Source organism: Heterodontus francisci, chromosome 46 (assembly GCF_036365525.1).
Source record: "Heterodontus francisci isolate sHetFra1 chromosome 46, sHetFra1.hap1, whole genome shotgun sequence".
Lineage (NCBI taxonomy): Eukaryota > Metazoa > Chordata > Chondrichthyes > Heterodontiformes > Heterodontidae > Heterodontus > Heterodontus francisci.
In genome coordinates this window covers 13,120,504-13,264,682 of record NC_090416.1, presented here as the reverse complement: position 1 = coordinate 13,264,682, position 144,179 = coordinate 13,120,504, and the positions used below count along the sequence as shown (strand labels likewise).

The following is a 144,179-nucleotide window of genomic DNA, read 5'->3' as shown; positions in this document are numbered from 1 at the left end:
CTACCTCAATCCAAAACAAACCCTCTGCTCCTAACCTAACCCTCAAAAGCTTTTTTGCCACCCAAGGGCTCCGCACCATCCCCCCCACAACCTCCCCCCCGCACCCATTCCTCCCAGCTTCGCTTCCAGGCGACCTCTGAGTAACACCACGGGAGATATGCTAGGATATAAAACAGACAGCAATGCAGTCGCACAATTGAATGAACCCAACAAGGCCACAGCAATCGCTAGCCAACTCTCAACTGTACAACTTGTCCTCAGAGCCTTGCTCCGTGCAAGATAAATATGCTGGAACAATACAAAAACAGGAGGAAAGTGCACTCTGACTGTGCAGTAAAAACCCTCAGACAGTCCCCCTGCCCAACCCAAGTTCACAAAAAGCCTCACGGGAAAATGGTCAACAGTCAGCAGCAACGTCTAACCGTCTGTATGCCGGTGTCGCCATGTTTGCCAGACGGTTAGCCAGGGACGAAAGACTGGCGGTGGCGGGGGTGGGGGGGGGGTGGCGGGCGGCTGAATTGACACTCACGATTTTTTTGTTCTTTACACACCAAGCTGATCTCTCTAGCAACAGGCTGGCAGGTTTCAACTTATGCTGATTTGTCGCTATCGGTCAAACCTGTGGTACAAAATCTGCAAGTGTCGGGGAGAAAGGAAGGGGAAAAAAATTGCCCACGGTGCGCATTGTGGGGAGGACAGGCCACAGGTGAGAAGTGATGCCTCCATACAGTCGAATAGCACACCGAAACTTATCGTAAAAGTCTCGGACATGAACAATGGTTTACTGGAATGAGTAGTCCAAGACAGGCCAATAACTCAGCGAGAGAGAGAGAAGGGAAGAGAAACTAGGAGAGGGAGAGGAAGAAGCTGTTGCTACATGTTTTAAAGGGAAATTTCATTCCAAGCCAGTTTGCTTGCTATCCTATTTAATTTTCTCCCTGCGCACCACAATGCACTCAAGTGAACAGTTCATTAGGAACATGGCCTTCAAACTCTCTGCTGCCTTCTAGGCTTTAAAGGCATGCTGGTGCTGGTGGCTAATGTCAGCAGTTGAGGAAAATGTAGCCACCAGATGCAGCCAAGCTGCCTCAGAGAATGGGAAAAGTTCCCTTTAAGGCCGTTGTGGCTGTGCACGTGTTGGGGGCGCCTAGAGTACTCAAGCCAGTTCAAAGCACAGTGGGCGAAAAGGGTCACTCTGACCCACCTAACTAACACAGGGCCACAGTCTCTCAGAGCCGATCATCCACATTTTATCAGTGGGTCCGTTCATCATACAATAGCAGGCGAGTTAAGAGAACAAGACTGTAAACAAGAAATCTTACTGCATTTTAAATGACTTTTTACAACAACCTTCTCCTTTAGGGATGCACTACATTCCTCATGGTTTGGACACAGTGGGAGTTGCAGACACAGAGGTGGAGGGACAGAGGGAGCTAATTGGCCTACTGAGTAATAAGGTTTTGTTAACGCTCTCTTTGAAAAGCAATTTCAGAAGAGAACATGCTTCCAGTAATTCAAAGTGTCACATCAAGGACAATAAGTTCAGCAGCAGAGCTAGGTGCCAGACCAGGCATGCACATCACAATGCCAGAAAATGAAGGGCTTCAATAGGGTCCGATACACAGGAATTTCGTTGTCATCTCTCCCCTTCCAGTGTAATTCTACCTGCGCCAAGCTTCCAGAGCTTGAAGTAGCCAATCTCCACATGAGCCGTGACAGCGCTGGTGGGCTATTCAAACAGGGAGGACATCACAGCCAAGCCCAATCGCTGACCTGCCCCTGATGTCCACACACCACGCACAGCCTTTTCAGATGTCGTTGGACGGCTAGAAAAAAAAGAGTGGTTAACTTTTGCTGGCTGTATCAACACAGACCCAGGTGAGGTAAGGGGGATAAAAAAAAAAGGTCGCGGGATTTTAAACTGAGGCCAGTGTTGTCATTGACAGCAAACACAAAGGGATGGTAGACCCTGGAAAATGCATGAAGTGCAACTATCAGCTCACCAAATCCCGAGGCTTTTTGTTTGCTTTTTTAAGCTGCAGACAACCAAAGTCTTACTGTGGGCGACACCACAACCCAATGTGATCAGGCATCTCACCATCAAGGAACAAAACACAGCTTTACATCCAGATGCAGCTAAATCAGGATGCACTACAGCTGCACCTGCCATGTTAGGAATAATGTACGGATTTAACAGCAAGCGTGCAGGGAGACTTCATACGCTAACCTACCTGGTCCATTGCTCCACATACCTGGCACCAAAGTCAGAGGTTTAGTTTGGTATGGGGCTGTTCCCTGACCACCCTGTACATTCAGCACGATCCCAACTGGATTCTGTACAGATCTCAGGTCTTTCACAGTGAAACCCTGAGGAGAGGAACAGAACACAGTGTTAATCTGCAAATTACTTTGGGGAAAAAAAACATTCGTGAAAACGTGTTTTTAAAAAAAACAAAATCTGACCAAGACTTAAAGCCAGTGTTGGTAAAAATGCAGGAATACGGTGCGCAGTTTTGGTCTCCGTACACAAAGAAGGACATACTTGTTCTGGATGGAGTGCAACGCAGGTTCACTAGACTGATTCCAGGGAAGAGGGGATTGTCCAGTGAGGAGACATGGAGTAGAATGGGCTGATAGTGTCTGGAGTTTAGAAGAACGAGAGATGATCTCATTGAAACATAAGGGGCTTGATAGGTTAGATGCTGGAAGGATCTTCTCCGTGACCGGGGAAATCTGGAACATGGGGTCACAGGCTCAGAAGTTGGCCATTTCAGACTGAGATGAAGAGAAACTCCTTCACTCAGGAGGGTTGGAATTCTCTACCCCAGAGAGCTGTGGATGCTCAGTCATTGAGTACGTTCAAAACTCAGATCGATAGACTTTTGGATGCGAAGGGAATTAAGGGATATGGGGGGATAATGCGGGAAGGTGGAGGAGCTGAGGTAGAAGGTGATCAGCCATGATCTTGTTGAATGGCAGAGTAGACTGGAGGGTCGAATGGTTGCCTCCTGCTCCTGTTCCTTAATGCTCAAATTCACAAAAAAAAAAGCAAAATCTTTACAATAACTTAAGTACTGGCACTATGCTCGGAGCAAGTCGGAAAAGACAATTAAGTATGATGTGCCGGGGTGAGGGGGTGGGGGGTCAGCAAGCAAGGTGAAGGGATTGGATCCTGGGATGTCTGCACTTTACATAAAGGTGGTACACGATAATATCTATAAGACACTGAAAGCTGAGCAGGAATTGCATGCAATATGCAAACGTCGCACGTGCTCTGACTCACTGTCACCAACACCAAATTACGGGCCCCCACTGGGTGGGGGGGGGGGGGGAAAACAAAAAAAGTGAGCTACAAAAATACTTGGGCTTCACGACTCTCACCGTGTAACGCGATACGATTTATTCTGAAAGCCACACACCCATTAAGAAAAAAAAACAATAGAATAGCATCTTATGGGAGCATCATCACTACAAGGGTGTCAATGATCCCAAAAAAAGGGTCGATGCCACATTCCCAGGGCAACAAGGAACGTGGTCCTGCCGGAGAATAACAAATCAATCAGCAAGTTACGTTTAACCTTCCTGTACTGCGCTGTGGAGGTGCAGAGGTGCAGGAATTGTGTGGGGCAACACTCCGCGCTCAACGCAGAACTAATGAACTACTTGGAGGCAGACAAATGTACCCGTGGGGTAACTCTCCCTTCCAACTCCTCCCTCCTTCCATTGGGAAACTTTCTGGTTTCCAGTCAAACCCCTTCCCAAAGAACAGGCCTTCAGAGCCTTGCAAGACATTTAACCCATTTTTTAATTCTTTTTCTTTTTTCTCCCCCCTCAGTACTGACCCTCCGACGCACGGCGCTCCCTCAGTATTTACACTGCCATCATTCTGGTGCGAAATTTGATGGGGACAGTGAAGAGGGAGCTTTACTCTGTATCTAACCCCGTGTTGTACCTGTCCTGGGAGTGTTTGATGGGGACAGTGTAGAGGGAGCTTTACTCTGTATCTAACCCCGTGTTGTACCTGTCCTGGGAGTGTTTGATGGGGACAGTGTAGAGGGAGCTTTACTCTGTATCTAACCCCGTGCTGTACCTATCCTGGGAGTGTTTGATGGGGACAGTGTAGAGGGAGCTTTACTCTGTATCTAACCCCGTGCTGTACCTGCCCTGGGACAAGATACATTGGTTTTCTTTGCTCTGAGGCCATCTTTTTAAGTGAACATATTTGTGAAAGACGAACCTTCCGTCATTAGGTGCCCCACCACCCCCCAGAACTTTGCACAGTGACAACCGAAGCACCCAAGGAGGAGGCATCTTTGCTTACTTGAGTGGTGATCAAGATGGGCTGCCCCGATACGCTGCTGGTTGCTCCAGTCTTTGGATCCTGCAATACTTGCACAGCAGTGGGGGAGTACATTGGCGGAACGGCCATTTGTGACCCAAGGCCCGGTGCATTCTGGGCTACAATCAAAGGCTGACCGCCCGAGTTCAACAGAGAACCACCAGCTGAAAAGAAGAGACGGCCGTGAGCACTGGACTGACAACCAATTCAAACATCAGATTCAAAATTCCCAACAACTGACCCAGAACAAATAACCGAAAATTTATGTTGCAACTTTTATATGAAATAAATACTGTGTGATAGCTCTGCTGCCACTTTCCTTTGCGCGTCAACTTCCCAGAAACTCGATCACACGTCTGAACAGCTTCTTTGCTGTGGACGTCCTCGTGTTTAGCACTGGTAAACATTGACCACCTGTGACTGGGCATATTCTTTCGCTTCTGTGAAGGCAGTTCAACTCTCGGAGCCATCCCACTCACATGTTCAGACCGCAGCGTTTCCCAGGGGCATTTACACACCATTTCAGTTACACAGTTGCACAACATGCTGCCGGGTGTTCCAAAAACAAATGATTAGCTCGTTCAAAATATTAGTCTAGAGCTCCATTTTAAACCTTTTCCCAGTTCAATAATCAGAGAAACACTGCAATATTTCCGGTTTCCTCCCACAGCCAAAGACTTGCAGGTGATAAGGTAAATTGGCTGTTGTAAATTGCCCCTAGTGAAGGTAGGTGATAGGGAATAAGGGATTGCTGTAGGGTTAGTATAAATGGGTGGTTGTTGATCGGCACAGACTCGGTGGGCCGAAGGGCCTGTTTCAGTGCTGTATCTCTAAATAAATAAATAAATTACACCAAGTCCCTTCAGGGAAGCAACCAGGTTTGCTGCTTGATTAACCCTTTTCACCCCAGTCTCCAAGGTGGTGTCATCCAACTGCAGCAACTGGCCTCAGCACCCAAGTTAGGGAGGGGAGCTATGGTCTGCAGTGCACTGCCTGAAAGGGCGGCGGAAACAGATTCAATAGTAACTTTAAAAAAAGAATTGGATAAATACTTGAAGGGGAAAAATTTGCAGGGCTGTGGGGGACAGAGCGGGGGCGGAGGTAGTGGGACCAATTGCCTAGCTCTTTCAAAGAGCCAGCGTAGGCACGATGGGCCGAATGGACTCCTTCCGTGCTGCAAGATTCTAACTGCCTTCTAGCTGCACGTGCCGACGCTGGAAGAGGCCACGTAATCTGTAACCTTGACCTGGCACCCAGACATTGCAGAAATAACGTGGGGCAGGAATGATACAGATCATACAACTGTAAACACACAGGGGTTAGTAACCTGCACAAGGAGTGTGGGTAATGAAATCACTGCTGCCATTTAGACTGAACCCTGGGCATCGAGGAACTGAGACACAATTTGCCTTATGCACAAGCACGCAACCAACTCAAGGCTGCATACCGGTCTCACTTATGACAAAGGACTGTTAAGCACGATCCCAATTTTCAACACAATTCCAAATCCACTTCAATTCTGTTTGGATGGGAGGGATTTCTATGCAGCTGTTCACGAGATAGACACAGGTAAGGTAGGTCATTCTGTCCACTCAACTGTCCAAATGTTTTTACGCTTCAGTTTAAAATTCAAATACATTGTCCCACCATGACCAGAGTGAGAGGGGAACAACTTGCTTTTAATTAGCATCTTTCCTGAGCTCACACCACTCCCAAAGCACTTCACAATTAATTAATCACTTTTGAAGCACAGGAACGTGGGCAGTTTGCAGAGTCAGGTCCCACAAATAGCAACTAAATTAACGGCTAAATGTGAGGCGGTTCGCCCAAGGAGAAGCACTGGCTAAGACACCAGGCGGGCTCAGCTGGGAGCCGGCACTCCCTCAGTACCAGGCTGAAGTGTCAGCGTAGATTGTGGGCTGGAGTGGGGTTTGAACCTCCAACCTTCTGACTCTAAGGCCAGAGTGCCACCCGAGTGCCCCTTTTCTCTCTGTCTCTCTCTCTCTCTATGAAGCCTTCAAATGGAGCACGGATCCCATCACAAAGCGGGAAAGCCGTCTTCATCACTTCATCTCCTGCGCTGGTCTTGATCGCCTGAGGAGGGGCTCGGAGAGGAATTTTTCCAGAGTACTTTCCCCCCCTTATTGGCCCAGAGCTTTTCTCCTTTGTTGTGAACCTCCCAGGAGGTTGGGGGAGTTGGGGGAAAAGGCGGGGAGGGGAGGGAAGAATTGTTTAGTCATGATGCTCCAGCCATCATGGTGTGCGATAGGCATGATGGAAGAGCTGATTCTTCCTGCCAACCCATACTGTATGTTCGAAAGGTGCCATCTTGCCTGTAGCAGTACTACCTGCAACAACTTGCATTTACATAGCACCTTTAACATAATAGAACATCCGGGGCGCATCACAGCAGCGTTACAAAGCAAAATTTGACCCCGAGCAACATATAGAGATATTAGGGACAGGTGACCAAAAGCTCAAAGAGGTCGGTTTTAAGGAGCGTCTGAAAGGAGGAGAGAGAGAGAGAGACAGAGAGGTTTAGGGAGAGAATTCCAGAGCTTAGGGCCCCAGGCAGCTGAAGGCCTGGCTGCCAATGGTGGAGCGATAGGAATCGGAGAGGCGCAGAGATCTCGGAGGGTTGTAGAGGCTGGAGGAGGTTACAGAGATAAGGAGGGTACGAGGACATGGAGAGGCCTGAAAACAAGGATGGGGAATTTTTTTTTTTTTTTTAAATCGAGGCACTGCTTGACCAGTGTAGATCAGCGACCACAGGTGACGATGGATGGAGGGGACTTGGTGCAAGTTAGGACACCAGGCAGCAGAGTTTTGGATGACCTCGAGTTTACGGAGAGTAGAATGTGGGGGACCAGCCAGAAGAGGATTGGAATAGTCAAGTCTGGAGTTAAAGGCACGGACAAGGGTTCCAGCAGCAGTTTGGGTCGATGAGAGAGAAAGCAGGTACTGAAAAACGCCCCATCTTACATTACTTCCTTTCGAGTTGAGGGGAAAATTGGAGGCAAGGGTTCTAAAGTAGGAAACAAACATTACTCACTAAATCCAGAAAAGGTTTTTGAAAAAGATTCCTTCACTTACTGGTGGTGTTTGAGGAGAGGACCGTTAGCATAGTTTTTTTCCCAACCTCATTATTCTGTAGATCACCAATGCTTGAAGGAGCAACTCCAGTCTTAATACCTTGAGGAGCAGAGAAAATATGTGTTCTCAAAAAGAAAAACTATACGTCATGGTTTCCAGCACACTGTCAAAATGGGGTCACCCACAGACCTCCAGGTCTGTTATTTCCGCACACAGTGTTAGCGGCTCAGAGTTTGCCGTCAGCGGCGGAGGGACGGTGCTCACCGCTGAACCTCAAAAAAGGATGTAGCGATCTCCGTGTCGTGGATTTGACCTTCCCCAGAGGTCAGTTTGAATCTCGCGCCAAGACAAGGGATGATCTCCAGGTGTCCAGCAACAATTATGTCAGCAAGCAGGGTAAGCAGCCAATTACAATGCAGAATTCTCTCAAGACAGACAACCAGGAAGTAAAATGTACTGAATTTTTCACTTTTCATTCATTTGGATTTTATAGAGAGCGAGATAAATGATTGGGTCATACACATGGGATTTAAGGTAGAGGCTGAAATATCAAACTTTGTTTGAAAAGATATATTACTTAAAAAAATTAAGATTTTATCATATTGAAGAAATTTGACATTCCACAAATATAAGACCAGTTTTTCAGAGGTGTTGTTCAGCAGTAATTGTGAAAACATACCGTTAAAAAGCTTTAACACCTTATTCAACGAGGTGCAACTTTTACAAAGCTTTTTACAGTGAGATTAAGAATAGCATAAAAGGGCAGTTAACTCTTCAGTTCAGTGATTTCTAGCTGATTGCAGTCTGGGAGGACTTTCAACAGTGCACCTTTTGGGGAAGCCTAGAATCATTGATAGCCTCTGGATATCCGTGTTTAACGTCGCACGTGCAGACTCCAGAAGTTGCTGTCAGTTTCAGAGGAGTAACTGACAGCAAGAGGCGACAGTTTTGCCATCATTTCCACCACAAAATACAAGCCAATGTATTTTTTTTTCCGTTATCGGTAAACTGTACCTATGATGAAATTTTGTTGATTTGTCCTCTCATCATACGTTCAATTAACAAACAGTTATAGCAAAGAGGGAGGCCATTCGGCCTGTCGTGTCCATGCTGGCTCTCTGCAAGAGCTATTCACCTAGTCCTACTCCCTTGTCCTTTACCCATAGCCTTGCAAAATTTTTCTCTTCAGATAATTATCCAATTCTCTTTTGAGCCCCGGTTGAATCAGTCTCCACCACACTCTCGGGCAGTGCATTCCACATCCTAACCACTCGCTGCATTAAAAAAAAAGCTTTCCTCATGTCATCTCTAGTTCTTTTGCCAATCACCTTAAATCAGTGCCCTCTGGCTCTCGACCCTTCCACCAAGGGGAACAGTTTCTCCTTATTTACTCTGTCCTGACCCCTCACGATTTTGAACACCTCTACCACATCTCCTCTTCGCTTCTCCAAGGAGAACAGCCCCTGCTTCTCCAATCGATCCATGTAACTAAAGTCCCTCATCCCTGGAACCATTCCGGTAAATCTTTCCTGCAAGCTCTCCAATTACTTAACATCCTCCTGGAAGCATGGTCGCCAGAACTGGATGCAATACTCCAGTTGAGACTGAACCAGTGTTTTATAAAAAGGTTCACCATAACTTCCTTGTTTCTGTACGCTACGCCTCTATCTACAAACCCCACGATCCCGTATGCCTTCTGAGCCACTTTTTCAACCTGCCCTGCCACCTTCAACGATATGTGCCTCATTCTTCCTTACCAAAATGTATTACTTCACACTTCTATGCATTAAGTTTCATCAGACATGTCTCCGCCCATTCCACCACCTGGCTATGTCCTCTTGATGTCTATTATTATCCAAACCAACACGCCCTCAGGCAGGTATCTACAGAAACTGACACAGCTAGCAAACCGAGCCCAAGCTGAAACTAACTCGAGCAAATCTTTCAACACAATGCTCAGCGATTACAAAGACAGTAATTTAACCCTGCTGTTGAAATGCGATTGAAGAGTTTTAAGCCTTTCAAGGCCTGCTGTTGTAGTTTTCCAATTTCATTACTGCCTTCTTAACCCTCGTCCTCATGCAAGGTCATCGACCTGAAACGTTAACTCTGCTTTTCTGTTCACAGATGCGGCCTCGCCTGCTGAGTGCTTCCAGCATTTTGTGTTTTTGTTGCAGATTTCCAGCATCCACAGTATTTTGCTTTTGTATTACTATTTCAATGCTGCCCACTCCACTCCAAATGTAAGCAAGACTATCCCCACTCCACAAAGCCACAGGCAGCTTGCTCCAGCAACAGGACTTCAAACTGGAGGCTGTGAGTGGATCACAAAATCACCATGAGCAAAGTCTCAATGCTTTAAGAAAGCAAATATTTGCAAGGGTTGTGCCGGGGGGGGAGGGGCGGGGTGGGTTACTCGGAAAAATGCTGATGGTTGAAGGGAACCCCCGGGAGAAACCCAGCATTTTCCAAAGAGCACTTGGGAGGATGCCAATTATCTGCGGCTGGGGATCTGGGGGGGGGGGGATATCCCAAGGAGAATTAAATCATTAGCAGGGGATTCCCCAGAAAAACCTATGTGTTTTCCCCCCCCCCCAGAGAGTCCTGGATGGAATGTCAATAGTAGGGTGTGAGGCTCCTCAGGAGAATGCCATTAATTGTAGGGAAGCAGAGCTCCTCTCCCTGGGGGGGGGGCCACGGACGCCGAGACGGTTTGTAACTTTGCTGCCATCGCCCCAACGGAGACCAGCCGGAGCCACTTGGAAAGCAGTCAATGGACCGGCAGCTTTTTTTTCTCCCCCTCAAAAAAGTACCTGTAGAGACGCTGTTGGTCGCTGACAGCAACATCCCACCACCGGTATCATCCACAACATCATCTTCTATGAGCTGCCAAGGTTCAAGCTCCTCTTCCTCACACTCCATGAAAAGATCCGTGTCTGCCATGTTGGTTCCCACCTGAAAAGGAAGCAAAACAAATAAAAAAGACCTAATAAATCTGCGCGCCTCAGAACCGTGCAGCGGTTGACCACATGTACAGAGTCAATAAAAGCAGGCAGTTTGCTCTCGAGCATTCATGAAGCAGGACTTGACTGGAAAGCTTTCCGGTTTCCCGCTGCCAATGAGCGCGCTTTGACCCGCGTTTGCTTTGCGAGTGAAACGGCTGTTCACGTATTGAAATTATACAACACTGAATCATACACATTTTTTTTTTAAAAAAAGGTACCAAATGGGTCCACAATGTCAACCATCTGCCAATTAAGAAGTGTCGTCATTCACAATTTCATGTTGGTTTAAACACATATACTGTCACCTTGTTAAAATTGATTAGCGTGGCAAATCCCGACGAGACTCTGATCTTAATATACACGGATACTTAAAGCAATTGCAAAAGGTATCGTCAACTACAGCGGTTTGAAATCTGAACATCTGGAATCCGCACTCCACTGTTCCTGAAGACTGGTGCAAGAGACCCAGATATCATAGCTGCTTACAATCTGTGTTCAAATGTACAAAATTATACCCCACGCCCAGTAAGCATGGGTGCCAGAAGCTCAGCACAGACGGCAAGAGAAATAATCGGGACAACACCATGTATTGCAGCTGTGCCCAATTCCTGAGCAGTGTATACCTGGAGGCAGCAGCACACCTGACTAACAACGATTTTGGCCATGAGCAGGCTCCTGGATCTGTGCAGCAACTGTGTGGCAATCAACACCCTTCACCTTGCAAAGTGTTTTGTGCGGAGTGCATTCTGCTCAGAATATTAACAGAACATACATATTCTGGGCAGCTCAGATCACCCAACCCACCCAGTGATCATTTCTTCCAACTCAACAATTCTGAAAGCAGCGTCACACAGATGTCTGGTCACTCCATTTTTCCCCACATGGAAGCTCATGGTACACAGTATTTAAGGGACAGAAACAAGCCATTCGGCCCAACTGGTCCATGCCAGTGTTTACAAACCTATCAGTATATCCTTCTATTCCTTTCTCCCTCGTGTGTTTATCCAACTTCCCCTTAAACGTATCTCCGTTATTCCCCTCAAACACTCCCTGTGGTAGCGAGTTCCACATTCTCATCACTCTCTGGGGAAAGAAGTTTCTCCTGAATTCCCCATTGGATTTATTAGTGACTGTCTTATATTGATGGCCCCCCTAGTTCTAGTCTCTCCCCCCCCCACAGGTGGAAACATCTTCTCTACATCCACCCTATATAAACCCTTTCATCATTTTAAAGACCTCTATCAGGTCACCCCTCAACTTTCTCTTTTCTACAGAAAAGAGCCCCCCCCACCCTCCCCCCCCCAGCCTGTTCAATCTTTCCTGATAGCAGAACTGAGGTTATAACTATCATTCAAGTCATTTTTTTTTTTAAGCCCCCTTCTCCAGTGCCTCTATATTCTTCTTCTAATATGGAGACCGGAACTGTTCACACTAACTCTAAGGCGAAGTTTAAACAAGGTTCGATACAGGTTTAAGATCACTTCCCTACTTCTCAATTCTACCCCTTGAGAAATGAACCCCAGTGCTTGGTTTGCTTACTTTTTTCAAAAAAAAAAGTGGCATTATTAATCTGCGTTGTTACTTTCAATAATTTTTGTAAATGCACCCCCAGATCTCTCTGTCCTTCCACCCCATTTGGACTCTGATCTTGCTTTGAGACCGGTGTGCAGAAATTTTGACACCATCACAGCATCACCCTTTTACTTGGCGCCATGGGCTGAGGGAGGAGTGTTGGCCAGGACACAGGGAGAGATCCCTGTTCGTCTATAAACAGCGCCCAGACGACCTCTACCATCTGCCCGAGAGGGAGAGAGGTTTGTACAAGATGCAGAGTATCTTGTACAATCCACAGCTTTCTCATCAAGCAGCAGCCTAAAAACTAAGTTTGAATCCCAACTCCCAAATACATGTCGCTGAATACAAAATTGCTGTACAATAACCAGAGCATTATTTTTGTACTTTAGCAAAATTGCACGGTACAACACAAATCTGTTTTTTTTTTAAAAAGAAAAAGCATTTGCTTTGTAACACTAAGCCTCTCATCTACATTTTGCTCTTTGTCTGAACTTGGCAGACGAAGATAAAACATATGAAATCGAATAATCTTCTTTGGTTCAGGCAACACAAAGGAGTGGTCTCCACACTCGCTCACCGAGTGCTGTTACATTGCACTTGGTAGATCTGAAATCGACAAGTGGCAGCATGGCTCCCATCAGCTGCTGTACTGTGTACAACTCCAGTGAAAGCTGTCTGCGCCTACCATCAACTATTGTGGCAATGTGCCAATAACCCTTCAGGCAAAACATCCCACATCGGATCTGCAAAAAGGGAAATCCCAGCAGTTTGGATAAACACACCCGCCACTGTGAGCCCTAACACCAACACGGGTTTTCGACAAACATGCCTGCAGTGCTTAAATACACTGTCTGCTGTCCTGTTATTCCAGAAATGAGCAGCTGATTCCACAGTCAGAGAAAGCGTCACCACTGGGCCATGGAGTTAGTATACTTAGAAACAGCAACGGTTAAACCCTCCGAACACACCTTTAAAATCATCCAACAAAAAGGTTAAACTGCAGAATTGTAGATTTGAAAAGCTGCAGATAGCCCAAACTGGGACAGTTCTGTCCTACGGTGTACCGCCATATTGACTTTAGGCCTTATTCTCTCCTCAGCACGGAGCCGCCTTGGTCTTGCAAACAAAGTTGGTGCAGAATCGGGATTGTTTAATGGAAATTTAAATGGAAAGATGCTTCCCCTAAGAATCCTACCATCCTCTATACAGAGAACAATCCTCACAGGCGACTTAGCTCCTGGTGATGGAGGTTAGCAGGACGTGCCTCCCTTCGCAGGATCTGGTGTGCGGAAGAAAGCTTTGCCGCCACCCGTTCCAGAGGGTGCTACTGCACCCTGGTTCCGTACCAACTGGAATTCTGAGAGAAGCATTCAGGCACACGTGGAGCTAGTGTCTAAGATCATTCAATAAAGCGTAATTCCATCAACTTTGCCAAGTTGTGAAGATCAGGTCACGCCGAGCATGGTCCTGTGGCTTCCACACGCGAGAATCTTCCAAACTTAAATACATGAGATCAGAAGTTGCTAGCGATCGTGAATTAAATGACCGAAACGCTCTGCTCTTAGAAAGGAGGAGCAGACTGAACCTGTTTAAACAAGTCTTCACTGCAGTAAATCGTTACAAATTAATTAAAAGCCATTTTAAATATCTTTTCTTGCCCTCCAAGCTCACAGAACACGCAATAACTTGCTATCGCAGGCCTTGACAAGGAGCGTAGGGAAGGCCCATCGTGACTCCGCCATGGATTAACTGGCCCACCGTCATTAGCCAGAGAATCAGTAACTCAGTACTGGGGGATAAAGAATGTTAGCCTACATCCAGCTACTCCGTGACAAAAGGCAGCATATACCAAACATATGTTATAATGACACCAATCCAGGCTCAGACTCCAGATTCAGGCTGTATTTTCACTACATTCATATCTACACAAACTGTAATGAAAAAAATAAACCTATGTTGAGCTGTTCGTATACTTTCCATCTACACTATTGAGAATTTGGTTCATCCAGGTCTGGGTTTTGATGAGAGGGGGGGGGGGGGGGATTCTCATTTTTTAAATATTCCTTCATGGGCTACGGGCGTCGCTGGCTAATCCAGCATTTATTGTCCATCCCCAATCGCCCTTGAGAAGGTGGTGGGCGAGCTGCCTTCTTCAATACAAACTGAGTGGCTCGCTCGGCCATTTCAGAGTCAACCACGTTGCAGTGGGTCTGGAGTCACATGTAGGCCAGACCGGGTGAGGACGGCAGATTTCCTTCCCCAAAAGGGCATTAGTGAAGCAGATGTTTTTTTTTACAACAATCGCTGACAGTTTCATGGCACCGTTAGTGAGATTAGCTTCCAATTCCAGTTATTTAATTAACTGAATTTAATTTCCCCAGCTGCCGTCGTGGGATTTGAACTCGTGTCTGCGGACCATCAGCCCAGGCCCCTGGATTATTACTCCAGTAACATAGCCACTATGCTACCGTTCCCCTTCAAAAGTGCCACAGAACAATCTTTGCTTATAATCCTGTTAGTCAGACGTTACACAGAATTTATAGCACAGAGCTACATCATCAGGCCCAATGGAATTAAGGCAATTTAAAAAATTAATAATCAGATTTCTTTCACGTATCTGCAAAGTAGTGGAAGGATTCACAGACTGATTAAAATGGCTTGACAGGCTACAGTGTTTTATGGGTTCCTGTAACCCGTACGATATATGGACAACAAGCACCCCGCCAAGTGTCAGCCCAAAGCTCCAGTCTCATAGGAACAGGAGAAGGCCATTCAGCCCCTCGAGCCTGCTCTGCCATTCAAAAAGATCATGGCTGATCTGTGACCTAACTCCGTCTACCCACCTTTACCTCACATCTCTTACTACCTTTGGTTAACAAAAATCTATTGGTCTCAGATTTAATATTAACAATTGATCCAGCATCAGTTGCTGTTTGCGAGAGAGAGTTCCAAACTTCTCCCACCCTGTGTGTGTGGAAGTCTTTCCTAATTTCACTCCTGAAAGGTCTGGCTCTCATTTTTAGACCATGCCCCCTTGTCCTACACTCCCCAACCAGCAGAAATAGGATAGATAGAGAGAAACTATCTGTTCCTCCTAATATCTTGAGAACTTAAATCACCCATTAACCTTCTATTAACCAGGGAATACAACTCTAAGTTTGTGTAATTTCTCCTCGCAATTTAACCCTTGGAGTCTGGGTTTCATTCTGGTCAATCTACACTGCACTCCCTCCAAGGCAAATATATCCTTCATAAGGTGTGGTGCCCAGAACTGCTCACAGTAACTCCAGGTGCGGTCCAACCAGGGCTTTGTATAGCTGAAGCATGGCTTCTCCCCTCTTGTACTCCAGTCCTCCATCCGCCTTTCTGATTATTATCTGCACTTGTGCATGACATTTTAATGATCTGTGTACATGGACATCCTCCACCCATCCCCCCCCCCCCCCCCGCCCTCCAAATGTCTCTTTGGACCTCCACTGCTTCTAGCTTTTCACCATTTCCAAAGTCTCCAGCTGGCATGGCGTTTGAGCCCTGCACCAGCTGACTCAGAGAGAGGCGTGTTAGCAACAAGCCAAAGGCCGATATTTAGGGGAACACTAGTTACTGCCTACATAAGCATCATACTCTGTACATTATTCTGACACACATGAACACTATCAAACGTCCATATTTTCTTGAGGTATTAGCTCGGGGTGTAACAAACGCAGAGTGGTACTGCCTTATTTCATCTTAAATGCTGGGCAGGCAGGCACATCAAAAGCCTACGCAGGTGGCTTTATAAAATGCCCAGGAGCTCCCAATGCAAACTTCAATAAACCGAGCATCAGGCTGCACTGGAGATGTTCTTAAATGGTATCAGAGTTCAGGGAACCTCTCCACAACAAGGACCAGACTCCACGCTTAGGCCTTCGCATCGATACATGCCACACCAAGCGGTCAGTGTCGCGGGCACCCCAGGCTCTCTGCTGAGCCGGGTTGCGAGGCCGAGAAACAGGTGTGAGCAGTCTACGGCATTCTGCCGCACTACATTCCACACGAACCCCGTGTTAACAATGAATGCACTTCAAAAAAGAAGTTTCTTGCACGTGGAGTGCTTTTGTTTGAGCGACGAAGTAAGGAGTCACATGAGTGCAAGACATTCTTTCAAATTCTCTCAACCCTTTTCATTTTAAAATGATGCCCCCTCGCTCTGGGTTTGTCGAACGCGTAAACAAGCCTACTCACCCACTGTCTGTGCCATGTGATAATCATGCCAAGCTCGCAAACACTGCTCAGTGCCCATCTCAAGGCCACCGCTCAAGAAACACATGGTGTTGATTCTTATCGCAGTGCACTGATACTGCAAGCGAGCCCTGGAGCAGCAACATGCAGTGCCTGGTGGTACACCCAAGGCTTCCATAACCAGTGGGAACTGCAGGGACTGGAAGACATAGCAGACAATAGCAGTAACAGTATGTTAAGTTTTCATAGATTCCTTTGGTTGTTTGATTCAGTTCTTCAATAGCAGTCCCCCTGTAAATTATGGTTCAGTTGGCGACCCTGGGGCAGTCCAAATTGGCAATTTGCACAAAAATATCACAAATCACACTGAAAGCTGAAATATCACCAATACGTCCATTAAACACGGTAATAAATTGACAATTTCACTCAACATGGAATACCCTGATTTAACAGTGTTTTAAGATACCTTTGGAATCACTTAGAGGTCTTAACAAACCCAGCGAGGCCCCCAACTATCTGATCCCTCTGCATTACGAAAATGGCAAATATTCGGCAATTCTCGTCCGTCGCACTTCCGATCTCTCAGAAATAATTCACGTCTCCAGGTCGAAAGTATTAAAAAATAAAAAAGGTCAGCTGTACAGAAGAAAAGCTTTCCACAAACAGAACACACCACAGCCACAATATCTACAGGCTCCTACCTGGGCTTTTCACAAACAAGGACCAGAAAAATCAATTAAATTGCAAATGAACTAACCAGCTACATGATCACCTAACCTTGTATCCTTAAAAAGAGACACAGTCCCAGACCTCAGCAGCTGCAGAATCCCACTGTGTGCTTTATATGGTCTGATACATCAATCCTTATATTAAAAAAAAGCACATCCTTTGACTTACACGAACGATGCCATGGATTAATTATTTGCTAATGAAACAGAAAAGGATGCTTGCTGCTTATCGATCATAACTAAAGGCAAATGAGCAGCAACTCATGCAGAAATCTCTCCCAACATTTGTTTTGGGGAAAAGAAAGTCACCAATACCTCTTCAAATTGTGAGGCGAAAGTGCAAATTATTCTTCAAGAACTTATGGGTGACAAACAGGAATTGTCACGCCGATTTTATTTTTTTTAAACAATTCAGCTGGATCTGATAATAGTTAGAGCTGTCACTAGTTTTACTCAGAAGCGAGTGCATCACCCATAATGTGGATTATGGCGACTTGGAGGCCATGCCAATTCGAAGGCGTGGAGGACGCATGGCAATTGAGCGAGGGGTCAGAAATTTAGTGGCCTGTAACTTTAATAAACATAATTTTAAAGAAAAGTCACACATTGCACCTAACATCTGAATTGAAGACTGGACGAATTAATCTCTGACTGACTTCACCCTCACCGACTGACCCAGAACCTCTGTTATTTAACAATTACATATTACAGTCCTCATGCCAGGCAGCTTCATGTTGTCCATAACATACTCTGCATTGCATGGTTCAATACAAAACAGTGGTACCATTCGAGTTAAGTGAGATCACAGACAGATCTGTTTTTACAAAACTTTTTGCAGCTGCCACACGCGAAAATCAACATCTTACTTGTCCGAGTGCATTTCAAACTATTTCCTCTCTCCTCATCCGTGTAACTATTATTCCCAACCACTTCCCACGTCGCAATCAATTACAGGCAAATTTCATGCAGCTTATTAACTTAGCTTATTAAAAATAATGCAGCGGTTTATTAAAACTTTTTTTTTGTGGAAAAAATCATGACATGGAATAAAACTCTAGCCAACATGTCGGGAGATTCACCACTTTGTATAATAATGTTTTACAGGGCCAACAGAACAACTCCCACCAATAGAAAAAAAATGAGCAATGCCACGGGTGATCTACAAACATTTACAACAATGCATTGCCTAATACTCCCATCATTACAAACTGCATGCCCTCTCCAGCTTAACATGAGCAACGCCACGGAAGATCGGCAAACTAGTGCAGGAATGCATGGTCTCCAAAACATGAGTGCCCACTCCAATTTAACATGAGCAATGCCACAGGAGATCTACAAACTCTTGTAATAATGCATTGGCTCCAAAACTCCCATTATTCCAAACTATGTCTCCACACCAACTCGGCATGAGCAATGCCACAGGAGATCAACAAACCTTTTAGTAATGTATTGCATCCAAAACTCCCGTTATTACAAACTATTTGTCCGCTCCAATTTAATATGAGCAATGCCACGGGAGATCTACCAACATTTACAACAATGCATTGGCTCCAAAACTCCCATTATTACAACTATGTATCCGTTCCAACTCGGCATGAGCAATGTCAAGGGAGGTCGACTACATAGCATCCATTCCTCTACTAAACCGGTTAGCTTAAACTGTAAAGTTGCAACCAAGTGTAGAGACAAGCGTCTTCATGAAACAGTTATCAAGTACTACTAGCTGTGGATCTGCGCCTAAAACCAAGACTGGTCAAGCCGCCATTTTGAGAAATAAAATGGCGGTTGCACAATAAATCCAAATGAGATTAGAAATAGGTTGAAAACTATGTACAAGTGCAGTTATGAAGCTACTGACACATATGGAGCACCATAAAAGAAGTTATTCTTGACACTTCTGAACTTTTACGAGGTTCCTTAAGCCTCAGATTAGGGAGGCCGGGATAAATTGCTTCCCACACAAACATGTCAAAGAAGCTGTCCTGCTCTTGCAGATAATCCTCAACCCTGGGCTATTTTAAGCGATGTTCACATCCTCTTCTATACTCCCAACTTTCCTCCACACTGATTACAAAGTCTTAGAATTGACCACCATAAAAATGACCTTAACAAAAGGGTGCCCAAAACGTGCCGAACAACCCTGTGGAACATTGTTATCCCCATCCCACAGCGACGAGAATAAGCCATTCCTGCCGTGAGACGCCAACCAGTATTTCGGGGATGACATCCCGACAGCGGTGCCCACTTTTCCGCGAAAAAACGCCCAAAGGAAAAACGACTGGGATTGGAACCGCAAAGAACGTTTCGACAGCGCTATAATTTGGCGCGATCCCGTTGGCACCGTTTGCACACCAATTGGTGAGATCCAACAGGCCAGTCAACCCATCGCCCCGTGCTGGCCCGTCGAAAGAGATACCCAATTCGGCTCCCGCTCTCCTTCTTTCCACTTCCCACTGCGAACGTTAGAGAAAAAAAAACACTTTGAGCATTTATCCAATTCCTTTTTGACATTTTCCACCGCCTTCTCTGAATTGCTGGAACCGGGGAGGAGAAAATCCTTAAATCTCCACTTAAAAGACTCCTCTTATTAAAAAAAAATGTGCACACATATATTGCCTTTTGCACGCTTTCAAAAATCACTTGACCAGCAATGCAAAAACAATTTTTTCTACAACAATGCAAATTGGCTCCTAGAAAAAAAAAATTATAAGCAATCAGAAGTAAATTTTCAGAGGGGGTGAGGGGGGGGGAGGAAGCAATGCAGATTAAAAACAACTTTGCAAAGAAGCACCACGTTCTTCAGGGCCTTTGGAAAACAATACCTGGGAGAGAGTAAGGACAGATTTTTGAAAGTAGGGGGGGGGGGGAGGAAAAAAGGAAAAGAAAAATGCATGCAGAGATTTTTTTTTTGAATGAATTACCTGGAAATTTTTGGTTAATTTCCTTGAGATGGGGTGGGGGGGGGGGGAAAAAGACAGAAATATTTGCACTTCAAGCTCAATGCAGCTGCCCTCAGTCGGCCATGTTTATGAGAGAAGTTGGGGGGGGAAAAAGAGGGGGGAGGGAATTTAAAAAAAAGAAACGGAGAGAAAATAGTCCCTGGTTGATGGCATGGAGGAGAATCACGAGGGAGAAAATAAAAACTTTTCTTTCGGGACAAAACCGCCGGATTTCGGTAGGCAGGTGCCGAATTGCTGGGAAAGCTGACAGGAAGGCCGGCTTCAGTGGAAGCTTTCACCGTCTTTTCCTCGCCCCCCTTCTTCGCCGATTGCTGGCCGCCAAGATGGCGGCCGCGCCGTTGTTGTTGTCCGCCTTCTTCACCGAGACAAAAAATGTCGCCCCCCCACCCCCTAGAAAGGCTCCGGCGGCCGAATGGAGGCAACCGCTGACAGAAACTCCCACCCCCCCGGCTCACCTTCGCCGTCTTTTACCGAGACAAATATGGGGGATAGGGGGGGAGGGGGGGGGGAAGGAGGGGACGTCGAACTATTTTTTTTTTCCTTCCTTTTTTCTCCCCTCCCCCTTTTTTTTTTAAAGGCGCCCGACCTCGCGCGCAGGCGCACACCCGCAAGCCCCGCCCCCTTCCGTCGTCGAGGGGAATAAATGCACCACATCCGGTGAACCGCCTGACGTCACTTCCTGTCGGCCCACAAAGAAAGAAGTGCCCTCAGGTTGTCCACCAACACTTGGGCTTGGACCATCCGGTGGTCGTGGTGTAAACGTGGTTACGTTCACGACCTTCCCGTTCCCGAACCGACACGGGAATTTTTATTTTTTTGCGGTCATCCACCCCCCCCCGTCCCCACCCACCCACAACCCCGCCCCGTGCCGGTGTCCGAGCGTGAGTTGGCTAACACTCCCCGCCTCGTCTTCACGCCATCAACATCTCCTTCCGTTCCTTTCCCCCCCACCCCACGCGTCTATCCGGCCGCCCCTTTGACGCGTCTCCGCAATTCGACCCATCCGCTCCCCGCGGTAGCGGGTTCCACCTTCCCCACCACACTCCCTGGCTGAAGAGGTTTTCCCCGCCCCCCCCCCAAGCTCTCTGTCGGGTTCATTGGCGACGGCCTCCTCAGTTCCGGTCCCTCTCCTCTTTTCCCAAGCCGCTCTTTCCCGGGGTAGACTTCCCCAGACATCTCGTTATGATCAAAGGCAAGACTTGCATTTCTGTAGCGCCTTTCACGAGGGCAGGGCCTCCCAAAGCACTTTGCGGCCAATGAAGTACTCGATGAAGTGTAGTCACCGTCACAATGCAGGTGATGCAGCAGCCAATTTGCACGCTGCAAGCTCCCACAAACAGCAATCTGATAATCTGTTTTATCAGTGACAATCTTGGTGGAGTTGAGACCACCACTAGATATGCCATGTTCTTATCGAATGGCGGAGCAGGCTCGAAGGGCCAAGTGGACTACTCCTGCTCCTAAGTCGTATGTTCCGAACTTCTGTCTTTCTCACAAGTGCAAACATCTTCTCTACGTCTACCCTTTCATAATTTGAAGATCTTGATCAGGTTACCCGCAACCCTCTCTTTTTTTGGAGAAAATCCGTGATATTGTGATATTATATCAACAACAACTTGTTATATATATATCTGTCAAAATAATATTGGTAGGATTTGAACTCATGCCTCTAGATCATCAGTCCAGGCCTCTGGATTACTAGCCCAGTAATAAAATCACTATGCTAACAAACCAAATGTTCGCTGTAGTTTATAGAGACACTTTAAAAAAAAATCCTCATAGGATGAGGACAGACACCCTTGATGCTTCAGCTTAGAGAAAGCTACCGATACCAGTGCCGCATGTGTTCTGGGCAAAAATATCCTGTCAAAACATAAGCTTTTGAAACAGGTCTGGCCTTGAAGTAAAAACTTTAATAAATGCACCAAAGGACGCAAACAACAAATAGATATAACTGTTAAACACATAATATTTGTTGGCATTTTTATTTTGCTTCTCAGTAACTGAGATTTCTACTGTCCCCAAAATAAGTTTTTTATAGGAATTGGAAATTTCAGTTACTGAGAAAAAAAAAGGCAATTTTTTTTTCTCAAAGTATTTTAGTGATTCCATTGCTTACCCTGTTTTTAATGGTAGATTCCCATAACTTTTTAAAGATCATTCATTCTCAGGAATGTTATGATCCTGTAGTTTTTTTGCTGGGAAGAATGCGGTGTGCCTTTCAAGCTGGGAAAAGGAGCCGTACTGTTTTAAGGCAGCAGGCTTCAGAAGCTGAGTCAAAGAGTGTGTTTTTGTTGCCCTGGGTTTCAAAGGGTGCATTCTCGTTGCCTTGGATACAGCCACTCGGACTGGGCATCGAGAGATACATTTGTTACAATCTAATTTTGAACTGGCTTGTAATGCAATAAGCCTGTTCTAAGAAAAAAAACTGAGAGACAGCTGGGTATTAGCACCTGAAAGGAGAGTTCTCAGACCATTTAAACTGAAGGAAGAGAATTTAATCTGTTTATTTATTATTCTCTCTCAAAATCCTAAAAAGTCAAGCCAAAACAGAGATCTCTGAGAATTTAAACTGAAGGAAGGGAAGTTAGACTGTGGACAATTTTCTAAATTGATTCATTAAAAAGTGTTTGCAAGTTGTTGATTGTAGAAATTCATCGCTGGAGAAGGAAAGCAACAATTTCGACTTCTGGATTAGTTAATGGACTGTTCTACTGTTGAGGAACATTTTTTTCCCCATCAGACGGCTGTGAGGATTTCAAGTAGCCTTGGACTGTTTCACATCCAGCAGGACCGTAAATCTGCAAGGACTCTAATTTTTTCTATTCTAAATGTTGTTTATGTCTTTGTAGTGTTTAAGAACTTTGTTTTTCTAATTAAACAGTTAATTTGTTGATTTAAAGACACCTGGCTTGGTTGGCCTCATTCGGGGGTTAATAGATGGTACAATTTGGCTGGGTCTTTTTTTTAATTTGGGAAGTTTAAAATTATATGCCAGGTGATCTGTGGAGGGACGGTTTTGAATTAACTGTGCATTTCTCCCACCACAACCAGAATTGTATATTTTGATTGGGGGCTTTGACTGGAGCGATCGGTCGTAACTGAAGGTAGGCATCGCTGGGAAGTCCAGCATTTATTGCCGACCCCGAATTGCCATTGAGAAGATCACCTTCATGAATGGCTTGCTAGGCGGTTTCAGAGCACAGTCAAGAGTCAACCACATTGCTGTGAGTCTCGAGTCACAACATATAAGCCAATGTTCTTCAGTGACAGATCGGTTCCCACCAGTACTGTACCCCAGTGTTATATAGTGACAGGCCTGTCTCCACCAGTACCATACCCCAGTATTATACAGTGACAGGCCTGTCTCCACCAGTACCATACCCAAGTGTTATACAGTGACAGGCCTGTCTCCACCAGTACCATACCCCAGTATTATACAGTGACAGGCCTGTCTCCACCAGTACCATACCCCAGTGTTATACAGTGACAGGCCTGTCTCCACCAGTACCATACCCCAGTATTATACAGTGACAGGCCTGTCTCCACCAGTACCATACCCCAGTGTTATACAGTGACAGGCCTGTCTCCACCAGTACCATACCCCAGTATTATATAGTGACAGGCCTGTCTCCACCAGTACCATACCCCAGTATTATACAGTGACAGGCCTGTCTCCACCAGTACCATACCCCAGTGTTATACAGTGACAGGCCTGTCTCCACCAGTACCATACCCCAGTATTATACAGTGACAGGCCTGTCTCCACCAGTACCATACCCCAGTATTATACAGTGACAGGCCTGTCTCCACCAGTACCATACCCCAGTATTATACAGTGACAGGCCTGTCTCCACCAGTACCATACCCCAGTATTATACAGTGACAGGCCTGTCTCCACCAGTACCATACCCCAGTATTATACAGTGACAGGCCTGTCTCCACCAGTACCATACCCCAGTATTATACAGTGACAGGCCTGTCTCCACCAGTACCATACCCCAGTATTATACAGTGACAGGCCTGTCTCCACCAGTACCATACCCCAGTGTTATACAGTGACAGGCCTGTCTCCACCAGTACTGTACCTCAAAATTATACAGTGACAGACCTGTCCCCGCCAGTACTGTACCCTAGTGTTATACAATGCCAGACCTGTCCACACCAGTACTGTACCCCAGTGTTATACAGTGACAGACCTGTCCCCACTGGTACTGTACCCCAGTGTTTTAGTGTGTCATTCAGCCCCCACCTGAAAGACTGAGGAACACATTATTTCACCACATGAACATTAAAACTTAAAATTGTGACTAGGAAGAAAAGAGGGCCTTTCACAATGAATTGCCAGGCCCCTGACTGGAAAGACATTTCCATGCTAGCAGAGAGTGTTGGACCCAGTCCTTGCTTCCCCAATACACCGATGAAGTGGTCAGACCAGATTAGTCACATGACTAACTGAATGTTGGAGATTTTTGAAACTCGCTGAGAGAAAAAAACTCAGAAGGCTGTTCACTCCTGGAATGGAAAAGACGTCTCTCCTGTCTGCTCCCATCTCGTTCTCACCAGCCTCGGAAACCACTGAAGACACGTAAAGTCAAAGAGACAAAAGTCTCCGACAGTGAACAAGGTTTAAGAAGAATACTGGGCCCCAACGAAAAGTAAGAGACGTCTACAATCAAAGACACCACAGCGAGCTAGAAATACAGAAACAATAACAAGAAACCCCCTTCAGAGACTGCCTCAAACCTCTCTATTTTTCTTTTGCTGTTTTCTCTCCCGATCTGCATGTATGTATCGTGTCTGCATGCTAGCATGGGTGCGTTGTATATTTGTAGGTGTTAACTGAATTAAAGTTTAAGTTTTAATAAATTTCACTTTTCTTCTTTAAACCTAAGAAAACCTGTTTATGCTCATTTCTTTGCCTTATAATTGCAAAGTGGATTCACCAAAGGGGGAGCTCAAAACACGGTGTGTTTAAAATTAAACCCTGTTACAGTAAGAACAGGTGAAGACAGTAAAAGACCCCGAGACATCTTTCTCACCTGGTCATAACTGAAATTTGGGTGCTAGCATCCTGAATATTACCCACAGACAAACAAGAGAAATTGGAAGTGGGAAGATAAATTGTTCCCAATCAAAAAGAGCAAGATTAATACAGGTTTTCTTGTGGTTCCCTGTGATTGAATACTAAGAAACAGAAAGGCAGGAGAAAGAAAGAGAGAGGCAGGAGAGCGAGAGAGAGAAAGAATATTCCAGAAAGAATCCGAAGAGAGAGAGCTGAAGCGGCTTGGGTTAGCTAGGGGGCGACAAAGTAACCCCAGTGAAAGCATGGCCAATATGGAGGAGCAGAATCCAGGGCTGGGCACAGAATTGCTAAAACTCGCTCAGTTAATTCCAAAATTCAATGAGGAAGATGTGGAAGCATTCTTTGTGTCTTTTGAGACACTGGCAAGGCGGCGAAAACGGCCAGCTGAGACCTGGTCTCTCTTATTGCAAAGCAAACTAATCAGAAAAGCCCATGAGGTTTATTCCTTGTTGCCAGATGAGAGTTCATCAAATTATGAACTGACCAATAATGCTATCCCCGGGGCATATGAATTAGTACCCGAAGCCTATCACCAAAAGTTTAGAATCCTCAAAAAAGCAAGCCAATCAAACTTATCCGGTGTTTGAAAGAAGTAAGCAGCTGGCTTTTGACCAGTGGCTGAGGGCATTACAAATACAACTCAGCTATGAGACTCTCAGAGAGTAATCCTGTTAGAGGAATTTAAAAAGTCTCTCCCATTCTCAATAAAGACCCATGTAGAGGAGCAGCGGGTCCAGAGAGCCCGGCAAGCGGCCGTTCTGGCCGATGAGTTTGCTTTAATCTATAAGTCGGTTTCCCAGGGGAGAACCTTTCCTAGTCACCCCCACAAATCCGAAAAGGACAAAGGGTGGGAAGATGATAGCAGCCCAAGCAGTCCTGGGAGAGATAGGAAAGCAGGAGACATAGGGAGCCAAAGCAGAGGGAGTCCCCGATTGCTACTATATAAAGAATGAGGCACTGATGAGGAAATGGAGTTCTCCTCACAGACCTGAGGGCAAGGAGTGGACAGTAGTTCACCAGTTAGTGGTGCCACAGAGAAATATTAAGAAGGGCCCATGAGACTACAGTGGCTATACATGCTGGTATACGGAAGACCAAAGCCCGCATAAGATAACAGTTTGATTGGCTAAACCTCAATCTCCAGTCAAACCTGCACCCCTAAGTCCTGTACCGGTGTTAGGAGGGCCCTCCAGCAGAGGGCTGGTGAACTGTAAGGGACCCCCGCCGAGAACAAAAGGGGACAGGCAGGCAAACGCTGGCAAAAGAGATGGGAAAGGAGTGACCAAGAGGGCAGGTTAAAGGAAGTCCAGGAGGAATCCCGGAAGAAAACCTTGAAAAATGTGAAAGGTTAGACCCCACATCCTCCTACGTAAATGCTGACTCTCGAAGCACCCCACCAGAGTTGCTAACAGCATTTACAGGAACCTGCAGAGACAAAGAGAGACCTTTAGGGGACACAGAAACCGTGAGGGTGATGCCTCATCTAGTCAAAGTGTCGCAGGAGAGTTCAGGCAAGTCTGCACAAATATCTGCAGGTAGGAGTGTCCCAGAGAACAAAGGGGAGATTAACAAAGAATCTGCCTCCACAGTCAGAGGAAAAGGGAACTACCCATCCCCTGAAGTCAAAAGTCTTTGCATGACTCAGAGAGTTCAGGATAGACCAACCCTCTTGAGAGAAAAAAAAGGGGAAATCAAAGCAGCATTGGCACCCAGAAAAGACAATTTTAATAGGCTTTAAGATTGATGAATGAATGGAAATGAATGAGAGAAATACATAGTTTTTCTTCCTGTATCTTATATTTCTCTCAAACTTTATAATGAAATGTGCCTTTTTTTTTCAAATTGCATTTCATTCCCCTGGGCGTGGAGGTGTCATTCAGGCTCCCACCTGCAAGACTGAGGAACATATTATTTTGCCACATGCACATCAAAGCTTAAAATTGTGGCTGGGAGGAAAAGAGGGCCTATCACAAGGAATTGCCAGGCCCCTGACTGGAAAGGCATTTGCATGCTAGCAGAGAGTGTTGGACCCAGTCCTTGCTTCCTCCGGGTGCTCCGGTTTCCTCCCACATGCCAAAGACTTGCAGGTTGATAGGTAAATTGGCCATTATAAATTGCCCCTAGTATAGGTCGGTGGCAGGGAAATATAGGGACAGGTGAGGATGTGGCAGGAATATGGAATTAGTGTAGGATTAGTATAAATGGGTGGTTGATGGTCGGCACAGACTCGGTGGGCCGAAGGGCCTGTTTCAGTGCTGTATCTCAAAATAAAAAATAAATAAAAAATAAAAATACACAGAAGAAGTGGTCAGACCAGTTTAGACACATGACTAACTGCCTGTCAGAGTTTTTTTATTTTAAACTCGCTGAGGGAAAGAAAGTCAGAAAGCTGTTCGCTCCTGGACTGGAAAAGACCTCTCTCCTGTCTGCTCCCGTCTCATTCTCACCAGCTTCGGAAACCACTGAAGACACATAAAGTCAAAGAGAGAAAAGTCTCCTCCAGTGAACGAGGTTTAAGAAGAATACTGGGCCCCAACGATAAGTAAGAGCTGTCGACAATCAAAGACTGGAAACATAGAAACAGTAACCAGAAACATCCTTCAGAGACTGCCTCAAACCTCTCGACTTTATTTATCTTCTTCTCTTTTCTGTCCCTATTTGCATGTGTATATCATGTGTGCATGCTGGCATGCGCACGTCGTATATCGGGAGACGTTAACCAAATGAAAGTTTAAGTTTTAATAAATTTCACTTTTTCTTCTTCAAACCTAAGAAAACCTGCTGTGCTCATTTCTTTGCCTGAGAATTTGAAAGTGGTGAACAAGGATTCACCAAAGGAGAGATCAAAACACTGCAACAATAAAAGCAGGTGAAGACAGAAAAAGACCCCGAGGCACCTTTCTCACCTGGTCGTAACAAGTGACAGAGCTGTCCCCACCAGTACTGTACACCAGTGTTACACAGAGATAGACCTGTCCCCACCAGTACTGTACACCAGTGTTACACAGAGATAGACCTGTCCCCAGCAGTATGTACACCAGTGTTACACAGAGATAGACCTGTCCCCACCAGTACTGTACACCAGTGTTACACAGAGATAGACCTGTCCCCAGCAGTATGTACCCCAGTGTGACACAGAGATAGACCTGTCCCCACCAGTACTGTACACCAGTGTTACACAGAGATAGACCTGTCCCCAGCAGTACTGTACACCAGTGTTACACAGAGATAGACCTGTCCCCAGCAGTATGTACACCAGTGTTACACAGAGATAGACCTGTCCCCACCAGTACTGTACACCAGTGTTACACAGAGATAGACCTGTCCCCAGCAGTACTGTACACCAGTGTTACACAGAGATAGACCTGTCCCCAGCAGTATGTATACCAGTGTTACACAGAGATAGACCTGTCCCCACCAGTACTGTACCCCAGTGTGACACAGAGATAGACCTGTCCCCACCAGTACTGTACCCCAGTGTTACACAGAGATAGACCTGTCCCCAGCAGTACTGTACACCAGTGTTACACAGAGATAGACCTGTCCCCACCAGTACTGTACACCAGTGTTACACAGAGATAGACCTGTCCCCACCAGTACTGTACCCCAGTGTTACACAGAGATAGACCTGTCCCCACCAGTACTGTACCCCAGTGTTACACAGAGATAGACCTGTCCCCACCAGTACTGTACACCAGTGTTACACAGAGATAGACCTGTCCCCACCAGTACTGTACACCAGTGTTACACAGAGATAGACCTGTCCCCACCAGTACTGTACACCAGTGTTACACAGAGATAGACCTGTCCCCACCAGTACTGTACCCCAGTGTTACACAGAGATAGACCTGTCCCCACCAGTACTGTACACCAGTGTTACACAGAGATAGACCTGTCCCCACCAGTACTGTACACCAGTGTTACACAGAGATAGACCTGTCCCCACCAGTACTGTACACCAGTGTTACACAGAGATAGACCTGTCCCCAGCAGTATGTACCCCAGTGTTACACAGAGATAGACCTGTCCCCACCAGTACTGTACCCCAGTGTTACACAGAGATAGACCTGTCCCCACCAGTACTGTACCCCAGTGTTACACAGAGATAGACCTGTCCCCACCAGTACTGTACACCAGTGTTACACAGAGATAGACCTGTCCCCACCAGTACTGTACACCAGTGTTACACAGAGATAGACCTGTCCCCACCAGTACTGTACACCAGTGTTACACAGAGATAGACCTGTCCCCAGCAGTATGTACCCCAGTGTTACACAGAGATAGACCTGTCCCCACCAGTACTGTACCCCAGTGTTACACAGAGATAGACCTGTCCCCACCAGTACTGTACACCAGTGTTACACAGAGATAGACCTGTCCCCAGCAGTATGTACCCCAGTGTTACACTGCGAGAGATCTGTCCCCACGATTACTATAACCATGTTATACAGTGACAGAACTGTCCCCACTAATATTGTAACCCAGAGTTATACAGTGACAGACCAGTCCCCACCAGTACTGTACCCCAGTGTAACACAGCGACAGACCTGTCCCCACCAGTACTGTACCCCAGTGTTATACAGTGACAGAACTGTCCCCACTAATATTGTACCCCAGAGTTATACAGTGACAGACCAGTCCCCGCCCGTACTGTACCCCAGTGTTATACAGTGACAAACCTGTCCACACCAGTACTGTACCCCAGTGTTATACAGTGACAGAACTGTCCCCGCCAGTACTGTACCCCAGTGTTATACAGTGACAAACCTGTCCACACCAGTACTGTACCCCCAGTGTTATCCAGTGACAGAACTGTCCCCACTAATACTGTACCCCAGTGTTATACAGCTACAGACCTGTCCCCACCAGTACTGTACCTCAGTGTTATACGTGACAGACCTGTACCCACCAGTACTGTACCCCAGTGTTACACAGCGAGAGACCTGTCCCCATTAGTACTGTAACCCAGTGTTATACAGCGACAGACCTGTCCCCACTATTACTGTACACCAGTGTTATACAGTGACAGACCTGTCCTCACCAGTACTGTACACCAGTGTTATACAGTGACAGACCTATCCTCACCAGTACTGTACCCCAGTGTTATACAGCAACAGAACTGTCCCCACCAGTACTGCACCCCAGTGTTATACAGAGGCAGACCTGTCCCCACCAGTACTGTACCCCAGTGTCATACAGTGACATACCTGTCCCCACCAGTACCGTACCCCAGTGATACACAGAGACAGACCTGTCCCACCAATACTGTACCCCAGTGTTATAGTGACAGACCTGTCCCCACCAGTACTGTACCCCAGTGTTATACAGTGACAGACCTGCCCCCACCAGTACTGTACCCCAGTGTTATACAGTGACAGACCTGTACCCACCAGTACTGTACCCCAGTGTTATACAGTGACAGACCTGTCCCCACCAGTACTGTACCCCAGTGTTATACAGTGACAGACCTGTCCCCACCAGTACTGTACCCCAGTGTTACACAGCGACAGACCTGTCCCCACCAGTACTGTACCTCAGTGTTATACGTGAAAGACCAGTCCCCACTAGTACTGTACCCCAGTGTTATACAATGACAGACCTGTCCCCACCAGTACTGTACCCCAGTGTTATACAGTGACAGACCTGTCCCCACCAGTACTGTATCCCAGTGTGATACACTGACAGACCTGTCCCCACCAATACTGTACCCCAGTGTTATACAGTGACAGACCTGTCCCCACCAGTACTGTACCCCAGTGTTATACAGTGACAGACCTGTCCCCACCAGTACTGTACCACAGTGTTATACAGTGACAGACCTGTCCCCACCAGTACTGTACCACAGTGTTATACAGTGACAGACCTGTCCCCACCAGTACTGTACCACAGTGTGATACACTGACAGACCTGTCCCCACCAATACTGTACCCCAGTGTTATACAGTGACAGACCTGTCCCCACCAGTACTGTACCCCAGTATTATACAGTGACAGACCTGTCCCCACCAGTACTGTACCTCAGTGTTATACGTGACAGACCTGTCCCCACGAGTATTGTACCCGTGTTATACTGCGACAGACCTGTCCCCACCAGTACTGTACCCCAGTGTTATACAGTGACAGACCTGTCCCCACCAGTACTGTACCCCAGTATTATACAGCGACAGACCTGTCCCCACCAGTACTGTACCCCAGTGTTATACAGAGACAGACCTGTACCCACCAGTACTGTACCCCAGTGTTACACAGCGACAGACCTGACCCACCAGTACTGTACCCCAGTGTTATACAGCAACAGACCTGTCCTCACCAGTACTGTACCCCAGTGTTATACAGTGACAGACCTGTCCCCACCAGTACTGTACCCCAGTGTTACACAGCGACAGACCTGACCCACCAGTACTGTACCCCAGTGTTATACAGCAACAGACCTGTCCTCACCAGTACTGTACCCCAGTGTTATACAGTGACAGACCTGTCCCCACCAGCACTGTACCCCAGTGTTATCCAGTGACAGACCTGTCTCCACCAGTACTGTACCCGTGTTATACAGCGACAGACCTGTCCCCACCAGTACTGTACCCCAGTGTTATCCAGTGACAGACCTATCCTCACCAGTACTGTACCCCAGTGTTATCCAGTGACAGACCTATCCTCACCAGTACTGTACCACAGTGATATTCAGTGACAGACCTGTCCCCACCAGTACTGCATCCCAGTGTTATACAGAGGCAGATCTGTCCCCACCAGTACTGTACCGCAGTGTTATACAGTGACAGACCTGTCCCCACCAGTACTGTACCCCAGTGTTATACAGCGACAGACCTGTCCCCACCAGTACTGTACCCCAGTGTTATACAGTGACAGACCTGTCCCCAACAGTACTGTACCACAGTGTTATACAGTGACAGACCTGTCCCCACCAGTACTGTACCCCAGTGATATACAGCGACAGACCTGCCCCCAAGAGTACTGCACCCCAGTGTTATACGTGACAGACCTGTACCCACCAGTACTGTACCCCAGTGTTACACAGCGACAGACCTGTCCCCATTGGTACTGTACCCCAGTGTTATACACTGACAGACCTGTCCCCACCAGTACTGTACCCCAGTGTTATACAGTGACAGACCTGTCCCCACCAGTACTGTACCCCAGTGTTATACAGCGACAGACCTGTCCCCACCAGTACTGTACCCCAGTGTTATACAGTGACAGATCTGTCCCCACCAGTACTGCACCCCAGTGTTATAGTGACAGACCTGTCCCCACTAGTACTGTACCCCAGTGTTATACAGTGACATACCTGTCCCCACCAGTACCGTACCCCAGTGTTATACAGTGACAGACCTGTCCCCACCAGTACTGTACCCCAGTGATATACAGCGACAGACCTGCCCCCAAGAGTACTGTTCCTCAGTGTTATACGTGACAGACCTGTACCCACCAGTACTGTACCCCAATATTATACAGTGACAGACCTGTCCCCACTATTACTGTACCCCAGTGTTATACAGTGACAGTCCTATCCTCACCAGTACTGTACCCCAGTGTTATAGTGACAGACATGTCCCCACCAGTACTGTACCCCAGTGTTATACAGTGACATACCTGTCCCCACCAGTACCGTACCCCAGTGTTATACAGTGACATACCTGTCCCCACCAGTACTGTACCACAGTGTGATACACTGACAGACCTGTCCCCACCAATACTGTACCCCAGTGTTATACAGTGACAGACCTGTCCCCACCAGTACTGTACCCCAGTATTATACAGTGACAGACCTGTCCGCACCAGTACTGTACCTCAGTGTTATACGTGACAGACCTGTCCCCACGAGTATTGTACCCGTGTTATACTGCGACAGACCTGTCCCCACCAGTACTGTACCCCAGTGTTATACAGTGACAGACCTGTCCCCACCAGTACTGTACCCCAGTATTATACAGCGACAGACCTGTCCCCACCAGTACTGTACCCCAGTGTTATACAGAGACAGACCTGTACCCACCAGTACTGTACCCCAGTGTTACACAGCGACAGACCTGACCCACCAGTACTGTACCCCAGTGTTATACAGCAACAGACCTGTCCTCACCAGTACTGTACCCCAGTGTTATACAGTGACAGACCTGTCCCCACCAGTACTGTACCCCAGTGTTACACAGCGACAGACCTGACCCACCAGTACTGTACCCCAGTGTTATACAGCAACAGACCTGTCCCCACCAGCACTGTACCCCAGTGTTATCCAGTGACAGACCTGTCTCCACCAGTACTGTACCCGTGTTATACAGCGACAGACCTGTCCCCACCAGTACTGTACCCCAGTGTTATCCAGTGACAGACCTATCCTCACCAGTACTGTACCCCAGTGTTATCCAGTGACAGACCTATCCTCACCAGTACTGTACCACAGTGATATTCAGTGACAGACCTGTCCCCACCAGTACTGCATCCCAGTGTTATACAGTGGCAGATCTGTCCCCACCAGTACTGTACCGCAGTGTTATACAGTGACAGACCTGTCCCCACCAGTACTGTACCCCAGTGTTATACAGCGACAGACCTGTCCCCACCAGTACTGTACCCCAGTGTTATACAGTGACAGACCTGTCCCCAACAGTACTGTACCCCAGTGTTATACAGTGACAGACCTGTCCCCACCAGTACTGTACCCCAGTGATATACAGCGACAGACCTGCCCCCAAGAGTACTGCACCCCCGTGTTATACGTGACAGACCTGTACCCACCAGTACTGTACCCCAGTGTTACACAGCGACAGACCTGTCCCCATTGGTACTGTACCCCAGTGTTATACACTGACAGACCTGTCCCCACCAGTACTGTACCCCAGTGTTATACAGTGACAGACCTGTCCCCACCAGTACTGTACCCCAGTGTTATACAGCGACAGACCTGTCCCCACCAGTACTGTACCCCAGTGTTATACAGTGACAGATCTGTCCCCACCAGTACTGCACCCCAGTGTTATAGTGACAGACCTGTCCCCACTAGTACTGTACCCCAGTGTTATACAGTGACATACCTGTCCCCACCAGTACCGTACCCCAGTGTTATACAGTGACAGACCTGTCCCCACCAGTACTGTACCCCAGTGTTATACAGTGACATACCTGTCCCCACCAGTACCGTACCCCAGTGTTATACAGTGACAGACCTGTCCCCACCAGTACTGTACCCCAGTGATATACAGCGACAGACCTGCCCCCAAGAGTACTGTTCCTCAGTGTTATACGTGACAGACCTGTACCCACCAGTACTGTACCCCAATATTATACAGTGACAGACCTGTCCCCACTATTACTGTACCCCAGTGTTATACAGTGACAGTCCTATCCTCACCAGTACTGTACCCCAGTGTTATAGTGACAGACATGTCCCCACCAGTACTGTACCCCAGTGTTATACAGTGACAGACCTGTCCCCACCAGTACTGTACCCCAGTATTATACAGCGACAGACCTGTCCCCACCAGTACTGTACCCCAGTGTTATACAGAGACAGACCTGTACCCACCAGTACTGTACCCCAGTGTTACACAGCGACAGACCTGACCCACCAGTACTGTACCCCAGTGTTATACAGCAACAGACCTGTCCTCACCAGTACTGTACCCCAGTGTTATACAGTGACAGACCTGTCCCCACCAGTACTGTACCCCAGTGTTACACAGCGACAGACCTGACCCACCAGTACTGTACCCCAGTGTTATACAGCAACAGACCTGTCCCCACCAGCACTGTACCCCAGTGTTATCCAGTGACAGACCTGTCTCCACCAGTACTGTACCCGTGTTATACAGCGACAGACCTGTCCCCACCAGTACTGTACCCCAGTGTTATCCAGTGACAGACCTATCCTCACCAGTACTGTACCCCAGTGTTATCCAGTGACAGACCTATCCTCACCAGTACTGTACCACAGTGATATTCAGTGACAGACCTGTCCCCACCAGTACTGCATCCCAGTGTTATACAGTGGCAGATCTGTCCCCACCAGTACTGTACCGCAGTGTTATACAGTGACAGACCTGTCCCCACCAGTACTGTACCCCAGTGTTATACAGCGACAGACCTGTCCCCACCAGTACTGTACCCCAGTGTTATACAGTGACAGACCTGTCCCCAACAGTACTGTACCCCAGTGTTATACAGTGACAGACCTGTCCCCACCAGTACTGTACCCCAGTGATATACAGCGACAGACCTGCCCCCAAGAGTACTGCACCCCCGTGTTATACGTGACAGACCTGTACCCACCAGTACTGTACCCCAGTGTTACACAGCGACAGACCTGTCCCCATTGGTACTGTACCCCAGTGTTATACACTGACAGACCTGTCCCCACCAGTACTGTACCCCAGTGTTATACAGTGACAGACCTGTCCCCACCAGTACTGTACCCCAGTGTTATACAGCGACAGACCTGTCCCCACCAGTACTGTACCCCAGTGTTATACAGTGACAGATCTGTCCCCACCAGTACTGCACCCCAGTGTTACAGTGACAGACCTGTCCCCACTAGTACTGTACCCCAGTGTTATACAGTGACATACCTGTCCCCACCAGTACCGTACCCCAGTGTTATACAGTGACAGACCTGTCCCCACCAGTACTGTACCCCAGTGTTATACAGTGACATACCTGTCCCCACCAGTACCGTACCCCAGTGTTATACAGTGACAGACCTGTCCCCACCAGTACTGTACCCCAGTGATATACAGCGACAGACCTGCCCCCAAGAGTACTGTTCCTCAGTGTTATACGTGACAGACCTGTACCCACCAGTACTGTACCCCAATATTATACAGTGACAGACCTGTCCCCACTATTACTGTACCCCAGTGTTATACAGTGACAGTCCTATCCTCACCAGTACTGTACCCCAGTGTTATAGTGACAGACATGTCCCCACCAGTACTGTACCCCAGTGTTATACAGTGACATACCTGTCCCCACCAGTACCGTACCCCAGTGTTATACAGTGACATACCTGTCCCCACCAGTACTGTACCCCAGTGTTATACACTGACAGACCCGTCCCCACCAGTACTGTACCCCAGTGTTATACACTGACAGACCTGTCCCCGCCAGTACTGTACCCCAGTGTTATACAGTGACAGACCTGTCCCCACCAGTACTGTACCCCAGTGTTATACAGCGACAGACCTGTCCCCACCTGTACTGCACCCCAGTGTTATACAGTGACAGACCTGTCCCCACCAGTACTGTACCCCAGTGTTATACACTGACAGACCTGTCCCCACCAGTACTGTACCCCAGTGTTATACAGTGACGGACCTGTCCCCAACAGTACTGTACCCCAGTGTTATACAGTGACAGACCTGTCCCCACCAGTACTGTACCCCAGTGATATACAGCGACAGACCTGCCCCCAAGAGTACTGCACCCCAGTGTTATACGTGACAGACCTGTACCCACCAGTACTGTACCCCAGTGTTACACAGCGACAGACCTGTCCCCATTGGTACTGTACCCCAGTGTTATACACTGACAGACCTGTCCCCACCAGTACTGTCCCCCAGTGTTATACAGTGACAGACCTGTCCCCACCAGTACTGTACCCCAGTGTTATACAGCGACAGACCTGTCCCCACCAGTACTGTACCCCAGTGATATACAGCGACAGACCTGCCCCCAAGAGTACTGTACCTCAGTGTTATACGTGACAGACCAGTACCCACCAGTTCTGTACCCCAGTGTTATACAGTGACAGACCTATCCTCACCAGTACTGTACCCCAGTGTTATACAGTGACAGATCTGTCCCCACCAGTACTGCACCCCAGTGTTAGAGTGACATACCTGTCCCCACTCGTACTGTCTTTTTTCTTTTGGGCCTCCTTATCTCGAGAGACAATGGATACGCGCCTGGAGGTGGTCAGTGGTTTGTGAAGCAGCGCCTGGAGTGGCTATAAAGTCCAATTCTAGAGTGACAGGCTCTTCCACAGGTGCTGCAGAGAAATTTGTTTGTTGGGGCTGTTGCACAGTTGGCTCTCCCCTTGCGCCTCTGTCTTTTTTCCTGCCAACTACTAAGTCTCTTCGACTCGCCACAATTTAGCCCTGTCTTTATGGCTGCCCGCCAGCTCTGGCGAATGCTGGCAACTGACTCCCACGACTTGTGATCAATGTCACACGATTTCATGTCGCGTTTGCAGACGTCTTTATAACGGAGACATGGACGGCCGGTGGGTCTGATACCAGTGGCGAGCTCGCTGTACAATGTGACACTAGTACTGTACCCCAGTGTTATACAGTGACATACCTGTCCCCACCAGTACCGTACCCCAGTGTTATACAGTGACAGACCTGTCCCCACCAGTACTGTACCCCAGTGATATACAGCGACAGACCTGCCCCCAAGAGTACTGTTCCTCAGTGTTATACGTGACAGACCTGTACCCACCAGTACTGTACCCCAGTGTTACACAGCGACAGACCTGTCCCCATTAGTACTGTACCCCAGTGTTATACAGTGACAGACCTGTCCCCACTATTACTGTACCCCAGTGTTATACAGTGACAGTCCTATCCTCACCAGTACTGTACCCCAGTGTTATACAGTGACAGACATGTCCCCACCAGTACTGTACCCCAGTGTTATACAGTGACATACTTGTCCCCACCAGTACTGTACCCCAGTGTTATACACTGACAGACCCGTCCCCACCAGTACTGTACCCCAGTGTTATACACTGACAGACCTGTCCCCGCCCGTACTGTACCCCAGTGTTATACAGTGACAGACCTGTCCCCACCAGTTCTGTACCCCAGTGTTATACAGCGACAGACCTGTCCCCACCTGTACTGCACCCCAGTGTTATACAGTGACAGACCTGTACCCACCAGTACTGTACCCCAGTGTTATACACTGACAGACCTGTCCTCACCAGTACTGTACCCCAGTGTTATACAGTGACATACCTGTCCCCACCAGTACCGTACCCCAGTGTTATACAGTGACATACCTGTCCCCACCAGTACTGTACCCCAGTGTTATAAACTGACAGACCCGTCCCCACCAGTACTGTACCCCAATGTTATACAGCGACAGACCTGTCCTCACCAGTACTGTACCCCAGTGTTATAGTGACAGACCTGTCCCCACTGGTACTGTACCCCAGTGTTAGAAAGAGGCAGATCTGTCCCCACCAGTACTGTACCCCAGTGTTATACAGTGACATACCTGTCCCCACCAGTACCGTACCCCAGTGTTATACAGTGACAGACCTGTCCCCACCAGTACTGTACCCCAGTGATATACAGCGACAGACCTGCCCCCAAGAGTACTGTTCCTCAGTGTTATGCAGTGACAGACCTGTCCCCACTATTACTGTACCCCAGTGTTATACAGTGACAGATCTGTCCCCACCAGTACAGTACCCCAGTGTTATAGTGACAGACATGTCCCCACCAGTACTGTACCCCAGTGTTATACAGTGACATGCCTGTCCCCGCCAGTACTATACTCCAGTGTTATAGTGACAGACATGTCCCCACCAGTACTGTACCCCAGTGTTATACAGTGACAGACCTGTCCCCACCAGTACTGTACCCCAGTGTTATACAGCGACAGACCTGTCCCCACCTGTACTGCACCCCAGTGTTATACAGTGACAGACCTGTACCCACCAGTACTGTACCCCAGTGTTATACAGTGACATACCTGTCCCCACCAGTACTGTACCCCAGTGTTATACACTGACAGACCCATCCCCACCAGTACTGTACCCCAATGTTATACAGCGACAGACCTGTCCTCACCAGTACTGTACCCCAGTGTTATAGTGACAGACCTGTCCCCACCAGTACTGTACCCCAGTGTTATACAGTGACATACGTGTCCCCGCCAGTACTGTACTCCAGTGTTATACAGTGACAGACCTGTCCCCACCAGTACTGTACCCCAGTGTTATACAGCGACAGACCTGTCCCCACCTGTACTGCACCCCAGTGTTATACAGTGACAGACCTGTACCCACCAGTACTGTACCCCAGTGTTATACAGTGACATACCTGTCCCCACCAGTACTGTACCCCAGTGTTATACACTGACAGACCCGTCCCCACCAGTACTGTACCCCAGTGTTATACAGCGACAGACCTGTCCTCACCAGTACTGTACCCCAGTGTTATAGTGACAGACCTGTCCCCACCAGTACTGTACCCCAGTGTTATACAGTGACATACGTGTCCCCGCCAGTACTGTACTCCAGTGTTATACAGTGACAGACCTGTCCCCACCAGTACTGTACCCCAGTGTTATACACTGACAGACCTGTCCCCACCTGTACTGCACCCCAGTGTTATACAGTGACAGACCTGTACCCACCAGTACTGTACCCCAGTGTTATACAGTGACATACCTGTCCCCACCAGTACTGTACCCCAGTGTTATACACTGACAGACCCGTCCCCACCAGTACTGTACCCCAGTGTTATACAGCGACAGACCTGTCCTCACCAGTACTGTACCCCAGTGTTATAGTGACAGACCTGTCCCCACCAGTACTGTACCCCAGTGTTATACAGTGACATACCTGTCCCCACCAGTACTGTACCCCAGTGATATACAGCGACAGATCTGCCCCCACCAGTACTGTACCCCAGTGTTATACAGTGACATACCTGTCCCCACCAGTACTGTACCCCAGTGTAATAGTGACAGACCTGTCCCCATCAGTACTGTACCCCAGTGTTATACAGTGACAGACCTGTCCCCATTGGTACTGTACCCCAGTGTTATACACTGACAGACCTGTCCCCACTATTACTGTACCCCAGTGTTATACAGTAACAGATCTGTCCCCACCAGTACTGTACCTCAGTGTTATACACTGACAGACCTGTCCCCACCAGTACTGCACCCCAGTGTTATACAGTGACATACCTGTCCCCACCAGTACCGTACCCCAGTGTTATACACTGACAGACCCGTCCCCACCAGTACTGTACCCCAGTGTTATACAGTGACAGACCTGTCCCCGCCAGTACTGTACCCCAGTGTTATACAGTGACAGACCTGTCCCCACCAGTACTGTACCCCAGTGTTATACAGCGACAGACCTGTCCCCACCTGTACTGTACCCCAGTGTTATACAGCGACAGACCTGTCCCCACTATTACTGTACCCCAGTGTTGTACAGTGACAGACCTGTCCCCATCAGTACTGTACCCCAGTGTTATACAGTGACAGACCTGTCCCCACCAGTACTGTACCCCAGTGTTATACAGTGACACACCTGTCCCCACCAGTACTGTACCACAGTGTTCTCACGTGACAGACCTGTCCTCACCAGTACTGTACCCCAGTGTTAAACAGTGACATACCTGTCCCCACCTGTACTGTACCCCAGTGATATACAGCGACAGACCTGCCCCCAAGAGTACTGTACCTCAGTGTTATACGTGACAGACCAGTACCCACCAGTTCTGTACCCCAGTGTTATAGTGACAGACCTGTCCCCACCAGTACCGTACCCCAGTGTTATACAGTGACAGACCTGTCCCCACCAGTACTGTACCCCAGTGATATACAGCGACAGACCTGCCCCCAAGAGTACTGTTCCTCAGTGTTATACGTGACAGACCTGTACCCACCAGTACTGTACCCCAGTGTTACACAGCGACAGACCTGTCCCCATTAGTACTGTACCCCAGTGTTATACAGTGACAGACCTGTCCCCACTATTACTGTACCCCAGTGTTATACAGTGACAGTCCTATCCTCACCATTACTGTACCCCAGTGTTATAGTGACAGACATGTCCCCACCAGTACTGTACCCCAGTGTTATACAGTGACATACCTGTCCCCACCAGTACTGTACCCCAGTGTTATACACTGACAGACCCGTCCCCACCAGTACTGTACCCCAGTGTTATACACTGACAGACCCGTCCCCGCCCGTACTGTACCCCAGTGTTATACAGTGACAGACCTGTCCCCACCAGTACTGTACCCCAGTGTTATACAGCGACAGACCCGTCCCCACCAGTACTGTACCCCAATGTTATACAGCGACAGACCTGTCCTCACCAGTACTGTACCCCAGTGTTATAGTGACAGACCTGTCCCCACTGGTACTGTACCCCAGTGTTAGAAAGAGGCAGATCTGTCCCCACCAGTACTGTACCCCAGTGTTATACAGTGACATACCTGTCCCCACCAGTACCGTACCCCAGTGTTATACAGTGACAGACCTGTCCCCACCAGTACTGTACCCCAGTGATATACAGCGACAGACCTGCCCCCAAGAGTACTGTTCCTCAGTGTTATGCAGTGACAGACCTGTCCCCACTATTACTGTACCCCAGTGTTATACAGTGACAGATCTGTCCCCACCAGTACAGTACCCCAGTGTTATAGTGACAGACATGTCCCCACCAGTACTGTACCCCAGTGTTATACAGTGACATACCTGTCCCCGCCAGTACTGTACTCCAGTGTTATAGTGACAGACATGTCCCCAACAGTACTGTACCCCAGTGTTATACAGTGACATACGTGTCCCCGCCAGTACTGTACTCCAGTGTTATACAGTGACAGACTTGTCCCCACCAGTACTGTACCCCAGTGTTATACACTGACAGACCTGTCCCCACCAGTACTGTACCCCAGTGTTATACACTGACAGACCTGTCCCCACCAGTACTGTACCCCAGTGTTATACAGCGACAGACCTGTCCCCACCTGTACTGCACCCCAGTGTTATACAGTGACAGACCTGTACCCACCAGTACTGTACCCCAGTGTTATACAGTGACATACCTGTCCCCACCAGTACTGTACCCCAGTGTTATACACTGACAGACCCGTCCCCACCAGTACTGTACCCCAATGTTATACAGCGACAGACCTGTCCTCACCAGTACTGTACCCCAGTGTTATAGTGACAGACCTGTCCCCACCAGTACTGTACCCCAGTGTTATACAGTGACATACGTGTCCCCGCCAGTACTGTACTCCAGTGTTATACAGTGACAGACCTGTCCCCACCAGTACTGTACCCCAGTGTTATACAGCGACAGACCTGTCCCCACCTGTACTGCACCCCAGTGTTATACAGTGACAGACCTGTACCCACCAGTACTGTACCCCAGTGTTATACAGTGACATACCTGTCCCCACCAGTACTGTACCCCAGTGTTATACACTGACAGACCCGTCCCCACCAGTACTGTACCCCAGTGTTATACAGCGACAGACCTGTCCTCACCAGTACTGTACCCCAGTGTTATAGTGACAGACCTGTCCCCACCAGTACTGTACCCCAGTGTTAGAAAGAGGCAGATCTGTCCCCACCAGTACTGTACCCCAGTGTTATACAGTGACATACCTGTCCCCACCAGTACTGTACCCCAGTGATATACAGCGACAGACCTGCCCCCACCAGTACTGTACCCCAGTGTTATACAGTGACATACCTGTCCCCACCAGTACTGTACCCCAGTATAATAGTGACAGACCTGTCCCCATCAGTACTGTACCCCAGTGTTATACAGTGACATACCTGTCCCCACCAGTACTGTACCCCAGTGTTATACTGTGACAGACCTGTCCCCACTATTACTGTACCCCAGTGTTATACAGTAACAGATCTGTCCCCACCAGTACTGCACCCCAGTGTTATAGTGACAGACATGTCCCCACCAGTACTGTACCCCAGTGTTATACAGTGACATACCTGTCCCCACCAGTACCGTACCCCAGTGTTATACACTGACAGACCCGTCCCCACCAGTACTGTACCCCAGTGTTATACAGTGACAGACCTGTCCCCGCCAGTACTGTACCCCAGTGTTATACAGTGACAGACCTGTCCCCACCAGTACTGTACCCCAGTGTTATACAGCGACAGACCTGTCCCCACCTGTACTGTACCCCAGTGTTATACAGCGACAGACCTGTCCCCACTATTACTGTACCCCAGTGTTGTACAGTGACAGACCTGTCCCCATCAGTACTGTACCCCAGTGTTATACAGTGACAGACCTGTCCCCACCAGTACTGTACCCCAGTGTTATACAGCGACAGACCTGTCCCCACCTGTACTGCACCCCAGTGTTATACAGTGACAGACCTGTACCCACCAGTACTGTACCCCAGTGTTATACAGTGACATACCTGTCCCCACCAGTACTGTACCCCAGTGTTATACACTGACAGACCCGTCCCCACCAGTACTGTACCCCAGTGTTATACAGCGACAGACCTGTCCTCACCAGTACTGTACCCCAGTGTTATAGTGACAGACCTGTCCCCACCAGTACTGTACCCCAGTGTTATACAGTGACATACGTGTCCCCGCCAGTACTGTACTCCAGTGTTATACAGTGACAGACCTGTCCCCACCAGTACTGTACCCCAGTGTTATACACTGACAGACCTGTCCCCACCTGTACTGCACCCCAGTGTTATACAGTGACAGACCTGTACCCACCAGTACTGTACCCCAGTGTTATACAGTGACATACCTGTCCCCACCAGTACTGTACCCCAGTGTTATACACTGACAGACCCGTCCCCACCAGTACTGTACCCCAGTGTTATACAGCGACAGACCTGTCCTCACCAGTACTGTACCCCAGTGTTATAGTGACAGACCTGTCCCCACCAGTACTGTACCCCAGTGTTATACAGTGACATACCTGTCCCCACCAGTACTGTACCCCAGTGATATACAGCGACAGATCTGCCCCCACCAGTACTGTACCCCAGTGTTATACAGTGACATACCTGTCCCCACCAGTACTGTACCCCAGTGTAATAGTGACAGACCTGTCCCCATCAGTACTGTACCCCAGTGTTATACAGTGACTAACCTGTCCCCACCAGTCCTGTACCCCAGTGTTATACTGTGACAGACCTGTCCCCATTGGTACTGTACCCCAGTGTTATACAGTGACAGACCTGTCCCCACTATTACTGTACCCCAGTGTTATACAGTAACAGATCTGTCCCCACCAGTACTGCACCCCAGTGTTATACAGTGACATACCTGTCCCCACCAGTACTGTACCCCAGTGTTATACACTGACAGACCTGTCCCCACTATTACTGTACCCCAGTGTTATACAGTAACAGATCTGTCCCCACCAGTACTGCACCCCAGTGTTATACAGTGACATACCTGTCCCCACCAGTACCGTACCCCAGTGTTATACACTGACAGACCCGTCCCCACCAGTACTGTACCCCAGTGTTATACACTGACAGACCTGTCCCCACTATTACTGTACCCCAGTGTTATACACTGACAGACCTGTCCCCACTATTACTGTACCCCAGTGTTATACACTGACAGACCTGTCCCCACCAGTACTGTACCCCAGTGTTATACACTGACAGACCTGTCCCCACTATTACTGTACCCCAGTGTTATACAGTAACAGATCTGTCCCCACCAGTACTGCACCCCAGTGTTATACAGTGACATACCTGTCCCCACCAGTACCGTACCCCAGTGTTATACACTGACAGACCCGTCCCCACCAGTACTGTACCCCAGTGTTATACAGTGACAGACCTGTCCCCGCCAGTACTGTACCCCAGTGTTATACAGTGACAGACCTGTCCCCACCAGTACTGTACCCCAGTGTTATACAGCGACAGACCTGTCCCCACCTGTACTGTACCCCAGTGTTATACAGCGACAGACCTGTCCCCACTATTACTGTACCCCAGTGTTGTACAGTGACAGACCTGTCCCCATCAGTACTGTACCCCAGTGTTATACAGTGACAGACCTGTCCCCACCAGTACTGTACCCCAGTGTTATACAGTGACACACCTGTCCCCACCAGTACTGTACCACAGTGTTCTCACGTGACAGACCTGTCCTCACCAGTACTGTACCCCAGTGTTAAACAGTGACATACCTGTCCCCACCTGTACTGTACCCCAGTGATATACAGCGACAGACCTGCCCCCAAGAGTACTGTACCTCAGTGTTATACGTGACAGACCAGTACCCACCAGTTCTGTACCCCAGTGTTATAGTGACAGACCTGTCCCCACCAGTACCGTACCCCAGTGTTATACAGTGACAGACCTGTCCCCACCAGTACTGTACCCCAGTGATATACAGCGACAGACCTGCCCCCAAGAGTACTGTTCCTCAGTGTTATACGTGACAGACCTGTACCCACCAGTACTGTACCCCAGTGTTACACAGCGACAGACCTGTCCCCATTAGTACTGTACCCCAGTGTTATACAGTGACAGACCTGTCCCCACTATTACTGTACCCCAGTGTTATAGTGACAGACCTGTCCCCACCAGTACTGTACCCCAGTGTTATACAGTGACATACGTGTCCCCGCCAGTACTGTACTCCAGTGTTATACAGTGACAGACCTGTCCCCACCAGTACTGTACCCCAGTGTTATACACTGACAGACCTGTCCCCACCTGTACTGCACCCCAGTGTTATACAGTGACAGACCTGTACCCACCAGTACTGTACCCCAGTGTTATACAGTGACATACCTGTCCCCACCAGTACTGTACCCCAGTGTTATACACTGACAGACCCGTCCCCACCAGTACTGTACCCCAGTGTTATACAGCGACAGACCTGTCCTCACCAGTACTGTACCCCAGTGTTATAGTGACAGACCTGTCCCCACCAGTACTGTACCCCAGTGTTATACAGTGACATACCTGTCCCCACCAGTACTGTACCCCAGTGATATACAGCGACAGATCTGCCCCCACCAGTACTGTACCCCAGTGTTATACAGTGACATACCTGTCCCCACCAGTACTGTACCCCAGTGTAATAGTGACAGACCTGTCCCCATCAGTACTGTACCCCAGTGTTATACAGTGACATACCTGTCCCCACCAGTCCTGTACCCCAGTGTTATACTGTGACAGACCTGTCCCCACCAGTACTGTACCCCAGTGTTATACACTGACAGACCTGTCCCCACTATTACTGTACCCCAGTGTTATACAGTAACAGATCTGTCCCCACCAGTACTGCACCCCAGTGTTATACAGTGACATACCTGTCCCCACCAGTACCGTACCCCAGTGTTATACACTGACAGACCCGTCCCCACCAGTACTGTACCCCAGTGTTATACAGTGACAGACCTGTCCCCGCCAGTACTGTACCCCAGTGTTATACACTGACAGACCCGTCCCCACCAGTACTGTACCCCAGTGTTATACAGTGACAGACCTGTCCCCACCAGTACTGTACCCCAGTGTTATACAGCGACAGACCTGTCCCCACCTGTACTGTACCCCAGTGTTATACAGCGACAGACCTGTCCCCACTATTACTGTACCCCAGTGTTGTACAGTGACAGACCTGTCCCCATCAGTACTGTACCCCAGTGTTATACAGTGACAGACCTGTCCCCACCAGTACTGTACCCCAGTGTTATACAGTGACACACCTGTCCCCACCAGTACTGTACCACAGTGTTCTCACGTGACAGACCTGTCCTCACCAGTACTGTACCCCAGTGTTAAACAGTGACATACCTGTCCCCACCTGTACTGTACCCCAGTGATATACAGCGACAGACCTGCCCCCAAGAGTACTGTACCTCAGTGTTATACGTGACAGACCAGTACCCACCAGTTCTGTACCCCAGTGTTATAGTGACAGACCTGTCCCCACCAGTACCGTACCCCAGTGTTATACAGTGACAGACCTGTCCCCACCAGTACTGTACCCCAGTGATATACAGCGACAGACCTGCCCCCAAGAGTACTGTTCCTCAGTGTTATACGTGACAGACCTGTACCCACCAGTACTGTACCCCAGTGTTACACAGCGACAGACCTGTCCCCATTAGTACTGTACCCCAGTGTTATACAGTGACAGACCTGTCCCCACTATTACTGTACCCCAGTGTTATACAGTGACAGTCCTATCCTCACCATTACTGTACCCCAGTGTTATAGTGACAGACATGTCCCCACCAGTACTGTACCCCAGTGTTATACAGTGACATACCTGTCCCCACCAGTACTGTACCCCAGTGTTATACACTGACAGACCCGTCCCCACCAGTACTGTACCCCAGTGTTATACACTGACAGACCCGTCCCCGCCCGTACTGTACCCCAGTGTTATACAGTGACAGACCTGTCCCCACCAGTACTGTACCCCAGTGTTATACAGCGACAGACCCGTCCCCACCAGTACTGTACCCCAATGTTATACAGCGACAGACCTGTCCTCACCAGTACTGTACCCCAGTGTTATAGTGACAGACCTGTCCCCACTGGTACTGTACCCCAGTGTTAGAAAGAGGCAGATCTGTCCCCACCAGTACTGTACCCCAGTGTTATACAGTGACAGACCTGTCCCCACTATTACTGTACCCCAGTGTTATACAGTGACAGATCTGTCCCCACCAGTACAGTACCCCAGTGTTATAGTGACAGACATGTCCCCACCAGTACTGTACCCCAGTGTTATACAGTGACATACCTGTCCCCGCCAGTACTGTACTCCAGTGTTATAGTGACAGACATGTCCCCAACAGTACTGTACCCCAGTGTTATACAGTGACATACGTGTCCCCGCCAGTACTGTACTCCAGTGTTATACAGTGACAGACTTGTCCCCACCAGTACTGTACCCCAGTGTTATACACTGACAGACCTGTCCCCACCAGTACTGTACCCCAGTGTTATACACTGACAGACCTGTCCCCACCAATACTGTACCCCAGTGTTATACAGCGACAGACCTGTCCCCACCTGTACTGCACCCCAGTGTTATACAGTGACAGACCTGTACCCACCAGTACTGTACCCCAGTGTTATACAGTGACATACCTGTCCCCACCAGTACTGTACCCCAGTGTTATACACTGACAGACCCGTCCCCACCAGTACTGTACCCCAATGTTATACAGCGACAGACCTGTCCTCACCAGTACTGTACCCCAGTGTTATAGTGACAGACCTGTCCCCACCAGTACTGTACCCCAGTGTTATACAGTGACATACGTGTCCCCGCCAGTACTGTACTCCAGTGTTATACAGTGACAGACCTGTCCCCACCAGTACTGTACCCCAGTGTTATACAGCGACAGACCTGTCCCCACCTGTACTGCACCCCAGTGTTATACAGTGACAGACCTGTACCCACCAGTACTGTACCCCAGTGTTATACAGTGACATACCTGTCCCCACCAGTACTGTACCCCAGTGTTATACACTGACAGACCCGTCCCCACCAGTACTGTACCCCAGTGTTATACAGCGACAGACCTGTCCTCACCAGTACTGTACCCCAGTGTTATAGTGACAGACCTGTCCCCACCAGTACTGTACCCCAGTGTTAGAAAGAGGCAGATCTGTCCCCACCAGTACTGTACCCCAGTGTTATACAGTGACATACCTGTCCCCACCAGTACTGTACCCCAGTGATATACAGCGACAGACCTGCCCCCACCAGTACTGTACCCCAGTGTTATACAGTGACATACCTGTCCCCACCAGTACTGTACCCCAGTGATATACAGCGACAGACCTGCCCCCACCAGTACTGTACCCCAGTGTTATACAGTGACATACCTGTCCCCACCAGTACTGTACCCCAGTATAATAGTGACAGACCTGTCCCCACTATTACTGTACCCCAGTGTTATACAGTAACAGATCTGTCCCCACCAGTACTGCACCCCAGTGTTATAGTGACAGACATGTCCCCACCAGTACTGTACCCCAGTGTTATACAGTGACATACCTGTCCCCACCAGTACCGTACCCCAGTGTTATACACTGACAGACCCGTCCCCACCAGTACTGTACCCCAGTGTTATACAGTGACAGACCTGTCCCCGCCAGTACTGTACCCCAGTGTTATACAGTGACAGACCTGTCCCCACCAGTACTGTACCCCAGTGTTATACAGCGACAGACCTGTCCCCACCTGTACTGTACCCCAGTGTTATACAGCGACAGACCTGTCCCCACTATTACTGTACCCCAGTGTTGTACAGTGACAGACCTGTCCCCATCAGTACTGTACCCCAGTGTTATACAGTGACAGACCTGTCCCCACCAGTACTGTACCCCAGTGTTATACAGCGACAGACCTGTCCCCACCTGTACTGTACCCCAGTGTTATACAGCGACAGACCTGTCCCCACTATTACTGTACCCCAGTGTTGTACAGTGACAGACCTGTCCCCATCAGTACTGTACCCCAGTGTTATACAGTGACAGACCCATCCCCACCAGTACTGTACCCCAATGTTATACAGCGACAGACCTGTCCTCACCAGTACTGTACCCCAGTGTTATAGTGACAGACCTGTCCCCACCAGTACTGTACCCCAGTGTTATACAGTGACATACGTGTCCCCGCCAGTACTGTACTCCAGTGTTATACAGTGACAGACCTGTCCCCACCAGTACTGTACCCCAGTGTTATACAGCGACAGACCTGTCCCCACCTGTACTGCACCCCAGTGTTATACAGTGACAGACCTGTACCCACCAGTACTGTACCCCAGTGTTATACAGTGACATACCTGTCCCCACCAGTACTGTACCCCAGTGTTATACACTGACAGACCCGTCCCCACCAGTACTGTACCCCAGTGTTATACAGCGACAGACCTGTCCTCACCAGTACTGTACCCCAGTGTTATAGTGACAGACCTGTCCCCACCAGTACTGTACCCCAGTGTTATACAGTGACATACGTGTCCCCGCCAGTACTGTACTCCAGTGTTATACAGTGACAGACCTGTCCCCACCAGTACTGTACCCCAGTGTTATACACTGACAGACCTGTCCCCACCTGTACTGCACCCCAGTGTTATACAGTGACAGACCTGTACCCACCAGTACTGTACCCCAGTGTTATACAGTGACATACCTGTCCCCACCAGTACTGTACCCCAGTGTTATACACTGACAGACCCGTCCCCACCAGTACTGTACCCCAGTGTTATACAGCGACAGACCTGTCCTCACCAGTACTGTACCCCAGTGTTATAGTGACAGACCTGTCCCCACCAGTACTGTACCCCAGTGTTATACAGTGACATACCTGTCCCCACCAGTACTGTACCCCAGTGATATACAGCGACAGATCTGCCCCCACCAGTACTGTACCCCAGTGTTATACAGTGACATACCTGTCCCCACCAGTACTGTACCCCAGTGTAATAGTGACAGACCTGTCCCCATCAGTACTGTACCCCAGTGTTATACAGTGACATACCTGTCCCCACCAGTCCTGTACCCCAGTGTTATACTGTGACAGACCTGTCCCCATTGGTACTGTACCCCAGTGTTATACACTGACAGACCTGTCCCCACTATTACTGTACCCCAGTGTTATACAGTAACAGATCTGTCCCCACCAGTACTGCACCCCAGTGTTATACAGTGACATACCTGTCCCCACCAGTACCGTACCCCAGTGTTATACACTGACAGACCCGTCCCCACCAGTACTGTACCCCAGTGTTATACAGTGACAGACCTGTCCCCGCCAGTACTGTACCCCAGTGTTATACAGTGACAGACCTGTCCCCACCAGTACTGTACCCCAGTGTTATACAGCGACAGACCTGTCCCCACCTGTACTGTACCCCAGTGTTATACAGCGACAGACCTGTCCCCACTATTACTGTACCCCAGTGTTGTACAGTGACAGACCTGTCCCCATCAGTACTGTACCCCAGTGTTATACAGTGACAGACCTGTCCCCACCAGTACTGTACCCCAGTGTTATACAGTGACACACCTGTCCCCACCAGTACTGTACCACAGTGTTCTCACGTGACAGACCTGTCCTCACCAGTACTGTACCCCAGTGTTAAACAGTGACATACCTGTCCCCACCTGTACTGTACCCCAGTGATATACAGCGACAGACCTGCCCCCAAGAGTACTGTACCTCAGTGTTATACGTGACAGACCAGTACCCACCAGTTCTGTACCCCAGTGTTATAGTGACAGACCTGTCCCCACCAGTACCGTACCCCAGTGTTATACAGTGACAGACCTGTCCCCACCAGTACTGTACCCCAGTGATATACAGCGACAGACCTGCCCCCAAGAGTACTGTTCCTCAGTGTTATACGTGACAGACCTGTACCCACCAGTACTGTACCCCAGTGTTACACAGCGACAGACCTGTCCCCATTAGTACTGTACCCCAGTGTTATACAGTGACAGACCTGTCCCCACTATTACTGTACCCCAGTGTTATACAGTGACAGTCCTATCCTCACCATTACTGTACCCCAGTGTTATAGTGACAGACATGTCCCCACCAGTACTGTACCCCAGTGTTATACAGTGACATACCTGTCCCCACCAGTACTGTACCCCAGTGTTATACACTGACAGACCCGTCCCCACCAGTACTGTACCCCAGTGTTATACACTGACAGACCCGTCCCCGCCCGTACTGTACCCCAGTGTTATACAGTGACAGACCTGTCCCCACCAGTACTGTACCCCAGTGTTATACAGCGACAGACCCGTCCCCACCAGTACTGTACCCCAATGTTATACAGCGACAGACCTGTCCTCACCAGTACTGTACCCCAGTGTTATAGTGACAGACCTGTCCCCACTGGTACTGTACCCCAGTGTTAGAAAGAGGCAGATCTGTCCCCACCAGTACTGTACCCCAGTGTTATACAGTGACATACCTGTCCCCACCAGTACCGTACCCCAGTGTTATACAGTGACAGACCTGTCCCCACCAGTACTGTACCCCAGTGATATACAGCGACAGACCTGCCCCCAAGAGTACTGTTCCTCAGTGTTATGCAGTGACAGACCTGTCCCCACTATTACTGTACCCCAGTGTTATACAGTGACAGATCTGTCCCCACCAGTACAGTACCCCAGTGTTATAGTGACAGACATGTCCCCACCAGTACTGTACCCCAGTGTTATACAGTGACATACCTGTCCCCGCCAGTACTGTACTCCAGTGTTATAGTGACAGACATGTCCCCAACAGTACTGTACCCCAGTGTTATACAGTGACATACGTGTCCCCGCCAGTACTGTACTCCAGTGTTATACAGTGACAGACTTGTCCCCACCAGTACTGTACCCCAGTGTTATACACTGACAGACCTGTCCCCACCAGTACTGTACCCCAGTGTTATACACTGACAGACCTGTCCCCACCAGTACTGTACCCCAGTGTTATACAGCGACAGACCTGTCCCCACCTGTACTGCACCCCAGTGTTATACAGTGACAGACCTGTACCCACCAGTACTGTACCCCAGTGTTATACAGTGACATACCTGTCCCCACCAGTACTGTACCCCAGTGTTATACACTGACAGACCCGTCCCCACCAGTACTGTACCCCAATGTTATACAGCGACAGACCTGTCCTCACCAGTACTGTACCCCAGTGTTATAGTGACAGACCTGTCCCCACCAGTACTGTACCCCAGTGTTATACAGTGACATACGTGTCCCCGCCAGTACTGTACTCCAGTGTTATACAGTGACAGACCTGTCCCCACCAGTACTGTACCCCAGTGTTATACAGCGACAGACCTGTCCCCACCTGTACTGCACCCCAGTGTTATACAGTGACAGACCTGTACCCACCAGTACTGTACCCCAGTGTTATACAGTGACATACCTGTCCCCACCAGTACTGTACCCCAGTGTTATACACTGACAGACCCGTCCCCACCAGTACTGTACCCCAGTGTTATACAGCGACAGACCTGTCCTCACCAGTACTGTACCCCAGTGTTATAGTGACAGACCTGTCCCCACCAGTACTGTACCCCAGTGTTAGAAAGAGGCAGATCTGTCCCCACCAGTACTGTACCCCAGTGTTATACAGTGACAGACCTGTCCCCACCAGTACTGTACCCGAGTGTTATACAGTGACAGACCTGTCCCCACCAGTACTGTACCCCAGTGATATACAGCGACAGACCTGCCCCCACCAGTACTGTACCCCAGTGTTATACAGTGACATACCTGTCCCCACCAGTACTGTACCCCAGTGTTATAGTGACAGACATGTCCCCACCAGTACTGTACCCCAGTGTTATACAGTGACATACCTGTCCCCACTATTACTGTACCCCAGTGTTATACAGTAACAGATCTGTCCCCACCAGTACTGCACCCCAGTGTTATAGTGACAGACATGTCCCCACCAGTACTGTACCCCAGTGTTATACAGTGACATACCTGTCCCCACCAGTACCGTACCCCAGTGTTATACACTGACAGACCCGTCCCCACCAGTACTGTACCCCAGTGTTATACAGTGACAGACCTGTCCCCGCCAGTACTGTACCCCAGTGTTATACAGTGACAGACCTGTCCCCACCAGTACTGTACCCCAGTGTTATACAGCGACAGACCTGTCCCCACCTGTACTGTACCCCAGTGTGATACAGCGACAGACCTGTCCCCACTATTACTGTACCCCAGTGTTGTACAGTGACAGACCTGTCCCCATCAGTACTGTACCCCAGTGTTATACAGTGACAGACCTGTCCCCACCAGTACTGTACCCCAGTGTTATACAGTGACACACCTGTCCCCACCAGTACTGTACCACAGTGTTCTCACGTGACAGACCTGTCCTCACCAGTACTGCACCCCAGTGTTAAACAGTGACATACCTGTCCCCACCTGTACTGTACCCCAGTGATATACAGCGACAGACCTGCCCCCAAGAGTACTGTACCTCAGTGTTATACGTGACAGACCAGTACCCACCAGTTCTGTACCCCAGTGTTATACAGTGACAGACCTATCCTCACCAGTACTGTACCCCAGTGTTATACAGTGACAGATCTGTCCCCACCAGTACTGCACCCCAGTGTTATAGTGACAGACCTGTCCCCACCAGTACCGTACCCCAGTGTTATACAGTGACAGACCTGTCCCCACCAGTACTGTACCCCAGTGATATACAGCGACAGACCTGCCCCCAAGAGTACTGTTCCTCAGTGTTATACGTGACAGACCTGTACCCACCAGTACTGTACCCCAGTGTTACACAGCGACAGACCTGTCCCCATTAGTACTGTACCCCAGTGTTATACAGTGACAGACCTGTCCCCACTATTACTGTACCCCAGTGTTATACAGTGACAGTCCTATCCTCACCAGTACTGTACCCCAGTGTTATAGTGACAGACATGTCCCCACCAGTACTGTACCCCAGTGTTATACAGTGACATACCTGTCCCCACCAGTACTGTACCCCAGTGTTATACACTGACAGACCCGTCCCCACCAGTACTGTACCCCAGTGTTATACACTGACAGACCCGTCCCCGCCCGTACTGTACCCCAGTGTTATACAGTGACAGACCTGTCCCCACCAGTACTGTACCCCAGTGTTATACAGCGACAGACCTGTCCCCACCTGTACTGCACCCCAGTGTTATACAGTGACAGACCTGTACCCACCAGTACTGTACCCCAGTGTTATACACTGACAGACCTGTCCTCACCAGTACTGTACCCCAGTGTTATACAGTGACATACCTGTCCCCACCAGTACTGTACCCCAGTGTTATACACTGACAGACCCGTCCCCACCAGTACTGTACCCCAATGTTATACAGCGACAGACCTGTCCTCACCAGTACTGTACCCCAATGTTATACAGCGACAGACCTGTCCTCACCAGTACTGTACCCCAGTGTTATAGTGACAGACCTGTCCCCACTAGTACTGTACCCCAGTGTTAGAAAGAGGCAGATCTGTCCCCACCAGTACTGTACCCCAGTGTTATACAGTGACATACCTGTCCCCACCAGTACCGTACCCCAGTGTTATACAGTGACAGACCTGTCCCCACCAGTACTGTACCCCAGTGATATACAGCGACAGACCTGCCCCCAAGAGTACTGTTCCTCAGTGTTATGCAGTGACAGACCTGTCCCCACCAGTACTGTACCCCAGTGTTATACAGCGACAGACCTGTCCCCACCTGTACTGCACCCCAGTGTTATACAGTGACAGACCTGTACCCACCAGTACTGTACCCCAGTGTTATACACTGACAGACCTGTCCCCACCAGTACTGTACCCCAGTGTTATACAGTGACGGACCTGTCCCCAACAGTACTGTACCCCAGTGTTATACAGTGACAGACCTGTCCCCACCAGTACTGTACCCCAGTGTTATACAGTGACAGACCTGTCCCCACCAGTACTGTACCCCAGTGATATACAGCGACAGACCTGCCCCCAAGAGTACTGCACCCCAGTGTTATACGTGACAGACCTGTACCCACCAGTACTGTACCCCAGTGTTACACAGCGACAGACCTATCCTCACCAGTACTGTACCCCAGTGTTATACACTGACAGACCTGTCCCCATTGGTACTGTACCCCAGTGTTATACACTGACAGACCTGTCCCCACCAGTACTGTCCCCCAGTGTTATACAGTGACAGACCTGTCCCCACCAGTACTGTACCCCAGTGTTATACAGCGACAGACCTGTCCCCACCAGTACTGTACCCCAGTGATATACAGCGACAGACCTGCCCCCAAGAGTACTGTACCTCAGTGTTATACGTGACAGACCAGTACCCACCAGTTCTGTACCCCAGTGTTATACAGTGACAGACCTATCCTCACCAGTACTGTACCCCAGTGTTATACAGTGACAGATCTGTCCCCACCAGTACTGCACCCCAGTGTTAGAGTGACATACCTGTCCCCACTAGTACTGTCTTTTTTCTTTTGGGCCTCCTTATCTCGAGAGACAATGGATACGCGCCTGGAGGTGGTCAGTGGTTTGTGAAGCAGCGCCTGGAGTGGCTATAAAGGCCAATTCTGGAGTGACAGGCTCTTCCACAGGTGCTGCAGAGAAATTTGTTTGTTGGGGCTGTTACACAGTTGGCTCTCCCCTTGCGCCTCTGTCTTTTTTCCTGCCAACTACTAAGTCTCTTCGACTCGCCACAATTTAGCCCTGTCTTTATGGCTGCCCGCCAGCTCTGGCGAATGCTGGCAACTGACTCCCACGACTTGTGATCAATGTCACACGATTTCATGTCGCGTTTGCAGACGTCTTTATAACGGAGACATGGACGGCCGGTGGGTCTGATACCAATGGCGAGCTCGCTGTACAATGTGACACTAGTACTGTACCCCAGTCTTATACAGTGACATACCTGTCCCCACCAGTACCGTACCCCAGTGTTATACAGTGACAGACCTGTCCCCACCAGTACTGTACCCCAGTGATATACAGCGACAGACCTGCCCCCAAGAGTACTGTTCCTCAGTGTTATACGTGACAGACCTGTACCCACCAGTACTGTACCCCAGTGTTACACAGCGACAGACCTGTCCCCATTAGTACTGTACCCCAGTGTTATACAGTGACAGACCTGTCCCCACTATTACTGTACCCCAGTGTTATACAGTGACAGTCCTATCCTCACCAGTACTGTACCCCAGTGTTATAGTGACAGACATGTCCCCACCAGTACTGTACCCCAGTGTTATACAGTGACATACCTGTCCCCACCAGTACCGTACCCCAGTGTTATACAGTGACATACCTGTCCCCACCAGTACTGTACCCCAGTGTTATACACTGACAGACCCGTCCCCACCAGTACTGTACCCCAGTGTTATACAGTGACAGACCTGTCCCCGCCCGTACTGTACCCCAGTGTTATACAGTGACAGACCTGTCCCCACCAGTTCTGTACCCCAGTGTTATACAGCGACAGACCTGTCCCCACCTGTACTGCACCCCAGTGTTATACAGTGACAGACCTGTACCCACCAGTACTGTACCCCAGTGTTATACACTGACAGACCTGTCCTCACCAGTACTGTACCCCAGTGTTATACAGTGACATACCTGTCCCCACCAGTACCGTACCCCAGTGTTATACAGTGACATACCTGTCCCCACCAGTACTGTACCCCAGTGTTATACACTGACAGACCCGTCCCCACCAGTACTGTACCCCAATGTTATACAGCGACAGACCTGTCCTCACCAGTACTGTACCCCAGTGTTATAGTGACAGACCTGTCCCCACTAGTACTGTACCCCAGTGTTATACAGTGACATACCTGTCCCCACCAGTACCGTACCCCAGTGTTATACAGTGACATACCTGTCCCCACCAGTACCGTACCCCAGTGTTATACAGCGACAGACCTGCCCCCAAGAGTACTGTTCCTCAGTGTTATGCAGTGACAGACCTGTCCCCACTATTACTGTACCCCAGTGTTATACAGTGACAGATCTGTCCCCACCAGTACTGCACCCCAGTGTTATAGTGACAGACATGTCCCCACCAGTACTGTACCCCAGTGTTATACAGTGACATACCTGTCCCCGCCAGTACTGTACTCCAGTGTTATACAGTGACAGACCTGTCCCCACCAGTACTGTACCCCAGTGTTATACAGTGACATACCTGTCCCCACCAGTACTGTACCCCAGTGTTATACACTGACAGACCCGTCCCCACCAGTACTGTACCCCAATGTTATACAGCGACAGACCTGTCCTCACCAGTACTGTACCCCAGTGTTATAGTGACAGACCTGTCCCCACTAGTACTGTACCCCAGTGATATACAGCGACAGACCTGCCCCCAAGAGTACTGTTCCTCAGTGTTATACGTGACAGACCTGTACCCACCAGTACTGTACCCCAGTGTTACACAGCGACAGACCTGTCCCCATTAGTACTGTACCCCAGTGTTATACAGTGACAGACCTGTCCCCACTATTACTGTACCCCAGTGTTATACAGTGACAGACCTGTCCCCACCAGTACTGTACCACAGTGTTATACAGTGACAGACCTGTCCCCACCAGTACTGTACCCCAGTGTTATACAGTGACAGACCTGTCCCCATTGGTACTGTACCCCAGTGTTATACAGTGACAGACCTGTCCCCACTATTACTGTACCCCAGTGTTATACCGTGACAGATCTGTCCCCACCAGTACTGTACCCCAGTGTTATAGTGACAGACATGTCCCCACCAGTACTGTACCCCAGTGTTATAAAGTGACATACCTGTCCCCACCAGTACCGTACCCCAGTGTTATACAGTGACAGACCTGTCCCCACCAGTACTGTACCCCAGTGTTATACACTGACAGACCCGTCCCCACCAGTACTGTACCCCAGTGTTATACAGTGACAGACCTGTCCCCACCAGTACTGTACCCCAGTGTTATACACTGACAGACCCGTCCCCACCAGTACTGTACGGCAGTGTTATACAGTGACAGACCTGTCCCCGCCAGTACTGTACCCCACTGTTATACAGTGACAGACCTGTCCCCACCAGTACTGTACCCCAGTGTTATACAGCGACAGACCTGTCCCCACCTGTACTGTACCCCAGTGTTATACAGCGACAGACCTGTCCCCACTATTACTGTACCCCAGTGTTGTAGTGACAGACCTGTCCCCACCAGTACTGTACCCCAGTGTTATACAGTGACAGACCTGTCCCCACCAGTACTGTACCCCAGTGTTATACAGTGACACACCTGTCCCCACCAGTACTGTACCCCAGTGTTATACACTGACAGACCCGTCCCCACCAGTACTGTACCCCAATGTTATACAGCGACAGACCTGTCCTCACCAGTACTGTACCCCAGTGTTATAGTGACAGACCTGTCCCCACTAGTACTGTACCCCAGTGATATACAGCGACAGACCTGCCCCCAAGAGTACTGTACCCCAGTGTTATACGTGACAGACCTGTACCCACCAGTACTGTACCCCAGTGTTATAGTGACAGACCTGTCCCCACTATTACTGTACCCCAGTGATATACAGCGACAGACCTGCCCCCAAGAGTACTGTACCCCAGTGTTATACGTGACAGACCTGTACCCACCAGTACTGTACCCCAGTGTTATACAGTGACAGATCTGTCCTTACCAGTACTGCACCCCAGTGTTATAGTGACAGACATGTCCCCACCAGTACTGTACCCCAGTGTTATACAGTGACATACCTGTCCCCACCAGTACCGTACCCCAGTGTTATACAGTGACAGACCTGTCCCCACCAGTACTGTACCCCAGTGTTATACACTGACAGACCCGTCCCCACCAGTACTGTACCCCAGTGTTATACAGTGACAGACCTGTCCCCACCAGTACTGTACCCCAGTGTTATACACTGACAGACCCGTCCCCACCAGTACTGTACCCCAGTGTTATACAGTGACAGACCTGTCCCCGCCAGTACTGTACCCCACTGTTATACAGTGACAGACCTGTCCCCACCAGTACTGTACCCCAGTGTTATACAGCGACAGACCTGTCCCCACCTGTACTGTACCCCAGTGTTATACAGCGACAGACCTGTCCCCACTATTACTGTACCCCAGTGTTGTACAGTGACAGACCTGTCCCCACCAGTACTGTACCCCAGTGTTATACAGTGACAGACCTGTCCCCACCAGTACTGTACCCCAGTGTTATACAGTGACACACGTGTCCCCACCAGTACTGTACCACAGTGTTCTCACGTGACAGACCTGTCCTCACCAGTACTGTACCCCAGTGTTATACAGTGACATACCTGTCCCCACCAGTACTGTACCCCAGTGATATACAGCGACAGACCTGCCCCCAAGAGTACTGTACCTCAGTGTTATACGTGACAGACCAGTACCCACCAGTTCTGTACCCCAGTGTTATACAGTGACAGACCTATCCTCACCAGTACTGTACCCCAGTGTTATACAGTGACAGATCTGTCCCCACCAGTACTGCACCCCAGTGTTATAGTGACAGACCTGTCCCCACTAGTACTGTACCCCAGTGTTATACAGTGACATACCTGTCCCCACCAGTACTGTACCCCAGTGTTATACAGTGACAGACCTGTCCCCACCAGTACTGTACCCCAGTGATATACAGCGACAGACCTGCCCCCAAGAGTACTGTTCCTCAGTGTTATACGTGACAGACCTGTACCCACCAGTACTGTACCCCAGTGTTACACAGCGACAGACCTGTCCCCACCAGTACTGTACCCCAGTGATATACAGCGACAGACCTGCCCCCAAGAGTACTGTTCCTCAGTGTTATACGTGACAGACCTGTACCCACCAGTACTGTACCCCAGTGTTACACAGCGACAGACCTGTCCCCATTAGTACTGTACCCCAGTGTTATACAGTGACAGACCTGTCCCCACTATTACTGTACCCCAGTGTTATACAGTGACAGTCCTATCCTCACCAGTACTGTACCCCAGTGTTATAGTGACAGACATGTCCCCACTAGTACTGTACCCCAGTGTTATACAGTGACATACCTGTCCCCACCAGTACTGTACCCCAGTGTTATACACTGACAGACCCGTCCCCACCAGTACTGTACCCCAGTGTTATACACTGACAGACCTGTCCCCGCCCGTACTGTACCCCAGTGTTATACAGTGACAGACCTGTCCCCACCAGTACTGTACCCCAGTGTTATACAGCGACAGACCTGTCCCCACCTGTACTGCACCCCAGTGTTATACAGTGACAGACCTGTACCCACCAGTACTGTACCCCAGTGTTATACACTGACAGACCTGTCCCCACCAGTACTGTACCCCAGTGTTATACAGTGACAGACCTGTACCCACCAGTACTGTACCCCAGTGTTATACACTGACAGACCTGTACCCACCAGTACTGTACCCCAGTGTTATACACTGACAGACCTGTCCCCACCAGTACTGTACCCCAGTGTTATACACTGACAGACCTGTCCCCACCAGTACTGTACCCCAGTGTTATACACTGACAGACCTGTCCTCACCAGTCCTGTACCCCAGTGTTATACAGTGACATACCTGTCCCCACCAGTACTGTACCCCAGTGTTATACACTGACAGACCCGTCCCCACCAGTACTGTACCCCAATGTTATACAGCGACAGACCTGTCCTCACCAGTACTGTACCCCAGTGTTATAGTGACAGACCTGTCCCCACTAGTACTGTACCCCAGTGTTAGAAAGAGGCAGATCTGTCCCCACCAGTACTGAACCCCAGTGTTATACAGTGACATACCTGTCCCCACCAGTACCGTACCCCAGTGTTATACAGTGACAGACCTGTCCCCACCAGTACTGTACCCCAGTGATATACAGCGACAGACCTGCCCCCAAGAGTACTGTTCCTCAGTGTTATGCAGTGACAGACCTGTCCCCACTATTACTGTACCCCAGTGTTATACAGTGACAGACCTGCCCCCAAGAGTACTGTTCCTCAGTGTTATGCAGTGACAGACCTGTCCCCACTAGTACTGTACCCCAGTGTTAGAAAGAGGCAGATCTGTCCCCACCAGTACTGTACCCCAGTGTTATACAGTGACATACCTGTCCCCACCAGTACCGTACCCCAGTGTTATACAGTGACAGACCTGTCCCCACCAGTACTGTACCCCAGTGATATACAGCGACAGACCTGCCCCCAAGAGTACTGTTCCTCAGTGTTATACGTGACAGACCTGTACCCACCAGTACTGTACCCCAGTGTTACACAGCGACAGACCTGTCCCCATTAGTACTGTACCCCAGTGTTATACAGTGACAGACCTGTCCCCACTATTACTGTACCCCAGTGTTATACAGTGACAGTCCTATCCTCACCAGTACTGTACCCCAGTGTTATAGTGACAGACATGTCCCCACTAGTACTGTACCCCAGTGTTATACAGTGACATACCTGTCCCCACCAGTACTGTACCCCAGTGTTATACACTGACAGACCCGTCCCCACCAGTACTGTACCCCAGTGTTATACACTGACAGACCTGTCCCCGCCCGTACTGTACCCCAGTGTTATACAGTGACAGACCTGTCCCCACCAGTACTGTACCCCAGTGTTATACAGCGACAGACCTGTCCCCACCTGTACTGCACCCCAGTGTTATACAGTGACAGACCTGTACCCACCAGTACTGTACCCCAGTGTTATACACTGACAGACCTGTCCCCACCAGTACTGTACCCCAGTGTTATACAGTGACAGACCTGTACCCACCAGTACTGTACCCCAGTGTTATACACTGACAGACCTGTACCCACCAGTACTGTACCCCAGTGTTATACACTGACAGACCTGTCCCCACCAGTACTGTACCCCAGTGTTATACACTGACAGACCTGTCCCCACCAGTACTGTACCCCAGTGTTATACACTGACAGACCTGTCCTCACCAGTCCTGTACCCCAGTGTTATACAGTGACATACCTGTCCCCACCAGTACTGTACCCCAGTGTTATACACTGACAGACCCGTCCCCACCAGTACTGTACCCCAATGTTATACAGCGACAGACCTGTCCTCACCAGTACTGTACCCCAGTGTTATAGTGACAGACCTGTCCCCACTAGTACTGTACCCCAGTGTTAGAAAGAGGCAGATCTGTCCCCACCAGTACTGAACCCCAGTGTTATACAGTGACATACCTGTCCCCACCAGTACCGTACCCCAGTGTTATACAGTGACAGACCTGTCCCCACCAGTACTGTACCCCAGTGATATACAGCGACAGACCTGCCCCCAAGAGTACTGTTCCTCAGTGTTATGCAGTGACAGACCTGTCCCCACTATTACTGTACCCCAGTGTTATACAGTGACAGACCTGCCCCCAAGAGTACTGTTCCTCAGTGTTATGCAGTGACAGACCTGTCCCCACTAGTACTGTACCCCAGTGTTAGAAAGAGGCAGATCTGTCCCCACCAGTACTGTACCCCAGTGTTATACAGTGACATACCTGTCCCCACCAGTACCGTACCCCAGTGTTATACAGTGACAGACCTGTCCCCACCAGTACTGTACCCCAGTGATATACAGCGACAGACCTGCCCCCAAGAGTACTGTTCCTCAGTGTTATGCAGTGACAGACCTGTCCCCACTATTACTGTACCCCAGTGTTATACAGTGACAGACCTGTCCCCACCAGTACTGTACCACAGTGTTATACAGTGACAGACATGTCCCCACCAGTACTGTACCCCAGTGTTATACAGTGACAGACCTGTCCCCACTATTACTGTACCCCAGTGTTATACAGTGACAGATCTGTCCCCACCAGTACTGCACCCCAGTGTTATAGTGACAGACATGTCCCCACCAGTACTGTACCCCAGTGTTATACAGTGACATACCTGTCCCCACCAGTACTGTACCCCAGTGTTATACACTGACAGACCCGTCCCCACCAGTACTGTACCCCAGTGTTATACAGTGACAGACCTGTCCCCGCCAGTACTGTACCCCAGTGTTATACAGTGACAGACCTGTCCCCGCCAGTACTGTACCCCAGTGTTATACAGTGACAGACCTGTCCCCACCAGTACTGTACCCCAGTGTTATACAGCGACAGACCTGTCCCCACCTGTACTGTACCCCAGTGTTATACAGCGACAGACCTGTCCCCACTATTACTGTACCCGTGTTGTACAGTGACAGACCTGTCCCCACCAGTACTGTACCCCAGTGTTATACAGTGACAGACCTGTCCCCACCAGTACTGTACCCCAGTGTTATACAGTGACACACCTGTCCCCACCAGTACTGTACCACAGTGTTCTCACGTGACAGACCTGTCCTCACCAGTACTGTATGCCAGTGTTATACAGTGACAGACCAGTCCCCACTCGTACTCAATTCGAGGTGAAGTTAGTGTGTCCTTGACATCAAGGAGCCCTAGCAAAACTGGAGTCAATGGGAATCAGGGGGCACAACTCTCCTTTGGTTGGAATCACACTTAACACAAAGAAAGATGGTTGTGTTTGTTGGAGGTCAATCACCTCAGCCCCAGAACATCACTGCAGGAGTTCCTCGGGGTCGTGTCCTCTGCCCACCCACCTTCAGCTGCTTCATCAATGACCTTCCCGCCATCATACGTTCAGAAGTGGGGATGTTCGCTGATGATTGCACCATGTTCAGTACCATTTGTAGCTCCTCAGATACTGACGCAGCCCATGTCCAGATGCAGCAAGACTTGGTCAATATCTAGTCTTGGACTAATAAGTGGAAAGTAACATTCGTGCCACACAAGTGCCAGGCAATGACCATCTCAAACAAGAGATAATCTCACCAACTCCCCTCGATGTTCAATGGCATTAGCATCGCTGAATCCCCCACTATCAACATCCTCGGGATGCCCATCAACCAGAAACTGAACTGGACCAGCCATATAAAATGCTGTGGCTACAACAGCAGGTCAGGGGCTGGGAATTCTGTGCCAAGTAACTCACCTCCCGTTTCCTCAATTCCTGTCCACCATCTACAAGGCACAAGTCAGGAGTGTGATGGAATATTCTCCACTTGCCTGGATGGGTGCAGCTCCAACAACACTCGAACAAAGCAGCCCACTTGATCGGCACCCCATCCACCACCTTCAACATTCATTCCCTCCACCACCGACGCACAGTGGCAGCAGTGTGTACCATCTACAAGATGCACTGCAGCAACGCACCAGGGCTCCATAGACAGCACCTTCCAAACCGTGACCTCTACCAACTAGAAGGACAAGGGCAGCAGACGCATGGGAACACCACCACCTGCAAGTTCCCCTCCAAGTCACACACCATCCTGACTTGGAACTATATCGGCCGTTCCCTCACTGTCGCTGGGTCAAAATCCTGGAATTCCCTTCCTAACAGCACTGTGGGTGTACCTACCCCACACGGTCTGCAGTGGTTCAAGAAGGCAGCTCACCACCACCTTCTCAAGATTTAGTTTCGAGATACAGCACTGAAACAGGCCCTTCGGCCCACCGAGTCTGTGCCGACCATCAACCACCCACTTATACTAATCCTACCCTAATTCCATATATCTACCACATCCCCACCTGTCCCGATATTTCCCTACCACCTACCTATACTAGGGGCAATTTATAATAGCCAATTTACCTATCAACCTGCAAGTCTTTGGCTGTGGGAGGAAACCGGAGCACCCGGAGGAAACCCATCCAGACACAGGGGGAACTTGCAAACTCCACACAGGCAGTACCCAGAATTGAACCCAGGTCGCTGGAGCTGTGAGGCTGCGGTGCTAACCACTGCACTGCCCTTGAGTGGGGACTAATTGCATAGCTCTTTCAGAGAGCCAGCACATGCATGATGGGCTGAATGGCCTCCTTCTGTGCTTTATGATTCTATGAGAACAGCCCAAGAATGATTCTGTTTGATAAAAGTACTTCTCATTTCCCCCTTGTGGAGGATTTTATCGTACATTCGGATGGGACCAAAACCTGGGAACGCTCAACTATTGGATCAATTCCACCATCGCGACTGGGAGGGATTTCCATTCGGCGTGACTCCCTTCAGTGTCTCTGACACCAGAGGGCCTACTTTTGGATTTCCCTTCTCGTTCCGTGGCCTCGCCTGTTCCTGAGGTAAATTAGGGCAGGACGGATGACATTGCATCAGAGACTGTGCCGAAGCACAGCAGATTTTCTGGTCAGCTGCGTTTCAGTGGGTCGCTCTCTTGCCTCTGGAGTCGGGAGGTGGTGGGTCTGAGGCCCCCCCCCCCCCACTCCGGAGACTTGAGCCCATTAACCCCAGGCTGACGCTGCCAGAGACAGTACTGAGGGAGCGCTGCAGTGTCGGGGGTGCCGTCACTTCAGATGAGACGTTAAACCGAGGCCCCGCCTTCTTGCCCAGCCGCGACTTGGAAGGGGGTCGGGGAGTTCCCCAAGTGCCCTGGGGCCAATATTTACCCCTCAACCGACAGCACTAAATAAAAATGATCACGTTGCTAGCTGTGGGATCTTGCTGTGTTGCTGCCGCGGTTCCGACATCACAGCGGCGACCTCACTTCACGAGGGGTACGTCATTGGCTGTGAAGCAGTTCGGGACATCCTGAGGATGTGGAAGGCGCTACAGAAATGCGAGCATCTTTCTTTGAAAGCGTCATTTTATTATTCGTGCTGGCCCGGTTATTAGAAACATGTACATGGCAGCAAATACAATGAAAAGATTCCTTGAGGCGTCGTATCAAACAAACAGTGGCTTTTCGAGTTAGTCAGAGAAATATCCTGCTCCCCTTCATTCAGCAGCTGTGAACCCTTCGCTCTTCTATTCAAACCCGCTGAAACGAAACAAAACAGAACCGTCGTAAGATTAAGGAGCGCAGACAGCGATAGGGCCCAGCTCAGAGACTACAGGCATTTACAGGCCCCAGTAACCCACCAACAAATACTCTCCACGCTCACTCTCAGGCAGCTCCTTCCCAGTGCCTCGAGGGCGCAGGCGGTGGGCAGACAGCTGGAGGATCAGAAGGCTGGCGTGCAAATAAGAGGGCGTGGGAATTACATGGAGGGAAGTGGTCGGGGAGTGCGTGACTGGGAAAATGTGAAGGGGGGGGGGGGGGGTGCAGGACGGGTAACTTTCATTCCTCTTCTGCTAGAGGCATCAATTCTCGAGGGGGGAGAAAAACTGTCGCCTGGGCTAACTCGCTGAAGGTTCACTGCTCATGTTTGATCCCTGATGGTGAATGTTGGCTGGCTATTAGACTATGGAGGGCATCACAAACAAGCCCTACCGCTCTCTCAGCTAAAGTCCAGTATATCCAGTAAAATGGCAAAAGGGGCGGGGGTGGGGTGGTTCTCATTGCATCGCAAGCAGGGCCTGAAATCTTGGATGGCTTTCCCTTCACTGAGCCAGGCACTGAGGCCACTGTGTGTCAGTGGTGGAGAGTGTGAATGATTGGCACCCCATCCACAAACAAGCGGGCTGCTCTGTCCTGGATGGTGTCGAGCTTCTTGAGTGTAGTTGGAGTTGCACCCATCCAGGCAAGTGGAGAGTATTCCATCACACTCCTGACTTGTGCCTTGTAGATGGTGGACAGGCTTTGGGGAGTCAGGAGGTGAGTTACTCGCCGCAGGATTTCCAACAGTAGCAGCCATGCTCTTCCAGCATCGAAGCTGTTGGGGAGAGCTCTCCCGCCCGGCCTCAACCCGTGGGCCCTCAGCTCAGCTCACCTGATCAAGTGCGCGATTTCCCAGTTGGTTTCCGCAGACATCGGTCCCTCGATTTCCACGCCAGCCGCCGTTACAGTCGCTATCTGATACTGCGAGGCAAACGACAAAATTTAAGTCCCATCGCCGCTGCGACGAGGAAAAAAAATGATGCAAATAAGACGTTTGCCGCGAGAAATTATGGGACGTGAATCCTGTTACGGCAAGCCAGCCTGGAACCAGTTAGTAAGGGAGATTATTTCAAGGGAAACCATTCATCAGTGCTGCCGACAGTCTTTTTGAAAAAACGTAGGGTCTGTGTTGGGGCAAATATTTTCACACAGTGCGACTTCCCGCAATGTTCCACATCGGATGTGTGCACGGTCACTTGCTGTCTTGAATACCGAATTTTTACATAAAGATTTATTTTATTTCTTCCATTCATAGATCACAGGAGGAGTCCATTCGGCCCATCGTAACTGTGCTGGCTCTTTGAAGAGTTATCCAATTAGTCCCCACTGCTCTCCCCCCCCCCCCCCCCCCACCCCTTCTCCTGCAAATTTTTCCCCTTCCAGTATTTATCCAATTCCCCCCTTTTGAAAGTTACTATTGAATCTGCTTCCACCGCCCTTTCAGGCAGCGCGTTCCAGATCACAACAACTCACTGTGTTAAAAATAAATTCTCCTCCTCTCCCCCCCTCTGGTTCTTTTACCAATTATCTGAAATCTGTGTCCCTCTGGTTACCGACCCTCCTGCCACTGGAAACAGTTTCTCCTTATTTACTCCTAAACCCTTCCTGATTTTGAGCGCCCCGATTAAATCTTCCCCTTAACCTTCTCTGCTCTAAGGGGAACAATCCCAGCTTCTCCCAGTCTCTCCACATTAACTGAAGTCCCGCATCCTGATGTATTCTTGGGCAACACTGCCAAGGCAGGATTTACCTCCCCGCATTCGATGCCCCCCCCCAGGGCACAAAAACTCAGCTGTGTCATGTGGGAGTGGAGACACCAGCCAGCTAGTCCTTTTCCTTCAGAACCTGCCAGTTTTCACCATTACATCGCCCGGCGTTTGTCTACCAGTTACCAGATTTTATTACCTTGGTGCGATGGGACCAGAGCTCAGGGTCTCTGGGGTTGCTAGTCTAGTCACAGTCACAAGACTACGGTCATGTTAACCCTAAAGTGTCCCAGAGGCAGCGATAACAACAGCACGCGAGCAAATCACTTGGCCTTGTCCTTCGGAAACCCCCCACTAACCCCCCGCCAACTTGCACTCGCCCCTCTACTTCTCCTCCAGCCTTTTTTTTTTTTAAACGCTCCCAGAGGTCCGAAAAGAAATCGGAATTGAAAAGGACGGGAATGGGTCTCCCCTCTCTGCACTCACCGAATCCGACTGCAGCGGCTCAGCCGAGGCCGGGATCCCAGGCGGATCGTCCCGGGCAGCGGCTGGTGCTTTTACTCGCTGAGGGAGGGCGCCACCCCGTGGCCAGAACGGGAAACGGCAAGCGGATTGCGCTCAGGCAGCTGCTATCGGCCCTGATCTTGCTGTTGCCATTTACACCTCCTCCGGGCCCATCTCGTGTTCCTTCACCTGTCCCCGGTACCACTCCACTTTCAGCCTCGCACCACCATCCCTTTCGTTCATTCATTACCCGGGTATTGAGCGCGAGGGAACCAAGACGGACAGAGCTGCAATACTGACCGGCCACCAACTAACTGAATGGCGGAGCAGGCTCAAAGGGGCTGAATGGCCTCTCCCTGTTCTATTTAATCTCTCCTGCCCTCCACCCTGTCACTGACCTCCCCCTTTTTCGTTCCGTTTCCCCACCCTCCCCTGCTTTCGCTGAAGATCCATCACATCTCTAGCTTTTCCCAGTTCTGATGAAACGTTAGCTGTTTCTCTCTCTGCCTGACCTGCCGAGTGTTTCTCAATGTTAAAGATGCTGCCCCCGATACCCATGTTAACCCAGGCCGCCCCCCACCACCCCCCCCCCCACATCCCGCAACTCCCGGCCTCCGCTCTCTTACCCGGTTATAGGAGCGTGCGTCCCGGTAATACAGGACCTTCAGGCAGCGCTCGATGAGCTGGCGGGCCTCGTCTTTGGAAATCAGTGTCTGCCTCTCGGCTACTTCCCGCATCAGGGGCTGCGGAGGTGGGAAAGGAAGCGTCAGTCGGTGGTGTGTGGGAGGAGGAGGAGGAGGAGGGAATGAGACAACTTGAAGAAAGGGCCCCCCCCCCCATCGCGCTGGACTTACCTGAGCCAGGTAGGCCCCGAAGCCGGTCGCCACTGTCGCAGCCTCGTAGGCGACGCCAAGCTTGTCCACGTAACCTAGGAAACTATGGAGGAAATTGGTTACGTTCATTCAAAAAGAAACCCTCGTCCAGGCCCAGTTGGGCAACTCTCCGGCTGTGCTTAACCATGTGACTGCTGGTTGGTCCTCCCCACCCCCCCCCCGGTGACCCCTCTCTCGTTGCACAGGCGCACTGGAGCAGACAGTATTATTTATACAGCGGGGGCGCTGGTCGTGTCTCAGCGGATTGCGCTCTCGCCTCGGGGTCACAAGGTCCAGGGTGCGAGCCTCCACTCCAGAGGCACGAGCACGAGCGAAAGAAATCCAGGCCGACGCTCCCAGGAATTCCCTACCCCAGAGGGTTGCGGATGCGACATCTTTGAGCGTATCTGAGGCTGCGACAGACAAGACTTTTGGTCTCTCAGGGAACAAAGGGGAGTGGGCGGGCGAGTGGGGTCGAGGCAGCAGATTGGCCACCATTGTGTTGGACGGCAGAGCAGGAGCTGTACGATCGACTCCGACTTCTCACATCTTAGTGGAGTCGCAAGCAGCACGGGACTAGCTGTTGGGGGACTTCAACGAACCAGGTGGATTTCCAACAGAATCCAGCATCAGCCCTGGTCATCGTGCGGGGCCAGGTTGTTGCATTCAATCTCACAAACTTAGCAGCGATGGGACGCGACCTTTCAACCGCCCCGCTTCCCCCTTCCCGAAACCAATCCCTGTCGCCGGGGCACGTTGCTCTGGGCCCGTGCGTTCCTCTCCGTCCCGAAATTACCCTTCGCCGTTGCTCATTCCGCCGATGATGACAGTGTTCCACAGAGGGTTCATCTTGCACCTCCTGCAACAGAGAAGGAAAGGCTTGAAGCAGGCTGTAGACAGGGCTGGCAGGTCAGCAGGTAGGCCCCCCCCACCCCACTTCACCCCTGTCTCGCACACTGACCGACCAAGCTTTGCCACAAGAAAACGACATCACATTTAACATGGCTGCCAACAACGCCCTGCATTGAGATAGCACCTTTAATTGTTGTGCTTCACAGGAGCGCCAAATGAAAATTTGACCCCGAGCCACGAGGAGATATTAGGGGGACGGGCGACCAAAAGCTCGGTCAAAGAGGTTGGTTTTAAGGTGCGTCTTAAAGCAGGTGAGAGAGAGAGAGAGGGAGACGCAGAGGTTTGGGGAGGGAATTCCAGAGCTTAGGGCCCCCAAGCAGCTGAAGGCATGGCCGCCAATGGTGGAGCGATGGGAATCGGGGGGGGAGGGGGGGATGCGCGAGAGGCCGGGATTAGAGGAGGGCAGAGATCTCGGAGGGTTGTAGGGGCTGGAGGAAGTGACAGAGATAGGGAGGGAGGGGGAGGGGTGATGAGGAGGCCATGGGGGTATTTGAATGCGAGGATAAGAAATCTATCCCAGGAATTCCCTACCCCAGAGGGATTCAGTGTAAAAGGAGATAACAATTCTCTGCCTACCCCACGACTCATCTGTAAAAAGGAACAAATGTCAGGACGTCAGCATCAGACAAGTGCAGGCTGGGCTGTAAGGCCCTCTACGGTCCGTGTGTCTACCAACACTCACCTGTTGTACATGACTCTGGTCAGCCAGGAATGGACAGCTTTCGGACTGTAGCTGTGACCATCTCCAAGTAATTCTTCATCAATCCTAGGGACAATCGCAGGAAATTACAATCAACAGCACAGAAACAGGCCACTCGGCCCATCCGGTCCGTGATGTTTCCGCTCCACACGAGCCTCCTCCCACCCACCTCTTCATCTCACCATGTCCCCCCATATCCTTCTGTTGCTTTCTCCCTCGTGCGTTTATCCAGCTTCCCCCTTAAATACATCTCTGCTATTCCCCTCGACCACTCATTTTTCATTGCAGCAGCTTTTTCAGGAGCAGAGAGTGCGAGTGAGCGAGCAGCTGGGAAGGTCAGTTTAAAGTAAACTTAATTTCCTTTTGTTTTCGGCGGAGACCAGGGGGCTGCTGGGTAAGTAAAACCCTATATATTTGGGCCGTTTCTGGACCCGTTTCTGACACTACACCTGTAGTGTCTCCCACCCGCCCTCCTCCTCTAACCAAAAAAAAAAGGACTCGGTGGTGTGTAGATAAGGTAAGGCTTTTTCTATTTCTCTTTTTTGTTTTAGTGTGATTGGTTAAAAACTTTTCGTTCCTTTTTCATTTAACTAAGTTTAAGTTTAAGATTAAAAATGGCAGGAGATCTCAGACCCGTGACATGCTCCTCTTGCTCAATGTGGGAGCTCAGGGACATGGCTGATGTCCCTGACTCCTTCACGTGCAGGAAGTGTGTCCAGCTGCAGCTCTTGTTAGACCGCATGACGGCTCTGGAGCTGCGGATGGACTCACTTTGGAGCATCCGCGATGCTGAGGAGGTCGTGGGTAGCATGTTTAGCAAATTGGTCACACCGCAGATTAGGATTGCTGAGGGAGAAAGGGAATGGGTGACCAAAAGGCAGAGAAAGAGCAGGAAGGCAGCGCAGGTGTCCCCTGCGGTCATCTCCCTCCACAACAGGTATACCATTTTGGATACTGTTGAGGGAGATGGCTCACCAGGGGAAGACAGCAGTAGCCAGGTTCATGGCACCGTGGCTGGCTCTGCTGTTCAGAAGGGCGGGAAAAAGAGTGGAAGGGCTATAGTCATAGGGGATTCGATTGTAAGGGGAGTAGACAGGCGGTTCTGTGGTCGAAAACGAGACTCCCGAATGGTATGTTGCCTCCCAGGTGCACGGGTCAGGGATGTCTCAGATCGGCTGCAGAACATTCTGAAGGGGGAGGGTGAACAGCCAGTTGTCATTGTGCACATAGGCACCAATGATAGAGGTAAAAAACGGGATGAGGTCCTACAAGCAGAATTTAGGGAGTTAGGAGCCAAGTTAAAAAGTAGGACCTCAGAGGTAGTAATCTCAGGATTGCTACAAGTGCCACGTGATAGTCAGAGTAGAAATGAAAGAATAGTCAGGATGAATGCGTGGCTTGAGAGATGGTGCAGGAGGGAGGGGTTCAGATTTTTGGGACATTGGGACCGGTTCTGGGGGAGGTGGGACTATTACAAATTGGACGGTCTACACCTGGGCCGGACTGGAACCAATGTCCTTGGGGGTGCTTTTGCTAACGCTGTTGGGGAGGGTTTAAACTAATGTGGCAGGGGGATGGGAACCAAATGAGGAGATCAGTGGACAGTAAGGAGGTAGTAACAAAAGCCTGTAAGGAACTAGATAATGAAGTCAGCGTGACTAAGGGAAAGAGTAGGCAGGGAGCAGATGATGAAAGCAAAGGGACTGGTGGTCTGAGGTGTATTTCTTTTAATGCAAGAAGTGTAGTAGGTAAGGCAGATGAACTTAGGGCTTGGATTAGTACCTGGGAGTATGATGTTATTGCTATTACTGAGACTTGGTTAAGGGAAGGGCATGATTGGCAACTAAATATCCCAGGATACCGATGCTTCAGGCGGGATAGAGAGGGAGGTAAAAGGGGTGGAGGAGTTGCATTACTGGTCAAAGAGGATATCACAGCTGTGCTGAAGGAGGGCACTATGGAGGACTCGAGCTGTGAGGCAATATGGACAGAACTCAGAAATAGGAAGGGTGCGGTAACAACGTTGGGGCTGTACTACAGGCCTCCCAACAGCGAGCGTGAGATAGAGGTACAAATATGTGAACAGATTATGGAAAGCTGTCGGAGCAACAGGGTGGTGGTGATAGGAGATTTTAATTTTCCCAACATTGACTGGGATTCACTTAGTGTTAGAGGTCTAGATGGAGCAGAATTTGTAAGGAGCATCCAGGAGGGTTTTCTAGAGCAGTATGTAAATAGTCCAACTCGGGAAGGGGCCATACTGGACCTGGTGTTGGGGAATGAGCCCGGCCAGGTGGTTGAAGTTTCAGTAGGGGACTACTTTGGGACTAGTGATCACAATTTCGTAAGTTTTAGAATACTCATGGACAAAGACGAGAGTGGTCCTAAAGGAAGAGTGCTAAATTGGGGGAAGGCCAACGATACCAAAATTCGGCAGGAGCTGGGGAATTGGGAGCAGCTGTTTGAAGGTAAATCCACATTTGATATGTGGGAGGCTTTTAAAGAGAGGTTGATTAGCGTGCAGGAGAGACATGTTCCTGTGAAAATGAGGGATAGAAATGGCAAGATTAGGGAACCATGGATGACAGGTGAAATTGTGAGACTAGCTAAGAGGAAAAAGGAAGCATACATAAGGTCTAGGCGGCTGAAGAAAGACGAAGCTTTGAAAGAATATCGGGATTGTAGGCGCAATCTGAAACGAGGAATTAAGAGGGCTAAAAGGGGTCATGAAATATCTTTAGCAAACAGGGTTAAGAAAATCCCAAAGCCTTTTATTCATATATAAGGAGCAAGAGGGTAACAAGAGAAAGGATTGGCCCACTCAAGGACAAAGGAGGAAAGTTATGCGTGGAGTCAGAGAAAATGGGTGAGATTCTAAACGAGTACTTTGCATCGGTATTCACCGAGGAGAGGGACATGACGGATGTTGAGGTTAGGGACAGATGTTTGATTACTCTAGGTCAAGTCGGCATAAGGAGGGAGGAAGTGTTGGGTATTCTAAAAGGCATTAAGGTGGACAAGTCCCCAGGTCCGGATGGGATCTATCCCAGGTTACTGTGGGAAGCGAGAGAGGAAATAGTTGGGGCCTTAACAGATATCTTTGCAGCATCCTTAAACACGGGTGAGGTCCCGGAGGACTGGAGAATTGCTAATGTTGTCCCCTTGTTTAAGAAGGGTAGCAGGGATAATCCAGGTAATTATAGACCGGTGAGCCTGACGTCAGTGGTAGGGAAGCTGCTGGAGAAGATACTGAGGGATAGGATCTATTCCCATCTGGAAGAAAATGGGCTTATCAGTGATAGGCAACATGGTTTTGTGCAGGGAAGGTCATGTCTTACCAACTTAATAGAATTCTTTGAGGAAGTGACAAAGTTGATTGATGAGGGAAGGGCTGTAGATGTCGTATACGTGGACTTCAGTAAGGCGTTTGATAAGGTTCCCCATGGTAGGCTGATGGAGAAACTGAAGGCGCTTGGGGTCCAAGGTGTACTAGCTAGATGAATAAAGAACTGGCTGGGCAACAGGAGACAGAGAGTAGCAGCGGAAGGGAGTTTCTCAAAATGGAGACGTGTGACCAGTGGTGTTCCACAGGGATCCGTGCTGGGACCACTGTTGTTTGTGATATACATAAATGATTTGGAGGAAAGTATAGGTGGTCTGATTAGCAAGTTTGCGGACGACACTAAGATTGGTGGAGTAGCAGATAGTGAAGGGGCATGTCAGAGAATACAGCAGAATATAGATAGACTGGAGAGTTGGGCAGAGAAATGGCAGATGGAGTTCAATCAGGGCAAATGCGAGGTGATGCATTTTGGAAGATCCAATTCAAGAGTGAATTATACAGTAAATGGAAAAGTCCTGGGGAAAATTGATGTACAGAGAGATTTGGGTGTTCAGGTCCATTGTTCCCTGAAGATGGCAGCGCAGGTCAATAGAGTGGTCAAGAAGGCATACGGCATGCTTTCCTTCATCGGACGGGGTATTGAGTACAAGAGTTGGCAGGTCATGTTACAGTTGTATAGGACTTTGGTTCGGCCACATTTGGAATACTGCGTGCAGTTCTGGTCGCCACATTACCAAAAGGATGTGGATGCTTTGGAGAGGGTGCAGAGGAGGTTCACCAGGATGTTGCCTGGTATGGAGGGCGCTAGCTATGAAGAGAGGTTGAGTAGATTAGGATTATTTTCATTAGAAAGACGGAGGTTGAGGGAGGACCTGATTGAGGTGTACAAAATCATGAGAGGTATAGACAGGGTGGATAGCAAGAAGCTTTTTCCCCCAGAGTGGGGGATTCAATTACAAGGGGACACGAGTTCAAAGAGAAAGGGGAAAAGTTTAGGGGGGATATGCGTGGAAAGTTCTTTACGCAGAGGGTGGTGGGTGCATGGAACGCATTGCCAGCGGAGGTGGTAGACGCGGGCACGATAGCGTCTTTTAAGATGTATCTAGACAGATACATGAATGGGCAGGAAGTAAAGAGATACAGACCCTTAGAAAATAGGCGACATGTTTAGATAGAGGATTTGGATCGGCGCAGGCTTGGAGAGCCGAAGGGCCTGTTCCTGTGCTGTAATTTTCTTTCTTCATTCTTCACTCCCACCAGTCTCCGGGTAAGTGCGATTGAAAAGAAATCCCATGCAGCTTGGAAGAGGAAGCACAGGCAGCTGTTCCGAAGTTGTGGAATGCCCAGGGCCTGAAACCCGGTCCCAGCCTAACCACAGGTTGGGACTGACGGCGTCACTTAACTCACAAGCCATCGAGATCTCAATGTTTAATCAGAATGTCCATTGACACCACTATGTTCAGGCAACGAGCTGGAGGCAGGAGGAGACTAGACTTGTGGCAGAACTCATAGCAAACAGTCCATTTTACAGCAAACACAGTCTACTCACTCAGCCAGTGTCAATTTAAGCAGCGCACCAGAGCAAACAGTCTACAGATTCTACCTAAACAGTACACCACAGCAAACAGTCTACAGAGTCTACTTAAACAGAGACTCAGGAACTACAGTAACCAGAACTCCTGCCCAAAAATACAGCAGCTTCCCCCACGAAAAGCCGGGCGCTATCTCAAGCAAAATGCACTGAGTGGAGGAAGGTCACTTCACACAAATTGCGGGTGTTGTAAAATCAATCCCAGTGCGTCAGTGATTGAATGGGGGAAAATTACACCATCATCTCTGTATTGGCAGGGAACAGCGGTGTCACTAAATACATCCATGGTTTATCTGTGAGTCTGTGTTGCAGTAAGTGGCTTTCTACCACTTGAGTACTCACTCATGGCCTAGGGGATTCAAGTGGAGGCAGAGAGCGCTGACTATACCAATACCGTCCCGCTGGTCACTTACATCATCTGCTCGATGGCCTGCTTGAGGTACTGGTAATCTGCGTAGTCACCTGATGCTCCCAGTATTGTGTTGTTGTTCACTTTCATGAGCCTGGATATGTTACGGAATCGGGCCATCGACCCGTAGGAGCCCAGCATGTCGGCCGCGAGAATGATCCCGCCATGGAACTTCACCCCCAGCACCGAGGTACCCGTTACCATGGGACTCCTGCAAACGACAAAAAAAAAAAGGCAAGCTGCATGAGCAACACGAGACCATTCAGCCCTTCGAACCTGTTCCGTCATTCAGTTACATCAGGGCCGATCTGTATCTTAACTCCATCTCCCCGCATTGCTTCCGTGACCCTTAATCCCCTTAACCCAACAAAAAAAAAAAAATCTATCCATCTCAGTTCGGGAAAACTTCCAATTTTCACACCCTCAGGACATCCTGATGTGCGGTACCGTCAGCGAACTACTCCGTGAAGTGTCACGATGGCCCCTTGAAATTTTCTCTGCTGCACGCAGCTGGTTCATGTTAGCGTGCAGTCCCTTTACATTCTATTTTGCCGCAGCTGCGCGTCTGTGGTATCTCAAAAGGGGAGAACTCGCGGGCAACCTGCACGGTAGCTTCACGCTGACTGCACGGGTGCAGCGTACCAGCAGCAGCGGTCACTGTTGTTTATTCGGGGAACAGTGCCAGCCAATCTGCCCCACAAAAATGAGACAAATAACCAGATCATCTGATTTTTATTTTAGTGATGTTGGGTTGAGGGATAAATATTGGGCCCCATGACGCCGGGGAGAACCCCACCGCACCCCCCACCATCTTGCTTTTCTTCCAACAGAGGCCGTGGGATGCTTTACATCCACTTGAGAGGGGGCAGACGGAGGCCTCGGTTTAACGTCTCATCTGAAAGACGGCACCTCCGACAGCGCAGCACTCCCTCAGTACTTCGGGCAGGAAAGCGGGAAGGTCAGCCACGATCTTACTGGATGGCGGAGCAGGCTTGAGGGGCTGAATGGCCTCCTCGTGCTCTTATATCTTACCTTCAGAGCGGCTTTCTAGCAAACACCAAAGTGTTTTAACTCACAGACAGCAACGCCCAAGTAACCCTGAGCGACTCGCTAACTACAGGGATGATTTAATTAATTGCTGGATTGTCTCTGGACAAGTTAATCGCTATTGCACTGTAACTGTTAACCCCCACACCCAGGAGAGCGCGCAAGCCCAATTATCGCCCAGTTGCCAACTTAACAACCACCGGACCTTCGCCTCGCTGTGTGTGAAGTGGCTCGTGGGTTCCTGTCCTCCTCCGGCACTTGATAATCTAGTCTGTGACAACCCAGTGCCAGTACAGAGAGAGTGCTGCACTGTCGGAGGCACCATCTTTCCGATCAGGTGTTAAACCGAGGTACATTCGGCCTGTTTGTTGTCTCTGTCTATCTACCACTCTTTCAGGCAGTGAGTTCCATGCCCTCACCACCCTCAGGGTCAAAATAAAATCCCCTTGAATCCCCTCTAAACCTTCCACCAAATACTTTCAATCTATGCCCCCTGTTATTGATCTCCCTGCTAATGGAAATAGGTCCTTCCTATCCACTCTATCTCAGCCCCTCATAATTTTACACACGTCGATTAAATCACCCCTCAGCCTCCTCTGTTCCAAAGAAAACAATCCCAGCCTGTCCAAACTTTCCTCACAGCTAAAGTTTTCCAGTCCAAGCAACATACTTATAAATCTCCTCTGGACTCTCCCCAGTGCAATCACATCTGATGGTGGTGATGGTCTGGAACTCACTGCCTGAAAGGCCGGTTGAGGCAGAGACCCTCAACTCATTCAAAAGGAGTCTGGATATGCACCTCAAGTGCCATAGGCTGCAGGGCTTCGGACCAAACGCTGGAAGGTGGGATTAGAATAGGTGGATCGTTTTTCGGACGGCAGAGACACGATGGGCCGAGCGGCCTCTTTCTCTGTCTTAAACTTTCTATGATTTCTACGATCTTCCCAGAACTGTACACAGTACTCTACCTGTGGGTTAACTAGTGTTTTATACAGTTCCAGCATGACCCCCCAGCTCTTAAATTCTATATCTCGGCCGATAAAGGCAAGCATCCCGTAAGCCTTCTTGACCTCCTTATCTACCTGTCCAGCCACCTTCAGGGATCTGTGGACATGCACTCCAAGGTTCCTCTATACTCCTCAGTATCCTAAACATTTATCGTGTATTCCCTTGCCTTGTTAACCTTCCCCAATTGCATTACCTCACACTTCTCCATTTGCCACTGCTCTGCCCACGCGACTAGTCGATTGACCTCTCTCTGCAGTCTACAGCTTTCTCCTTCATTATCAACCACATGGCCAATTTCTGTACCATCTGCAAACTTCTTAATCATGCCCCCTACATACAAGGTCAAATCATTAATCTATACCACAAAAAAGCAAGGGACCTAGTACTGAGCTCTGCGGAACCCCACTGGAAACAGCCTTCCAGTCACAAAAAGACCCATCAGTCATTACCCTTTGCTTCCTGCCTCTGAGCCAATTTTGAATCCAAATTGTCACTTTGCCTCGCATTCCATGGGCTTTTAGTCTCGTGACCAGTCAACCATGTGGCAGCTCGTCATAACGCCTTGCTAAAATCCATATGGATTACATCAAATGCACCACCTCGGAAAAAGGGAAGAATCCCAGTCCCCAAAACAGCACCCCTTACTGCACAGTGCCGGTGCACGAGGTGGGGGAAATATTCGCTACGGTAGCATAGTGGTTAAGTTTCTTTTGTTTCTTTCTTTCTTTTCTTTCTTTTGGGCCTCCTTATCTCGAGAGACAATGGATACGCGCCTGGAGGTGGTCAGTGGTTTGTGAAGCAGCGCCTGGAGTGGCTATAAAGGCCAATTCTGGAGTGACAGGCTCTTCCACAGGTGCTGCAGAGAAATTTGTTTGTTGGGGCTGTTGCACAGTTGGCTCTCCCCTTGCGCCTCTGTCTTTTTTCCTGCCAACTACTAAGTCTCTTCGACTCGCCACAATTTAGCCCTGTCTTTATGGCTGCCCGCCAGCTCTGGCGAATGCTGGCAACTGACTCCCACGACTTGTGATCAATGTCACACGATTTCATGTCGCGTTTGCAGACGTCTTTATAACGGAGACATGGACGGCCGGTGGGTCTGATACCAGTGGCGAGCTCGCTGTACAATGTGTCTTTGGGGATCCTGCCATCTTCCATGCGGCTCACATGGCCAAGCCATCTCAAGCGCCGCTGACTCAGTAGTGTGTATAAGCTGGGGATGTTGGCCGCTTCAAGGACTTCTGTGTTGGAGATATAGTCCTGCCACCTGATGCCAAGTATTCTCCGAAGGCAGCGAAGATGGAATGAATTGAGACGTCGCTCTTGGCTGGCATACGTTGTCCAGGCCTCGCTGCCGTAGAGCAAGGTACTGAGGACACAGGCCTGATACACTCGGACTTTTGTGTTCCGTGTCAGTGCGCCATTTTCCCACACTCTCTTGGCCAGTCTGAACATAGCAGTGGAAGCCTTACCCATGCGCTTGTTGATTTCTGCATCTAGAGACAGGTTACTGGTGATAGTTGAGCCTAGGTAGGTGAACTCTTGAACCACTTCCAGAGCGTGGTCGCCAATATTGATGGATGGAGCATTTCTGACATCCTGCCCCATGATGTTCGTTTTCTTGAGGCTGATGGTTAGGCCAAATTCATTGCAGGCAGACGCAAACCTGTCGATGAGACTCTGCAGGCATTCTTCAGTGTGAGATGTTAAAGCAGCATCGTCAGCAAAGAGGAGTTCTCTGATGAGGACTTTCCGTACTTTGGACTTCGCTCTTAGACGGGCAAGGTTGAACAACCTGCCCCCTGATCTTGTGTGGAGGAAAATTCCTTCTTCAGAGGATTTGAACGCATGTGAAAGCAGCAGGGAGAAGAAAATCCCAAAAAGTGTGGGTGCGAGAACACAGCCCTGTTTCACACCACTCAGGATAGGAAAGGGCTCTGATGAGGAGCCACCATGTTGAATTGTGCCTTTCATATTGTCATGGAATGAGGTGATGATACTTAGTAGCTTTGGTGGACATCCGATCTTTTCTAGTAGTCTGAAGAGACCACGTCTGCTGACGAGGTCAAAGGCTTTGGTGAGATCAATGAAAGCAATGTAGAGGGGCATCTGTTGTTCACGGCATTTCTCCTGTATCTGACGAAGGGAGAACAGCATGTCAATAGTCGATCTCTCTGCACGAAAGCCACACTGTGCCTCAGGGTAGACGCGCTCGGCCAGCTTCTGGAGCCTGTTCAGAGCGACTCGAGCAAAGACTTTCCCCACTATGCTGAGCAGGGAGATTCCACGGTAGTTGTTGCAGTCACCGCGGTCACCTTTGTTTTTATAGAGGGTGATGATGTTGGCATCGCGCATGTCCTGGGGTACTGCTCCCTCGTCCCAGCACAGGCATAGCAGTTCATGTAGTGCTGAGAGTATAGCAGGCTTGGCACTCTTGATTATTTCAGGGGTAATGCTGTCCTTCCCAGGGGCTTTTCCGCTGGCTAGGTTAAGTTACCGGACCAGTAACCCGGGACTTAACGATTCAGAGACACGAGTTCAAACGCCGCCACGGCAGCCGCGGGGAACTTAAAACTCAGTCAATTCAACAAATCCGGAATTTGAAATCCGCAACGGCGACCGCGGAACGACCGGGCTTGTCATTTTGGAAAATTCCACCCGGTTCCGTAACGCCCCCCAGGGATGAAAATGCCCCCCCCACCACGCTGCGCAAGTGGCCCCTTGAAAATTTTTGAGAATAGTCGTCTTCTTGGCTGATCCCCCCCCCCCCCGGGAGGGCATTTCACCACCGCCTCAATAGGGTTGGGGGTTGCGGGGGGGGGAAAAACAGTTGGTGGTGGTGACAGAAAGAGGGAAGGGAGGTGGGGGAGGGGGTTGGGGGAATAATAAATGTTGGTCTTACCTGTGAAACCCCCCACCCCATCCCATCCCATGAATGAATAAAAACGTAAAGGATGATGCCTTCCACAGCCGAATAGCCAGAATAGTTTAAACCCCACCCCCCCCTCCCAAATACCCCAAACCCTTGAGAAATAAGTATTAGGGAGGTGAAGGGGGGAGAAAAAGGACCCTCAATTCTTCTCCATCACTATAAGGGCAACATTTTACCCCCCACAACAACAACACCTCCATTTTCCGGTGACCATGAGACAGCATTGGAGCCTGGGCCTCGATTTCTCAGTGTTTTTGTGGGTGTGTCCACTTACAGTGTTTGCCTGACCGGCCCCAGGTTGCTGCCGGGCACCGAGTAGAAGCGGCCGGGCTCCGGCCCGTTGCCCCACATCCCCAACCCGCTGCCGGTCCCCGCCGCCGCCATCGCCGCCGCCATCCCGTTCAGCGCCGCCATCTTAACCCAGACAGCCGGGACTGTACCATTCCCACCCTCCCCCCCCCCGTTACCCACACAGGCAAAGGGGGGAGTCACCCCCTAACCGCCCACCCCAAACCCCATCCAACCCCGCCTCCGATCCCTTCCACGCCCTCCACCCGCACCTTTCCCATATAATCTTCCATTTCCCACCACTCACCCCAGTACCCAGCAGGCGTTTGCTCACTTTTAAACACTTAGTTTATTTCTTCCCCCCCCCATTGTAATGAGTGGTACACCCCCTGTCAATCAAACCCGGGGGTTCCCTCGGCCGCGCCACTCCGGAGAGAGAGGGGGCAGTCAACCCTCTGGGCTTCATATATCTCAACCAACAGCAGACATCTGCACGCTCTTTACCGATATTTCAATATAACTCATTAATATAACTCATATAATTATTAATCCGTCGACTTTCAAGCTTTTTCTCTGTGTTTGTGTACGTTTCCCTCAGTTGGTGTCCCCTATTCATGCTGATGATACAGTCCTTTCTGGGGGCTCGCTCTTGTGGCTCAGATTGCTCCCCTCAAAAATATATGCTGCGGTCCGTCAGTCAATGGGCAAACCTGGGACTCCAGAATATACCATTCGCAGAAAAGGGGGCGACCATGACTTTCTCCACTTGACGCTGATGGTTGCCTTTAAATTTGTCATCTTGTAATTTAACTGTGGTTTCGAGGTGAGCTGTACTGAGCAGTGTGCTCCTGATTGGATGCAACTGGTGATTTGCATTGATTTTTTTTTTTGCTCCTCATGTCACCACACCACCCCCCCCCCCCCCAGAAATTCCTTTGAGCAGCCTGTCAATCAAGTTTGCAAAGTTAGGAAAAAGTTAGGAAAACTGGTTCCATCTCTAATAATAGTCAGTTTCCGTCTACCCGGACTGATTTGCTCGGTCAGTTTAAGGGGTGCTTTGGTTGGCGGGTTGATTGGGTGGGCAGAGCCCAGCACACGCGGAGCCACGTAGGGCGCACCAGGGCACGTGACTGAGCATCCACAGCTCTCTGGGAGAGAGAATTCCAAACATTCTCAACTACTCTGAGTGAAGAAATTTCTCCTCGTCTCCATTCGAAATGGCCGACCCCCCCCCACCCCCCGGCCCCACCTCCCCCCTCAGTTCTGGACTCTCCAACCTGGGGCAAACAGCCTCTCAGCATCTACCCTGTCTAGCCCTCTCATTATCCTATACGTTTCAATGAGATCACCTCTCATTCTTCTAAACTCCAGAGAATATCGGCCCGTTCCGCTCAATCTCTCGTCATACGACAACCTTCTCATCCCAGGAATCAGTCTGGTGGAGCTTTGTTGCACCTCCTCAAAGGCAAGTATATCCTTCCTTAGGTAAAGGAGACCAAAACTGGACACAGTACTGCATAACCAAGTTCTGTTGCCCTGAAATGCATCTCTGCTATTCGCCTCCACCACTCCCTGTGGTAGCGAGTTCCACATTCTTACCCCCCCCCCCACCTCCGCCTACCTCATTCCCATCGCTCCACCATTGGTAAAAATGGAGACAAATCGCACACTGATCTAGACTGTCTGTACAATTCTAACCAGGGTGAAAATGGAAACAATTACACAGTGATGCAGACTGTCCACACTACTCTAAATGAGTTGAAGCAGAGGCTGACCTGTGGAAAATTGCCCAGGTATGTCCTGTACACAAAAAGCAGGACAAGTCCAACCCGGCCAATTACCGCCCCATCAGTCTACTCTCAATCATCAGTAAAGTGATGGAAGGTGTCATCAACAGTGCCATCAAGCGACACTTGCTCAGCAATAACCTGATGTCACACTCACACAGCGAGACACTGGGGCCCAGGGGGCTCTGGAATCGGATATGTGACCAGACTTCGTGAGGCCTCGGACTGACTGAGAATCTCGAGGGGGTATCCGAGAGGCAGCCCCCACCCCCCCCAGAGACAGCGGGAGTGGACTCGCAGGGGAGGGTAGGGCGGCACAGTGGCGCAGTGGTTAGCACCGCAGCCTCACAGCTCCAGCGACCCGGGTTCAATTCTGGGTACTGCCTGTGTGGAGTTTGCAAGTTCTCCCTGTGTCTGCGTGGGTTTCCTCCGAGCGCTCCGGTTTCCTCCCACAGCCAAAAGACTTGCAGGGTGATAGGTAAATTGGCCATTATAAATTGCCCCTAGTATAGGTAGGTGGTAGGGAAATATAGGGACAGGTGAGGATGTGGTAGGAATATGGGATTAGTGTAGGATTAGTATAAATGGGTGGTTAATGGTCGGCACAGACTCGGTGGGCCGAAGGGCCTGTTTCAGTGCTGTATCTCTAAATCAAATCAAATCAAGCCGTCGCGGCAGCCTCGTCTGGGGGGGGCACCTGGAGTGACCATCATGTGGAACCTCGTTCACTGAGGACGCTGGGCCTGTGGCTGAACCCAGACTGAAGCCTCAGCGACATTCCAGCCCGGGCAGACCGGTCAGTAAACAGCAGAGCGGGGTGGGGGAAATGGGAAACGTCCCAGGGACACTCAGGGGCTGGGCAGTGAGCGGGCTGATGGTGAAGGGTTACACCTGGAACGGTGCCGCCCGTTCCCAACCGGAGCCTCATCCCAATCCTGGAAGAGCCGGGGGGGAGGTGCCTCGCGTTCATGTTTTCAACTTGCTGTGGGGGTTACCCGTTAACTGAAGGGACCATAACCACATCAATGCACGGTACAATCAGGCAGCCAAAACTGCACACAGCAAGATCCCACCAACAGCGATGCGGCAATGACCCGGATAATCACTTTTCAGTGATGTTGGGTTGAGGGATAAATATTGGGCCCCAGGACACCAGGGAGAACACCCCCCCCCCTCCCCCCACTGCTCTTCCTCCAATAGCAGCCGTGGGATCTTTTACATTCACCCGAGAGGGGCAGAGGGGGGCCTCGGTTTAACGTCTCATCCGAGATACGACACCTCGAACAGTGCGGCACTCCCACAGTACTGGCACTGGGGGCGTCGGCCTGGATTAGGGGCTCGAGTCTGTGGAGTGGGGACACGAACCCATGACCTTTGACTCGGAGGCAAGGGGGCAACTCACTAAGCCACAGTTGAGATAAAAGGGAAAGATGGAGAGAATAGGCCACTACCGAGTCAATTGAGAGCTGTCCTCTGCTTATGGCTCAGGATCGAAACTATGTTGGCTGACTTGACATGCAGGTTTCTCATTGCACCAGAGTCTTAAATTGAGGGAGTGCTGAGGGTCAGTACTGAGGGAGTGCCTCACTGACGGAGGGTCAGTACTGAGGGAGTGCCTCACTGTCGGAGGGTCAGTACTGAGGGAGTGCCGCACTGTTGGCAGTAAGTACTGAGGGAGTGCCTCACTGTCGGAGGATCAGTACTGAGGGAGTGCCTCACTGTCGGAGGGTCAGTACTGAGGGAGTGCCTCACTGTCGGAGGGTCAGTACCGAGGGAGTGCCTCACTGTCGGAGGGTCAGTACTGAGGGAGTGCCGCACTGTCGGGGGGTCAGTACTGAGGGAGTGCCTCACTGTCGGAGGGTCAGTACTGAGGGAGTGCCGCACTGTTGGCAGTCAGTACTGAGGGAGTGCCTCACTGTCGGAGGGTCAGTACTGAGGGAGTGCCTCACTGTCGGAGGGTCAGTACTGAGGGAGTGCCTCACTGTTGGAGGGTCAGTACTGAGGGAGTGCCTCACTGTCGGAGGGTCAGTACTGAGGGAGTGCCTCACTGTCGGAGGGTCAGTACTGAGGGAGTGCCTCACTGTCGGAGGGTCAGTACTGAGGGAGTGCCTCACTGTCGGAGGGTCAGTACTGAGGAAGTGGCTCACTGTCGGAGGGTCAGTACTGAGGGAGTGCCTCACTGTTGGAGGGTCAGTACTGAGGGAGTGCCTCACTGTCGGAGGGTCAGTACTGAGGGAGTGCCTCACTGTCGGAGGGTCAGTACTGAGGAAGTGGCTCACTGTTGGAGGGTCAGTACTGAGGGAGTGCCGCACGGTTGGCAGTCAGTACTGAGGGAGTGCCTCACTGTCGGAGGATCAGTACTGAGGGAGTGCCTCACTGTCGGAGGGTCAGTACTGAGGAAGTGCCGCACTGTCGGAGGGTCAGTACTGAGGGAGTGCCTCACTGTCGGAGGGTCAGTACTGAGGAAGTGGCTCACTGTTGGAGGGTCAGTACTGAGGGAGTGCCGCACTGTTGGCAGTCAGTACTGAGGGAGTGCCTCACTGTCGGAGGATCAGTACTGAGGGAGTGCCTCACTGTCGGAGGGTCAGTACTGAGGAAGTGCCGCACTGTCGGAGGGTCAGTACTGAGGGAGTGCCTCACTGGCGGAGGGTCAGTACCGAGGGAGTGCCTCACTGTCGGAGGGTCAGTACTGAGGGAGTGCCGCACTGTCGGAGGGTCAGTACTGAGGGAGTGCCTCACTGTCGGAGGGTCAGTACTGAGGGAGTGCCTCACTGTCGGAGGGTCAGTACTGAGGAAGTGGCTCACTGTTGGAGGGTCAGTACTGAGGGAGTGCCGCACTGTTGGCAGTCAGTACTGAGGGAGTGCCTCACTGTCGGAGGGTCAGTACTGAGATGGTGCCACACTGTTGGCAGTCAGTACTGAGGGAGTGCCTCACTGTCGGAGGGTCAGTACTGAGGGAGTGCCTCACTGTCGGAGGGTCAGTACTGAGGAAGTGGCTCACTGTTGGAGGGTCAGTACTGAGGAAGTGGCTCACTGTTGGAGGGTCAATACTGAGGGAGTGCCTCACTGTTGGAGGGTCAGTACTGAGGGAGTGCCTCACTGTTGGAGGGTCAGTACTGAGGGAGTGCCACATTGCCGGAGGTGCCATCTTTCAGATGAGACATTATACCAAGGCCCCATCTCCCCTTCTCAGGTGGGTGTAAAAGATCCCAGGGCCACTATTTTGAAGAAGAGCAGTGGGCGGGGCGGCGCGTTCTCCCCGAGGCCCAGTATTTATCCCGCGATGAATCGGAAAACAGATGATCTGGGTCATTATCACCTTGCTGTTCGTGGGATCTTGCTGTGCGCAAACTGGCTGCCGTCTTTCCTACAGTACGACAGTGACCGCCCTTCCAAACAAAAGTACTTCATTGGCTGGGATGCACTTTCCCCCGGTGGCGAAAGGCGGCCGAGAAATGCAAGTCATTGTTCTTTTTAATACAAACTAACCCGCCCCTGACTGATAAGAGGAAGAATGGTTGTTTAATGGTTTACTGAACATCTAACTCGGGGCGTAAGGAGTTAAAGTTATTAGGTTTTTCGGTTGAAGCATTAATCTTACACTCCCACATCTGTAGCGTGACAGGTTTACTTCACTTGCTGTGTGCATTCTGGAATTACCAGTCTCTTTGTGTTTGTGTGTGTGCCTGAACTGTTTTGCTCCACCTCTCTGTGTGTCTCTCACTCTCACACACACCACAATATTCTCAACGCCGTCTCGTTCACTTTGTGGGGACTGTTCGGGCTGTGGAGGGAAGGTTCTGTGCTGGAAAGGAATGGGTAAGTTGGAAAAACACAGTTTTGGTTCTCGCTTTCCCTTTTCTCGCCTGAAAGTAAAAAGTAGCCGCCTTCCTCTACTTTTCTTGCGCTGGAGAAAACTTCCACTGTTTTTGCTGGGCATGTGGTCGCCTTTTGTAAACAGCTCACAAGTCGCTGTGAAGCCTCACTGCAGCTGCAGTCGGAATTTCGAGTGCTGGGAACCGATCCGTCCCTGGTCGGTTAAAGGGGCAATGACACCTTGATATTTACAGAGATGCGGAACGTTTAGGGCACAGGAAGGGGTGGGAGGGGGGAAGAGGGGGGGGAGGGGGCATTCAGCCCCTCATGTCTGTGCTGGCCAGAAAGAAAACAGCCTAATCCCGCTTTCAAGCTCTTGCTCGACAGACCTGTATGTTTCGGCATGCCAAGTGCATGGTCGATTATTTCTAAAATGCTCTTGAAATGCGGGGATATTTGGCTGAGCACCCTCCTCCCCCCCTCCCCTCCACCCTGGGGAGAGGTGTCCGAGAGCTGGTTCGAAAGGACAGGGATCTTTTACACCCACCCGAGAGGGGCGGACGGGTTTAATGTCCCCATTCCGAAAGACGGCACCTCCGGCAGTGCGGCACGCCCTCAGTACTGGCACCGGGAGGGTCAGCCTGGATTCTGGGCTCGGGTTCCTGCAGTGGGGACCTGGCCCCGCTCACAAGCGAGAGTGCTCCCTGCCGACTGCGCGCCCCAGACCTTGCTGTGAATCTACCCCAGGGATCGGAACATGGCGACAGGAGGAGGCCATTCAGCCCATCGAGCCTGTCCCGCCATTCAGTTCGATCGTGGCTGATCTGCATTTCAACGCTGTTTACTTGCCTTGGTGGGGGGGCTGGGGGGTAGAGTTCCAGATTCCCACTCCCACTTTGTGTGAAGAAGTGCTTCCTGACATCACCCCCTGAACGGTCTGGCTCCAATGTTAAGGTTCTGCCCCCTTGTTCTGGACTCCCCCTCCCCCCCCCCACCAGAGGAAATAGTTTCTCTCTATCGACCCGATCGAATCCTTTAATCATCTTAAACCCCCTCGATTAGATCACCCCCTTAATCTTCGACACTCGAGGGAATACAGTCTGTGCGACCTCGCCTCGTAATTTAACCCTTTTATCCCCGGGATCTTTCTGGTGAATCTGCACTGCACCCTGTCCAAGGACGACATCTCCGTCCTGAGGACTGGGGCCCGGAACTGAACCCAGTTACTCCAGATGGGGTCCGACTGAGACTCTGTACAACTGAAGCATCACTTCCCACCCCTTTGTATTCCAGCTCCTTCGAACAAAGGCTAGCATTCCATCAGCCTTTTTAGTAATGATTTCTGGACATTAAAAATGACATATCCTTGAGGAGCTGAAAAATGTAAACAAGTCCCTAAAGATTTGGAAAAAAAAAATCAAGACATGAAATGAAGAAACACGCCCCATTTGATGCGTTGGACTCTGAGATTGTGGAGAATCATTAACTGCTGGCTCTCCCTGGGTGAACGGGTTTGGAGCTAATGTTTCGGATCTCACCCGGCCCTGCAGGTTCGCTGGTCAGACACATGCAACATTGTGCATTCTCAGGCCTGTGTTTCTCCTTCGTCCACCTAGTCTAAAATCATCTGCTTGCTTGCTTCCCCCATGTCTCTCTCGCTTTTGACCTTCCAACTCCCTTTCAAAAGGAACGATGGACTTTTTATTAATTACTCATTGACAGGATGTGGGCATCGCTGGCAAGGCCAGCATTTATTGCCCATCCCTAATTGCACCCCCCCCCCCCTCGCCTTGAACCACTGCAGTCTGTGCTGTGAAGCCACGGATCCCTGTTTCTCCTCAGGGTAGCCGCATGAGAACATTCCACCCCCCCCACCCCCCCACCGCACTCGAACCGCTCTGACCTCTTGTGTTTGTTCCGCAGCTAAGTGTGGAGCATGTGGTCCCGGATACAGGAGCCCCCTCGAGGCCATGAAAGGTAAGCCAACTCTGTGTAAAGAAGTCTTGCATTTGTGCAGCACCTTTCACAAAGGACATCCCCAAGCACCTTTCACAAAGGACATCCCCAAGCACCTTACAGTCTCTGAAGTACTTTTAGCATGCATTGCGTAGAGCGGGCGGGTCCTTGATTTAATATCTCTGAAAGACACGGCTCTGACAGTGCAGCACTCCCTCAGTACTGGCACTGGGAGTATCAGCCAGGGTTCTTGAGTGGGATTTAAACCATCAACCTTCTGACTCAGAGGGGCGAGTGTTACCCATTGAGCCAGGCCTGAAACCTATACCATTGGGAACAGATAAGGGAGTGTTATACTGATGTTAAACTGAATCAATTTCATACTCAATCTCACAACCATAGTGATAGGAACACACAAGCATTCCTCGGTGCGCAGTCTGATGGTGTCCTGAGCCAAGCAGTGCATCGAGCTTCTATCTGTGGTCTGTGTCAACTGAGGCGGCATCAAGGGGCACTGCCACTCGCCTCAGTGACCCGGGGCACGGAAGGAGACAAAATGCGCTTGAGCCTCGTCCAGCCTGAACAAAATTCATTGGACGATGCAGCACAGCAAGTGCCATTCGGCCCATTGTGCCTGTGCTGGCTCTTTGAAAGAGCTATGCGATTCGTCATCACTCCCCACCCCATCCACTGCACCCCCACCACCACCTGACTCCCGCAAATTTCTCCCAAATTTGCCCACAGGCAAAGAGGCGGAAAGTCGACTTGGGCGGGAAGATGTTGGCAGGTGATATCCGAGAGGCCCACTGCACGCCCCGCTTGATATTCAAATCCACTGGCAGGCAATGGAACTGAATATTGGACAGAGAGTATAACAGACTGTCGATCCCATGCCAAGTCATAATAGGTTTATGAGGGCGTTACCAGAACTGAGAGGTTATAACTATCAGGAAAGACTGAACAGGCTGGGGGCTCTTTTCTCTAGAGTAGAGAAGGCTGAGGGGTGACCTGATTGAGGGCTTTAAAATGATGAAAGGGTTTCGATAGGGTAGACGTAGAGAAGATGTTTCCACTTGTGGGGGGAGACCGGAACTAGGGGGCCATCAATATAAGACAGTCACTAATAAATCCAATGGGGAATTCAGGAGAAACCTCTTTCCCCAGAGAGTGGTGAGAATGTGGAACTCGTTACCACAAGGAGTGGCTGAGGGGGAATAGCAGAGATACATTTAAGGGGAAGCTGGATAAACACATGAGGGAGAAAGGAATAGAAGGATATGTAGATAGGGTGAGATGGAGAGGGGGTGGGAGGTGACTCGTGTGGAGCAGAAACACCAGCACGAAGCAGATGGGCCAAATGGCCTGTTTCTGTGCTGTGCCCGCTGTGTAATTCAATGTAGGTGGCGTGAGCGCCAAGTGAAACCAGCTTCTCCTTTTGGTGCTTCCCCACATGGTTGAGTAGCCTCAGCGTCCAGCTCCACTCTGGGGTGAAGCACCCATAGAACTGTGTCTGTTAGAGTGGGGTGGTGGGGGGGGGGGAGCGGGGTTGTTGTGGGGAGGAGGAATCTCCCATTCCGGGAAGCGAAGAAGGCTCGATGACGTGCTCCACATTGAGACACGCGGTTTTGTTTTTCAAAGGCGCACGGGAGGAGATTGTCTACGTGCCCTGTATCTACAGGAACACTGCAGTCAACAAACCAGATTACCTGGCCACGGCGGATGTCGATCCCAAGTCCCCCACCTACTCTCAGGTACGTCAGCTCCAGCAGATACAGGGGAGGTGCGCGGTGCGGAATCACTCCAATGTTACCGGGGCTCCGAGAGTTTGATTATCAGGAGAGATTACGCAAACTAGAGCTTACAGCTTCCAACCTCATAGTCCCGCAACCCCGGACAGCCCGCTTCTACCTCCTTCCTAAAATCCACAAACAGGACTGTCCTGGCAGACCCACTGTGTCAGCCTGCTCCTGCCCCACTGAACTTATTTCTTCCTATCTTGACACTATCTTTTCTCCCCGGTCCAGTCTCTTCCCATCTACATCCGTGACTCTTCTGACGCCCTACGTCATTCTGACAATTTGCAGTTTGCTGGTCCCAACCGCCTCCTCTTCACTATGGACGTCCAATCGCTCTACACCTCCATCCTCCACCAGGATGGTTTAAGGGCTCTCCGCTTCTTCCTTGAACAGAGGCCCAACCAGTCCCCATCCACCACCACCCTCCTCTGCCTGGCTGAACTTGTTCTCACATTGAACAACTTCTCCTTCAACTCCACTCACTTCCTTCAAGTAAAAGGTGTTGCTATGGGTACCCGCATGGGTCCTAGTTATGCCTGTCTTTTTGTGGGATATGTCGAACATTCTTTGTTCCAGTCCTACTCAGGCCCCCTCCCCCAACTCTTTTTCCGGTACATTGATGACTGTATCGGTGCCGTTTCTTATCAACTTTGCTTCCAATTTCCACCCTTCTCTCACCTTTACATGGTCCATCTCCGACACTTCCCTTCCCTTCCTCTGTTTCCATCTCTGGGGATAGGTTGTCTACTAATATCCATTATAAACCCACCGACTCCCACAGCTACCTCGACTACACTTCTTCACACCCTACCTCCTGTAAGGACTCCATTCCATTCTCCCAGTTTCTCCATCTCCGACGCATCTCTGATGATGCTACCTTCCATGATGGTGCTTCTGATATTACCTCCTTTTTCCTCAACCGAGGATTCCCCCCCACTGTTGCTGACAGGGCCCTCAACCGTGTCCGGCCCATTTCACGCACCTCTACCCTCACCCCTTCCCCTCCCTCCCAGAACCGTGACAGGGTTCCCCTTGTCCTCACTTTCCACCCCACCAACCTCCATATCCAAAGGATCATCCTCCGCCATTTCCACCACCTCCAGCATGATGCCACTACCAAGTGCATCTTCCCCTCCCTTCCCCTATCAGCATTCCGAAGGGATCGTTCCCTCCGTGACACCCTGGTCCACTCCTCCACTACCCCCACCACCTCGCCCCTGTCCCATGGCACCTTCCCCTGCAATCACAGGAGGTGTAATACCTGCCCATTTACCTCCTCTCTCCTCACTATCCCAGGCCCCAAACACTCCTTTCAGGTGAAGCAGCGATTTACTTGTACTTCTTTCAATGTAGTATACTGTATTTGCTGCTCACAATGTGGTCTCCTCTACATTGGGGAGACCAAGCGCAGACTGGGTGACCGCTTTGCGGAACACCTCCGCTCAGTCCGCAAGCAGGACCCTGAGCTTCCGGTTGCTGGCCATTTCGACACCCCCCCCCTGCTCTCATGCTCATATCTCTATCCTGGGCTTGCTGCAGTGTTCCACTGAACATCAATGCAAGCTCAAGGAACAGCATCTCATTTTCCGATTAGGCACACTACAGCCTGCCGGACTGAACATTGAGTTCAATAATTTCAGAGCATGACGGGCCCCTTATTTTACTTTTATTTTTAGTTATTTTTTCATTTTTTACAATTTTTTTCTTTTGTTTATTTCATTTCATTGTAGTTTGTTCATTTTGCTTCCCCACTGTTTTTTTTCATGTTTGTACTTGCTGCTGTTCAATCTTCAGTCCGTTAACACCCTATCTGTACTAATGCTTTGTCTTTCAACACACCATTAACATATTGTTTGCCTTTGCTCCATGACGTCTTGGTCAGCTATGTGGCCTGGTCCAATCTACACCTTCTCCTTTGTTAATTCTTGCCCCACCCCCGGCTCACTTGCTTATAACCTTTGATATTTCTAATATTTGCTAGTTCCGAAGAAGGGTCACTGACCCGAAACATTAACTCTGCTTCTCTTTCCACAGATGCTGCCAGACCTGCTGAGCGGTTCCAGCATTTCTTGTTTTTATTACGCAAACTAGACTTGTTTTCCCTGGAAGATCAATGTTTTTTTTATTCGTTTCATGGGATGTGGGCATCGCTGGCCAGGCCAGCATTTATTGCCCATTCCTAATTGCCCTTTGAGAAGGTGGTGGTGAGCTGCCTTCTTGAACCGCTGCAGTCCGTGTGGGGTAGGTACACCCATAGTGCTGTTAGGGAGGGAGTTCCAGGATTTTGACCCAGCGACTGTGAAGGAACGGCCGATATAGTTCCAAGTCAGGATGGTGTGTGACTTGGAGGGGAACTTGCAGGTGGTGGTGTTCCCATGTGTCTGCTGCCCTTGTCCTTCTCGGTGGTAGAGGTGGCGGGTTTGGAAGGTGCTGTCTAAGGAGCTTTGGTGAGTTGCTGCAGTGCATCTTGTAGATGGTACACACTGCTGCCACTGTGCGTCGGTGGTGGAGGGAGTGAATGTTTGTGGATGGGGCGCCAATCAAGCGGGCTGCTTTGTCCTGGATGGTGTCGAGTTCCTTGAGTGTTGTTGGAGCTGCACCCATCCAGGCAAGTGGAGAGTATTCCATCACACTCCTGACTTGTACCTTGTAGATGGTGGACAGGCTTTGAGGAGTCAGGAGGTGATTACTCGCCTCAGGATTCCTAGCCTCTGACCTGCTCTTGTAACCACAGTATTTATGTGGCTACTCCAGTTCAGTTTCTGGTCAATGGTAACCCATAGGATGTTGATAGTGGGGGATTCAGCGATGGTAATGCCATTGAATGTCAGGGGGTTAAGGGGTGCTTCGATTGCGTTTTAAGATTTTGGAAGGAATTGACCGAGTTGAGAGAGAGAAATGTTTTCCCTGCTGGTGGGGGAGTCTGGGACATGCGGGGAAGAGCAGGCAGGACCTTAAACCCAGAGCCCGGCATTCAGGGGTGAAGTTAGGAAACACTTCTTGACACCAAAACGCAACAGATGCTGGCTCAATTCATCATGTTAAATCTGAGAGAGTGCGGGGTTTTTACTCGTCAAGGGGTATTTCGGGAAGAATCGTCCAATCGGCTGCTTGCTTTCTGATTGGCCGGTGGGAGGCGGGCGGTAAGGACCTGCAAGGATGGAGGGAGATTGCATTTTGCTGGCGCCTTTCACAACCTCAGGACATCCCAAAAGCCCCTCAAAGCCAATGAAGTACTCCTCGAAGTGTGGTCACTGTTGTGATGTCGGAAACACGGAAGCTAATTTGCGCACAGCAAGATCACACAGACAACAACAATCTGATTGAAGCAGACATAACAGTGATGTTGGTCAAGGGATAAATATTGGCCCCAGGATCAAAATGACTGACTAATAGTGGGAAAGCGAAGATGTTCCATCAAAGGATTATGGTGTCAAGTACGTGCGATGTAACTCCTGGGATCGTGCACCATGAATCTAGTCTCAGGGCTGTTTCGGAGTCTTTTTTTTTTAGAGAGGCCTGTGTTTTTAAGGTTGCCATGACATTGTTACCTGATGCGTGGGAAACAAGGTGCTCGCCTGGTTTTGGCTGCAAGCTTATCAGAAGCTGACGCCTTTTGTGCAGACACCAGACAAAGTTCGTCTGGGAGGCAACGACCGTGAGAGTTTGTTTTATCAGTTGGACTCATCTTGGAGCTTTTGTGGACAAGCAGTGAAATGCTGGCAAGGGCCCACACGCCCAATCCTGTGCTCATAGAGTTGTCGAGTCATTTGTGGCATAGAAGGAGGCCATTTGGCCCATGTGGTGACCAGAATTGGACACAATACTCTAGTTGGGGCCTAACCAGAGCTTTATAAAGGTTCAGCATAATTTCCCTGCTTTTGTGCTCAATGCCTCTATTTATGAAGCCCAAGATCCCATATACTTTACTAACCACTCTCTCAATATGTCCTGCCACCTTCAAAGATCGATGCACATGAACCCCCAGGTCCCTCTGTCCCTGCACACTCTTTAGAACTGTGCTATTAAGTCTATATCGCCTCTCCCTATCCCTTCTGTCAAAATGCATCACCTCTCATTTCTCTCTATTAAATTCCATCTGCCACTTGTCTGCCCACCTATCTATGTCCTGCTGCAGTCAATTGATATCATCCTCACTGTTTGTCACACCTCCAAGTTTACAATCATCGGGAAATTTTGAAATTCTACTCTGTATTCCAAGATCCAAGATCATGTTGTCACCCTGTCCATGACCCCTGGGGCTCTTCACCCTGGGCAGGTGTATCAAGGGATACGGGGAGAAAGGCAGGGGGAGTGGGATGAGCTGAGTCGCACTTGCAGAGAGCTGGCACGGCTGAATGGCCGCGCTGTGCGCTGTGAAACATTCGATGATCCGATGACGTTGGGTAAATGAAGTGAAGATACAAATCAGCCATGCTCTCAGCAATCTCGTCCCCTTGAGAAAAAAAAAAACAGGGGATGGATCAATAAATGGAGTCCAATTCTTGTGAAATTCCTCTCCGACTCCCGAAAGGAAGTGCCAGGAAAATGTCGTGACCGCTGACGTTTGCCAACCTTAACTAACTTGTTACTCACTCCCCATGATAGACAATGTATTTTTTTAAATCCCAGAACAGTGCCCTGGCTGAAACCAGCCAGCATGGCATAGACTGAGATCTTCAACAGTCTCAATGACGATCTTCCTGACATTTTCCATTGTCCTTGTAGAAAAATATTTAAACGAATTTCTCCGGGCATCCACGTTACACCATACATATTCTGTGGAACACAGACAGACAGCGCTGTTCAAGTAAACCGCAATCGCACCGATCACTCACATGACTCTCAATCTACAGTCATTTCCACTGAAAAAGAAAACCTGCCTTGAATTCCGTTCCTGATTAGGTCCCCCAGCTTGCTCGGCCTGTAACCCTGGAAGGCAAGAGCAGCACTCTGCTCAGTTTTCCTTCTTCCCTCCCTGGAGGCACCGCTTCTCAGTCAGAACTGCGCGCCCAGATTCCCTTTAATGCCTTGCCTCAAGTGGCTATTCCCCAGACAGTGGGTTTTGGCAAGCTATTGGACCACAGTGTGCATCGCCGCTGGACCTGATGCTGGAGGGGTGCTCTTCTAAGACTGGGTTGATGCGCATGGTGCCATATTATTCTGTCCCTAGCCCTGTAGTGGCCGTGGGAGTGTTTGATGGGGACAGTGTAGAGGGAGCTTTACTCTGTATCTAACCCCGTGCTGTACCTGTCCTGGGAGTGTTTGATGGGGACAGTGTAGAAGGAACTTTACTCTGTATCTAACCCCCGTGCTGTACCTGTCCTGGGAGTGTTTGATGGGGACAGTGTAGAGGGAACTTTACTCTGTATCTAACCCCTGTGCTGTACTTGTCCTGGGGAGTGTTTGATGGGGAACAGTGTAGAGGGAGCTTTACTCTGTATCTAACCCCCGTTTTTTTTTTCTTTTTTTTTAAGGTGACCTTTATACCCCAGGCCCCTTTTATATATTTTTTATGTCGAGGGGGCCTTTATTCCTCAGGCCCTCTTTATATATTTTTTATGTCGAGGGGGCCTTTAGTATCTAACCCCCGTGCTGTACCTGTCCTGGGAGTGTTTGATGGGGACAGTGTAGAGGGAGCTTTACTCTGTATCTAACCCCCGTACTGTACCTGTCCTGGGGAGTGTTTGATGGGGGACAGTGTAGAGGGAGCTTTACTCTGTATCTAACCCCCGTGCTGTACCTGTCCTGGGAGTGTTTGATGGGGACAGTGTAGAGGGAGCTTTACTCTGTATCTAACCCCCGTGCTGTACCTGTCCTGGGAGTGTTTGATGGGGGACAGTGTAGAGGGAGCTTTACTCTGTATCTAACCCCCGTACTGGACCTGTCCTGGGAGTGTTTGATGGGGGACAGTGTAGAGGGAGCTTTACTCTGTATCTAACCCCGTTTTTTTTTTTCTGATTTATATCCATTATTTTATTTGCTTATGCATAGACAAGATGGTGCGCTGCCAATTCAACAACACAAGCAACATTAAGAGCACTCACACCAAAATCCAAGCTGTGGAATCTGAACACCTAAATGTAGAAAGCATCAAGCTAGCTCAGCTCAAGACAGCCGTGGCAAGCATTGCGCAGCCCTGGTTCTGCCTTTCTTTGAACCTTCAGCATTAAAAACATGACTTTTGCATTCTTGGTCTCAGTCTCACTTCCTGTTGCAAGTGTACATTTGAGAATCAATTCTCCTTGTGTTGGCAGCATGACATGACTTCCATTTTTACACCATCTCACTGCTCATGCTACTTTAACAAGCCACGCTTCCACAGTTCCAATGCTTGCCTCTCCTTTGTCCCCTCGTGCACTGCACTCTACAAAATCAATCTTCATTGATCCCTGGGAGAAATCAAACTCCTTCCCCTGCTTTCCTAAGGGCACTATCTAACCCCGTGCTGTACCTCTCCTGGGAGTGTTTGATGGGGCAGTGGGTGCAGAAAGCATACAGAAAGTGGGAAAGTGTTCCAATCTCGACATTTAAATTAATAGCCACAGACAGAAAGTAACCTCAAATGCTCTTTGTTGACAGACAACATTTACATAGTGCCTTTAACGTACTAATACCTCCCAAGGTGCTTCACAGGTGTGTTACCAAACACAATTTGACCCCGAGCCACGTAAGGAGATATTAGGGGACAGGCGACCAAAAGCTCGGTCAAAGAGGTCGGTTTTAAGGAGCGTCTTAAAGGAGAGAGAGGCGGAGAGGTTTAGGGAGGGAATTCCAGAGTTCGGGCCCCAGGCAGCTGAAGGCCCGGCCGCCAATGGTGGAGCGATGGGAATGGGGGGGGATGTGTGAGAGGCCGGAATTGGAGGAGAGCAGGGATCGCGGAGGGTTGTAGGGGCCGGAGGAGGTGACAGAGATAGGGAGGGGGTGAGCGAGCGCCACTGAGGGATTTGAAAACAAGGATGAGATTATATAATATCAGACTCTACAGGTTACCTGGAAACGCCTTCTTCCTCCAGGTTATTCATCGCTTGTCAATGCCCAATCTGAAGGACGAGCTGCACCACTCCGGGTGGAACACTTGCAGCAGTTGCTATGGAAACGCATGCAAAAAGCGCGACCGGCTGATCCTGCCGTCCCTGATCTCGTCGAGAATATACGTGGTTGACGTCGGGACGGATCCCCGAGCTCCCAAATTGCATAAGGTGATTGCATACAGTTGTACATCTCAACCATATCTGTGTTGTCAGCGCCACAGTCACTATTCAGTCTCATTCAGGAGTTACGGCCTATAAAGGTTATGAAAGGGTTTCGATAGGGTCGACGTAGAGAAGATATTTCCACTTGTGGGGGGAGACCAGAACTAGGGGGTCATCAATATAAGACAGTCACTAATAAATCCAATGGGGAGTTCAGGAGAAACTTCTTTCCCCAGAGAGTGGTGAGAATGTGGAACTCGCTACCACAGGGAGTGGTTGACGGGGAATAGCAGAGATACATTTAAGGGGAAGCTGGATAAACACATGAGGGAGAAAGGAATAGAAGGATATGGGGATAGGGGGAGATGAAGAGGGGGTGGGAGGAGGCTCGTCTGGAGCAGAAACACCAGCACGGAGCGGATGGGCCGAATGGCCTGTTTCTGTATCGGTAATAATTGTAATAGAAGTGTATGTGATACACCTGGAGGAGGCTAATTCAGGAGATGCGAGGGCCCTCTTAATATCAGAAATATAATGGGCTCTACCAAGGCAACTGGGTTGATATTCCCAGCAAGATGAGTTCCGTGTTTACACAGCTATGTACAACAACAACTTGCATTTATGTAGTGCCTTTAATGTAATAAAACATCCCAAGGTGTTTCGTAGGGGAGAGGCAACATTTGTGCCCGAGCCACATGAGGAGATATTAGGGACGGGCGACCAAAAGCTCGGTCAAAGAGGTTGGTTTTCAGGAGCGTCTTAAAGGAGAGAGAGAGAGAGAGGCGGAGAGGTTTAGGGAGGGAATTCCAGAGCTCCCAGGCAGCTGAAGGAACGGCCGCCAATGGTGGAGCGATGGGAATCGGGGGGTTGGGCAAGAGGCCGGAATCGGAGGAGAGCAGAGATCTCGGAGGGTTGTAGGGTCTGGAGGAGGTTATAGTGATAGGGAGGAGGATGAGGCCATGGAGGGATTTGAAAACAAGGATGAGAGTTTTAAAAATGCAAGTATTGCCGGACCGGACGCCGGTGTAGGTCAGTGAGCACCAGGGGTTGGGGTGATGGGTGAACGGGACTCGGTGCGAGTTCGGACAAAGGGCAGCAGAGTTTTGCATGAGCTGACGTTTACAGAGGGTAGAATGTGGCAGACCCGCCAAGGGGAGTGTTGGAATAGTCAAGTCTAGAGGTTAACAAAGGCATGGTTGAGGGTTTCAACAGCAGATGAGCTGAGGCAGGAACAGAGTCGGGCGATGTTTACGGAGGTGATAACAGGGCAGTCTTAGTAATAGTGCGGACATGTGGTCGGCAGATACCGCGGTTGCGGAGAGTCTGGCTCAGCCTCAGAGGGTTGCCAGGGAGGTGGCGAGGGAGCTGAGTTTGTATGGGAAGGTTAGCAAATCATTCATCTCAGAGCTGACCCTTTGGAGGAGCTATTCCCCCCGCAATCCGGCGACTGTGTTTGCCGACTTATCGATCGCTGCAGTTCACCGCAACGCGCGGGATGTTTCGGAGATTGGTCATGGCTGTCTGAATAAATGAACTGAACATCACCCTGCCGCTTGTTTCTGACACTCTTCGCAGATTGTGGAGCCAACTGACTTGTTCTGGAAATGTAACCTGGCCAACCCACACACGTCACACTGCCTGGCCAGTGGTGAGGTGATGATCAGTGCCATGGGAGATCCCTCCGGCAACGGCAAAGGTAACGTGTTAACGGGAACATTTCCAGTCCGCGATCACATCCCCAACCCACACCACCCCCCCCACCCCCCCATGGACAGTCGGGAGTTCCACTATAGCAGCCCAAAGGCTCGGTGTGTTGCTGGGAGGAAACGACAGAACCCGAGAGGGAGGAACCCAACCTCGATCGCCAAGTCTGCGAGCCAGACGGGGCATCAAATTAGCAACAGGCCTGTCCCGCCATCCAATTACTCCATCTCCCCGCCTTGGTTCTGTAACCCTTAATCCCCTTAACCCAACAAAAATCATTCAATCTCAGTTTGGATGTTTCCCCCCCCCAGTCTGGACAGCTTTTTGGGGGAGAGAGTTCCAGATTCCCACTCCCCTTTGTGTGAAGAAGTGCTTCCTGACATCACCCCCTGAACGGCCTGGCTCCAATGTTAAGGTTCTGCCCCCTTGCTCTGGACTCCCCCTCCCCCCCCCACCAGAGGAAATAGTTTCTCTCCATCGACCCGATCGAATCCTTTAATCATCTTAAACCCCCTCGATTAGATCACCCCCTTAATCTTCTATACTTCTCGGCATCTACCCTCTAAGAATTTCAACGTGATCACCTCTCGCCCTTCTGAACTCTGGAGGGCAAGGCAGCACCTCCTCAGCATGGCATGGGAGGTTCAGCAGAGAGCACGTGGAAGACCCAGAGGCGGGGACTGCACTCGGAGGCTTTTGACTCTCAGGCCAGAAAGAGGGCAACCACCCGGGCCGACAAGATCGGTTTGGTTAAAAACGTAGCGATGCGACTTGCCCCGTTTCTAATGGCCACAGTTTTGGTATGAGCCGATAGGTGTCATTTATGGAAGGATTACAATACAAAAGGCCATTCGGCCCATCGTGCCTGTGCCAGCTTTTCGAAAGAGCTATCCAATTAGTCCCACTCCCTCCCCCCCCCCTTGCTCTTTCCCCCCATATCCCTGCACATTTTTCCCCTTCCAGTATTTATCCAATTGCCCTTTTGAAAGTTACTATTGAATCTGCTTCCACCGCCCTTTCAGGCAGCGCGTTCCAGATCACAACAACTCGCTGCGTTAAAACAAAAATTCTCCTCCTCTCCCCTCCTCCGGTTCTTTTACCAATTATCTTCAATCTGTGTCCCTCTGGTTACCGACCCTCCTGCCACTGGAAACAGTTTCTCCTTATTCACTCCATCAATAGCCTGTATAATTTTTGTGGGAATAATATCCCTGTATTTGACTTTAGTTTGGACAAGATAATCAGTTTGGTGAGACAGAAACAACAGCCAAAGTATAGTCAACCAACCAGAATTTATTCAGGTATACCTAACAACAGGCAATGAGCAACAACTGTCCATGGATCCTTGCTTTCATGAAACTGTCGGACTCGAGACTTAGTTCTCCCCTCTGTTCCTCTTCTTCTGGTCCCCGGTAGTGACGACAGTACCTCGGACATGCTCCGGGGATTTTTTTATACAGTTCTAATTGCGTATTTTAGTCTCTGGTTCCACAAATTCCTTTTTTTTATTGTCTAAGGTTCCTTCGTTGCTTTATTTAGATGAGCACTTGAAACACCATAGCATACAAGACTACGGGCCAAGTGCTGGAAAATGGGGTTGGAATAGTTAGTTGCTTGATGGCCAGCACGGTCACGACGGGCCGAAGGGCCAGTTTCTGTGCAGTATAACTCTTTGGCTCTATTGGTTTACTAATTGCTCGTTTCCTTGTTAATCACAAAGGCCCCTTCCCCAATCTACATTTTCAGTCAGGGGCCCAGCAGTCTGCTTAATCACATTATTCATGATTTCTCCGACCATAGTTGGCAACAGTCATTAACTTTAACTCTTTCCCTTCATACTGTAATTAGTACAATCAATAGCCCATTCACAGTTACAATCAGTAGACCATTACAAAAATCCTGGCCATATCCTGGACGACAATTGGATCAAGTCTAAGGCATGCCGATGATTTAGAGCTTAAATTTTTCTTTGGTAACACAATTAGTTAGAGTTTCGTAGTACAATCAAAAATATGCAAGTTGCCTAGCCATTTCGTATTGAGCTGTTTCTGTCCCCTTTGTTAGCCTGTGTCTGAACTCCTGAACCATAAGTTCCAACTCAATCATTTCAAACCATTCTAACTTCCATTTAATCATTCTGAATTGATCTAACTTCTTACCCTTTTGTCTCTATAAACGTCTAGTTTTATATGTTACTCCCCCATCATTGCCTGACGTCCTTTATTTACACCTCGTCAATGCAAACAGCTCTTCACATACCATCACTTAACTCTTTGCTTACCAAAAGCCCAACGTTTAAAAAGTACAGTAGCTAAAATTCACAGCACAAGAAAAAATATATCAAAACCTTTATTTCTTGCATTTTGAATGCCTCATTAAATCTGCCCTTAACCTTCTCTGCTCTGAAAACAATCCCAGCTTCTCCCTGTAACTGAAGTCCCGTATCCCTGGTATCAATTTGATAACTTTTTTATATTCAATCATGGGGTGTGGGCCTCGCTGGTTAGGGCAGCATTTATTGCCCATCCCGAATTGCCCTTAAGAAGGTGAGCTGCAAAAATGTGGGGTAGGTATGCTCAGAGTGCTGTTAGGGAGTTCCAGGATGTTGACCCAGCAAACAATGAAGGAGCTGTTCCGAAGAAGGGTCACTGAACCGAAACGTTAACTCTGCTTCTCTTTCCACAGATGCTGCCAGACCTGCTGAGTGGTTCCACCATTTCTTGTTTTTATTTCAGATTTCCAGTATCCGCAGTATTTTGCTTTTATATTAATGAAGGAGCTGTGTTCTTTTACAATGTTTTCTCACAAGCAATAAAAGGACCAGCTGAACAGAGCCCTGTTATGTGCTTAATCTTGTAATTGGCATCTCACAGGCAAAAGTCAACAGTGGGAAGGATAAAGGACAATATAGTAGGCAAGCTTTGGTCTTTATAAACCCAGTCAGACTGGCGGACCATGAGCAACCTTGGAGCAATTCAGATGGAAGTAACTAGGTAACCGGGAAGAACACAATACATGCAGAAAGATAAACGCTTTCATTTATTCTGCGTTTATTAAATGGAGAGAGAGATTTGCCTCCAGGACAGATTCAACGTGCGACAGTGAAATGTACTTTCGTCCCCTCCCCCAGTATTTTCCGCTGCTCTCCTGAAGACATCTTTTATGTGCGATCGTGGGATGTGGGCATCGCTGGCCAGGCCGGCATTTATTGCCTATCCCTAATTGCCCTTTGAGAAGGTGGTGGTGAGCTGCCTTTGTGAACCACTGCAGTTCATGTGAGGTAGGTACACCCACAGTGCTGTTAGGGAGGGAGTTCCAGGATTTTGACCCAGCGACTGTGAAGGAACAGCCGATATAGTTCCAAGTCAGGATGGTGTGTGGCTTGGAGGGGAACTTGCAGGGGGTGGTGCTCCCATGCATCTGCTGTCCTTGTCCTTCTAGGAGGTAGAGGTCATGGGTTTGGAAGGTGCTGTCTAAGGAGCCTTGGTGAGTTGCTGCAGTGCATCTTGTAGATGGTACACACTGCTGTCACTGTGCGTCGGTGGTGGAGGGAGTGAATGTTTATAGATGGGGTGCCAATCAAGCGGGCTGCTTTGTCCTGGATGGTGTCGAGCTTCTTGAGTGTTGTTGGAGCTGCACCCATCCAGGCAAGTGGAGAGTATTCCATCACACTCCTGACCTGTGGGTTGTCTTGCTCATTGTGGTACAGGCTCCATGGACTGTAGTCTCCCAACTGGCACCTCAGACCAGTGGCCAGAATCGTGAATATTGGCCCCGTCCTACTCCCACCTCAAGGCCGTACACACCACACTTTCCAGCAGGTCATCATGGAATGATACAGCACAGAAGGAGGCCATTCGGCCCACTGTGCCTGTGCTGGCTTTGGTGATGTGGAATTGAACAGATGCTTGTAAAGGGGAAACATTGGCAGGGCAATGGGGAAAGGGCAAGGGAGCAGGACTGCTACAACAACTTGCATTTATATGGCACCTTTAGGTAGTAAAACATCCCAAGGCACTTGACAGGAGCATTGTCAGAGAAAAACTAACCCCAAGCCACATGAGGAGATATTAGCGACAGGCGACCGAAAGCTCGGTCAAAGAGGTTGGTTTTAAGGAGTGTCTTAAAGGAGGAGAGAGAGAGAGAGGCGGAGAGGTTTAGGAAGGGAATTCCAGAGCTTAGGGCCCCAGTCAGCTGAAGGCACGGCCGCCAATGGTGGAGCAAGCAATTGGGTAGCTCTTTGAAAGAGCTGGCAGCCGCATGATGGGCTGAATGGCCTTCTCCTGAACCTGCATTAAGATGTGGTAGTGGGAGAAACGGGTCAATGGCAGCTGGATTGAACGTGCCCCCGGCATGTTGCACCCCTTCCTCGGCTAGAGTTAAAAACCTTGTGCCTGCCTTATTCAACAGGCGGCTTTATTCTACTGGACGATGAGACGTTTGAAGTGAAGGGGAACTGGGAGCAGGACGGGCATGCGGCACCCTTCGGCTACGATTTCTGGTATCAGCCCCGGCACAATGTCATGATCAGCACGGAATGGGGTGCGCCTAAAGTCCTTGCCGATGGATTTAAGATTGAAGACGTCGAAGCCGGTGAGTAAGCAGTCACTGAGATCTGCTCCTCTCACCTCCTGTCCTGTTCACATAGAATCTCGCCACAGAAACAGGCCATTCGGCCCATCTGCTCCGTGCTGGTGTTTCTGCTTCGCACGAGCCTCCTCCCACCCTCTCTTCACCTCACCCTATCAACACATCCTTCTATTCCTTTCTCCCTCATGTGTTTAATCCAGCTTCCCCTTAAATGTATCTCTGCGATTCCCCCTCCACCACTCCCTGTGGTAGCGAGTTCCACATTCTCACCACTCTCTGGGGAAAGGGGTTTCTCCTGAATTCCCCACTGGATTTATTAGTGACCGTCTTATATTGATGGCCCCCTAGTTCTGGTCTCCCCCACAAGTGGAAACATCTTCTCTATGTCTACCCGACCAAAACCCTTCCTTCATTTTAAAGCCCTCTATCAGGTCACCCCTCAGCCTTCTCTTTTCTAGAGAACAGAGCCCCCGGCCTGTTCAGTCTTTCCTGATCGGTGTAACCTCTCAGTTCTGGTATCATCCTTGCAAATTTTTTTTTTAACGCCTTCTCCGGTGCCTGAACGCCAAGTAGGGTCTAACCAAGGTTCGATACTGGTTTAGCATCACATCTCTGCTTCTCAGTTCTGACCCTTGAGAAATGAACCTCGTTTGCTTATCTTAATGGCTTTCTTAACCTGTCTTGCAGATCTATGAATCCATACCCTTAGATCTCTTTCTCTCCTCTGCCGCATTTTGACTTATTTCATAAGAATGTACTAGGAGCAGGAGGAGGCCGTTCAGCCCCTCGAGCCAGCTCCGCCATTCAGTCAGATCATGGCTGATCTTCTACTGTCCACTACCTTGATTCCCTTAGACTCCAAGATCCTATCGATCTGTCTTGAACGTACTCACCGACTGAGCATACACTGCTCTCTGAGGTAGACAATTCCAAAGATTCACAACCTTCTGAGTGAAGAAATTTCTCCTCGTCTCAGTCCCGAAATGGCTGATCCCTCATCCTAGATTCTCCAGCCAGGGGAAAACATGCTCTCAGCTGTCAAGAATTTTACACATTTCAATGAGATCACCTCTCGTTCTTCGAGAGAATAAGCCCAAGAATTGCGCGGCTTCCATAGTCCTCTCAGTAAATTGAACCACCTCACACTTTGCCACATGGATATCATTCACCATTTACACATTCATTAAGTATATTAATCTCGGAAGGTCTTTGCAATTTCACTGGAATGTTCTTTTCAGGACACTATGGGCAGTGTCTCCACATTTGGGACTGGACCAAGCACACTCGCGTGCAGACAATCGACCTTGGCAAGGACGGGGCCATCCCACTGGAGATCCGCTTCCTTCATGACCCCGCTGCTGCAGAGGGGATGGTCGGCTGTGCCCTGAGCAGCTCCGTCTTCCGCTTTTACAAGACGCAGGTACGTCTGGTCGAGGGCACACATTCTGCCGCAGAGGGACAGACCAGTGGGGTGCAGTGAGTGGTGGCAGGTGTGGGGAGTGCATGGGATTTGCATCGCTGTGAGTCAAGCTTAAAACACGGAGAGCGGTTAGCAACTTGGGTTCTATGTTTGTGACCCTGTTCTTTAGGGTGTCTGGGCTTTGTAGAGATCTGGGCTGTGTAAGGAGTGTACAAGGTGTCTGGACTGTGTAAGGAGTGTACAAGGTATCTGGGCTGTGTAAGGAGTGTACAAGGTGTCTGGACTGTGTAAGGAGTGTACAAGGTGTCTGGGCTGTGTAAGGAGTGTACAAGGTGTCTGGGCTGTGTAAGGAGTGTACAAGGTGTCTGGGCTGTGTAAGGAGTGTACAGGGTGTCTGGGCTGTGTAAGGAGTGTACAAGGTGTCTGGGCTGTGTAAGGAGTGTACAAGGTGTCTGGGCTGTGTAAGGAGTGTACAAGGTGTCTGGGCTGTGTAAGGAGTGTACAAGGTGTCTGGGCTGTGTAAGGAGTGTACAAGGTGTCTGGGCTGTGTAAGGAGTGTACAAGGTGTCTGGGCTGTGTAAGGAGTGTACAAGGTGTCTGGGCTGTGTAAGGAGTGTACAAGGTGTCTGGGCTGTGTAAGGAGTGTACAAGGTGTCTGGGCTGTGTAAGGAGTGTACAAGGTGTCTGGGCTGTGTTAGGAGTGTACAAGGTGTCTGGACTGTGTAAGGAGTGTACAAGGTGTCTGGGCTGTGTAAGGAGTGTACAAGGTGTCTGGGCTGTGTAAGGAGTGTACAAGGTGTCTGGGCTGTGTAAGGAGTGTACAAGGTGTCTGGGCTGTGTTAGGAGTGTACAAGGTGTCTGGGCTGTGTAAGGAGTGTACAAGGTGTCTGGGCTGTGTAAGGAGTGTACAAGGTGTCTGGGCTGTGTAAGGAGTGTACAAGGTGTCTGGGCTGTGTAAGGAGTGTACAAGGTGTCTGGGCTGTGTTAGGAGTATACAAGGTGTCTGGGCTGTGTTAGGAGTATACAAGGTGTCTGGGCTGTGTTAGGAGTGGACAAGGTGTCTGGCTGTGTTAGGAGTATACAAGGTGTCTAGGCTGTGTTAGGACTGTACAAGGTGTCTGGGCTGTGTTAGGAGTGTACAAGGTGTCTAGGCTGTGTTAGGAGTGTACAAGGTGTCTAGGCTGTGTTAGGAGTGTACAAGGTGTCTGGGCTGTGTAAGGAGTGTACAAGGTGTCTGGGCTGCATTAGGAATGTACAAGGTGTCTAGGCTGTGTAAGGAGTGTACAAGGTGTCTGGGCTGTGTAAGGAGTGTACAAGGTGTCTGGGCTGTGTTCGGAGTATACAAGGTGTCTAGGCTGTGTTAGCAGTGTACAAGGTGTCTGGGCTGTGTTAGGAGTATACAAGGTGTCTGGGCTGTGTAAGGAGTGTACAAGGTGTCTGGGCTGCGTTAGGAATGTACAAGGTGTCTAGGCTGCGTTAGGAGTGTACAAGGTGTCTGGGCTGTGTAAGGAGTATACAAGGTATCTTGGCTGTGTAAGGAGTGTACAAGGTGTCTGGGCTGTGTTGGGAGTACACAAGGTATCTTGGCTGTGTAAGGAGTGTACAAGGTATCTTGGCTGTGTAAGGAGTGTACAAGGTGTCTGGGCTGTGTAAGGACTGTACAAGGTGTCTGGGCTGTGTAAGGAGTGTACAAGGTGTCTAGGCTGTGTAAGGAGTGTACAAGGTGTCTGGGCTGTGTAAGGAGTGTACAAGGTGTCTGGACTGTGTAAGGACTGTACAAGGTGTCTCGGCTGTGTAAGGAGTGTACAAGGTGTCTGGGCTGTGTAAGGAGTGTACAAGGTGTCTGGGCTGTGTTAGGAGTGTACAAGGTGTCTGGGCTGTGTTAGGAGTATACAAGGTGTCTAGGCTGTGTTAGGAGTGTACAAGGTGTCTAGGCTGTGTTAGGAGTGTACAAGTGTCTGGACTGTGTTAGGAGTATACAACGTATCTTGGCTGTGTAAGGAGTGTACAAGGTGTCTAGGCTGTGTTAGGAGTGTGCAAGGTGTCTGGGCTGTGTAAGGAGTGTACAAGGTGTCTAGGCTGTGTAAGGAGTGTACAAGGTGTCTGGGCTGTGTAAGGACTGTACAAGGTGTCTGGGCTGTGTAAGGAGTGTACAAGGTGTCTGGGCTGTGTAAGGAGTGTACAAGGTGTCTGGGCTGTGTAAGGAGTGTACTAGGTATGTGGGCTGTGTAAGGAGTGTACAAGGTGTCTGGGCTGTGTAAGGAGTGTACAAGGTGTCTGGGCTGTGTCAGGAGTGTGCAAGGTATCTTGGCTGTGTAAGGAGTATACAAGGTATCTGGGCTGTGTAAGGAGTGTACAAGGTGTCTGGGCTGTGTAAGGAGTGTACAAGGTGTCTGGGCTGTGTAAGGAGTGTACAAGGTGTCTGGGTTGTGTAAGGAGTGTACAAGGTGTCTGGGCTGTGTAAGGAGTGTACTAGGTATGTGGGCTGTGTAAGGAGTGTGCAAGGTGTCTGGGCTGTGTAAGGAGTGTACAAGGTGTCTGGGCTGTGTAAGGAGTGTACAAGGTGTCTGGGCTGTGTAAGGAGTATACAAGGTATCTTGCCTGTGTAAGGAGTTTCTAATGTGTTTGGACTGTGTAAGGAGCTTGTAAGATATTTTGAGTATCTAGGAGTGCCAATGTTCACTTGATGACTTACCTACAGTGTCCAGTTTGGAGAATCCCCCTTCACTGGTCTGCAAAACTATTTCTTTCTGTTCTGCCTTGTTCTATTTCCTTCTGCAGAAAGGAGACTGGGCCGCAGAGAAAGTCATTACAGTTCACAGTAAGAAAGTTGAAGGCTGGGCCTTGCCGGAGATGCCAGGCAAGTATTGCAGCTGCTCTGTTACTGTAACACGAGGGAGAAAGTGTGATCTGCTTCCTTTACTTCCCCCTCCAGGGCTGTGTGGATAGATGATGGTCATGGATTGCAAGTTGTGGGTGTGTTTTGGTCATGTCACTTGGTCTAGTGATCCAGACGTCAGTCTTTCGGATGAGACTTTAAACCGAGCCCCCCCGTCTGCCCTCTCGGGTGGATGTTATAGATCCCGTGGCACTATTTCATTTGCATTTATATAGCGCTTTTAACGCAGTAAAACGTCCCAAGGTGCTTCACAGGAGCGCTAACAGACAGAATTCGACACCGAGCCACATCAAGAGACATTAAGGACGGGTGACCAAAAGCTCGGTCAAAGAGGTTGGTTTTAAGGAGCGTCTTAAAGGAGAGACAGAGAGAGAGAGGCGGAGAGGTTTAGGGAGGGAATTCCAGAGCTTAGGGCCCAGGCAGCAGATGAAAGGTCACATACTGACCTGAAACGTTAACTCTCTCGCGCTATACGGTCGCTGCCAGACCTGCTGAGTATTCCCAGCATTTTCTGTTTTGATTTCAGATTTCCAGCGTCCACAGTATTTTGCTTTTGAATTTTTAAGGAATAAAAAAGCCCCGTCTGTGTGCCCAGGCAGGTGTATTCTAAAGCAAACAGCAACGGCAGAACCGCCTGAGCAACACCGGACACTGATCAAAGCACCATTACTGGGGTCCAGCATTGTTCGAGCCTGGTGAAGAGGCTTTAATAAGTGACAGTCATTGACTGCAAGGCAGTCCACTCTGCCAGCAAAGATGTATGGCTTCCCCAGAAACCCAAATAGTTTCTCCTGCCTGTGCCGTAGCGGGCCAGATGAATTTAGTGCGGACAATTCCTTTGGCTGTAGTGGCGTATGTTTTTATTCCCAGCTCATTCATGTGGCAGGATTCCTAGTCTAAGCAGTGTCCGCCAGCATAATTAACAGGACTCTGCTGGGATCAACGGCCCGCCGCGCTTAAAAGCTGCCAAGTTTGACACCCGGCCTCGCCTTTTATTCAGGTCTCATCACCGACATCCTCATTTCCCTGGACGACCGCTTCCTGTACTTCAGTAACTGGCTCCATGGCGACATCCGGCAGTACGACATCACCGACACCAGGAAACCCAAGATGGTCGGACAGGTAAGGGTTGCCCAAAGGCTCGTGCTTATCAGGACGTCTGCTGAATGGGATGGAAAGGCAGGGGCAGTCCAACACCGGGACGGCGTGGGGAGCCAGCTGGCTGGGGCTTATGTCTGCCCCAACAACATTCTGTGGGTCGACTGTGCCTTTCGGAGGAAAGGTTAAGCGTTAACCCCGCCCAAGTGCTCTCTTTACACCACAGTGTGATCTGGGATTCTGATGTTTAGAATCCGCCTTATTTATAGTGCAGATGCCAACATGGAGGGAAGTCCAGAGCTTAGGCAGCTGAAGGCACGGCCTCCGACGGTGCAGCGATGGGAATCGGGTGATGCTCAAGAGGCCAGAATTGGAGATCTCGGAGGGTTGTCGGGGCTGGAGGAGGTCACAGAGATGGGGAAGGGGGCGAGGGGCCATGGAGGGATTTGAAAACAAGGATGAGAATTTTAAAGTGCAGGTGTCGCTGGACTGCGAGCCTGTGTCGGTTAAGCGAGAACGGGACTCGGCACCGGAGGTTTAGATGAGCTGATGTTTACGGAGGGGGGAAAGGTCTCAAGGCTGGGCAGGGGAGCATTGGAATAGTTGAGTCTCCATGTAAAAAAAAAAGGCATGGGGACACTGGGCAGGAGTGCTTGAACTTTCTCGGAAACAGTTTAATGGCAACCACCTCTTTCGTGGCCTGGAGAAACACTGTCGGTCTGAAGACTAACTTAAGTCTTCCCTTTAGCTATTTATTGGAGGAAGTCTCTGGAAGGGTGGACCAGTGAAGGTTCTGGAAGACAAGGAAATGAAGAGTCAGCCTGGGATCCTCACAGTTAAAGTAAGAGGAATTCTTCAGTCCTGTTTTTATTATCCCCTCTGTTTTGAAGGTGCTGGCTCGTGCTGGGTGCGGGTCTAGCTCCCAATGGGTGCTGGTCGACCTTGTCGGAACAGCACTCACCGCCCCCCCCTGCCCCAGGTGAGCCTCGCCAGTGTGGGTTAACAGACTCTGTGATTGAAGCCAGGCCGCTGTTCCGTTCTCACTCCGGTGTGAACGTCAAGGAAGTACTTCTCCCGAAGTGCGGTCACCGCTGTAATGTCGGAAACGCGGCAGCCAACGTGCGCGCAGCAAGATCCCACAAAAAACAGCACTCCCGAGGGTGTGAAATGCGCTAGCCAAATGCATGTCTTCCCTTTACTGTGCCACGCGTGCATCTGCGAATCAAGTCTTCCCTCCACTGGTAAATAACCTTTTCATATTGAAACAGGGGAGGAGGATTTGGGGTGGTCCTCAGATGATCCAGTTGAGCTTGGATGGGAAGCGCTTGTACGTCACGACCTCCCTGTACAGTGGATGGGACAAACAATTCTACCCGGACATGATCAAGTAAGTCCATCACCGAGTCACGCAGCACCGTGAAAAGGCCATTTGGCCCATCGTGTGTCAAGAGAAGCCTTGCCGATCTTTCCCGTCCAATTCCCTCCTTAAAAGTGAAGGCTGAAAGGGAAGGGATTTAATTTTTTTTTTTCTACAGTGACCTCTCCTCTGTATTGCAGGGAAGGGTCAGTGATGCTGCAGATTGACGTGGATACGGACAAGGGAGGCTTGAAGATCAACGAGAACTTCCTGGTTGACTTTGGGAAGGAACCCGATGGGCCGGCCCTTGCCCACGAAATACGGTACCCCGGTGGTGACTGCAGTTCCGATATTTGGCTGTAGGTGGATTTGGGGGTGGGGGGGGGGGGGGTGGTTGTTGCGAGAGGGATCCTTGGGGGACACCTGCGAAGACTTTCTTTTTGTTAGTGTCCATTTGGTGCAACAACTTAATCCCAGGGGTGCCCTGTGGCCAATCCTGTAAAGAATTATACTTTTTTGTTTAAACGCAGTTATTTCCTTTTCGAATTGATGAGCCTATGTGCAGAGCTGATTTGAAGGAATGTTTCATGAGAAGCTGCCTCATGGTTTTCTCGATTTGCCAAATGGACGCATCGATACGTTAAGAATGGAATTTTATTCCCCTCCTCCCCGCCACCTCTCCCCTGTGGCTCCATAGGAGGTCACAGGTTGAATTGCTGGACGGTACGGAGTCACGGTCTCAAGTCGAGGTGGGGGGAAGACGACAAGCGGTCTGATCCAGGGTTCCTGCTCCTAGCTGATCGACTGCAATCCCAGCCCCCTGAGTCTGGTCAGTCATTCGATTGGATTGTGGCTGATCTGTATCTTAACTCCATGCGTCTGCCTTGCTTCCATCACCCTCAATGCCCACACCCAACAAAAGTCTATCAATCTCAGTCCTGAAATGGTCAATTGACACTCCTCCCCCCCCCCCCCCCGCCCTCCCCTCAGCCTCAACAGCTTTCTGAGGCAGAGAATTCCAGATTACCACTCCCTGTTGTGTGAAGGCATCACCCCTGAATTGCCTGGTTACAATTTTCCAAAATTCCTTAGATTCTAGAACTGCGCCAGCGGATTGGAAGCTTGCAAATGTAACTCCGCTATTCAAGAAAGGAGGGAGAGAGAAAACAGGGAACTACAGGTCAGCTAGCCTGACACTGGTTGTCGGGAAAATGCTGGAATCTATTATTAAGGAAGTCGCAATAATGCACTTAGAAAATCATAGCGTGAGCAGAGTCCACGTGGTTTTACGAAAGGGAAATCATGTTTGACAAAGTTATTTGAGTTTTTTGAGGGTTGTAACTAATAGGGTGGATAAAGGGGAACCAGTAGATGTAGTATACCTCGATTTCCAAAAGGCATTCGATAAGGTGAACACAAAGGATTACTAGGCAAGGGCCCGTGGAGTTGGGGGTGATATGTCAGCATGGATTGAGGATTTATTAACAGACAGGAAGCAAAGAGTCGGGATAAACAGGGCATTTTCAAGTTGGCAGGCTATGACTAGTGGAGTGTTGCAAGGATCAGTGAGGGGCCTCAGCTACTTACAATCTACTTAAAGGAAGAGACAGAGAATCTAAGTTTGCTGAAGATATAGGTGGGAATGTAAGCTATGAGGAGGACACAGAGAGGCTGCAAAGAGATTCAGATAAGTTAAGTGAGTGGGCAACAAAGGGACAGATGGAATATAAGGTGGGAAAGTGTGAGGTATTCACTTTGCTCGTAAGAATAGAAAAGCAGCATATTTTTTAAAAGGTGTGAAACTCATAAATGTTGATGTTCAGAGGGACTGCACTCGTACAAGAACACAGAAAGTTAGCATGCAGGTACAGCAAGCAATTAGGAAGGCAAATGGCATGTTGGCCTTTATTGCAAGGGGGATGGAGTATAAAATTAGGGAAGTCTTGCTACATTGGTACAGGGCTTTGGTGAGATCACACCTGGAGTACTGTGTGCAGTTTTGGTCTCCATATCTAGTGAAGGATATACTTGCCATGGAGGCAGTAACTGGGAATGAGAGGGTTGTTCGATGATGACAGGCTGGGTAAATTGGACCAATACCCTTTGGAGTTTAGAAGAATGAGAGGTGATCTCATTGAAACAGACAAGATTCTGAAAGGGCTTGACAGGGTGGACACTGAGAGGTTCTTCCCCTGGCTGGGGAATCTGGAACAAGGGGGCACAGTCTCAGGATAAGGGGCTGAGATGAGAAATGTCTTCGCTCAAAGGATGTGAATGTTTGGAATTCTCTCCCCCAGAGGGTTGTGGATGTTGAATAGATTTAAGGCTGAGCTGAGACAGACAGATTTTTGGTCTCTCATGGAGTCAAGTGATATGGGAAGCAGGCGGGAAAGCGGAGTTGAAGCCTAAGGTCAGCCACGATCCTATTGAATGGCAGAGCTGGCTCGACGGGCCATAGGATCTACTACTCCTATTCCTTATTTTCTCTCTGGACCCACCAAAGGAAATAGTTTCTCTCTATCGACCCTATCGAATCGTTTAATCATCTTAAAGACTTCGATTAGATCACCCATTAATCTTCTATACTCGAGGGGATACAAGCCTAGTCTGTGCAACCTGTCCTCGTGATTTAACCCTTTTGGTCCCTATCTCGAATGGGTTTAATTCACATGAATCGCTCTTTATAATAAAGCTTGTCCTGCTTGTCAGCTAAATACTTTGTAAAGTAACAGTAGAGTAACTCGTGCAAAGCTTCCCTCAGCACACAACAGTTCTAGTGCTGTGCCTGATTACTTTCTTCAGAAGGTTTTACACTGAGTGTCGATTCTTTCACTTATTTTGTATTGCTCGACTCATAATCCAGACAACGCAAGTTCAAATCCCACCACGACTGTTTGAAATCAATCAAGGAAATCTAGAAATAAAAATCTGGTTTCAGTACAAAAAAAAAAGGCGACTGTGTAGCTGTCAGATTGTCATAAGCAGTGCCTAACTGATGTTTTGTAGGGAAGGAAACCTGCAGTCCTCGTACAGTCTGGTCTACTGGGTCAGCTGTGGCTCAACGGGTAGCAGCACGCTCACATCTAAATCAGAAAGTCATGGGTTCATGCCCCCGTCCAGAGACTTGAACAAAAAAATCTAGGCCGACACTCCCAGTGCCAGTACTAAGGGAGTGCTGCACTGCCAGAGGTGCTGTCTTTCGGGTGAGATATTAAACTGAGGGCCCCCTCTGCCCCTCTCAGGTGGATGTAAAAGATCCCAAGGCCACTATTGGAAGAAGAGTAGGAGGGGAGTTCACTCCAGTGTCCTGGGGCCAATACTTAAAAGCAATTTAAAAAAAAATGATCTGGGTCATTATCACATTGCTGTTTGTGGGATCTTGCTGTGTGCAAATTGGCTGCTGCGTTGCCTACATTACAACAGCGACCACACTCCAAAAGTACTTCATTGGCTGTAAAGCGTGTTGGGATGTTCGAAGGTTGTGAAGGGCGCTATATAAATGCAAGACTTGCTTTATACGTGGCTCCAATCCCAATGTGGTCGACTCTTAAGTACCCTCTGAAATGGTCCCCGCGAGCCACTCGGTGGCATCAAACCGCTGGAGCATCCACCCAGCTCCGTGAAACTGGAGGGGGTGGCCAATAAACGCTGGCCGTGCCAGTGAACCACACATCCCTGGAATGAATTCGAAGAAACGTTTTTTCAATTCTGCCTGGTTTACTGTCGCAGCAACAATGACATCTTGGTCGGATTCTTGTCTGGGGTTTTAGAGGACAGTACGGACCCTCTCACGAGCTCTGGTGACGAACATACGGAGACCAGAACAGGAGGAGCCCAGTCAGACTGGTCCGCCATTCAATGAGATAAATCATGGCTGATCTGCGACCTAACTCCATACACCTGCCTTTGCCCCATATCCCATAGATTGATTGTTAACCAAAGGTATTATCAATCTCCAATTTAAAATTAACAATCAATCTAGCATTAATTACCGTTTGTGGAAGAGAGTTCCAAACTTGAGCGCAGAAGCCTTTCCTAATTTCACTCCTGAAAGGTCTGGCTCGAACGTTTACCCCTATTCCTACAATCAGGTTCTCTTTATTGACCCTACTAGTTCCCTTTAATATTTTGAAAACTTTGATCAAATCATCCCTTAACTTTCTAACTTCCCAAGGAATAGCCTCCGAGAATTTGCACTGCTATAGGGGTTGTCATGGCCTCAAAACATTGTAAAACTTTCACGGCTAACGGATCATTTTTGAGAGCAGTCACTGTTGTTTTGCTATTACAGCCTGCCAATTTGAACAGGCTAAGGTCCCACAGACAGGAAATCAGCACTTGGAACCAAAAGGCACATACTGAACTGCAGTTCTTGGTGTAAACAAACTCTTCCGCTCCCAAGCTGTTCTTTCCTGGGACTTAAGGGCTTTGGAAAAGCCAGTGTGAATTGAGCTTCTGGGACTGCAGCGAACTGCAGAGTGATGGACTTTCACTTGGCTGTGTACAGTATACCTGCAAAGTTCACATGAGGCCATTCAGCCCCCTCAAGCCAGACCATGTGCCTCGACTCCTTAACCGATTCGCAGGCCAGCATTGCATTGCTGTTTGTGGGAGCTTGCTGTGCGCAATTTGGCTGCCGTGCCTCGTACCTCACAACACTTCACTGGCTGTGAAGCACTTTGGGAGGTCCTGAGGTCGGGAAAGGCACTATAGAAATGCACTTTTTTTTTTTTGCTTTACCTTGCCCAACAATCATCTATCCACCTTTGTTTTGAAGACTCCGAATGAGCCCCAGAGCCACAGCTGTTTGGAGGAGAGAATTTCAGATATCCACCGCTCTTTGTGTGAATGTCAGCAGAGCGATGGAAGTCACCGCTAAACTGGGCCTTGACACCACCCACTGCAGAGCAGCTTGTTTGATCGGAGCCCGACCTACAGACTCAAGGTCCACCCCCTCCCTCCATCACTGTGGGCCGGTTGGGTTAGTGGGGCTGGTTGGATAAATATGAGGTGTGGTTGTAAAAACAGAAAGGCAGATTATTAACTGAATGGTGATAGATTGGGAAAGGGGGAGACCTGGGTGTCCTTGTTTAACAGTCGCTGAAAGCAAGCATTCAGGTGCAGCAAGCAGTTAGGAAGGCGAATGGTATGTTGGCCTTTATTGCAAGAGGATTTGAGTACAGGAGCAAGGATGTCTTACTGCAGTTATACAGGGCCTTGGTGAGACCACATCTGGAGTAAAGGCCTGCTACCCGACCTGAACCCGATGACATGCGTCAGGTTGGGTCGGGTCGGGTCGGGTCGGGTTGCACTTCCGGGTCCGGCATTTGGGCTCGGGTCGGACACGCTCTATCACAGGTAAGTGGCTCCACTGTTAATGTAATTTTTTGACTAGACAGTCATTTTAAAATTGTGCAGATCAGCAACAAAGTGAAAAACAGAAGGCAAGTTAACTGATGGTCAGGTCGGGTTGGGTCAGGCACAGGGAAAAAATGGAAGAACTCGGGCCGGGTCGGGCTCGGATCGGATGTGGTTCTGTCGGGCTCGGGTGGGGTTTTTTTTGCAGACCCCAGCAGGCCTTTAATCTGGAGTATTGTGTGCAGTTTTGGTCTCCTTACCTGAGGAAGGATGTTCTTGCCATGGAGGGAGTGCAAAGAAGATTTACTAGGCTGATTCCTGGGATGGTAGGATTGAGGTATGAGGAGAGATTGGGTCGACTAGGCCTATATTCACTAGAGTTTAAAAGAATGAGAGGGGATCTCCTGCAAACCTATAAAATTTGAACAGGACAAGACAGGCTAGATGCAGGGAGGATGTTCCCAATGGCTGGGGAGTCCAGAACCAGGGGTCACAGTCTCAGGATACAGGGTATGCTATTTAGAACGGAGATGAGGAGAAATTTCTTCACTCAGAGGGTGGTGAACCTGTGGAATTCTCTACCGCAGAAGGCAGTGGAGGCCAAGTCATTAAATATATTCAAGAAGGAGATAGACATATTTCTTAATGCCAAAGGGATCAAAGGATATGGGGAGAAAGCGGGAACAGGGCACTGAATTAGACCATCAGCCATGATCTTTCTTGAATGGCGGAGCAGGCCCGAAGGGCTGAATGGCCTACTCCTGTTCTGTGTAATTTGACAATTCCAGGAGTAGGAGACCACCAACAAGGCTGTGGGAGCACTCTCCAGGTCACACAACATTCTGGCCCACACAATTATATTGTTTTTCCTTCATTGTGCTATAACTGTTCCACGCCCCAAAACACTTGGCTCATTGTAGTTGCTATGAGCGTACACAATAAAATACAGCAATGTATTAAGAGCTCTAAATAAGAGCAAACCTAACATCTTTCCACACTACACTATCGGTACATATTATACAGCTGGAGTTTATAGCCTATCATGCCTTCTAGTGCTCTCTTAATGTACTAGCAGGTATTCCAACAGGAAGTTGCAGGATGTTGGAGAGTTATAGCATGTAATCCACAATACACTGTTCTTCCAATAAGGTTAACATACCCCGTACCTTTCAGGTCACCAAAAAGACCTGCATTTTGTTAACGAAAGTGCCTCTCTGATTTGTTAAATATATTTTTTGAGGATTCATTCTTGAAAGACTTCGGGGATTTTCAAAGGGGGGGGGGGGGGTCATGGAAAGGCCACTTGACTTTGAAAAACAGTCCCTGGAAATGTTTTTTAAAGGGGCACTGAGAGGTCTTGTGAGGAAAACAAGCCTTTCCTGGAAACCACCTGACTTCCAGCTCAATAAACAACAGAGAACTTTGGAACAAAAACAAGAAATGCTGGAATCACTCAGCAGGTCTGGCAGCATCTGTGGAAAGAGAAGCAGAGTTAACGTTTCGGGTCAGTGACCCTTCTTCAGAACTTTGGACACCTGGAGAAGTTGTTTACAAAGAAGTGACAGGTCAAGATTGATGGAGGTCAAAAGGTCGATTTCACTTTTGAATTGTTTTGAGTTGGGGTCAAACGGTATAAAAAGGGAGAGAACTTCCAAGGAAGGAGAGAAGACCACAACCCAGTTCAGCTTTCCAGCATCTCTCTAAAAGACCCTGATAAATCCACTGTGTCAACTCATCTTGTCTCCGGTCTTTGAAGGAAAAGCCTGCTAAATTAATTCTCAACAGCGCCTGAAAAGAACGGTTCTAAAAGATCCCAGTGACCCATCCACATGTACTCGGAGACCTGACTGTATGCCAGTTTTGGAACACAACATATCTCATCTGCTGTTTCGTCAAGAATTATTCAGCCCAAGCATTTTTATTTTTGTCTGTAATAGAGCTCTAAAAACAAAAATCCCTTTATTTTTCTGGTTTATCGGTGTACGTGTGTGTGAGTTTGAGGGGCTAAGGTAAAAAGGGAATTTCAATATTTCGATCTGTGCGTTTATGCTTTACTTCATTACTGGTTAAGGCTTGTTTTATTGATAACTTTTTGTATATGAAAGAAACCTGGTTGATGTGTTTTATTCTGGGAAAAATAGAATCTATGATTGACTGTGGGAAAATTTAAATATATGCTGTGAGCTGTGGAGAGGTGGGACTACAGTGAACAGTGCACTCCTCCCACCTCAGTCATAACAATTTATACTGCATCCTTCATGACTGGAGGACATCCCCAAGCACTTTTAAAGTCGACACTGTTGTAACGTTGGAAACACAGCAGCAAATTTGCACACAGCAAGCTCCCACAAACAGCAGCGAGGTAAGAAGCAGTGGGAAACACTGTTGCCTCTGAGTTACAAGATTTCGGGTTCAACTCCCACGGAGTGCTGCACAGTCAGCGGTGCCGTCTAACGGGAGGAGACGTTGAACTGAGGCCCTGCCTGCCCTCTCGGGTGGATCTAATAGATCCCACGGCCACTATTGGAAAAAGAGCAGGACGGAGTTCTCTCCGGTGTCCTGGGGGCCAATATTTATCCCTCAACCAACATCACCAAAAACAGAATATCTGGGTCATTATCACATTGCTGTTTGCGGGATCTTGCTGTGCACAAATCGGCTGCTGCATTTTCGACATTACAACAGTGACTGCACTTCAAAAAAGTGCTTCATTGACTGTGAGGCTCTTTGGGACGTCCAGTGGTGATGAAAGGCGCTAGAGAAATGCAAGTCTTCCTCTTTCAAAGAGCTGGCATAGGCACAAAAGGCTGAAAGGCTGTATAAATCCACGGTATTTTAGTGTTATTATTGAATTAATCTTATAGCAAAGCTAATTATATCGGTGTAATGCTAAATATTTCAGCATCTGGTTGCAAAACTGAACTAAAACGACGGTCAGGTCCAGTGAGACAGGAGATTTTCCTTGGATTTGTTGGGGTTAAACATAAGATAACAGGTTAAGAGGTGGATATTTCCACCCCTACTTTGGAATAAAAAAAATTATCTCCAGTAACATTTCACCTTGACGTTAAATAAACCTAAATATTAAAAAAAAAACCTCAGCAAGTCCAAACAGCTGTCACTGACTGCCAATCGGAGTGATTGACAGCGGCGTTGACCAATGGGAAAAGGGATCAGGACACCGCCTACCTCATGGGAACCAATCGGCGACGGGGAAAGAGCGTCCGCTGTCTGGAAACGCCCATTCCCCATGATTTTTAAAATACAGTTAAAATATGAACATTTCCGTCGCAAATGGCAAGACAGGCGAGGAAACATTAATCAGCGTTGCTGTCCGAATACAAATAAGCACTTATTACAGCTCACCACAAGCCGATAAAGACCTAAGGGCCGACCACGCAGCGCGAATTTAAAATACGAGGTCTACCAAACATGATAGCACCGAGATCTCATTGACGGCTGCCGCGTCCAATGGGCAACTGGGTCTGGAGACCGCCCCCTCCGCCTGTCCAATGGGACGCAATAGCGAGTTGGGGGGGCGGACCTTCATCCACAGAAAGTTAGGTTGACCTTTTTAAAACCCACCAGAGGGGCTTCAATTTAAAAAAAACAAATGGGAAAATGAAGTTTAAAAAAAATAAATTCTCGGCGGCGACGCGAATGTTTTTTTTTTGTTTTTTTTTAAAAAAAAGAATCTCTCGGACATTTGAAATCGAAACCGTTGGCGCGGGCCGGTGTTTACATGGCGGGCTGATTGACGGCGGGCTCGACCAATGGGAGAGCGGAGCCGGCGCTTCCGGCCGGAGACCGGCCAATGGGCGCGGGCGCGGGGGGCGGGGACATGTCTCTCGGGCCCAGGCCGAGTTGTTTAAGGTATATTTTTATTTAACTTGTGGGGTTGGAGGGAGGGCAAAGGCGACTTGGAGGGGTTTGATGGCGGGAATGGCGGTGCTCTGCGGCCCGGCTCGATGTTGAGGAAGGGGAGAGGGGGTTTAACTAGGGGGAGGGCGATCATGATGGAAGGGGTAAGGGGAGGGGGTGGTGGAATTGGCCTCAATACTGCGACCCCCTATCCTCCCCCCCCCCCCACCCACTGCACTTTGACCCTGCGCCCCTGCTCTTTGACCCCCACCAACTTGACCATCTTCATTGACATCAATGCCCAAACCCCTTCTTAGCTCCTTTCGCTGAGACACCACACTCTCCCCAAACAGGCCGCGCGGCTCGCCAACTTTCTTTTCTGGATCCCTTTTCAAAGGGACTTCAAAAAATTATTCGTTTAGGGGGTGTGGGCGTTGCAGCCCATCCCCCCCCCCCCGTCTTGAGCTGCCCACTGCCTTGAACCGCTGCAGTCCATGTGGTGTAGGCGCACCCGCCGTGCTGTTGAGGAGGGCGTTCCAGGATTCTGTCCCCAGCAACAGTGAAGGGACGACCGAGATATTTCCGCCTGAGGATGGTGTGTGACGTGGAGGTGGTGGTGCTCCTGTGCACCTGCTGCCCTTAAATCCTGCAGTCAACTTTGAAAGAAGGATTTGCATATGCTAAATATGCATAACCTCATCACCTCTCTCAAACATCATTCATGTATGGTGCTTTGAAGTGTACATGCTATTTATTGACAAATCCAATTGCAAACAGTTTGCCAGCTTGGACTGTGGGCGGCCCTTTCCCTAATGCTCTGAAATTGGTCAAGCCCATGGGTGGAGTGCCTGAGTGCCACTGGTACTGGTGAGGGCATCCACCGCTAATACATAAAGATTTTATTATCCTTTCATGGGATGTGGGCGCCGCTGGCGAGTCCAACATTTGTTGCCCGTCGCTAAAAGCCCTTGAGAAGGTGGTGGTGAGCTGCCTTCTTGAACTGCTGCAGTCCATGTGGTGTAGGTATACCCACAGTGCTATTAGGGAGGGAGTTCCAGGATTTTGACCCAGCGATAGTGAAGGAACAGCTATATATTTCCAAGTCAGGATGGCCTGTGGCCTGGGGGGAACTTGCAGGTGTTGGTGCTCCCATGCGCTTGCTGCCCGTGTCCTTTTAGGTGGTAGAGGTCGCGGGTTTGGAAGATGCTGTTGAAGGAGCCTTGGTGCGTTGCTGCAGTCTATCTTGTAGATGGTACACACTGCTGCCACTGTGCGTTGGTGGTGGAGGGAGTGAATGTTGAAGGTGGTGGATGGGGTGCCAATCAAGCGGGCTGCTTTGTCCTGGATGGTGTTGAGTTTCTTGAGTGTTGTTGGAGCTGCCCCCATCCAGGCAAGTGGAGAGTATTCCATCACACTCCTGACTTGTGCCTTGTAGATGGTGGACAGGCTTTGGGAGTCAGGAGGTGAGTTATTCACTGCAGGATTCCCAGCCTCTGACCTGCTTTTGTAGCCACGGTATTTATATGGCTGGTCCATTCAGTTTCTGGTCAATAGTAAGCCCCAGGATGTTGACAGTGGGGGATTCAGCAATGGTAATGCCATTGAATGTCAAGGGGAGATGGTTAGATTCTCTCTTGTTGGAGATGGTCATTGCCTGGCACTTGTGTGGCGCGAATGTTACTTGCCACTTATCAGCCCAAGCCTGGATATTGTCCAGGTCTTGTTGCATTTCTACACAGACTGCTTCAGTATCTGAGGAGTCGCGTATGGTGCTGAACATGTGCAATCATCAGCGAATATCCCCACTTCTGACCTTATGATGGAGGAAGGGTAATTGCGGACCTCCATCGAAATTATAATATGATCTTTGTGCTGCTTTCAGTGCTCCACCTCCGCCCTCCCAGCTCATGCCAAACCCGCCTCCAGCCCCTCCCCAGTTACTTTGCAGCCCCCCAGGAGTTCAGGGACACCGGTTTGAGAAGCACTAAAATAGCCTCTTGGACTTAGGAACATCGGAGCAGGAGTAGGCCATTCAGCCCATCGAGCCTTTCAGTGTCCGAATGAGCCATGCCAACGCCTGGGCGGCAGCCGGGATGCTACAGTTGGTTTCAATGGCCTCGGCTTTTCTCTGGAATTCCCTCCCTAAACCTCTCCGCCTCTCTCTCTCTCTCTCTCTCCTCCTTTAAGACCGCTCCTTAAAGCCAACCTCTTTGACTGAGCTGTTGGTCACTTGCCCCTAATATGGCTCGGGGTCAAATTCTGTCTGACAACAATCCCGTGAAGCACCTTGGGATGTTTTACTATGTCAAAGGCACTATATAAATGCAAGTTATTGTTTAGGGCAATTGGTGATGTATCATATGCGGCTAATGAGGAATCCAGATTTAGCGGCGAGTGGGAAGTTATAATTGGCCTCAATCGTGTGATCTTTGACCCCCAGCGCCGCGCCCCTCTCTATAGCGCTCAGTGATTTAGCCAGTTGCCTTCGTGGAGGCACCAGGGCAGTATTTGCCTCTGTGCCCATCTGCCCAAAGGCAGGCAATAGGCGCCTGGACTGCCACTTGCTGACTGTCTGTTGTACTGGTGATCCATACAAATTCGAAGGTTGGAGGGCCTCCTTGTGGCTGGTGCTCTTGGGCCACCTCCAGGCCCAGGTTGGATGCGGCTGGCGGCTGGGAGTGGGAGTTGCGGGTGGCGGGGGTTCACTCTGGGGTGCCCGCCGCTCTTCCACAACCTAGCCCGTGCTCGGGCGGCCCTGGAGAAGGAGCACGCGGTGCCTGCCGGCCCCCGCCTGAGGCCGGTGAACACCCCAGGGACCTTTAAAAATACAAATTCTTTCACGAGATGTGGGCACGGCCAGCATTTGTTGCCCCTTGACAGCAGGGGGCAGTCAAGTGCATTGCTGTGAGTCTGGAATCACGTGTAGGCCAGACCAGGCAAGGACGGCAGATTTCCTTCCCTCAAGGACATTAGTCAATCAGATGGGTTTTTGCGACAATCGATGATGGTTTCGTGGTCGCCATTACTGAGACTACCTTTCAATTCCAGATTGTTTTTTTATTAATTCATTGAACTTATGAATTATTTGAATTTAAATTCCACCAGCCGAGGGGCGATTTGAACCCGTGTCCCTGGGACATTAGCCTGGTCTCTGGATTATTAGTTTGGTGACTATGCCACTGGAGGGCATAAGTGGCCATGAGGTGCAATCTTTAATGTCAGCTTATCTTTGTGTTACTGTTTGCATTCGGCTTAGGTTCCGTCTCTCTGAAAAGGAGGCAGTTCTGTCAGGCTGGTATGCACATGCGAGTTCATTGCAATTCTGATTTGTAAATTTAAAGAAGTGCAGAATAGACACCATCATTGGAGACTTAGTCTCAGTACCGGCATCGTAGCCTAGTGGTTATGTCGCTGGACTAGTAATCCAGAGGCCAGGCTGATGACATGGGGACACGGGTTCAAATCCCACCATGGAATTTAAATTCAATTAATAAATGCAGTTAATTAATAACAATCTGGAATTGAAAGCTAGTCTCAGTAATGGTGCCATCATATTCGTTAAATAAAAAAACACCCAACTTGTTCACTAATATCCTTTAGGGAAGGAAATCTGCTGTCCTTACCCGGTCTGGCCTACATGTGACGCTTGACTGCCCTCTGAAATGGGTCCAGCGACCCAGTCAGTTGCATTCAAGGCGGCTCATCGCCACCCCCTCAAGGGGCAATTAGGAAGGAGCAAACCCCATGAATGAATGGATAAATAAAAGCGCTCCTGTACAGGTCTGACACTAGGAATCGGAGTGTCGTGCAGACTTTGTCGACTGCACTCCAGGCTAGCAGGCATTTTGACACGGAGTAATCCCCGCCAGCGTGGGCACTGGTTCCCCAGCGAGGTTCCCGAGGAGGACTTCACAGTGTTGACTGGACTGAACGTGCCTTGACCCGATACCCAGCTGAGTGGTCTGTCCGCTTTCACCTTCCGAGCGGTTTGACAGAGCTGAGAAGCTTGTTTGGCCATTTCAGAGGGCGGAGAATCGAGACACTCACTAATGCACGAACGTACGAATTAGGAGCAGGAGTCGGCCACTCGGCCCCTCGAACCTGCTCCGCCATTCGACAAGATCATGGCTGATCTGATTGTAACCTCAACTCCACATTCCCACCGACCCCCGATAACCTTTCACCCTCACCCCCCCGCTAGTCAAGAATCTGTCTACCTCCGCCTTAAAAATATTCAAAGACTCTGCTTCCACCGCCTTTTGAGGAAGAGAATTCCAAAGACTCACGACCCTCTGAGAGAAAAAAATTCTCCTCATCTCTGTCTTAAATGGGCCACCCCTTATTTTTAAACAGTGACCCCTAGTTCTAGATTCTTCCACAAGGGGAAACATCCTTTCCATATCCACCCTGTCAAGACCACTCGGGATCTTATATGTTTCAATCAAGTCGCCTCTTACTCTTCTAAATTCCAGCGGATACAAGCCTAGCCTGTCCAATCTTTCCTCATAAGACAGCCCGCCCATTCCAGGTATTAGTCTAGTAAACCTTCTCTGTACTGCCTCCAACGCATTTACATCCTTCCTTAAATAAGGAGGCCAATATTGTACACTCTCGCTCTCTCAACTCATTCATAGGAACAGGAGGAGACAGTATCTGAACTTCATTTACTGGCCTTGGCTCAATATCCTAAAAAGCCCTTACTCAACAATCTATCTCTCTTTGGAAATTTCCAATTGACCCTCCCCCCCCAGCCTCGACAGCTTTTTGGGGGGGAGCGAGTTCCAGATTCCCACTTCCCTTTGTGTGAAGAAGTGCTTCCTGACATCACCCCCTGAACGGCCCTGAACTTTAACCTTCTGCCCCTTAATCTCGATTAATTCATCCCTCAATCTACCATATCACTACAACCCCAACTTGCATTTATATAGAACTTTTTAATGTAGTACAACATCCCAAGGTGCTTCATGGAGCATTATCAGACAGAATTTGACCCCAAACCGCATGAGATATTAGGGGACGGGCGACCAAAAGCTCGGTCAAAGAGGCCGGTTTTAAGGAGCGTCTTAAAGGAGGAGAGAGAGAGAGAGAGAGGCGGAGAGGTTTAGGGAGGGAATTCCAGAGCTCCCAGGCAGCTGAAGGCACGGCCGCCAATGGTGGAGCGATGGGAATCGGGGGGATGGGCGAGAGGCCGGAATTGGAGGAGCGCAGAGATCTCGGAGGGTTGTAGGGGCTGGAGGAGGTTGCAGAGTTAGGGAGGGAGTGGCGAGCGCCTGGAGGGATTTGAAAACAAGGGTGAGTATCAAGGGAATAGAGGCCAAGTTTTTTGTTGTTGAAATAAACGAGAATAAAAATGTGCGAGTCAAAAGTTTTATCAGCTGGTGCAACGAAAGTGAGAGGCAGACCCAGAGAGAGGCAAGCGTCAGTCAAGCTCTGCCTCGCTCATCAGGCGAGAAGGACCCTGTTCGGTGTTTCTCTCTTCTCAATGGTCCTGTCATGTTCTTTCTCCCAGAGACTGGAACCCATGGAGGAGAAGGAGCCTCAGCCGCAGTTTCCGAACCGAGGGAGGCTGACCCCGGCAGACTCGGAGGCGGTGGACACTGAGCCCAGCACTCTGCTGCACAAGATAAGGGGCTCAATCACGTAAGAGGCGGTTTGAGCGGTGATCAGCACTTGACCCCTGTCTGCTTGCTGGAAGTGAGGGGGGGGGGTTCGCTTTCCTCTCTGGCCCGTTCCGCTCCCTGATACAGCCTGCTCTGGTCCCCCTCTCCCCTTGGGTGGTGGGAGATGCCAGCATGAGGCAGGAGGCCCCCCCCCCAATGATTGGTGTATTGTTTTAGAAATAGTGCTCGGGGAGGGGGGGGGGGGGGGGTGCAGTGGGTGGGCAGCACACCGCAGCCTTAAGGTGGATCTGCCTGCGTCAAATGTGCCAGTCTCGGCCGCCACCGTACCAGCTTGGGGGCAGCTCCTATAGCGGGTGCCCTGTGGCAAGCGCCCAGAATCAGGGGGCAACACACCCACCCTCGAAGGTGACGCTCGGCAACTGGCTGTGGAAATGTCTCAGCCCGTGCCGCGAGGTCCGCCGGGGCCGGGCCCCCCCCCCCAACACCCCCTCGCACTCCCGTGCCGCCCGCCAGTTCTCAGAATGACCCGTTGTGTCACAACCTCCTGGAGTTCAGTGCACAAACACTGTAATCAGCATTGCACGCATCAAGGTTCCAGTTAACAGCGTTCTTCACTTTTGCTTCCTTCCCGACAGTAAGAACATCCAGTTGAAAGTGGATAATGTTCTGGTAAGTGCCCGTTCTCTTTTATACTCTCTTTGTTCCCGCCACCCCAACAACCCTCGACTTTGTGTCTTGTATTTCATTCCATTCAGCGATTGGGAAGGCGTTTGTTCCCAGGGGATTCGAGTGCAGAAGTAGGGAAGTTTTGCTGCAGTTGTGCCGGGCCTTGGTGAGACCACATCTGGAGTGGCGTGTTCAGTTATGGTCTCCTTACTTAAGAAAGGATAAAATCGCATTAGAAGCAGTTCAGAGACGGTTCGCTCGACTGATGAGGGGTTGTCTTATGAGGAAAGGTTGAGCAAAGGTTGGGAATTTTCGAAGAATGAGAGGTGATCTTGTTGAAACATGTAAGATTCTGTGGGGACTGGATAGAGTGGATACCGGGAGGATGTTGCCTCTTGTGGGGGAGACTAGAACTGGGGGGTTTCCCATATAAGTCGGAGAATGAGGGGAAATTTTCTCTCTGAGGCTCATTAGTCTGTGGAAGCTCTTCCCATGGTCAAATAGCCGGCCTGTACAGCACTGCTAATGGCCACTTTGGGAAGGGGGGTTGGGTGGGCGAGGCACCAGAGGGCGCAGGCAGTCAATGCCTATAGGAAAGGGGGCACACCATTGGCGAGGTGCGTTTCTGTGTCCTTTTATATAAATCCCACTCCGCTGGCATTTCTCCAGCGCCTTCCACCACCTCCGGACGTGTCAAAGCGCTTCACAGCCAGTGAAGCACTTGTTTTGAGGTGCAGGCAAATGTGGGCCAATTTGCGCACAGCAAGATCCCGCAAACAGCAACGCGATAATGACCCAGTTCGTCTGGTTTTTTTTTAGTGATAAATATCGGGCCCCAGGACACAGGGGTGAACTCCCCCCCCCCCCCCCTACTCTTCTTCCAATAGTGGCTATGGGATCTGTTACATCCACCCGAGAGGGGCAGACGGGTTTAACATCTCATCCGAAAAGGCGGCACCTCCGACAGTGCAGCCCTCCCTCGGTACTGGCACTGGGAGCGTCGGCCTGGATTTTTGGTGCTCGAGTCGTGGAGTGGGACTTGTGCCTGGGGGCCCTGTGACTTAGAGGAGAGAGTACTACTCACTCAGCCACGGCTGGCGTGCTTCAAAACGAACCGAGAAGATTTGGAGCCTTTAACGGGAGAATTGACACTATTTTTCTTTACCCTCTCCATTTGTTTATAGCAAGAAGTCAAAGGGTTTTCAGATGCAGAGAAACTCTACCTCTACTTGCAGCTCCCCTCAGGACCGAGTCACGGTGACAAAAGGTATTTAGCAACGAAATGCTGAGAATGGGGTTGAACGGGAGCTTCGACTGTTCGGAGAGTTCCCGAGGAGCCGCGCCCAAATATCCCACTTCAGTTGTTCGGTTCTCCACACGCACAACTTGCATGTCGAACCGTAGGACGGTTACAGCACAGGTGGAGTCCATTCGGCCCATCGTGGCCTGTGCTGGCTCTTTGAAAGAGCTATCCCACTAGTCCCACTACCCAGCCCCCCTGCTCTTTCGCCCCATATCCCTGCAACTTTCTCCCCTTCCAGTATTTATCCAATTCCCCCCTTTTGAAAGTTACTATTGAATCTGCTTCCACCGCCCTTTCAGGCAGCGCGTTCCAGATCACAACAACTCGCTGCGTTAAAAAAAAATTCTCCTCATCTCCCCCCCCCTCTGGTTCTGCGGAAGGCGACCGACAAAGGAACAGGAGGAGACCGTTCAGCCCCTCGAGCTTGTTCCGCCATTCAGTAAGATTGTGTCTGATCTGCGACCTAACTCCATATTCCCGCGCCTTTGCTCCCATAATCCCTTCATCCCTTCGGACAACGAGAAATCTCCCAATCTCCAATTTTAAGTGAACGAGATTGAACCAAAGTCGCTTGCCGTTGGCGGAAGAGAGCGCCTCTTCCCCGCGCGTGCCAGAGGCATCTCGAGCCCGTGGTGCACTTGCGAATCGCGTTCCGGGCCGCGTCCGGATTTTTTTTTTTTGTCCCCACTCCGTACAGTTCCCACAGGAAATCTATCGACGCGGGGCGCTCGAGCCGCGCGCCAATTTGAACGCACGATACGGATTGCCGCTTCTATCGTCGCCGACCTCTGTGCGCGGTTTCGGTTTCAGCTCCAGCGTCAGCAGCAGCGACCAGTACTCCTCGAGCACCGCTGATCAGATGCATGCCTGCAACTGGATACGGAACCACCTGGAGGAGCACCCGGACACCTGCCTACCAAAGCAAGACGTGTACGACGCGTACAAGTAAGTACCCGAGGCATTTACGACGCGTACAAGTAAGTACCCGAGGCATTACAGGGCACAGGGCGGCGTTCCCCCCCCCCCCCCCGCCCCCCCCCGTTTAACGGAATAGCTTCATTGAATGACGTCGATTGCCCCTTCAGAAGGTGGTGGCGAGCCGCCTTCTTGAACCGGCTGCAGTCCGCGTGGGGTAGGTGCACCCACAGTGCCGTTAGGGAGGGAGTTCCAGGATTTTTGACCCAGCGACAGTGAAGGAACGGCCGATATAGTTCCAAGTCAGGACGGTGCGTGGCTTGGAGGGGAACCTGCAGGCGGTGGTGTCCCCATGCGTCTGCTGCCCTTGTCCGTCTAGGTGGTAGAGGTCGCGGGTTTGGAAGGTGCTGTCTAATGAGCCTTGGTGCGTTGCTGCAGTGCGTCTTGTCGATGGTACACACTGCTGCCACTGTGCACCGGCTGGCAGCGAAAGACCGTAGCACTAAGAAAAACTAGGAGGGAAAGAGGATGGAACATTAAACATTGATCTCTTGCGTTCTCTTTTAACAGGCGATACTGTGACAATCTGTCCTACCGGCTTCTCAGTGCGGCAAACTTTGGTAAAATCATGCGCGATGTCTTTCCGAACTTCAAGGCTCGGCGACTGGGAGGGCGAGGCCAGTCCAAATATCCTTTCCCATCTCGTTTTGTCTTTCCTTCAAAAGTTCAGGCCATTTCCATCGCGGTTGTGCTCTGAAAAAATATGGACCATGGCTCAGTAAGGAGCACCCTCGCCTTGGAATTAGGAGGCTGCGGGTCCGAGCCCCCACTCCAGAGACTTGAGCCCATAATCCAGGCTGGCGCTCCCAGCGCCGGCACTCAGGGGGTGCTGCACAGTCAGAGGTGCCATCTTTCCGATGAGACAAAGCAAGATCCCGTCTGCCGTCTGAGGTGGATGTTATGGATCCCGTGGTAAATGCTGGAAGATTTTTAATTCATTCTCAGAATGTAGCTGCACTGGCTGGGTCAGCATGTATTGCCCTTGACAACCGAGTGTCTTTTTCGGCCATTTCCCAGGGCAGTTAAGAGACAACCACATTGCTGTGGGTCTGGAGTTACATGTAGGCCAGACCGGGTAAGGACGGCGGATTTCCTTCCCTAAAGGACACGAGTGACCCAGATGTGTTTTGATATCACTCTCTGGTAGTTATATAGTCTGATTTATTTAATTAACTGAATTTAAAATTCCGCTTCCAGACATACACTATGCTACTGATTTCCCACACGTACTGGCCACATTATTAGCCACAAGCAACTACCACAACACATGATCTGGTCCCCATTAGTCACGGCACAATCTAGCCCACAAGCAAAGCACGATAGAAATGCAGGTCTATCTTTCTTTCATTCTTTCTTCCCCTCGCCCATCACTCTCTTTTGCACACTCTGTCTCTGTGCCTCTCGCGCACACTCTTTGTGTCTGTCACACTCACTATGCCTCTCTCACACTCTCTGTGTGCCTCGCACACTCTGTCTCTGGCTCTCGCACTCTCTGTGTGCCTCTCTCGCACTCCCTGTGCCTCTCGCACACTCTCTCTGTGCCTCTCGCACACTCTCTCTCTGGCTCTCACACTCTCTGTGTGCCTCTCTCGCACTCTCTGTGTGCCTCTCTCGCACTCTCTGTGTGCCTCTCTCGCACTCTCTGTGTGCCTCTCTCACACTCTCTGTGTGCCTCGCACACTCTCTCTCTGGCTCTCACACTCTCTGTGCCTCTTGCACAATTTCTCTGTGCCTCTCGCACTCTCTCTGCCTCTCGCACTCTCTGTGCCTCTTGCACAATTTCTCTGTGCCTCTTGCACAATTTCTCTGTGTCTCTCACACTCCCTGTGCCTCTCGCACACTCTCTCTGTGCCTCTCGCACACTCTCTCTCTGGCTCTCACACTCTCTGTGTGCCTCTCTCGCACTCTCTGTGTGCCTCTCTCACACTCTCTGTGTGCCTCACACACTCTCTCTCTGGCTCTCACACTCTCTGTGCCTCTTGCACAATTTCTCTGTGCCTCTCGCACAATTTCTCTGTGTCTCTCACACTCTCTGTGCCTCTCACACACTCTCTCTCTTCATCTCTGCATCAGTCCTTTCATGTAATCTTGATGGTCCTGTTAACTTCAAGTACTTAACTCATTCCAACATACTGTTACGGTGGGATAAGACGGAAGACTGTGGTTAGCATGCCTTCACTTCCCAGCCTGGATCTGAAGCTCCCAGACCCGGTGAGTGGGATTACACTTTGTTATTGTGTTTGTGTTTTCTCCGCAGTTATGTTCAGGGAGGGCGCAGCCTCGTCCTTTGAAAGCTGTCCAGTTATCTACATTTCCACTTGACTGCCTGAATGTAATGCGAGGCAGATGGGCCATGTAGCCTGCTTTGGCGCAGTTAACTTTTCCATGTTTCTACGATGCCTCCCTGTACAGCTCCTCCCATCAGCCTCGCAGTCCATGAACGATTGAATTCAGTGCCTGTTCTTTTACGTGAGTTCCCAGCTCTGTCGGGTGGCTCAGTCTTTGAACCAGAAGATCGTGGGTTCGAGTCCCCAGAGGGCCAGAGGAAATAACCCCCAGTGCCCGTACTGAGGGAGGTGCTGTCTTTCGGGATGAGGTGTTAAACCGAGGCCCCAGTCCGCCCCTTCTCAGGTGGATGCAAAAGATCCCATGGCTACTATTGGAAGAAGAGCCCGGGGTGGGGGGGGGGGGGGGGGGGCGGGGAGTTCTCCCCGGGGCCCCAATATCTATCTCTCGACCAACATCACTGAAATGCAGACGATGTGGGTCCTTATCATTTGTTTGCGGGATCTTGCTGTGCACAGATATTGGCTGCCGTGGTTCGTCACATTACAGCAATGATCGCATGTGTTCAATTGAATGGCAGAATGGCCACCTCCTGTTACCATATCCTATGTTCTGAACTAACGATAGGCCATCTGTGTGTGTGGTCTCTCTCTCTTTCTCTCTCTCTCTCTTTCTCTGTCCTGACAGCTGGAAGTCAAGGAAGTGGACAAGTCGCATCAGAACGAGGTGCTGATGTCGGCGGCCATCAGTCTGATCTGTGAGTGGGCTCAGCGCGTGCTGATGAGGCAGTTTGACACGGTCGTGGACCTGGCCCGCTTCCTCGTGATGGAACACCTCATCAGCCCAAGGACCAAGAACGCGACAGTGGTGATGGAGGAGCTGATGACCGGTGAGTGCCCGGAGGCCGCACCCTCTTTTCAATTTTGCTGGGGGAAAAAAAAGTACTTCATTGTCTGTGAGGCACTTTGGGACATCCTGAGGTGATGAAAGGTGCTATCGAAATGCAACTCTTTTTTTTTGTATTTATCCTTTTTATCTCTTTTTGAAAGTTACGATTGAATCTGCTTCCACCGCCCTTTCAGGCAGCGCGTTCCAGATCACAACAACTCACTGCGTTAAAACAAAATTCTCCTCATCTCCTCCCCCTCTGGTTCGCTTACCAATTATCTTAAATCTGTGTCTCTCTGGTTACCGACCCTCCTGCCAGCGGAAACAGTTTCTCCTCATTTACTCCATCAAAACCCTTCCTGATTTTGAACGCCCCGATTAAATCTCCCCCTTAACCCTCTCTGCTCTAAGGAGAACAATCCCAGCTTCTCCCAGTCTCTCCACATTAACTGAAGTCCCTCATCCCTGCTCCCATTCCGGTAAATCTCCCTCCGCACCCTCTCCTAGACCTTGACATCCTTCCCAAAGTGCGGGGCCCACAACTGGACACAATACTCCAGCTGGGGCCAGTCCAGTGATTTCTGGAAAGGCATTTCACGGGAAACAGTGACCATGACAACCCTGGTTTGAGTTCCTGATAGTTGCCGAGTGAGCTGATTCCAGTCAGATCAGCAATTTTTAAAAACTAATTCCTGTGATGTGGTGCTTGAGAAGGTGGTGGTGAGCTGCCTTCTTGAACCGCTGCAGCCCATGTGGGGTCGGTACACCCACAGTGCTGTTAGGGAGGGAGTTCCAGGATTTTGATTCAGCGACAGTGAAGAAACGGCCGATATAGTTCCAAGTCAGGATGGTGTGTGACTTGGAGGGGAACTTGCAGGTGGTGGTGTTCCCATGCGTCTGCTGCCCTTGTCCTTCTAGTTGGTAGAGGTCGGGGGTTTGGAAGATGCTGTCTAAGGAGCCTTGGTGCGTTGCTGCAGTGCATCTTGTAGCTGGTACACACTGCTGCCACTGTGTGTCAGTGGTGGAGGGAGTCAATGTTTGAGGTTGGGGTGCCAATCAAGCAGTTGCTTTGTCCTGGATGGTGTCGAGCTTCCTGAGTGTTATTGGAGCTGCACCCATCCAGGCAAGTGGAGAGTATTCCATCACACTTCTGACTTGTGCCTTGTAGATGGTGGACAGGCTTTGGGGAGTCAGGAGGTGAGTTACTCACCACAGAATTCCCAGCCTCTGACCTGCTCTTGTAGCCACGGTATTTATATGGCTGGTCCAGTTCAGTTTTTGGTCAATGGTAGCCCCTAGGATGTCGATAGTGGGGGATTCAGCGATGGTAATGCCGTTGAATGTCAAGGGTAGATGGTTAGATTCTCTCTTGTTGGAGCTGGTCATTGCCTGGCACTTGTCTGGCGCAAATATTACTTGCCGCTTATCAGTTCAAGCCTGGATATTGTCCAGGTCTTGCTGCATTTCTACATGGACTGCTTCAGTATCTGAGGAGTCGTGAATGCTGTTGAACATTGTGCAATCATCAGCGAACATCCCCACTTCTGACCTTATGATGGAGGGAAAGTCATTGATGAAGCAGCTGAAGATGGTTGGGCCTCGGACACTACCCTGAGGAACTCCTGCAGTGATGTCCTGGAGCTCAGATGATTGACCTCCAACAACCACAACCATCTTCCTTTGTGCTGGGTATGACTCCAGCCAGCGGAGAGTTTTCCCCCGATTCCCATTGACTCCAGTTTTACTAGGGCTCCTTGATGCCACACTCGGTTAAATGCTGCCTTGATGTCAAGGGCAGTCACTCTCACCTCACCTCTTGAGTTCAGCTCTTGGTATCCCTCTGGGTGAGGGAGGGCAGAATTTTACTGGGTTCCTACCCTTGATCACTGTTGGAAGCAGGAAGAACAAAATGCTGCAGATGCTGGAAATCCGCAACAAACTGGGGGAAAACACCTGCAAAGAAAGGGCAGAACTGTTGCTGTCTCGGGCAGCATGTGATAACCTTTCTTCACAGGTTCTGCATATCTTGATTGCAATGTTTTCTGTCTTTATTGCTCACCCCTCTGTTGGATGGAAGCGCCCACTGTGTTTCCCCGTTTAAACCCCCCCCCCCCCCACCACCCAGTTATATAGCCTGCCAACATTGGCGACATGAGAGATGGCCCTTGGCGTGAGCTACTGGAGGACAGCTACGGGGCGGCACAGTGGCGCAGTGGTTAGCACCGCAGCCTCACAGCTCCAGCGACCCTGGTTCAATTCTGGGTACTGCCTGTATGGAGTTTGCAAGTTCTCCCTGTGTCTGCGTGGGTTTCCTCCGGTTTCCCCCCACATGCCAAAGACTTGCAGGTTGATAGGTTAATTGGCCATTATAAATTGCCCTTAGTATAGGTAGGTGGTAGGGAAATATAGGGACAGGTGGGGATGTGATAGGAATATGGAATTAGTGTAGGATTAGTATTAATGGGTGGTTGATGGTCGGCACAGACTCGGTGGGCCGAAGGGCCTGTTTCAGTGCTGTATCTCTAGACTAGACTAGACATGAGGACACCTGGAATTAGCAACAGCAAGGATCTGCTATTAAATTTCTGATCCTTGTTTTAAGTCCCTCCGTGGCCCTCACCAGCACCCACCGCCCACCCCCCCCCCCCCCACCCCGCCCCCATCTCCGTAACCTCCTCCAGACCCTACGACCCTCCGGATCTCTGCGTTCTTCCAATTCCGGCCTCTTGCCCATCCCCCCCGATTCCCATCGCTCCACCATTGGTGGCCGTGCCTTCAGCTGCCTGGGAGCTCTGGAATTCCCTCCCTAAACCTCTCCGCCTCTCTCTCTCTCCCCTCTCCTATAAAACCGACCTCCTTGATCAAGCTACCGGTCACCTCTGCGGAGCATAAGTGGAGCAGATGGGCCGAATGGCCTGTTTCTGTGCTGTAAAATTCTAGAGGGAGTGGAGAAGGAAACTGAGGAAATTTTAACTGCCTCTTTTCTTTTTGAAAAAGTTTTTATTTTCAATTTCCCACTGCCACCCTTGTTAACTTGTAGAGAACATGCTGAAATCGCACAAGGACCCAAAGCCGCGACAACAACCCAAGAACGCGGGGCAGGAGAGCGAAGAAAAAGCACTGGACTCACAGGTGAGGGCCTCACATTCCTCATTCCTGGCAGTCGTGGGCACCTCCCATTTGCCCGGTGGTTTGAGGGAACCTCGTGGTTTGCCAGGCTGCTTCACCCGGGGGAGGGGTGGTGTGGGGGGTTCCGAGTTAGCCGGGGACTTGAGTGCAAGTTCTCGGCTGACACTCCCGGTGCCAGCACTGAGGGAGTGCCGCACTGTCGGAGGTGCCGTCTTTCGAATGAGACGTTAAACTGAGACCCCCGTCTGCCCCTCTCAGGTGGAAGAAGAGCGGTTGAGGTGGTTGGGGAGGGAGGGGGGAGTTCTCCCCGGTGTCCTGAGGCCAATATTTAACCCTGAACCAACATCACGAATAAAAACAGATGATCTGGGTCATTGTCACATACCTGTTTGTGGAATCTTGCTGTGTGTAAATTGGCGGCTGCGTTTCCTATATTATAAGGGGCGGCACAGTGGTGCAGTGGTTAGCACCGCAGCCTCACAGCTCCAGCAGACCCGGGTTCAGTTCTGGGCACTGCCTGTGCGGAGTTTGCAAGTTCTCCCTGTGACCGCGTGAGTTTCTGCCGTGTGCTCCGGTTTCCTCCCACCGCCAAAGACTTGCAGGTTGGTAGGTAAAATTGGCCATTGTAAATTGCCCCAAGTGTTGGTAGGGAATATAGGATTAATGTAGGATTGGCATAAATGGGTGGTTGTTGGTCAGCACAGACTCGGTGGGCTGAAGGGCCTGTTTCAGTGCTGTATCTCTCTATGACAACAGGCGACGATTCTTCAAAAGTACTTAATTGGCTGTAAAGCGCTTCGGGATGTCCTGAGAAAAAGGCGTTAGACAGATGCAAGTCTTTTCCCTTTCAGAGCCAAACCCCCTCTCCTAAAGGCATCTCAGTGTGAAACTCAGTCAAGGGCTGAGTGCTGGCACTGGGAGTGTCAGCCGAGATCAGGGTCTGGAGTGGGACATGGCAGGCCTTGTCTCTTCTTAGTCCTCTTCTTAGAAAGCTGTCATTGCGGCCAATGTCCCTGGACAGTGGTCAGGAGCAGGAGCTCAGGACTGACTCTCCTCTGTCATGCCCAAAGCTGCTGGGATGGGTGCCAAACCCAGGAGCAAACCAGGTGGCGATGAGGCCCATTGCTTAACCATTGCCAACTGGAGGTATAAGGACTTAAATGTCCTCTTTGTTTCAATCCACACAGACGGAGGCCTCCAAAGGGACGGTGGCAAATTCCCAGAGTGGTAAAGAAGATGGCCCAGGAGTCAGTCGAGGGAAACAGACCACCGCGGCCGACGTCGACAGCGTCATAAACCGCTACCCCCCCATAAGGCCGAAAGCGGAGACCAAGAAGCTGGTTGCCATCTCCACCGCCGGCGTGGCCCCCTGTCTCGCTCCGTCCGCCTTGCCCGTCAGGATGGGCACCATCGCTCCTCCCGTGCCCCTCACTCTGCCCCCGGGGGCCAACAGCGCGGGGGTCGTCGCCCCGGGGACCGTCCCCCTGCTGAAGAAGGTCACCGTCATCCTCCCGGGCTCAGTCAGGCTCCCAGGACCGGAGGCGCTCCCGGCTGCCCCACCCAAGAGCAAGGAGCCGGCGTGCTGGCCCAAGGCCGACGAGATCAAGTGCCGGCAAACCCGGCCGAAGAGCCCAGCTGCCGGCGCCTCGCCCCACAAGCGTCCTGCCAGCTCGCCGGCCGCCCCGGGTGAGAAGCAGGCCCCCAAGAGGAAGCGGGGGCGGCCGCGGAAGGTGCCAGTGGCGCTCCGCGGACAGGAGAACCCCGCGGGGCCGGCTGACGCCAGAGGCGGTGGGTTAACCAACGCTCAGAGAAGTCCGGCCGTCCGACCGGCTCCAGACGCCACGCGTCGCCCTGCAGGCACCAGCTTCGCCACGCTCTGTCGCCGCCTCTCACCGCCTGCCTCGGCACCCTCGCCGCCAACGAACACCGTCACCATTGCCTCGGCGCCTGCTCCTTCTCCTTCCCCCTCTTCACACACGGACGAGTCCGCGAAGCCGGCAGGGAGCTCTCCCGGTGAGCCCCTCTCCTGGGTCCCCGCGCTTGGCCAGCCGAGAAAGAACAGTGGACCCTCGGAGCCGGGGGTCCGCAAGACCTCGGTGATCAGGCCACTCTGGTGCGCAGGCGTGCCCGGGAGTCGAAGGGCAAAATCGCCGACGCAGAAGACGCCCACAGATCACAAATGACGGCAGCTCGTGCCCCCCTTCACCTGTGTTACCGACAAACCCGGCCAGGGTAGGTTGGCGGAGGCTGGCAGATTGGGAATGACATTCGACCCAGGAAAGCGGCACAGAACGGGACAGTGTCATACCTGCCCTGCTTTACGCCCTGCCCAATACTCAGCTCTGCACGGCTTCCAACGTGACTGAGCATCGGGCGGGAGCCATAAGGGGCAGCAGATGCCCTGCAGCCTACTCTGCGCCGCCCATCCCAGTCAAATTTCACCCTCCCCTCTCCCAACCTGAAGGGGTGAGGTGGCAGGAGAGTTCAGGGTAATATTCAAAATGCAGCTCTGCTTAAAAACTCTTCTTTTTTCCCCCCCTATTGATTGTTAATTGTTTTGATAATTACAAGTCTTAATGTTGCCGTAAAATTCTGCCAAAAAACCCGTTTGGGTTAAAATATGACGCCGGAGAAGTGTTTTAAAAAAATTATCCTCTCCCACCCTCGTGTGACAATTTTTTATACTGGTTTAATGCCTGAAGCACCCCCTTATATCTGCCATTTTTTGGATGGGGAAGGACAGTAATTGCTGATCATTTTCAGTGGGTCGGTTGACATCACTGTGTCCGTCAACGAGCTGGAGATGGGTGGGGTTGATGGTGGGGACGCGGGGTGGGTATTTATGGCAGGACTCACAGCAAGTAGTCTATTTTACAGCTAAGTATTCACTCACAGAGTCTAGATAACCAGCGCACCAAACAGTCTACAGTGTCTACTTTAAAAAAAAAGAGTCTCCATGAACTACAGCAAACAGAGCTCCTGCCCGAAACTACAGCAACTTCTCCCGGTAAAAGCAGGGTGATTTTTCTCCAGCAAAATGCATTGAGTGGAGTCACGCAGCCCCCTTTTTAATGATTGAAAGGTGTTTATTAACACACTGTTGTCCATTAAGCCTCGCCAGCAAGCTCCCCAGAAAGCGCGTTCTTCTCGGGCTTTTCCGTTCCGGTCCGCATGCCTCAGACCCAGCCTCGCGAGTAGGAAGGAAGGCGTGGGGGAGTGTGGGGCAGAGGGGAGGGTGGTTAGTAGGCAGTGGTAGAGTTGTGTTTCTCTACACATTTAACGAACACAGAGCCCATGATACGACTGCCGTTAAAACATTGAATCTGAGTGACCCAGACACCAACCCTAACCCTAACCCTAACGAGTCCCCACCATGTGGTAAAGTGCCTGTTTGCCTGTGCCAGCCTTTCAGGCAGCGCGTTCCAGATCACAACAACTCACTGCGTTAAAAAAAAAATTCTCCTCCTCTCCCCCCCTCTGGTTCTTTTACCAATTATCTTCAATCTGTGTCCCTCTGGTTACCGACCCTCCTGCCACTGGAAACAGCTTCTCCTTATTCACTCCATCAAAAACCCTTCCTGATTTTGAACGCCCCCATTAAATCTCCCCCTTAACCTACACTTCAGAAGTACCTCATTGGCTGTAAAGTGTTCTGAGGTCGTGCAAGGTGCTATGGGAATGCAAGTCTTTCTTGTTAGTTCTCGACCCCCCCCCCCCCTGAAATGTGAAAATTAGAAAGTTGGGCCCCAATAGCTGGGTGTAAATTGCATTTTGTCAGGGTTTCCACAGGTTGGAAAATGATGGGCCTTTGTTTGTGCTTCTCTCCCTGTCTCTCTCTCTCTCTCTCTCTCTCACTCACTCGTACACACACGCTTCTCAGTCAGATGGATTAGCGCCTTAATGTTTTTCGATTGCACTCTGTTAAATCTTCAAACAACGCGGTATTAAACCTACCGCAAAGAATTAACACTACTGATTGTTAAGTGTGTGGGAGTGGGAAGAACAAATTAAACAGATTTCCCACCTGCCCACCCCTCTCCAGTTCCAGTAACTCCGACACAGTAGTTATGGTATGCTAGGTATCTTTAACCAGAGTCTCGGTACAGCAAGGGGCCATTCAGCCCATCGTGTCCCTGCCGGCTCTCTGAGGGAGCTATCCAGTTGGTCCCCAGCCCAGCCCCACACTCTCCTTATTTACTCCCTCAAAGCCCCTCGCCGTTTTGGTCTTACACCTTTCTTACTGGGGTGCCCTCGAGGCAGTTGAGGATCGGAAGGCCGTTTGACTGCGTGGGGCATCACCGGGGAACCGGTCAGGAGAAGGAAGCCCCGGGCTCATTTGCCTCCGAGACTGGCGTTTGGCCTCCCCAGTGGGAAGGGCGCACGTGCAAGGACTGGGGGGGCGGCAACGGGGGGCAAGGGGGCGGGGCTCAGCTGCGACGGCCCCTGCAGTCGAATAGCCAGCCACAAGCAGGCAGCTATTTCGAGGGGACGACAGGCTGAATGAAACTGAGGGGAACGCTCTGGGAAATGACTCTTGGGCTTTTCAGCAAACTCCGGGAAGTCGCTGATGTCCCCGGATCTTTTACTGAGACAGCCTACCCAATCCATTGCCCTGTCTCGGCATACCATCATGTCTTCCCTCTCTTAAAGGACTCGCTTACCTCACTCAGCAATAACCTGATCCAGAGAGAGAGAGAGAGATCGACAGACCTTCCTGGCCTCCTCCAACCCATTTGCCTACATACTGAGGGATTTTCAGTTTTTTTTTACAGAAGTGAAATATAATTGTGTTAAAAATGTAAATAATAAAAACATATTGATGACTTATGTGCTGGTTTCTCTCGTGTGCCTTTGGCTGTTGAGACTCTACTCTGGATACTCCTTTCTGTAGCCCTTCCATGACCCCTCAATGTCAGTTCTCATATCACTGAGGCTTTCATTATATTAACGTTGATTCTTGGGATGTGGCTAACATTACGCTAGAGAGTCGACCCTATAGTTGTGGGACTGGAGTCCCATGTAGCCAGGTAAGGGTGATAGGTCGTTCCCCTGAAGGACATGAGTAAACCAGTTTGGCTCACGTTGTATGGAATTGAATTTGGTAACAAGACACGGTGGGGTTCAAACGCACAATCTACGTGGCCACTCCACTTTCATAACCATGAGGCTATCACGGCCTGGGTTAGTCGGTAGCTTTGTGCAGCACAGCCGGAGGCCACTTGGCCCATCTTGCCCTTTGAAAGCGATATCCACTTCATTGTAATGCTCCCCCCAACCGCTGCTCTTTCCCCCACAGCCCTGCACATATTTATCCAATTCCCCTTTTGAAAGTTACTATTGAATCTGCTTCCACCGCCCTTTCAGGCAGCGCGTTCCAGATCACAACAACTCGCTGCGTTAAAAAAAAATTCTCCTCCTCTCCCCCCCCCCCCCCCCCCCCTCTGGTTCTTTTACCAATTATCTTCAATCTGTGTCCCTCTGGTTACCGACCCTCCTGCCACTGGAAACAGTTTCTCCCGATCTACTCTTTTGTTATGACCAGGTGAGAAAGGGGTCTAGGGTTCCCTTTCAGCCTTCACCTGGTCTGACTGTAGCAGGGTTTTATTTTTAAACATACCATGTTTTTAGCTGCCCCTTGGTGAATCCTTGTTCACCACTTTCCAAATAGAGGTAAAGAAACCAGCACAAACAGGCTTTCTTAGGTTTAAAGAAGAAAGGTGAAATGTTATTTAAACTTAAACTCTAATTCGGTTAACGCCGACGGATACATGACGCGCCCACACTAGCATGCATACATGATAGACACGCAAATAGAGGCAGAAAAGAGAAGAAAAATAAAGTGGAAATGTTTGAGGCAATATATGAAGAGCTTTTTGTTACGGGTCTACGAGCTCACTGTATAGTCCTTGATTGTAGGTAGTTCTTGCTTTTCGTTGGGGCCCAGTATTCTTCTTAAACCTTGTTCACTGTAGGAGGCTTTTAGTCTTGGGGTTCATGTGTCTTCAGTGGGTTTCAGTTCCCTGAGAAAGATATTGGAGCACACAGGAGGTCTTCTCCAGTCCAGCAGCAAAGCGCTTTCTGCCAGTTCAAACACTGTCTCTCCAATTTAAAACTCCCCCAGTTGGCCAGCAGGGTAGTCACTTGACCGACTGGTATAACCACTTCTGGCTTTGTGTATTGTGTGGGTCAGGGAATGGTCCTTTGTCTGGCAACCCCTTGTAACAGGCCTTCTCCTCTCCCCAGCAACAATTTGAAATTTAATGTCCATGTGGCAAAATTAATATGCCTCATTCTTGGCAGGCAGGGGCCTGCATGGTACTATCAAAACCCTTTCTAAAGCCTGTCCACCATCTACAAGGCACAAGTCAGGAGTGTGATGGAATACTCTCCACTTGCCTGGATGGGTGCAGCTCCAACAACACTCAAGAAGCTTGACACCAGCCAGGACAAAGCAGCCCGTTTGATCGGCACCCCATCCACAAACATTCACTCCCTCCACCACCGACGCACAGTGGCAGCAGTGTGTAGCATCGACAAGATGCACTGCAGCAACTCACCAAGGCTCCTTCGACAGCACCTTCCAAACCCACGACCTCTACCACCTAGAAGGACAAGGGCAGCAGATGCATGGGAACACCACCACCTGCAAGTTCCCCTCCAAGTCACACACCATCCTGACTTGGAACTATATCGGCCGTTCCTTCACTGTCGCTGGGTCAAAATCCTGGAACTCCCTCCCTAACAGCACTGTGGGTGTACCTACCTCACAGGGACTGCCATAGTTCAAGCAGGCAGCTCGTCACCATCTCCTCAAGGGCAATTAGGGCAATAAATGCTGGTCTTGACATCAATGTCAACTCCAGAGAATGAATGAAAAAGTTGAGAATTGACAAGGCGAATGACAAATGTTGCGTCCTTGACCGTAATCTGTTGACAGGTAGTAACAAACCAGTCTGTCCTTGCTGAGGATGTAATCGAATATCAAAGAACAAAGAACAGTACAGCACAGGAACAGGCCATTCGGCCCTCCAAGCCTACACCGATCATGATGCCTGTCTAAACTAAAACCTTCTGCACTTCTGGGGTCCGTATCCCTCTATTCCGATCCTATTCATGAATTTGTCAAGATGCCTCTTAAACGTTGCTATCGTACCTGCTTCCACCACCTCCCCCAGCAGCAAGTTCCAGGCACTCGCCACTCTCTGTGTAAAGAATTTGCCTCGCACATCCCCTCTAAACTTTGCCCCTCGCACTTTAAACCTATGTCCCCTAGTAACTGACTCTTCCACCCTGGGAAAAAGCTTCTGACTATCCACTCTGTCCATGCCACTCATAACTTTGTAAATCTCTATCTGGTCACCCCTCCACCTCCGTCGTTCCAGTGAAAACAATCCGAGTTTATCCAACCTCTCCTCATAGCTAATGCCCTCCAGACCAGGCAACGTCCTGGTAAACCTCCTCTGTACCCTCACCAAAGCCTCCACGTCCTTCTGGTCGTGTGGCGACCAGTATTGTACGCAATATTCCAAGTGTGGCCTAACTAAAGTTCTGTACAGCTGCAGCATGATTTGCCAATTTTTATACTCTGTGCCCCAACCGATAAAGGCAAGCATGCTGTATGCCTTCTTGACTACCTTATCCACCTGCGTTGCCACTTTCAGTGACCTGTGGACCTGTACGCCCAGATCTCTCTGCCTGTCAATACTCCTAAGGGTTCTGCCATTTACTGTATACTTCCCACCTGTATTAGATCTTCCAAAAGGCATTTCCTCACATTTGTCCGGATTAAACTCCAAACAAACACATTCTCATCCTTCATACTCTTCTTCCTCCTCCTATCCTTGCTGCTTTGACCTCAAGATTCATTGTACCATCTCCCACTCAAACTCATTCTTTCGCAGGACCTCAAGACTGTGTACTTCCTCACCTCCTTCAGGCTTCCCCTCCTCGGACAAACTACAGCAATAAAAAAAAATGAACCAACTCAGGCGTCTCCTGTTCCAATATCCACATTTGTATGAGCACAAATCGAGGACAAAGCTCCCAGTGCCAGTACCGAGGGACTGCTGCACTGTCGGAGGTGCCGTCTTTATGCTGAAATGTTAAACCGAAGCCCCTCTCGTGTGGATGTAAACGATACCACAGCCGCTATTGGAAGAAGAGTTGGAGGGAGGGTGGAGGATGGGGGGGGGGGAGTTCTCCCCGGTGTCCTGGTTGCCAATATTTATCCCCCAGACAACATCACTAATATGCATCAACTGGGTCATTATTGTTGTTCATGGGATCTTGCTGTGCGCAAATTGGCTGCTGCGTTTCCTACATCACAACAGTGACTACACTTCAAAAGTATTTCATTGGCCTTCAAGCGCTTTGGGATGTCTTGAGATCATGAAAGGCGCTACAGAAATGCAAGTCTCTCCCCATCTCTGTCACCTCCTCCAGCCCCTACAACCCTCCGAGATTTCTGCTCCCCTCCAATTCCGGCCTCTCTCACCCATCCCCCCCGGTTCCCATCGCTCCCCCATTGGCGGCCGTGCCTTCAGCTGTCTGGGGCCCTAAACCTCTCCGCCTCTCTCTCTCTCCTCCTTCAAGACGCACCTTAAAACCGACCTCTTTGACCGAGCCTTTGGTCGCCTGCCCCCCTAATATCTCCTGATGTGGCTCGGGGTCAGATTTTCTCTGATAACGCTCCTGTGAGTAACCTTGGGACGTTTTACCAGGTTGAAGGTGCTATCTAAATGCAAAGTTCTTGTCGATCCTTTGTTAGGGAGGCCCAAGCCAAAACCTTGAGGAGCAGAGAACAGAAATGAAGACTCCATCGCTCTGTTCAAAAGGACCCATTGGATACTCATAAGGTGCAGGAAGCCCAGTCCTTGTGACAGGGGAACTGAGGCCAACTGTAGCGCCCCCTAACTCCCACCCCCACTGTGGCCCCCGTTGAGATCAGCTGTCTCGGAACAGAGTCAGGGATGATGATCT

At 50.1% G+C, this 144,179-nt stretch overlaps 4 protein-coding genes across 6 annotated transcripts in view; 2 read left to right on the top strand and 2 right to left on the bottom strand.

The window, feature by feature from the left end:
• Positions 1 to 20,364, bottom strand: part of pogzb (pogo transposable element derived with ZNF domain b) — a 72,995-nt gene extending 52,631 nt beyond the window's left edge. The window contains exons 1-5 of the mRNA XM_068022706.1: positions 19,883 to 20,364; positions 10,246 to 10,387; positions 7,433 to 7,531; positions 4,322 to 4,503; positions 2,232 to 2,367 (exon numbers count right to left, since the gene is read on the bottom strand). Of these exons, the coding sequence (XP_067878807.1) occupies positions 2,232 to 2,367; positions 4,322 to 4,503; positions 7,433 to 7,531; positions 10,246 to 10,375 (547 nt within the window). The 5' untranslated portion in view covers positions 10,376 to 10,387; positions 19,883 to 20,364. The remainder of the gene's footprint in view (positions 1 to 2,231; positions 2,368 to 4,321; positions 4,504 to 7,432; positions 7,532 to 10,245; positions 10,388 to 19,882) is intronic.
• A 45,569-nt stretch (positions 20,365 to 65,933) lies between these two features.
• On the bottom strand, positions 65,934 to 81,645 carry psmb4 (proteasome 20S subunit beta 4). 2 transcript variants are annotated; one of them, XM_068022880.1, is made up of 8 exons: positions 81,481 to 81,645; positions 76,227 to 76,433; positions 70,862 to 70,945; positions 70,064 to 70,126; positions 69,250 to 69,331; positions 69,022 to 69,138; positions 67,018 to 67,106; positions 65,934 to 66,125 (listed from the first exon to the last, which is right to left on the bottom strand). In XM_068022880.1, exons 1-8 carry the CDS (start codon positions 81,618 to 81,620, stop codon positions 66,113 to 66,115), a joined length of 795 nt encoding a protein of 264 aa, XP_067878981.1. In that variant the 5' UTR covers positions 81,621 to 81,645; the 3' UTR covers positions 65,934 to 66,112. The 2 variants fall into 2 exon arrangements, with proteins under 2 accessions (XP_067878981.1, XP_067878982.1); XM_068022881.1 differs by lacking the exon at positions 70,862 to 70,945.
• A 5,173-nt stretch (positions 81,646 to 86,818) lies between these two features.
• Positions 86,819 to 118,500, top strand: selenbp1 (selenium binding protein 1). Its single transcript, XM_068022439.1, has 12 exons — positions 86,819 to 87,100; positions 89,021 to 89,074; positions 90,692 to 90,804; positions 97,866 to 98,051; positions 99,621 to 99,741; positions 104,160 to 104,342; positions 105,578 to 105,759; positions 108,541 to 108,619; positions 109,659 to 109,780; positions 110,505 to 110,597; positions 111,025 to 111,143; positions 111,314 to 118,500. Exons 1-12 carry the CDS (start codon positions 87,097 to 87,099, stop codon positions 111,474 to 111,476), a joined length of 1,419 nt encoding a protein of 472 aa, XP_067878540.1. The 5' UTR covers positions 86,819 to 87,096; the 3' UTR covers positions 111,477 to 118,500.
• Positions 118,501 to 118,984: 484 nt separating this feature from the next.
• Positions 118,985 to 140,027, top strand: rfx5 (regulatory factor X, 5). Of its 2 annotated transcripts, none has more exons than XM_068022438.1 (10): positions 118,985 to 119,301; positions 125,842 to 125,972; positions 126,589 to 126,622; positions 127,804 to 127,886; positions 128,733 to 128,867; positions 129,408 to 129,527; positions 131,030 to 131,108; positions 131,871 to 132,072; positions 135,112 to 135,203; positions 136,388 to 140,027. In XM_068022438.1, the coding sequence occupies exons 2-10, from the start codon at positions 125,854 to 125,856 to the stop codon at positions 137,381 to 137,383; spliced, it is 1,860 nt and encodes a 619-aa protein (XP_067878539.1). In that variant the 5' UTR covers positions 118,985 to 119,301; positions 125,842 to 125,853; the 3' UTR covers positions 137,384 to 140,027. The 2 variants fall into 2 exon arrangements, with proteins under 2 accessions (XP_067878539.1, XP_067878538.1); XM_068022437.1 differs by lacking the exon at positions 118,985 to 119,301 and adding an exon at positions 119,906 to 120,344.
• Positions 140,028 to 144,179: the final 4,152 nt, after the last annotated feature.

Excerpts from the sequence above, each read along its gene's own strand:
- psmb4 (XM_068022880.1), bottom strand. The coding sequence starts at position 81,620 with ATGGCGGCGCTGAACGGGATGGCGGCGGCGATGGCGGCGGCGGGGACC. Across the intron at positions 76,434-81,480 it reads GGGCCGGTCAGGCAAACACT|GAGTCCCATGGTAACGGGTA; the intron begins GTAAGTGGACAC and ends TGTCGTTTGCAG. Across the intron at positions 69,139-69,249 it reads TCGGGGCCTACCTGGCTCAG|CCCCTGATGCGGGAAGTAGC; the intron begins GTAAGTCCAGCG and ends CCACCTCCGCAG.
- selenbp1 (XM_068022439.1), top strand. Across the intron at positions 98,052-99,620 it reads GAGCTCCCAAATTGCATAAG|ATTGTGGAGCCAACTGACTT; the intron begins GTGATTGCATAC and ends CACTCTTCGCAG. Across the intron at positions 105,760-108,540 it reads TCCGCTTTTACAAGACGCAG|AAAGGAGACTGGGCCGCAGA; the intron begins GTACGTCTGGTC and ends TTCCTTCTGCAG.
- rfx5 (XM_068022437.1), top strand. The coding sequence starts at position 120,093 with ATGAAGTTTAAAAAAAATAAATTCTCGGCGGCGACGCGAATGTTTTTT. Across the intron at positions 125,973-126,588 it reads AAGATAAGGGGCTCAATCAC|TAAGAACATCCAGTTGAAAG; the intron begins GTAAGAGGCGGT and ends CCTTCCCGACAG. Across the intron at positions 131,109-131,870 it reads ATCTGAAGCTCCCAGACCCG|CTGGAAGTCAAGGAAGTGGA; the intron begins GTGAGTGGGATT and ends CTGTCCTGACAG.